General features: G+C 41.5%; 2 protein-coding genes and 1 pseudogene across 4 annotated transcripts; all 3 read left to right on the top strand.

Moving 5' to 3' along the window:
* The first annotated feature begins 23,379 nt into the window (after positions 1 to 23,379).
* On the top strand, positions 23,380 to 98,061 carry IL13RA1 (interleukin 13 receptor subunit alpha 1). 3 transcript variants are annotated; one of them, XM_037989083.2, is made up of 11 exons: positions 23,380 to 23,741; positions 36,490 to 36,629; positions 42,473 to 42,611; positions 44,726 to 44,846; positions 53,422 to 53,609; positions 56,504 to 56,655; positions 62,055 to 62,102; positions 62,369 to 62,501; positions 69,394 to 69,490; positions 72,410 to 72,494; positions 76,434 to 76,610. In XM_037989083.2, exons 1-11 carry the CDS (start codon positions 23,660 to 23,662, stop codon positions 76,593 to 76,595), a joined length of 1,347 nt encoding a protein of 448 aa, XP_037845011.1. In that variant the 5' UTR covers positions 23,380 to 23,659; the 3' UTR covers positions 76,596 to 76,610. The 3 variants fall into 3 exon arrangements, with proteins under 3 accessions (XP_037845011.1, XP_037845012.1, XP_008017594.1); XM_037989084.2 differs by lacking the exon at positions 76,434 to 76,610 and adding an exon at positions 97,901 to 98,061 and having other exon boundaries at positions 23,575 to 23,741; XM_008019403.3 differs by lacking the exon at positions 76,434 to 76,610 and adding an exon at positions 86,609 to 89,377 and having other exon boundaries at positions 23,576 to 23,741.
* LOC140710832 (cell cycle control protein 50B-like) lies at positions 65,179 to 66,458 on the top strand (annotated as a pseudogene).
* An 18,878-nt stretch (positions 98,062 to 116,939) lies between the features above and the next one.
* On the top strand, positions 116,940 to 120,120 carry ZCCHC12 (zinc finger CCHC-type containing 12). The gene is made up of 4 exons (XM_008019405.3): positions 116,940 to 117,136; positions 117,485 to 117,536; positions 117,734 to 117,857; positions 118,270 to 120,120. Exon 4 carries the CDS (start codon positions 118,381 to 118,383, stop codon positions 119,587 to 119,589), a length of 1,209 nt encoding a protein of 402 aa, XP_008017596.2. The 5' UTR covers positions 116,940 to 117,136; positions 117,485 to 117,536; positions 117,734 to 117,857; positions 118,270 to 118,380; the 3' UTR covers positions 119,590 to 120,120.
* Positions 120,121 to 121,896: the final 1,776 nt, after the last annotated feature.

Here is a 121,896-nt window from a genome sequence, read left to right as displayed (position 1 = left end):
GCACGCACCAAGCCTGGCTGATTTTTTTTTTTTGTATTTTAGTAGAGACGTGATTTCACCCTGTTGGCCAGTTTGGTCTCAAACTCCTGACCTCAAATGATCTGCCTGCCTTCGCCTCCCAAAGTGCTGGGATTACAAGCATGAGCCACCGTGCTCGGCCCATTTTGCTTTCTGACATAGACAGTTAAGCAAAACTGAAAACTATAAGGAAAGATCCTCTACAACTGTGGTACATGGAAGTACATGTCCTTCCCATGTTTTTCAAGTTCCTTATAGTGTAAAGCATAAGTTACAGATTAGTTTTCCCCTTCCTTCAGCTGGCACTGGATAAATATGTTAATGCATGCCACCATTTTCTGCTGTGGCCTGGGAGGAGAGGGCAAATGGTGCTCTATCAGCTACCCCCAGTGAAAGGGTCTACAAAGCAGAGAGTGGTAGACAGGACTTGAGAGCATGCTGGTTGTTTCTAACCTCAGGGGTTGGCTGGACTATGTCTGGCCCCTTCTTTCCAGTGGTCTCCAATCTGGATATTCAGATCTGCTTTCACTTGGAACCGCACATCTGCATGTGGCTAAGACCCAGCTAATCTGCCAAGGACATTTGAGATATTTGCTCCTCAATTTCTAGTCCTCTGCCCCATCTATACCTTTAATGAGGCATTGGACAGCAATAGCATTCTTGTCCGGAAACATGACCAGCGGGCAAATATCAAGGGAACTAGTGCTACCTACATGATGACAGTCACCACATCATGATAACAGCGAGCAAGAGACATTAGGTAAACCACTCTTTGACGTCACTCCTCCTGTGTAAAGGGGAAAAAGAGGAAATCCAATCCAGTTCCTACTTTATTCATTACTGGAATATAAGAAACATTTCAGGCCGGGCACTGTGGCTCACACCTGTAATCCCAGCACTTTGGGAGTCCCAGGCAGGCGGATCACTTGAGGTCAGGAGTTCCAGACCAGCCTGGCCAACATGTTGAAACTCCGTCTCTACTAAAATATATAAGAATTAGCTGGGCGTGGTGGCGGGTGTCTGTAATCCCAACTACTCGGGAGGCTGAGACAGGAGAATGGCTTGAACCCAGGAGGCAGAGGTTCCAGTGAGCTGAGATTGTACCACTGCACTCCAGCCTGGGCAACAGAGTGAGATTCCATCTCAAAAAAAAAAAAAAAAAAAGAAAAGAAGCATTTCAAATTTGTGATTGTTTCCTTTTCCTATGGTGTCTAATCAGTTTCTTTTATTTATTTATTGTTCTACTTTTTAAATGTTTTTGTGGGGATGGGGGGGTCTTACCATGTTGCCCAGAACTGTTCTCGAACTCCTGGTCTCAGGTGATCCTCCCACCTTGGCCTCCCAAAGTGCTGGGATTATAGGCGTGAGCCACCATTCCCAGCCAGTCAATGTCTTAATAAAGCATCTTCTGCCTGATTTGGGACAGGATGATTATATCTACCTATCTTTCAATTTAAAATTACTAGCCGGGTGCAGTGGCTCACACCTGTAATCCCAGCACTTTGAGAGGCCAAGGCAGGCGGATCACTTGAGGTCAGGAGTTCAAGACCAGTCATGGTGAAATCCCATCTCTACAAAAATGCAAAAAAAAAAAATTAGCTGAGCGTGGTGGCACACACCTGTAGTCCCAGTTACTTGGGAGGCTGAGGCGGGAGGATCACCTGAGTGTGGAAGGTGGAGGCTGCAGTGAGCCAAGATCGTACCACTGCACTCCAGTCTGGGTGACAGAGGTAGACTCCATCTCCAAAAAAATAATAATAATAAAATAAAATTACCTTTTTCTTCATTACAAAAGTCAGCTATAACAGCAAAACTTGCTCAATGAATAACACAAAAACCCTTTCCACAACAAACACCTAGAAATGTAAAATATAACATCACAAATAGCTATTTCATATCATCTCCCCTTTCCTCAAACCTTGTTTCCTCTCCTGCATCTCACTGTCAGCAAATGATCTTCTTTCTGATTGCACTGAAAAAAAAAAAAAAAGAGGAATCAGAAGAGAGTATCCTCCTCCCACTGCCAAATCTACCAACCTCCCTGCTGCCTTTCCTGATCTCATCCAATCTCATGGTTATGTATATAGGCTTATGGCTCCCAAATTTGAGTCTCCAATCCAGATTTCTGTAAACGCAAAAATATTATGCCTGGCCAGGCGCAGTAACTCTTGTCTGTAATCCTAGTATTTTGGGAGGCCGAGGCGGGTGGATCACTTGAGGTCAGGAGTTCGAGACCAGTCTGGCCAACACGGCGAAACCCTGTCTCTACTAGAAACACAAAAATTAACTGGGCATGGTGGCTCACACCTGTAATTCCAGCTACTTGGGAGGCTGAGGCATGAGAATTGCTTGAACCCGGGAGGCAGAGGTTACAGTGAGCTGAGACTGTGACATTGCACTCCAGCCTGGGTGACAGAGTAATACTCTATTTCAAAAAAAAAAAAATTATGCCCAATTGTATTATGACCTTTCCCATTGCATATCTCAAATTTACCTTGATGAAAACAGTACTCACAATCTATCCCACAAGCCTGTTCTTTTCCCAGAATTCCCCATGTCAGTAAATGGTGTCACCACTCAATTAATTGCTCAGACCAGAAACCTAGGAGTTGCGTCAGCCTCTCTCTTTCTCTCATACCTTGTATCTAATCCTTCACTAAATATTTGTGCCTCTCCTTTCAAAATATACTTTTTATCTCATGCCTAGCCAACCACAGTAGCCTTCTAACTTATCTTCCTACATCCACTCTTTACTACCTTAGAGTCTATTCTTAACAGCCAAAGTGATCATTTAAAACATAATGCAGGATGGGCACAGTGGTTCACACCTGTAATCCCAGCACTTTGGGAAGTCAAGTTTGGCAGATTGATTGAGCCCAGCAGTTCCAGACCAGCCTAGGCAACATGGTGAGACCCCATCTCTACACACACACACGCACGCACACACACACACATACACTATATATATATATAAAATTAGCCAAGTGTGTTGGTATGCCTGTAGTCCCAGCTACTGGGAGGCTGAGGTGGGAGGATTGCTTGAGCCCAGGAGGCGGAGGTTGTAGTAAGCTGAGCTCGCATCACTGCACTGCAGCCTGGACAACGGAACTAGACCCTATCTCAAGTTTTAAAAAAACAACAACACATAAGGCAGATTAAGTCATGCCTTTGTCCAAATCCTCCAATGGCTTCTCTTCTCATTCCAAGTAATCGCAAAAGGCTATGACGCCCTGGCTAATCTGGCACTTTGCTGCCTCTGGAGAACAGCTGCTATCCCTGTCCCACTCCACTCCAGTCACTCAGGCCTCCTTATTGTCCCTTGTACACACCATGTCCACTTTGACCTCAGACCATTTGTACTTGCTCTTACCTCCATTTAGAATGCTCTTGCCCAAAATGATACCGTACCTTTCTTCCTCATTTTAGGTCTCGACTCACATGTCGCCTCATCCATAGAGGCCTTGCCTGAAAAAAATATAACCACTCACCCCACTCCCAGGACCGCCCATCCACTTAACCTGCTTTATTTTTCTCCATACCAGTTCACACCCTCTGACATCATAGTATTACATTTTCTGGATTATGGTCTGTTTCAAAACCCCCAACTAGAATGTATGCTCAATGAGGGCAGGACTTTCATCTTGTTCACTGCTGTATCTTCAGCTCCTAAAACAGTTTACAGCACATAGTAGATGCTCAATAAATATTTGTTGAATGAATGGATAAATGAAAGGCACAACTAAGTGCAAGAAAAGTAGAGTCCAGAAAGGATGAAGGAACTGAAAACTAGAGGGATATGCAGGTGAACTGTGATCCGGTGATTTGAGATTCAAACCCTGTGGCCAAGACTATTAGTTCTGCTCTCTCTTTCTTTCTCTCTCTCTCTCTCTCTTTCTTTCTTTTTTTTTTTTTTTTTTTTTTTTTTTTTTTGAGACGGAGTCTCGCTCTGTCGCCCAGGCTGGAGTGCAGTGGCCAGATCTCAGCTCACTGCAAGCTCCGCCTCCCGGGTTTACGCCATTCTCCTGCCTCAGCCTCCCGAGTAGCTGGGAGTACAGACGCTCGCCACCTCGCCCGGCTATTTTTTTGTATTTTTTACTAGAGACGGGGTTTCACTGGGTTAGCCAGGATGGTCTTGATCTCCTGACCTCGTGATCCGCCCGTCTCGGCCTCCCAAAGCGCTGGGATTACAGGCTTGAGCCACCGCGCCGGGCCTCTCTTTCTTTCTTAGACGGAGTCTCGCTCTGTCACCCAGGCTGGAGTACAGTGGTCCAATCTCAGCTCACTGCAAGCTCCGCCTCCCGGGTTGACGCCGTTCTCCTGCCTCAGCCTCCCAAGTAGCTAAGACTACAGGCGTCTGCCACCACACCCAGATAATTCTATGTATTTTCAGTAGAGATGGGGTTTCACCATGTTAGCCAGGATGGTCTTGATCTCCTGACCTCATGATCCGCCCGCCTCAGCCTCCCAAGGTGCTGGGATTACAGGCATTAGCCACCACGCCTGGCCTCTTTCTTTCTTTCCTTCCTTCCTTCCTTCCTTCCTTCCTTCCTTCCTTCCTTCCTTCCTTCCTTCCTTCCTTCCTTCCTTCTCTCCTTCCTTCCTTCTCTCTCTCTCTCTCTCTCTCTCTTTCTTTTTGAGACAGAGTCTCGCTCTGTCACCCAGTGGTGCAATTTCAGCTCACTGCAACCTCCACCTTCTGGGTTCAAGCGATTCTCCTGCCTCAGTCTCCCGAGTAGCTAAGATTGCAGGCATACGCCACCATGCCTGGCTCATTTTAGTATTTTTAGTAGAGACAGGGTTTTGCCATGTTGGCCAGGCTGGTCTCCAACTCCTGACCTCAGGTGATCTGCCTGACTTGTCCTCTCAAAGTGCTGGGATTATAGGTGTAAGCCACTGCACCCAGCCCAAGACTATTAGTTATTTTCTAACACCCTTTCTCCTCCACATCCACAGAAATAGAACTACTGATTTTTAACTGTATACATGGCTACCCAGAGTAATGACCACTGCGACTAACCTCTGACCAAGGGGATGTAAAAGCAAATTTCATGTGGAAGCTACTGGGAATCTCCCTTAAAAGATAGCTACCATGTCCCTTTCTTCTTGACTCCTTAGTTTTTCCTGTTGGCTGGAATGTGAAAGTGAAGCCTAGAGCTGGAGGAGCCATCTTGGACCGTGAGATGACCTGAGAAATAGAGGTCATATAGAGTAGAACAACAAGATCAAAAGAGGCTGTAGTGCCTGAGAGCATTATGAGGACAAACAGTCCACACTGGCTTTGGACTGCCGTTCTCTGGACTGCTTCATGAGAGATCAATTTTCCTCTTGTTCATGCCACTATTATTTTAGAGCTCTGTTTCTCTCAGCTGAACCTAATACTAACCAATACGATGAATATACAGAGAGAAAAGCCAAGGCCCTGGAACCAAGAACCCATATAAAGCCTGGATCTTCAATTACCCTTTCCCTCAGTGAAATGGTGAATTAGAAAAAAATCATGTCAGACTTGGGGCAGAGGGGTGGCTCACATCTGTAATTCCAGCACTTTGGGAGGCCGAGGTGGGTGGATCACCTAAGGTCAGGAGTTTGAGACTAGCCTGACCAATATGGTGAAACCCTGTCTCTACTAAAAATACAAAAAGTAGCCAGGCATGGCGGCGGGCGCCTGTAATCCCAGCTACTTGGGAGGCCAAGGCAGGAGAATTGCTTGAACCCAGGAGGCGGAAGTTGCAGTGAGCCGAGATTGTGCCACTGCACTCCAGCCTGGGCAGCAGAGCGAGATTCAGTTTAAAAAAAAAAAAGAAAGAAAGAAAGAAAAAGAAAAAAAGAAAGAAAAAAAAATCATGTCCATTGGTTTCCTGCCTAGGCCTGAGTTCTGGGCAGAAAAATAGAGAATCCATAATCCCTAATGGAGAATATTTTTTTAAAAGCAGGATATAAAAAGCACCACCCAAAGAAGGAGAAGATAAATCTGAGTGTATTAAAATGAAAAATACACTTCTGAATGACAAAAGACACCATAAATGAAGTTACAGACAATGCCACAGACTACATAAACAACAAGGGATTAGTGTAAGAAAATATAAAGAACCCTATAATTCAATAAGTTAAAAGACAGGCAATCTGGTTTAAAAAAAAAAAAAAAAACGAATGGGGAAAGAACATAAAGAGGAGTTTCGCAGAGGAGGAAACCTGAATGACCAACAACCAAATTAAAAGGTGCACAACCTCCATACTGAGTATGGAAATGTTAATTAAAATGATAACTTTGCCGTTATTGAGTCCCTACTATGCATCAGGCAACACTGTAAGTGCCGTACATATCAATTTACATCCATCAAATTGGCAAAACTGTTTTTTGTTTTCTTTTTTGCTTGTTCCTTCTCTTTTTGTTGTTGTTGTTTTATCTTTCTTTCCTCTTTCTTTCTTTCGTCTTTCTTTCTTTTTTTTTTTTTTTTTTGGCAAAACGTTTTAAAGCACAACAAATAATCAATTTTGGCAAGGCTGTGAAGCGATGGAAACTTCCAGGCACTGCTGGGGAGAGTACAACCAAATTATAGGGCAATGTGGCAATATCTAGTGAAGTTGAAGATGCAACTCACGGCCGGGCACGGTGGCTCAAGCCTGTAATCCCAGCACTTTGGGAGGCCGAGACGGGCGGATCACGAGGTCAGGAGATCGAGACCATCCTGGCTAACACGGTGAAACCCCATCTCTACTAAAACACAAAAAAAATTAGCTGGGCGAGGTGGCGGGCGCCTGTACTCCCAGCTACTCGGGAGGCTGAGGCAGGAGAATGGCGTGAACTCGGGAGGCGGGGCTTGCAGTGAGCTGAGATCCGGCCACTGCACTCCAGCCTGGACAACAGAGCCAGACTCCGTCTCAAAAAAAAAAAAAAAGATGCAACTCACTTTGGTTTTTTTTTTTTTTTTGAGACGGAGTCTCACTCTGTTGCCCAGGCTAGAGTGCAGTGACACAATCTCAGCTCAGCTCACTGCAACCTCCGCCTCCTGGGTTCAAGAGGTTCTCCTGCCTCAGTCTCCCGAGTATCTGGGACTGCAGATGTGTGCCACCACACCCAGCTAATTTTTGTATTTTTAGTAGAAATGGAGTTTCACTATGTTGGCCAGCCTGGGCAACTCACTTCTAGAAGGATACTTGGAGAAAGTTTTGCATGTGTGCTCAAGAATATGCAGCCCTTGGCTGGGTACGGCAGCTCACACCTGTAATCCCTGTAATCCCAGCACTTTGGGAAGCCAAGGCAGGTGGATCACCTGAGGTCAGGAGTTCGATACCAGCCTCATCAACATGGTAAAAATCTCTCTACTAAAAATACAAAAAATCAGCCGGGTGTGGTGGTGGGCATCTGTAATCTCAGCTACTCAGGAGGCTGAGGCAGGAGAATCACTTGAACCTGGGAGGCGGAGGTTGCAGTCAGCTGAGACTGCGCCATTGCACTCCAGCCTGGGTGACAGAGTGAGACTCCATCTCAAAAAAAAAAAAAAAAAAAAAAAAAGTAGCCCTATTTGTAATAACAAAAAAAAAAAGGAAACAATATAAATGCCCCCCACCAGGAGAATGTATATAAGTCAACATACATACTCTGGATTATTCTACAAGGAAGATGAATGAACTAGAAATATGTATCAATATAGATGAGTGTCACAAGCAAAATGCTGAAAGAAAAAGGCAAATTTGGAGATGAAATGTACATATTACCATTGGTATATAATTTTAAAATATGTGTAACAATCCTGTATTCTTTATGGACACCCTCATTGTAGTAATAGTATAAAAATATTTGAGATAATGAATATCTAGGGAGATATGGGGTAGGACAGACTCTGGCAAGGGTGTCAACTCTATATTTTCATTCTTAAAAAGAAAGGAAACTCAGGGAAATATAGCATAGGGTTACAGTTTGATAAACCTACAGTCGGGCACAGTGGGGCACCTGTAGTCCAAGCTACTGGGGAGGCTGAGGTGGGAAGATGGCTTGAGCCCAGGAGTTCAAGGCTATATAGTGAGTTATATTTGTTCCTGTGAATAGACACTGCACTGCAGCCTGGGCTACATAGCCAGACCTCGACTCTGAAAGGCAACAACAAGGTTAAAACTAAGTAGGGGGTATATCTGTGTTCATACGTTGGTCTCTACACATTTCTGTATACTTGAAATATTAACCATAAAAATATAAAAGAAGTAATCCAGTCATTTGGAAAAAAATAGAAAATAGCAAAGAACTACATAATCCCATCATCTAGAGATGTTAACATTTTGATCTAAAATGTGTCATTGATTTCTAGTACTTATTGAACCACTACATTGTGCCTAGTCAGGACACTGGACATTCAAGATACCCCAAGCCAGTAATACTATGCCATTTCTGGATGACACCTTGCCATAGGTATTGTTGAAATCTGTCAAAAAGGTCACAGCTCCGTAAGGAAGTATCTTTAGAGTGTATGTTTCAGATTTTTCACTGAATTAATAGTCAATATTTGTCAAAGGGACCGCCCACTGTTTTCTGGAAATAACAATAACCAACACTTTTATTAAGTGTTTGATATGTGCCAGGCCCTATTCTGAGAGCTTTACATGCATTAACACAGTTTGTTTTTCTTGTTTAGAGACAAGGTCTTGCTGTTGCCCAGGTTGGAGTGCAGTGACGCGATCATAGCTCACTGTAACCTCAAACTCCTGGGCTCAAGCGATCCTCCTGCTTCAGCCTCCCACTCAGGAGCTGGGACTATAGGCATGCGCCACCAGGCTTGGCTAATTTTTTAACTTTTTTTGCAGAGACGAGGTCTTGATATGTTGCCCAGGCTGGTCTTGAACTCCTGGACTCAAACTAATTCTCCCACTTTGGCCTCTCAAAGTGCTAGGATTACACATTTAATTCTCACAACTACCCTCTGAAGTAGGTGCCACTGTTTTCATTATCATCCCCATTTTCAAAAGAAGGAAGCTGAGGCACAGAGAAGTAACTTGCAAAAGTCACATGGCTGCTAAGGGGTTGGGGGGCGGGGGCGGCGAGGATTTCTACCAGGCAGTCTGGCTCCAAAGCTCTTGCTCTTAACTACTATGAAATCTTATTTTCAGAATCACTAATTTTATGGCAATAATACTTTTGGTTATTGTTGTGTGGCAAGTGGAATCATTAGCATGAGTTGAGATTTGAATTCCAATGTGGCATTGCCTAAATTAATCTCATTTCATGTAGTGTGTATGGCCTATCTCCTTAATCAGAGAGCAAGCTTCTAAAAGGCAGACAGGAGCTGGGCATGGTTGCTCATGCGTGTAATTCCAACACTTTGGGAGGCCAAGGTGGGTGGTCACCTGGGGTCAGGAGTTTGAGACCAGCCTGGCCAACATGGTGAAACTCCGTCTCTACCAAAAATACAAAAATTAGCCAGATATGGTGGCACATGCCTGTAATCCCAGCTACTCAGGAGACTGAGGCATGAGAATCACTTGAAACTAAGAAGTGGAGGTTGCAGTGAGCTGAGATTGAATCTCTGCACTCCAACCTGAGTGACAGAGATTCCGTCTCTAAAATAAGGCCAGGCACGGTGGCTCACGCCTGTAATCCCAGCACTTTGGGAGGCTGAGGCGGTTGGATCACGAGGTCAGGAGTTCAAGACCAGCCTGGCCAAGATGGTGAAACCCCGTCTCTACTAAAAATAAAAATAAAAAGTAAAAAGCTGGGCATGGTGGTGGGCACTTGTAATCCCAGCTATTCAGGAGGCTGAGGCAGAGAAATGCTTGAGCCTAGGAGACGGAAGCTGCAGTAAGCCGAGATCATGCCACTGCACTCCAGCCTGGGTGACAGAGCAAGACTCAGTCTCAAAAAATATAATAAAATAAAAGGCAGACATTTTTTTAAGACAATATCTTTTTGTAGGCTGGGATTTACCTTCAACAGTGTTATTTGCCTAGAGAAGGTTTTCAATAAATGCTTGTTAGCGGTGGAACGTATCCATACAGCTCGGCAGCAACCTCAATTCTTGCCTCCTCAGAAGAAATAATTCGACTGATGGGCATAAGGCAGAAGGAGAGACTGAGGCAAGTTTTAGAGCAGGAGTGAAAGTTCATTAAAAAGCTCTACAGCAAGAATGAAAGGAAGGAAAGTATACTCAGAAGAGAGCCAAGCGGGCGACCTGAGAGACAAGTGCCCAGTTTGACCTTAGACTTAGAGTTTTATAGGTTGGCATACTTCTAGGGTCTTGTGTTACTTCTCCTCACTCGCCCAACTCCTGAGACCTTATGGGGAAGTTGCTGATCACCAGTTTCAGGTGTTTTCTATTAGGAGAAAAGAATTAGAGAATTCTTTCCCTGGCACCGGCTGTGACCAAGTATTACTTTTTTTTTTTTTTTTTTTTTTTTTTTTGAGACAGAGTGTCCTTCTGTCTCCCAGGCTGGAGTGCAGTGGCGCAATCTCGACTCACTGCAACCTCCACCTCCTGGATTCAAGCTATTATCCTGCCTCAGCTTCCTGAATAGCTGGGATTATAGGTGCACACCACCACGCCTGGCTAATTTTTTTTGTATTTTTAGTAGAGACGGGGTTTCACCATGTTGGCCAGGCTGGTCTCAAACTTCTGACCTCAAGTAATCCGTCCATCTTGGCCTCCCAAAGTGCTGGGATCACAGGTGTAAGCCACCATGGCTGGCCACAATTATTACTTTAGCAAGACCATTAACCACTCACTGCCTGACCATCACGGGATGGTTGCCTGATACTGCTGGTGTGTGTGTCCGGGGAGCCCTCTCCTGCCCTGCTCATACCTGACTAGCTATCTACTGTGACATACTTACTGAACAATTGAAGAGAAACACAGGAAAGCCCACCTACCTTTCCACACAGAGACAAAAAGTTTAATTTCCTTGGTCAATCAAGAAAGATAGTCCCCAAGAGTTTTTTCTATTATTTCAGTTTTCATTAATTTTTTTGTTGAGATATAATTCAGTGATTTGAAGTGAATTCACACTCTGGGAGGCCAAGGCGGGTGGATCACGAGGTCAGGAGATCAAGACCATCCTGGCTAACACAGTGAAACCCCGTCTCTACTAAAAAATATAAAAAATTAGCTGGGTGTGGTGACGGGCGCCTGTAGTCCCGGCTACTCGGGAGGCGGAGGCAGGAGAATGGCGTGAACCCGGGAGGCAGAGCTTGTAGTGAGCTGAGATCGCACCACTGCACTCCAGCCTGGGCGACATAGTGAGACTCCGTCTCAAAAAAAAAAAAAAAAAAAAAAAAGTGAATTCAGTGGTTTTTAGTATATTCATTGAGTTATAGAGCCATCACCACAATTAATTTTAGAACATTTCAATGAAATTTAAGACATTTTCATCAACCCCCAAAAACACTTGTGCCCATTTGCTAATGTGCCCATTGGCAGTCACTCCTCTTCCCTAATTCCTCCCCCCACAGTCTTCCGCCAGTCCCTGGCAACTATTAAATTACTTTCTGTCTCTATAGACTTGCCCCTTCTGAACATCTTATATAAATGAAATCACAATATATGGTCTTTTGTGACTGGCTTCTTTCACTTAGCATGATGTTTTCAGGGTGGTATATTCATACAATGAACTATTATCTGGCAAGAAAACGGAACGCAGCCAATTTATAATGTATTGCAAGATTTCAGACATATTTATACATTTTATTTTGTACATTTTTATTGTGGTAAAACACACATCACATAAAATTTACCATTTTAACAATGTTGAAGTGTACAATTCCATGATATTAAGCACATTCATATGTTCTGCAATCATCACCACCATCTGTCTCCAGCACTTTTTCATCATCCCAAATTGAAAACTCTGCATGTGGCTGAGTCCGGTGGCTCATGCCTCGCTAACCCCAGCACTTTTTGGGAGGCTGACGCAGGAGGATCACTTGAGCTCAGGAGTTTGAGACCAACCTGGGCAACATGGTGAAACCCCGTCTCTACAAAAAATACAAAATTAGCCAGGTGTGGCAGTACGCATCTGTAGGAGACTGAGGTGGGAGGATCTATTGAGCCCAGGAGATCGAGGCTGTAGTGACCTACGGTTGTGCCACTGCACTCCAGCCTGGGCAACAGAGTGAGACGCTGTCTCCAAAAAAAGAAAAAGAAAACTCTGTATGCATTAAAAAATAACTCCTCATTTCCCCTCTCACAGCCCCTTGTAACCACTATTCTACTTTCTGTGTCTATGTATCTGACTATTCTCGGTACCTTATTTAAGAAGAAGAATATGGTATTTGTCCTTCTGTGACTGGGTTATTTCACTTAGCATAATGTCTGCAAAGTTCACGTTGTAGCATGTGTCAGAATTTCTCTCCTTAAGGCTGAATAATACTCCATTGTATGTGGATACCACATTTTGTTTATGCATTCATTCACTGATGGGCATTTGGGTTGCTCTCATCATGCGGCTGTGGTGAATAGGGCTGCTATGAACATGGGTGTATAAATATCTGTTCAAGTCCCAGCTTTCAATTCTTTTGGTTATATATTTAGAAATGTAGTCGTTGGATCATATGACAATTCTCTCTTATTTTTTGAGGAACCTCCATACTGTTATCCATAGTAGCTGCACCATTTTACATTCCCATCAGCAGTGCTCAAAGATTCTAATATTTCTATATTCTGTATGACTCTTGTTATCTTCTGTTTTTTGATAATAGCCAAACCAACCTAATGGTGTGATGTGGTATCTCATTGTGGTTTTGGTTTGCATTTCCCTAATGATTATACCTTGTTTTTTTGTCTGTTTTACTTTATTTTTAATAAATCATATTATCAGTTAAATACCTTGAGAGAATTCAAGAATTTATTTACGGCCAGGCGCAGTGGCTCACGGCTTTAATCCCAGCACTTTGGGAGGCTGAGGTGGGCGGATCACGAGATCAGGAGATCGAGACCATCCTGGCTAACACAGTGAAACCCCGTCTCTACCAAAAATACAAAAAATTAGCCGGGCGAGGTGGCGGGCGCCTGTAGCCCCAGCTACTCAGGAGGCTGAGGCAGGAGAATGGCGTGAACCCGGTAGGCGGAGCTTGCAGTGAGCCGAGATCGCGCCACTACACTCCAGCCTGGGCGACAGAGCGAGCCTCTGTCTCAAAAAAAAAAAAAAAAAAAAAAAAAAAAAAAAAATTAAATTAAAAAAATGTGTTTACAAAATAAATAATCCTTACGTGTCTAAAAATTGTTTCACTTAGTTTGTTTAAAGTCCAGTACATTTGCGAGTGAAGAAACTAATTGCTGCAGTCATTTAAGCATTAATATGCCAGGCATTGTGCTGGACAGCTGTCACAGCTGAGGTTCCCCAGGAAGAAAACTCTGAGACAGGTGGTTAAGTAAGGAGTGCTCTGGGGATGAATACCTGTGGGAGAGAGGGAAAGAAAGCAGGAATCAGGTCTTCCATAATTTTTGAAACTTTAAAGAGGTCTTGAGATCAAAAATTTCAGAGCCACTGGTCTACAGCATACTAGGGGAGGTAAAACCCCCTCAGAGTCACTTCAAATCAAATATTTATCTGGCTACTAATAGTGGAAGACCCTCTCTCCTGTTCATCTCTCTCCCCCTCTCATTCCCTACTTTCTCTCTCTCTGTCTCTCTCATCTCCTTTCCTTTACCCACTCTTTCCTAAAACTCCACCTCCTATATGTGTTTCACTCTGCATCCCTGTGTGTTGGTCTCCCATGTATGTTCATTCATCTTCTGCTCCTCAAATCTTTTCTGTGGATTGCAAGAAACCAAACTGCTCCTGTTTCTATGCTCGCAGTATCATTGTCTTTGATAAAGATAGATACGATAGATTATATATAGTTTGTTTTTTAGAACTTCTGAATAATATAGAGGCATTTTGTTATTGTAGATGCTAGCAGTCAGAAGTATATTGCATTTCATCAGGAATATATTGCATTTCATCTACATTGTAAGTTGACATTGTAGTTTTGTAATAAAGAAATTTCAAAAATTACCAACAGTGTCTATTTAAACTTTACTGTGAAGAATGATAGCATATGCTTAGTTGTTGTCATCAAAATATTGGACTCTCAAATTGTCGTGAGACTCGACTGAAATATGGAAGTTCGGCACCTCTGTTTATTTCAATCCAAGTGTGGAAACCACCAGAAAACAGAAAAGCACCCAAAACTCCACCAAGTGCCAATGTTCCTCCAGTGACACAATGAATCTTGAAAGTACGTCATGCTACAAAGGACATGAAAAAGCAAAATCTAAAGCAACTAGAGAAAGGAATCTCTACAGCAATCAAATACCAAATTAGAAGAAGGCTTTTTGTTGTTGTTGTTGTTTTGTTGTTTTGTTTGAAGAGTTTTTGCTTTTTTGGAAGCAAAATGTTTTGCTTTCTCCATGCATCATGAAGGAAACAAAAATACACAGCTTGTTAAATTTAGTTGTGGCTCTGTCACAACAATGATGACAAAATTTTCCTCTGACCACAATGTGTTTGAGTACAAATGGTTCCTCTTTCCAGGCTCTGGCCTGTGCATACACAAATTCCTAGTGAGGTGAGACCCACTCCCCGACAGTGGCACAGTGGAGCTCCTTCTTGAGAGTAGAGAGTGAGGATCCGGCTATCCTTCATATGTGAAGGTGCTAAGGAATTCAACTGTATCCTAGTTGGTGAACGCTATGGCCTTTAAACTCATTCATAAAAACCGGTGATTCCAGCTGATCTAATTTCACCATGGCCAGCCAGGAATGGCACCCAGCGTTGACTATGTGTACTTTTGCCAGCTTGTGGAGTGGGGATCAGTAGACCAGGCACTCCTCCCTGACCCTGTCCCTGCTGTGCCACCAAGCCCCTTTACATTGACTCTCTTCCCCAAAAGGGCTTCATCATTGCAGCTTGTGCATGTAGCTTGCCTGGGGATGAAAGGGTAAGAGGAAACAGGAAATTGAGTGGCAATAAAGGAGAAATGAAAGAAAAAGGACTAAGAACAAATGGGACAATGTCAGCAGAAAGGAGAACAACAGAAGCGGAACCGCAAGAGACAAGGGAACTGTGAAGATGAAAGAGTACTAGAAATTCTAATAATAGTTCCCATTTATTAGTGATTACTATGTGCTAGGCACTGGCTAAACATTTTATGGCAGTTTCTTCATCTCATTTAATCTTTACAATAAACCCTGTGGTAGGCACTATTATAGCATTATGCCTAGTTTACAAAAGATAAAACATGCTCTTGTTATGAAAAAAGGCCAAAAAATCAAATGCCCACAACATTTAACAGAATTCTAGAAAGAAGATAAAAAGAAACAGAAAAATGGGACAAATAGAAAGCACAGAATCAGATGGTAGATATAAGTATAAATATATTAGAAGTTTGGCTGGGCATGGTGGTTCACGCCTGAAATCCCAGCACTTTGGGAGACCAAGGTGGGAGGATCACTTGAGCTCAGGAGTTCAAGACCACATAGGGAGCCACATAGGGAGACCCCCATCTCTACCAAATTAAGAAAAAAGAAAGAAGTAAATCTAAGTAAACTAAAGTCTACAGTTAAAAGACAACAATTGCCTATTGTATAGAAAAAAACAAATTTGCACTTTATGCAGTTCCCAAGATCAGACCTAAAACATAATTGCACTGAAAGGAAAATAAGGATGTAAGAAAAGGTACCAGGTACATACTAACCAAAAGAAAGTTAATGAAGTTATAATAAATTAGTCAAAATACACTTTAAGACAAAGAATAGTACTTCATTGATGAAAGGTACTTCATAGTGATAAGTGGTTTGGTTCACGAGGAAACTATAACAATTCTAGATTTGCATATATTTGATGAAATAGCCTCGAAAAATATATATAAAGCAAAAATTAACAGAATTATAAGAAGAATTTGACAAATGCACCATCATAATATCATAGTGAGAATTGTAACACCCATCTCTCAGTAATTAGCAGGTCCAATGGAGCATAAAACCAGCAAGTATGTTGATTTGACCAACACAATCCACAAACTTGACTTAATGGAACGTATAGAACACTGGGCCCAGTAATTGGAGAATAGGCATTTTCCTCAAACACTCATGGAACATTTGCAAAAACAAACTATATATTGTGACATAAAGCAAACCTCATCACACTCGCAAAGACTGGTACCATCCTGGAAACTGGGAATGAGAAGAAGTTAAGGAGTGGTCCTTGCTTCTGTGGCTGAGAAGTAGCAAGGCTGGTGCAGCATAGCACCAGGGATGCCAATGAGGTCACACTGTAGTCAACTTGCTCTATGAATGAAGGTCAGAATATGCAGTCCAGGTCAACGACTATGGGAAAGATCGGTTTAGGCAGGGACTAAACTGGGGTGGGTTTTGCTGCTCCTCCAGAAGCCTGGTATTTTCCAATCCACAAATGAGGCCTCAATTCTGTGCTTGCATTTGTATCTGTCCAATAGCTAAATATGCAGAGTGACCTCGGGGGATGCAATTGGGATATGCAAATGAGAGCATACATTCCTGGGGTAGAGTCATAGATATGCAAAGAGTCCCTTCCTTGGAGAGGCATTGTGGATTGGGGCAAGAGGGACTAGAGGCTTCTTTGTTTAAATGAAAATACTAATTACCCTACATTTTCAAAGCAAACAATGGAGACCTTTCAAGGCAAGAAGGTGCAGGTGACTGACACACAAATGGAGCATATGAATCAACCAACCTTCCTTCCTTCCTTCTTTCCTTCTTTTCTTTCTTTCTCTCTCTCTCTCTCTCTTTTTTTCTTTTTTGCCAGTCTTACTCTGTCGCCCAGGTTGGAGTGTAGTGGCGTGATCTCGGCTCACTACAATCACTTCCTGGACTCAAGCCACCCTCCAGCCTCAGCCTCCAGAGTAGCTGGGACTACAGGCATGTCACAGTGCCTGGCTAATTTTTTTTTTTTTTTTTTTTTTTTTTTGGTATTTTTTGTAGACATGGAGTCTGGCCATGTTGCCCAGGCTGGTCTGGAACTCCTGTGCTCAAGTGATCAGCTTGCCCCAGCCTCACAAAGTGTGAATGTTTAAACTGAGGAACCCGAAGGCCGAGGAGAGATCCTAATGCCAGGGAACCAAGTGGCGAAGCACTAACGGAGCTGGTAAAGGCTGGTAAAATGTGCAAGGATTGGACCTGTCCTGCCTGGACCAGAACAGGGGACAGGCCCTACATAGAGTTTTAGATCCAGGGCGGGGAAAGTACAGTGAAAAGGTTGTAGGGGATCCTGGCTGAGATGCCAGGGTAGTGGTAGTGGCAGTGATGACAGCAACACAGCCAGAAGCTAAAGGAGGGGCCCTGGATGCTAAGACACAGAGGCCCTTCCTCTTTCAGAGACTGAAGTGTTGGAAAACAGAGCAAGGCCAATTCCAGAGAGGAAGGGTTGGCAGCCTGGAGGAAGTGAGGCCAGGGAGCTTCTGAAAGAAATAATGAATGCTTTCAAGAGGAGCAAGAGAGGGTAAGGGCTCCAGGCCCCAGGAACATGCTCCTGTGTAGAGCAGCACCTCAAGTAGTTTTGCCCAGGGAAGAATCAGCCTCCTGGAACCTGGGCTCTGACTGAGGGAGCCAGTAGTTTGCCTGGAGGCTGGCCCTGTCCCCGGCTGCCAACACCTCAAATAGTCTTTCCTGGGCCTTCTTACCTCCAGACAAGAATTAATGAACTCTTGGTAATTCATCTTAGAAAGCTAAACACCACATATTATGTCAGCATCTTGTTTGTAAAAGTCTGCTGTGACTTCTTATTGCTTATGAGGTCAAGCCATAAACCGACTGCTCTCTCTCTCTCTCTCTTTCTTTCCTCTTAACCTCCTTCTCTCATTCTGGTCATCCTTCAAGGTCTAGTTCAACTCCCACCTACTGTAAGAAACCTTCAAAAGCAATTTCAACCACACAGGCCTGTGTCACCTTTCTTTGAACCTGCACCACAGAAGAGTATTTGTACCACTTTTGTTTGTTTGCTTTTTGCATTTTCTCTAATTGCTCTCTATACCTTTCCACAACTTAGACCAGGAGTTTCCTAAGAGCAGGCCTTTGGCTTGTTGGTTGGTATTCTTCACAGTACCTAGAAAAATGTATAATTTATTTATTCAATTAAAATATATTTATTGAGCATGTATTATGTACCACATGTAGTTTTGAGTGCTGGGGATCCCGCTGGGAACCGATCAGAAAAAACTTCTTGTCCTGATGGAGCTTACATTCCAGTGTAGAGAGCAAATGACCCAGGAAGCGGGAGGAGAGAGAGGAAGTGGCCATGGGGCTTGCAGTTTTCAATGGGGTGGCCAGGACAGGCCTCAGTGAGAGATCTGACAGAAGCCAGGGAGTGAGGCATGAGGATATCTTGACAGGGAGAGAGCAAATAGCCAAAGAAAAAGTCAAGGCAAAGACCCTCGGACAGGAGTGCATTTAGCTTGTGTGAGGAACAGCCAGGTGGTCAGTGTTGCTGGAAGAGAGTAAGGGAGCCAAGGACAGCAGTAGGAGAGAAGGTTAGAGAGATAATGGGGTCAGATAGGGTAGGGCCTTGGAAGCCATCTTGAGGACTTTAGCATTGGAGAGTTCTGGGTAAAGAGGGTGCCGTGTTGAATTAAAGAGTTAATTTAATAACTGCTATAGGCTGGGTGCAGTGGCTCACACCTATAAGCCCAGCACTTTGGGAGGCCAAGGCAGGTGGATCACCTGAGGTCAGGAGTTCGAGACCAGCCTGGCCAATATGGCAAATCCCCATCTCTACTAAAAATACAAAAATTAGCCAGACATGGTGGCAGGCACCTGTAATTCCAGCTACTTGGGAGGCTGAGGCAGGAGAATCTCTTGAACCCAGGAGGTGGAGGTTGCAGTGAGCTGAGATCGCACCACTGCAGTCCAGTGTGGGAAACAGAGCGAGATTTCGTCTCAAAACAACAACAACAACAAAAACTGCTGTAAGGTTTGGAAACCCACAGGTCTATGGGTTTCAGGACACTGACCCAGTCACCCAGAAGCATGCCTACTTTCAGGTAAAACCCAAAGGGTCCTGTCAGTGGCCTCTTGTGCAAGCAACACTCCCTTGAGTGAACTCCACTAAAACTGTAGAAGAAAACCACTTGCTGAAGAGCAAGGACCTTTAATTGAATTAAACCCAAACACTGAGAACGAGTTATGAGTCACTAACCATGTTCCATTCATCTTTATATTCTCTGTGGTGCCGGAGGATGCCTTCCTCCAAGCTCCCCCGACTCAATCCACTCAGAATCTAAGTAAGAGTAGAGCTCTTGCTGTACACACATGGCTCCAAGACAAGGTCCCTGGGGATTGTTCCTTTCAATCAGATTACCACCACTAAGCTCCTCCTAGGTAGAAACCCTGGAGTCACCCTGGACAGTCTGGCCTCCAAGAGCTTGAATCCAGTGGCAGAAATAGTCACGCACACAAACCTCTGTGTGATTTGATCTGATAGAGGAAGGTGTCTGGTGCTATGAGCACACACACAGGAGGAAGCAAAGAATTTTGCATTTGGGAGTTAGAGAAGTCACTAAAAAATGTGACACTTGAGAAATGGAAAAGCATTTTAGATAGAGGGAACAGCAAGAGAAAAGGTTTGTAGTGAGAAAATATCACAGGTGACAAACAAGAACCGGGCAAGTCGTAAGTGAGGAAACGCTGACTAGGCCAGGGAGCAATAGGGAGCCCTAGGGCCTGTGCAGACAGGAAGTACATGCCCTGTTAACAAGGTGGCAGCCCATCTGACATCTGCTGACTGTTTCCACACTGAAACGGGTCCAACATTACCAGGACTTTTGATTTCTTAAGAGAAGCTGGAAATTTGGGGCCTTAGGCAAAATCTCGTCTTAAAAAGAACTTTGGCAGCTAGATTCCCATGAATTCCAACATGATATGGACCAAACACAATTGCTCACAAGGGAGATTCAGCCTGAAGGTGGCCAGTCAGCCACCTGGGACCTGGAAGCCTGGCTGGAAGTGAAGCTGGGAAGAGTGTGGGGAATCCATCCTGAAGAGACAAGCCTGCAGGCAGAGGAGCTGAGACTGCCTTTTGTGGCATTTGATGAAGGGAGGGGTGTCACTTAAGCTTAAGCTGAGGAGTGATGTGGATTGGGAAGATGTGTCTTGTAAAGAGTAGATCCTCATGGCCAGTTTGAAGACTGTTGCTGGAATGGTGATAAAGGCCTGAAATAGAACCATAGAGGTGAAATTGGCTGGTGCGGGGAGGAATAGATCTGAGATGTTTTACCATCTAATAAGTGACTGCAAGGCTAGACAGTGGATGGGGAACTGGGGGTATGAGATACAGGAAAGGGAGTTGTCAAGAGTAAGTACTTTTAGCGTTCATCTCTAATTTTGGCCAGGCATGGGGGACAGTGGGTGGGTGGGGAGCAAATACAAAAGACAACAAAGAGTATTCTAGCTTAGGATCTCTCACTTTTGGCACTGTTGTCATCTTGAGTAGAATAAGTTTTTGTTTTGGGGCGGTCCTGTGCATTGTATTAAGAACAGCATCTCCCGCCCCTGCTCCAGTCTTGACAACCAAAAATATCTCTTCATATTGCTGAATGTCCCCTGGGATGTAAAATTGCCCTGGTTGGGAGCCACTGATCCAAAATCAGGAGGGAAATTCCCTGTTTTCAACTTCTCCTTTTTCTTTGTTTCGCAGTGGTGTGAGGTTTTGCTTAGAGGACCCTTTGTGAGATTTTTGTCTAAGGGACCAGCACTTTTAGCTAAGCCCTTGGAATATGCTGGTGTCTGTGTCCTTTTTGGACTCAGGAAGGTGTCTCTAACTGGATGGAAGGACATCTGACTTTGGAAAGACGGACATCATTCTTTCCTGCCAGACATTTTCTTGCATATGCCCTTTTCAGCCTCCAGTTACAGAAAAGGATGAAGCCTTAGCGAGAAGGGCAAGGGTCAGAACAGTTCAGTGGAGTGGCCTAGGTACACAGGGCAGCACAGAACTCCAGCCACCCCAGGCCAAAGTGAAAGAAAGGCCACTGGTAGTCTCACACCCAAGTCATCAGGACTCTAAGGGTTAAACTTGATGTTGACTCATCATGATTTTGATTTACACAAAGCCAGACTGAAAGCTCCTTGTCTACTGCAGTTCCTGGAAAGCCTTCTATCTGTCTTCATTCTTCCTGCAGACCAGGGCAGTGGTCTGATTCAGTCCAAGACGCTCTTTGAATCACAGTACGTGGAGATTACAAATAAAAGTTTTATGTTGAAGAAACAGCATTCCTGACTCTTTCCACACCTTTCCAAAAATTTGAAAAATCGTTGCATGATCTTTAGGGTTGGGAAGAAGGGAAAGTAACGATATAGTCTTAAGTCCAGCAGGCCAGAACTATCTTGGTGAAAAGAAATCAGGTCTCTCCCCTCTCCACATTGCCCTTTGTTTTTTCCCTCACAATGTTCAAATTCTCAGGGCTTTTCTGGAAGCTCATGACAAGTTGCAATCCCTATTTTTCTAATCATTTGCTACCATTACTGTTTTATTAAGCACTTGGTCAATCTATGCCAAGCAGTGCCCATGATGGGACTCAGCCAGTCCCCAGGGGCTCCTGTTCCAACTAAAGACTCCTTAAAAGGCAGATGACATAACCATTTTGGAAACGTTATTATAAACTTATCGTATAATGTTTATAGCACATGTCGACAAGTGTATATGTTTGTGGTGGTGGGGGAGGAAAGGCCTTGGGTTACACAGTGGCTGACCTATTTGTGGGAGGGATTTAGAAATAATGACACTATCAGTTCTACAGGCCTTGATACTTTACAAACTGTTTTCATAAACATTATTTTGTTCAATAACATATGCAAGCCAGGATTTATTATTTTTTTTTTTGAGAACGGGGTCTCACTATTACAAACCTAGGCTGGTTTTGAACTCCTGGGCTCAGGTGATCCTTCCACCTCAGCCTCCAGAGTAGCTCGGATTACAGGTGCATGCCACCATGCCTGGATTCTGGAATTTATTCTGAACCATTAGCCACAAGAATCAACATCCTGAGATTCAGCACAGGCAGGCCCTCCTCCTGGAAGCTTCCCTTGCTCCTTCCCTCCCAAAAGGCACCCTTTTTGTATCCCACAATTCCTTGTTCTTTCCCTTATCACAGTCCCTCAAACTGACTGCAGCTTTCTGTTAGCAGAGCTTGCTTTTGATGAGTGTCTTCTACAGTTCCTGGAACGATTTCATAAATATTTATTGAATTTGAGGGCCTTTATTCCAAGAGTGGAACCTTTGTTTTGAATAGGTTAAACATCCCTGTACTCTTTGGGTGGGGTCCAGACTAGGTATATTATCAGCATTTTTATTGGTATACTTTTTGTAACTGTTTTCAGGTATATGCATTGGCTTAATTCGGCCAAAATACACCTCATTATGGTTCTCATCATCCATCTAGACATGACTCTTTTTTGGGAGAATGTGATAGAACAATGTCCCCCTCCCATGATTCCATATCCTGATCCCCAACACCTGTGAATATGTTACCTTACATAGCAAAAATGACTTTTCAGTTATGATTAAATCAAGGATTTTGAGATGGGGAGATTATTATGAATTATCTGGTCGACCTAATCTAATCACAAGGGTCTTTATAAGGGAAAAGGGGAAGTAAGAGGGTCAGAGTCAGATACGACAAGGGAAGCAGAGGTCTGAGTGGTTCTGCAACAAGCCAAGGAATGTGGGTAGCTTCTAGAAGCTGGAAAAGTCAAAGACACAGATTCTCCCCTAGAATCTCCCGAAGGAATACAGCTCTGCCCACACCTTGATTTCAGCTCAGTGTCACTTCTGACCTCCAGAACTGTAATAAAATAAAACTAAATTTGTGGTCATTTGTGACAGCAGCAGCAGGAAATTCCTAAGGACTCTTGTTTTCCTTCCTCCTAGCCTCACTGACCCTCATAGGCGCCCAAGTATCAATGTGTATTCTTCTGACTCACCTCCCATCCCCTTGAAAAATATGTAGAAAGCTGGTCGTGTGCTTTAAAAAACGCACGTATGGTACCCTCCCTCATGTTTGGAATGTTCCTTTTAAAATCAACAATATGTATTGCCAGCTTTCAAATATGCCCTTTGTCCTTTTCACAAAGCACAGTGCTGCCAGGGTCCCCAAGTCCACCCAGTGAAGTAGGGCTGGTATTACTAACCCTGGAGTCAGCGCTAGCAAACAAGGGCTCATAGGTCAAGGGCTGGAAGCCATGTTTCCAGATTCCCAGGCCAAGGCTGTTTTCCGCAGATGACTCGGTCCTGGTGTCTGGCAGGGCACAGCCCCTAGCGCTTCCGAGGCCCGGCAAGTGTGCAGGCAGCGGCGACGCCGGCTCCGCCGCGCGGAGGGAGGGGGCCCGGGTAGCGCCCGGACTGGGCAGCGACGTGGTGGAGGAAGTTTTGTTCGGTCAGAGACCGGACCCGGGAGCTGCGGGTGAGCCAGGTGTCGAGCCTTGGGAGCCCTAGGAGCCTTAGGAGCTGCCAGAGCCGCCGGCGCACCGCCCCGCCTAGTCCTGCTGCTCTCGCCAGCTCAGGTTACCTGAGGCCGGTGGGCGGGGCGACCCTTCCCGTCTTCGCCGGCCCCCAGCCTCCAGGGCGGCGGAGCCGGGAAGTGGAAGAGGGAGCGAAGGAGGCGGGGACTGCCGAGGCTCCAGCCCGGCCGGGCTCCGAGGCGAGAGGCTGCATGGAGCGGCCGGCGCGGCTCTGCGGGCTGTGGGCGCTGCTGCTCTGCGCCGGCGGCGGGGGCGGGGGCGCCGCGCCCACGGGTGAGTGCGACCCTCTGGGCCCGAGGGGCGGCCGGAGGGCTGAGGGCGGTGAGGGTCACGAATGAAAAGCCCGGGAGGTCACCGCCGGGCGGAGGGCCGAAGCTGGGGTGGGTGCTGGGGGCTGCCCTCGCGAGGCCCCGCGCTTGGCGGCTGCGGCTTCCCGTGCGGGGTCTCTGGGGCCCTGTACTGGGGCCGGTTCGAGGTGGGACCTGGGAGCTGCGGGGTTTTCCCGAACTCCGGGTGCGGCGGAGGTGGCGGCAGCGAAGTAGGAGGACGGCGACTTGTCGTCGCACTTCCCTTGGGCCGTCGGGAAGAGCCAAGGAGGCTGGCGTCCAGGCTTGCAGGGGCGGGGGGCCCGAAACATGCCCGCGGGGTCAGAGGGCCGCGGGTCAGCTCCCGGAATGTCGTCTGTGAGCCCCGGATGAAATGAGGAGCCAGAGCCGGTGGGGACCACGACCGAAGTCCAGGCGAGCTGAGAACGTGCTGGGGCTCTTTACCGGAGGCCGCGCCAATCCTCACTGTCTAAGGGTGGCTCTTGCGGGTGGAAGTTGAAGGGAACCTCTAAACATCTCAGTCCTTGTTGAAAAAGGACGTGACGATCATGACCTCCTCTGGCGTGGAAGAAATCCTTTGGGAAACCCAGAACAGCATCCCGGCAGATGCTTCCCCCCCCCCCCCCCAGATGCTCCCCCTGCCCCACTCTCTTTAATAAACCTTATATTTTAGAGTAATTGTAGATTTATGGAAAAGTTGCAAAGATAGTTCAGAGAGTTCCTGTGTATCCCTCACACTGTTTGGTAACTTCTAATCAACCTGACGGTTGTGAAAATTTGGGAGTTAATGACTTCCTTAGGAGCAGCTCCTGGAAGGAATGGCCTTCTGTACGTTTCTGGTGACAGCGAAAGCCCCAAACTGTATAGGTTTTATTATCACATTGACACAAACACCTACATATGCTTAGTATGTTTTTACCAATGTGCTTTGAAATCCAACTTGAAATGTTGATTAGGAAACCTTGATGCCCTCTATGGATTCAGTCAATAAAATATATGCTGCCAGGCAGTGTTTTAGAGGCTGAGGATGCAGCAGTGAGCAAAACAGATCAGGTCCCTGCCCTCAGACATATGGGGGAGTGGGGGTAAATATGATATGTCGGAGGGTGCTAAGTAGAGAAAAACACAGCAGCTGGGAAGGGATTTGCCATTGTAAAAAGGGTGGATCGAGAAGAAAACATGTTGCTGAAAGGTGGCATTTGAGTAGAGACCTGAGGGAGACTTGAAGCTTGTCAGTCAATAATTATTCAGGTGTCTGCTTATTTAGTACTGAGCCAGGCTCTTTAGGTTGACTTAGAACCTGAGAGTGTATAGCAAAATTCTTGCCCCACAAGGGCCTCTAGTTCAGTTGGGGACACCTGATTTCCATAATCATACGGGGACATTGCAGTCCAGAGAAGGGAAGGGACTTGTCTAAAGTTACCCATCTCATTAGTCTCCTGATTTTCACAGTGCCACTCCAGCACCCTCCCTCCTACAGACTCGCTCCCACACACACCTGAAACAACAGCTGGCCATCTAGACAACAGTGGCAACTCCCAACTTCATCAGTTTTGTCACAATGGTTTGTTGTTAACTTGCTTCTTTAGAAAACAGAAACTTCTCTCCCCATTAAAAGTATTGATAGAATTGCATTGAGATATGGTGGGAAAAAATTAGATGTTTCCAGTGAGACTTGAGTTTTAGTGGTTCTGGGCTGGTCATTTCCTCTCTGTTGTGCTGCAGTTAGTTTTCTCATCTGTGAAATGAGGAGGTTGAACTGCATAACTTCTAAGAGCTCCTCCAGCTCTAATCCTCAGAGTGTTTATAAAAGTGATTAGATTACTAGCTTAGTTTAACCTGTCCCACTCAATGGCCCACACTGTGGCATGTCTTAATTATAACTAGCATGTATATGGCATGTATGCCCAGCAGTTTTCTAACTGCTTTACTTGTACTATTTCATTTAATCTTTACCAATAATATAACCTGTAGGTGCTGCTATTAGTCCCATTTTGTACACGAAAAAGTTGAGGCACAGTGCGACCAAGACCCTTGCCCAAATTCGCATAGCTGGCAAAGTGGAAGAGCTAGGTTTCCAACCCTGGCAGCCTGATTCCAGAGGCCACGCCCTTAACCACTGTACTCAGTACTTCTGCCCAGCAGAAAAGACACGAGTCTTTAGCTGAACACCTCCCAGGGTAGCAGGGCAGGACTGCTTGGGACCCACGAAATTATGTGCAAGCCATTTGTTAAGAAGCTAATGATACTATATTAGGCCAGGTGCAGTGGCTCATGCCTGTAATCCTAGCACTTTAGGAGACTGAAGTGGGTGGATCACTTGAGGCCAGGAGTTTGAGCATGGCCAACATGGCAAAACCCCATCTCTACTAAAAATACAAAAATTAGCCGAGTATGGGATTACATACCTGTAATCCCAGCTACTCAGGAGGCTGAAGCATGAGACTCATTTGATCCTGGGAGGCAGAGGTTGCAGTGGGCGAAGATCAGGCCACTGCACTCCAGCCTGGGCGACAGAGCAAGAGTGTCTCAAAACAAAAAAAGAAGCGAATGACAGTACATTGGAGACTGGCTTTATAGTGGCTGGGCTGTGTGGTCCAAACAACTAGTACTATAGGCATTCAAAAGAGAAAAAGCTGAAGGTTGGTAGTTTTATGGAAGAGGTAAAACTTGAGCTAGATCTTCTGGATGAGTGGGTGGAGAATTTATTCCGGGTGGGGGGAATAGCAGGAGCAGAGACCCAGAAATGAGGGTAAGCATGCTCCTTTGTGGTCAGGAAGGAGCCTGGCTTGGCAGGAGAGTGCATTGGTAAAGTCAATCCAGGCAGAATAGCTTGATTTGCCCTTGAAAGCTCTGAGTCCGGAACAGCATGAGGAAAAGAACACAGGAGGAGGAAGCAAGCAGGGACACTTGACTGGGTAGGGGAGCCCCTGGAGTGTGAAGCTACACAGGAATCTATGGTTGCAGGTCTCCACTAGAAAAATGTGCTGTGAACCCTTCCTGTCCAGGACCATGACTTACTGGTATCTTCCCACCTGGTGGGGCACAACAGAGTATATTTGCATGATTGGGGTAACTAAGAAAGATGTTGCAAGAAAAAAAACGAACAGGAGTTGATGCCTGAGTGGATGTAAGGGAAGGAGATAGATGACTCATATATGACTCTTGTGATTTCCTTAACTTTTCCCGAAATGTGCATGCCTCTGCCAGCTGCTGTGATTGGACAGGCGAGAGCAAAAGCTATAAGCTAAGCAAAATGCCTTCTTATTAAACAGATTGTGTTAACTCTTAATTTAAATAGGATGTTGTGCTACATGACTGTACAGACTTGGGATTTGAGGTTTAGATACAGACATACTTGGGTCCCTTCCTACTCCCTTTTCTGAAGTCAGTGGTGCAATCCCCAAGAAATCGTTGAAATTCGGTGCCTAAGGGAGGCTTATCAGGTAGAAGGGATACTTGTTCTGTCTCAAAGGCCAGGGACATATATAAATTCAACAGAAAACCAAAGCAACCCTGGCCAGGCGCAGTGGCTCATGCCTGTAATCCCAGCACTTTGGGAGGCCGAGGTGGGTGGATCACTTGAGGTCAGGAGTTCGAAACGAGCCTGGCCAACATGGCGAAACCCTATCTCTACTAAAAATACAAAAATTAGCCAGGCATGGTGGTGCGCACCTGTAATCCCAGTTACTCGGGAGGCTGAGGTGGGAGAATCGCTTGAACCCAGGAGGCAGAGTTTGCAGTGAGCTGAGATCACACCAGTGCACTCCAGCCTGGGTGACAGAGCGAGACTCCGTCTCAAAAAAAAAAAAAAAAAAAAAAAAGAAAGCAACCCTTTAGAATTGTTTTGTCTTAAAGAAATAAAGCAGATAGCTAACACATAGCACTTACTGCCTGTGGGCGCTGTTCTAAGCACATTGGTTGTATTAACTCATTTAATCCTCATAATAACCCTTTGCAAGAGGTTACTATTATTATCCTCATATTAGAGATAAGAAAAGTGAGAGGTTAAGTAATTTGCCTGCTGGCAAGTAGTAAAGGTGGGATATAAACTCAGGCAGTCAGGCTCCAGAGTCTGCTCTTAAACAGTACACTATGTTGAAGTTATCCACGAAGAGCTGTTAGAGACCTTTACGAGTAGTATAATCATCACTTATTCGTGTATATGTCTAGGCATGTTGTACACACACACAGTTCACATGTATTTGTATATATTTAAACATTTGGAGATTATATTTAAAGTTTCAGTGCCTGTATTTTTTTCAATTTTTTGCTATAAAATACACATAACATAAAATTTACCATCTTAACCATTTTTAAGTATACAGTTTAGTGTTACTAAATACATTCATAATGCTGTGCAACCATCACCACCATCCATCCCCATAACTCTTTTTATCTTGCAAAACTGAAACTCTGCACCCATTAAACAACTACTCCCCATTTTCCCCTGCGCCTAACCCCTGGCAACCACCATTCTACTTTCTGTCTCTATGATTTTGACTACTCTAAGTATCTCATATGAATGTAATGATATACTATTTGTCTTTTTTGTGACTGGCTTATTTCTGTTAGCATAATGCCCTCATGGTTCATGTTGTATCATATGTCAGAATTTTTCCTTTTTAAAAGCTGAGTAATATTCCATTGTATGCATATACCACATTTTGCTTATCCGTTTATCTGTCGATGGACACGTAGGTTGCTTCCATGTTTCAGTGATTTCACAATACTGTTATGAACTCAGGTGTAGAATATCTTTTTGAGACCCTGTTTTCGCTTCTTTTGGGTATATACCCAGACATGGAATTACTGTATCATATGGTAATTCTATCTTTAACTTTTTTGAGGAACCACCATACTGTTGTCCATAGTGAAATTTTACATTTCCACCAACTATGCACTGGGGTTCGAATTTTTCCATATCCTTGCCAACATTTATTTTCTATTTTTTGATAGTAGCCATTCTAATGGGGGTGAGGTGAAATCTCATTGTGGTTTTGGTTTGCATTTTCCTAAATATTAGTGATGATGAACACCTTCATGTGCTTATTGGCTATTTGCATATCTTTGTTGGTGAAAAATCCATTTAAGCCTTTGCCTATTTTTGAATTTTTTTTTATTGTTGAGTTTTAGGACTCCTCTGTATATTCTGGATATTAATCCCTTATTAGAGATATGATTTTCACATATTTTTCCATGCTGTGAGTCATTTTTTTTTCTGTGAATATTTTGATGCACACATTTAAATTTTTTCCATGAAATCCGATTCATCAATTTTTAATTTTGTTACCTACATTGTTGGTGTCATATCCAAGAAATTGTCGCTGAATCCAATGGTGTGAAGCTTTTGTCTTATGTTTTCTTCTAAAAGTTTTATAGTTTTAGTCTTACAATTTAGGTCTCTGATCCATTTTGAGTTTATTTTTTTACTTGGTATTAAGTAAGGGTCCAATTTCATTCTTTTTCATATGGATATCCAGTTTTCCCAGCATCATTTGTTGAAAAGATTGTCCGCATTGAGTGGTCTTGGCACTCTTGTCAAAAATCATTTGACCATACATGTGATGGTTTGTTTCTGGACTGTCTATTCTATTACATTGATCAGTATGTCTATCTTTATGCCAGTACACACCGTTTTGATTATTGCAGCTTTGTAGTACGTTCTGAAATCAGGAAGTCTAAGTCCTACAGCTTTGTTTTTCTATTTCAAGACTGTTTGGCTATTCAGAGTTCCTTGAGGTTTCATAAGAATTTTAGGATGGATTTTTCTATTTCTGCAAAACTATGCCGTTAAGATTTTGATATGCATTGAATTGAATCCATGTATCACTTTGGATAGTATTGACATCTTAACAATATTAAGTGTTCTAATACATGAACATGAGATGTGTTTCCATATCATCTACAAACAGAGATAATTTTACACCTTATTTTAACTGGATGTCTTTTATCTCTTTTTCTTGCCTAATTGCTCTGGATGGAATTTCGAGTACTATGTTGAATAGGAGTGGTGAAAGTGGGCATCTTTGTTTCATTCCTGACCCTAAAGGAAAAGCTTTCTGTCTTTCACCATTAAGGGTGATGTTTGCTGTGGGTTTTTCATATATAACTTTTAAGTCAATTTCCTTATACTTCTAGTTTGTTGAGTGTTTTTATCATGAGAGGTAAATTTTGTCTAATGCTTTTTCTGTATCAATTGAGAAGAACAGGTAGTTTTTTTCCCCTTTATTCTGTTAATGTGGTATATTACATTGATCGAGTTTTGTATGTTAAAACATCTTTGTATTCCTGGAATAAATCCCACTTGGTCATGGTCTATAATCCTTTTGATATGCCCCTATATTCACTTTACTGCTATTTTGTTGAGAATTTATACATCAGTGTTCATAAGGCATATAGGTCTATAGTTTTCTTTTCTTGTAGCGTCTTTGGCTTTGGTATCAGGTAATGCTGGCCTCGTAGAATGAGTTAGGAAGTTTGAGAAGATTTGGTATTAGTTCTTTAGATGTTTGGTAGAATTTTATCTGTGAAGCCATCAGGTCTAGGGCTTTTCTTTGTTGGGAGATTTTTTATTACTGATTCAATCTCCTTACTACTTATAGGTCTATTGAGATTTCCTATTTCTTTGTGAGTTAGTATTGGTGGTTTTGTCTTTCTGGAAATGTGTCTGTTTCATCTAGGCTGTCCAATTTGTTAGTGTACCGTTGTTCGTGGTACTCTCTTATAATCTTTATATTTCTCTAGAGTCAATAGTAATGATTCTAGAGAAATACTCATTTTCATTTTTGATTTTAGTAATTTCAGTCTTCTTTCTTATTAGTCCATCTAGCTAAAGGTTTGTCCATTTTGTTGATCTTTTCAAGAAACTTTTAGTTTCATTGATTTTCTCTATTTTTCTATTCCCTTTTTCTTTTATCTCTGGTCTAATCTTCATTATTTCCTTCCTCATGATAGCTTAAGATTAGTTTGTTCTTTTTCTAGTTACGTAAGTGGTAAAGTTAAGGTTGCTGATTTGTTTCTTAATATAAGTGTTTATAGCTAAAAATTTTTCCAATAGTACTGCTTTCACTGTATCATCTAAATTTTAAATGTTTATATTTACGCCTTTCATCAAATTTGGGAAGTTATCATCCATTCTTCTTTCTTTCTTTTTCTTTTTCTTCTTCTTCTTCTTTTTTTTTTTTTTTTTAAATTTTGAGACAGAGTCTTACTCTGTCACCCAGGCTGGAGTGCAGTGGTGTGATCTCAGCTCACTGCAACCTCTGCCTCCCGGGTTCAAGCAATTCTCCTGCCTCAGCCACCCAAGTAGCTGGGATTACAGATGTGCACCACCACACTCAGCTAATTTTTGTATTCTTAGTAGAACTGGGGTATTGCCATGTAGGCTAGGCTGGTTTTGAACTCCTGGACCCAGGCGAACTGCCTGCCTTGGCCTCCCCAAGTGCTGGGATGAGCCACCACACCTGGCTCATTATTTTTTCAAGTATTCTTTCTTTCCTTTTCTCTTTCTTCTCCTGGAACTGCCATAATGCGTACACTGGTCTGCTGATAGTATACCACAGGTCTCTTAGACTCTGTTCACTTTTCTTCAATCGTTTTTTCTTTCTGTTCCTCGGACTCAATAATTTTTATTGCCCTAATTTCAAGTTTATTGATTCTTTCTTCTGCCTGCTCAAATCTACCTTTGATTCTTTTTAGTGAATTTTTCATTTCAGTTGTTGTGCTTTTCTGCTCCAGAGTTTCTTTTCGGTCTCTTTTTAGGTTTTCTGTCTCTTTATTGGTATTTTCATTTTGCTTACATATCATTTTCTTGACTCTCTCCACATCTTCCTTTAGTTCTGTGAACATCTGAAGATAGTTGTTTCAGAATCTTTCTTTAATGTATTTGCCATCAGGTCTTTTTCAGGGACAGGTTTGGTGTTGTTTAACTTTTTTTCTTTGAATGGGCCATAGTTTCCTGGTTTGTTTGTTTGTGTGTTTGTTTTTTTGTCTGCCTTGTGATTTTTTGTTAAAAACTGGACATTTAAATCTGGTTTCTCTGGAAACCAGATTCTCCCCTTCCCCCAGGATTTGCTGTTTTTTGTTATTGTTTTATGTATTGTTTTTATTTTTTTGATTATTGTAGGCTGTGTGTTGAGCATCAACCTGAAGTGTAAACTTAGTCTTCTCAGGTTTTTTTCTGGGCTTTCCCTGAGCATGTGTGGTCACTTTCTATTTTTCTCTGTATATGTAGTTTTGTTTCATTTTGTTTTGTTTTGTTTTGTTTCTGAGACTTAGTCTCGCTCTGTTGCCCAGGCTAGAGTGCAGTGGTGTGATCATAGCTCACTGTAACCTCGAATCCCTGGGCTCAAGTGATCCTCCCACTTCAGTCTCCTGAGGAGCTGGAACTACAGATTCATGCCACCACACCTAGCTAATTTAAACAAACAAACCAAAAAATTGTTTTGGTAGAGATGGGATCTTGCAGTGTTGCCAGGGCTGGTCTTTGACTGCTGGCCTCAAGTAATCCTCCTGCCTTGGCCTACCAAAGTGCTGGAATTACAGGCGTGAGTCACCATGCCCAGCCTCTGTCATCGTTTTAGAATTTCTAATCTTTAATGCCTGGCTCCCAAAAGTGGAAAAGGAGAAAAATGAGGTGACAAGGGAAGAGCGCCATTCTTTTACATCTTCTGGAAATCACTTTAGCTAGATAGGGAGGGCTTGCAACAATGGGGATAGGTGCAACCACAATGGCTGCCAGCCTCTTTGTACCTCTGTGATCAGAAGCAGCAATCAGTAATCAGAATACAAATCCCCGATATTTGGAGGACAGAGTACTTTTGCCCACAGAGCCCACAAGCTGTGGGCAGAGGGCTCCAGGAACATGTGCACAGCTGCCTGCCATGGGGTTGGGGATGAAGGATGGGCAGCTACTACTATGTAAAAGCTGACATTGATTGAAATTTATTGCAATTTGTTGTTCAAGCGTTTCCTTGGAGATTGCAAGCCTTCAATATAAGTGTTTCCTAATATAACTCTGCAGTCTTCCAAAATTGTTACATCAAACAGATTCTGCCACTACCATTGTTATCTAGGTGAGGAGACAGATGTCTGGTACTTCCTACTCTTGCCATATTCCCAGAATCCGTGTGTGTGTGTGTTTAAAGTGTAGGAAGTAGAAAAATCAAAAGATATGGAGGGAACTGGAAGAGAAAAAGAAAAGGATAGCAGATAGCTCCAAGAAGCCCAAAATGCAAACTAGTTAGAAGATCTGACCAAAGGACACTTCAAAACAGATGGGAAAATATTAATCCCATTTAAAAGGTTGAATATAGGGCAGGCTATTGTTTTATTTCAAAACTGAGGTTAAAGTAGGTTTTAAAAGGTTTTAAATTACCTTGAAAATTGGAGTACAATTGAAATGAACCACAAATATGTATATTTTTATTATCAGGGCTTTAATATTTGTGTGGGAGTGGGAGGTAGGCAGGTAGGGAGAGCACTGGAAGTGCTAAACTAGGTATGTTGGATGTGTGTCTGGGAACTGCAGAATAAGGCAGATAATCCTACAGTAAATAGTAGTCTCCAGTAGGAACAATGTTTTTATTAGAGGCTCTCTACCTGACAAATGACTTGTCTTCAAAAATATCATTGATATGGTGTTAGAAAGGCCAAAATGGAAAGTCATACATGCTTTTAATCACTTAAAATCCTAACTATAGCTCTGTTGCCTGAGCCATTGGTGCTTCCTGGTACTAGCTCAGTTTTAATGCAGTGCAATAGGAATTCTTTGCTTCCACAAGGCCTTATCCTGCTGTGGGCTGCTCCTTCTCACAGTTGGACCTTGGGAAAAGCTATTGATAGTAGAGTTAGAAGAGGGAATGATTTTTTTTAATTTCAAATTTTATTGTAGATTAGAGAGTACATGTGCAGATTTGCTACATGGGTAGCAAAAGTACATGTGCAGATTTGCTACATGGGTAGCATGATGCTGAGACTTGGGGTCCCAACTATCTGATCACTCAGGCTGTAACCATAGTACCCAACAGGTGGTTCTTTGGCCCCCAAACCCACCTCCCTCCCTCCCCTGTCTAGTGATCCCCAGTGTCTGTTGTTTCCATCTTTATGATCATGTGTATTCAGTGTTTAACACCCACTTATAAGTGAGAACATGCGGTATTTGGTTTTCTATTCTTGCATTAAATCACTTAGGATAAAGGCCTCCAGCTCCACCCATGTTGCTGCAAAGGGCATGGTTTCATTCTTTTTGTGGCTGCATAGTATTCCATGATGTATATGTGCCACATTATCTTTATCCAATCCACTGTTGGTGGGCCCTTAAATTAATTCCGTGTCCTTGCTTTTGTGAATAGTGCCGCAGTGAACATACAGGTGCATGTGTCTTTATGATAGAATGAGTTATTTTCCTTTGGGTATATATCAGCTAATGGAGTTGTTGGGCTGAATGGTAGTTCTATTTTAAGTCCTTTTTTTTTTTTTTTTTTTTTTGAGACAGAGTCTTGCTCTGTTGCCCAGGCTGGCGTGCAGTGGTGCGATCTTGGCTCACTGCAACCTCCATCTCCTGGGTTCAAGTGATTCTTATGCCACAGCCCCCTGAGTTTCTGGTATTACAGGTGTACACCACCATGCCTGGCTAATTTTTGTGTTTTTAGTAGAGGTGGGGTTTTGTTATGTTGTCCAGGCTGGTCCCGAGCTCACGATCTCAAGTGATCTGCCCGCCTCAGCCTCCCAAAGTGCTGGGATTATAGGCGTAAACCACCGTGCCCGGCCTATTTTAAGTTCTTTGAGAAATCTCTAAACTGCTTTCCACAGTGGTGAAACCTGTTTGCATTTCCACCAACAGGGTATAAGCATTCCCTGTTTTCTACAGCCTCGTCAACATCTGTTTTCTGACTTTTAAATAATCACCAGGGAATGAATGTTGAGGGTCAAAGGCCTTTGTAGACTGCTGACCAAGTCACTGCTATGAGAAAACTCAACTACAGAGTGCCTGTGAGTTTGATGTTTTGGGACAAGTGGAATTTTTTGCTCAGTTAGAGAGGAAGGTAATAGTATAAATATTGCTGATTATGTAACAGGCCCAATGCACTCCAAAGTATTAGTGCATAGAGTACAAGATTTAATTCTTATCATTTGGTAAATTACTATTACTATAATCCTTAAGTAATTAATAATGATTCCGTTCATCACTTTAGAAAATTTGGGGGAATTATTTTCAAATAACTTTAATAAACTTCTATGTTGAAATAATTTTTGGTTGACAGAAAAGTTGCAAAGGTAGGACAGAGAAGTTGCAAAAGTAGGACAGAGGGTTCCTGCACACCCATCACCCAGTTTCTGGGGGATGATTTTGATAGTCTTGGTCTCAGGAGAAGTTCTCAGGAAAGTTTAAAATTATGTTTCACAGTTCCTCCTGTTTCTCTTCCCTCTTCAGATTAGTCAAAGCTCTAGCTCTAGCTGTTTAGTGTCAGACCTCAGGGGAACAAGGGCTGCTAAGTCTCTTTCTCAGTACTTCTTTGGAAAAAGCTATAAAAAAACAATTACCAGGTCATGTTAGCAAGCAGAATTAAAGATGAGCTTCTTAAACTTACTTATAGAACTGCTGAGATTTTGAACAATCTGTTTTTTTTGTTGTTGTTGTTGTCATTGTTTTTGAGACCCTGTCTTGCTCTGTCACCCAGGCTAGAGTGCAGTGGCATGATCTTGGCTCACTGCAGCCTCAAACTCCCAGGCTCAAGTCATTCTTTTGCTTCAGCCCCCCAGAACCTGGGACTATAGGCATGTACCAGCATGCTTGGCTAACTTTTGTAACTTTTTTTGTATAGACGGGATTTTGCTATGTTGCCTGGGCTGGTCTCAAACTCCTGGGCTCAAGCCACTTGGTCTCCCAAAGTGCCAGGATTACAGGTGTGAGCCACCGTGCCCAGCCTGAACAGTCTGTGTTGAGTGAGGTGTGTATCCCAAGGTTAGGGAACCCCAAATTCCTGGAAGAGGACAACTTGGAAATATTAGTATTTAAGAATATCACTCTTTTCTATGAAAGTGGTTAAGAATGTGACCTTGGAGCCACACTTTTCAAGTGACAGTCCCAGCTCTGCCTCATTTACTGTAACCATGGTATATGGAACAAATGACTTCACGTGCCTGTTGCCTTAGTTGCCTCATCTTTAACACGAGGCCAGTAGGCCGGGTGCGGTGGCTCACACCTGTAATCCCAGCACTTTGGGAGGCCGAGGCGGGTGGATCACTTGAGCTCAGGAGTTCGAGACCAGCCTGGCCAGCATGGCGAAAACCCATCTCTACTAAAATTACAAAAATTAGCCAGGCGTGGTGGCGTGTGCCTGTAGTACCAGTAACAGGCTAGATGAATCACTTCACCCCAGGAGGCAGAGGCTGCAGTGAGCTGAGATCGTGCCACTGCATTCCAGCCTGGGTTACAGAGTGAGATTCTATCTCAAACAACAACAACAACAACAAAAACATGAGGCTCATACTAGTCCCTATCTCAAAGATTGTTGTGAGGATTAAATGGATTAATATGTGTAGAATATTTAGAATAGTCCCTGGCCCAGTATATGTTAGGTATTGTTAACTCAGCTATTACTATCTTGCCCTCCAGGACTTGGGAGAATTAAGCAAACCATTAAAAATACTGTTGATAAATTCATTTTTTTTGTCCTTGATTTGAACAGAAACTCAGCCACCTGTGACAAATCTGAGTGTCTCTGTTGAAAACCTCTGCACAGTAATATGGACATGGAATCCACCTGAGGGAGCCAGCCCAAATTGTAGTCTATGGTATTTTAGTCATTTTGGCGACAAACAAGATAAGGTAAGTTTTCTGCAACATGTTACATTGATGAGGTAAAGTGAACACTATGAATTGGAGCCAAGAATAAGCCAAATTCTAATCTTATATCAAAGTGGAAATTGTATTTTAGGGTGTGTTTAAATTTCAATTGGAGAAATTACAGAAGCAACTATTGACACAAGTGAACACTTAAAAATATTTCCTGTTTGACAATTAAATGCAATTGAGATTGCTTTGACAGGAAATATTAGATATCTTTTTCTCTAAGGTACTCAATAAATAATTATGTTATTGTTAAAATTTGTTCCTGTGTTCCTGTCTGTAGCTATATCGCCTTGTATCTATATAACACTTAATTTTTCAGGGAATTTTTACCTTTACCATCTTGCTAATCACATGGACAAATAGATATAAAAGCACTATGTGGCATAAAAGTAAATGGCCATATGGAAAGTGAAAAAGTAAGATGTCAGTGGCAGGTGTGTTTGAATAGAGGGTTCCATAATGCCTGAGGAAAAAGGAGGAAGACTTTCAAGATTTCTAGTCAACTGATATAAGTGAATTTTTGTTAATAGGTTTGGATAATTTCAGGTTCTTTATGATAATCTTATTCAACTGTTTTTTTTTTTTTTTTTTAATGTTTTCATACCTTCTTTCAGTGTATATGTGTTTGTTGCAGGGTGGCGACGGCGAGGGGGTTGGGTGTTTGGGGTTGAATTTGTCCAGGATTTTGAGTAGGCAGAATGAGAAGTTATTAGCAATAGTGCTTTGCATTGGTGAATTGTAGAAGCACCAAGTTCAGGCAGCTTTGGTGGCAGGAAGAGTCAGGAGAACTAGCTTCTGGTTGGCACTGTCACTCTTAACTGACTCTATAGCCTGGGATAAATTGCTTAACCTCTCTGAGCCTTTGTTTCCTTACGTGTAAAGTATGGCTTTACTCGCTTCCCTGGCTTGCTGGGACACAGAAAATAATGTATATAAAAGTTTAATAGTCAGGATGGAACATGCTCTTCCTCTGGAGGGAAATTTGCTATCTGCCTTCCCCTCCCTTGGCTTGCTAAGGTATTACTTATGGCTTAGGCATTAATTGATAAAGAATTGAGGCTTGTCAGAAGTATTTGCATTTTAAAAGAGGTCTTCTAAATGTGGAAGCCAATGATGCTACCAGCAGTGAGACTGGAGTTCACCTTTACATACTGTTGGCTTCCTCTTGTTCCTCCTAAGGAAGGGCCTTAGGCATTTGGAGTCTTAGTGGTGATTTTTGGTAATTGAGCCTTGAGAAATTCGGAGAGAGAGAGCCTAAATGCCTCTGGATGTAAACCCTATTATCACCCAAGTGTCTAACTGAAACCCTGAGGAGAGGTTGCTTTTCAGGTCCCTTTTTCTTAAGTTGTCAAGGATCAATCAGGTAGCCAGGCTGGTATTCTAGCCTAGAAATCGAGCTATTTCCTTAGTGTATGTACAGAAATTTAGAGTTAAATGTAATTTTAGGAGACAGTAGAATCAGATAGAATTGTGCTTGAAATTTTCTCTCTTCCCCTTTCAAGCTGTTTGATTTTGGGCAAATCACTTAACCTGTCTGAGCTCCCATTTTCTTGTTTGTAAAATATGGGGTTGTTGGGGGCAGGGTGGGTAATAATAGTACCTACTGAATATGGATGGCATGTGCGTTAAAGGAGATGAGGTTTGTAATGCACCTGACGCAGAGTTAGTGCTAGGTAATTGTTAACTTTTATTATTTTTACTGTTGTTAGGTTGAGCCATGTGAAATTACTTTTATGGATCAAAATGGTTGAATGTTGTCAGTATTATTTGGTTCAGCTTAATATTATTATTTAATCTTGTTTCTTCCATTTTACCCCTGAAGAAACCAGATAGAGACCAAAAAGGGTGACCTCTGCCTAAGGCCAGCTCATTTATTTTAACCATTTGACAGCATTGATGGCCATCAGTCCTACAGTTGTGATGAACACGGATTATTCCTTCCAATCAGTGATAGGAGATATCCTGTCTGGACCTTTTTCAAGTTTATCATCCTGAGGCTGAAAATGAATGGCAGAAGTAATTTTCCTCTCCTCTTTCTGTCCTTTGGGTACAGCATTAGCATCATTGGGCCAAACTGAGGTATATTTATCCCTGAGGCATACTGAAGTGATGACATTATGATAGTTCATACATTAGGGGGCTTAGGAAAGTGTTCAAAGGTCCCAAGTTGCTAAATGAGATAAACTCTTGAGGTCATTTTCAATCTTAAGATTGGAGGCTCATCAAGTTGAGAGACAGGGATTTGCAGAGGATCTTTGAAAAAGAAAAGATTAGTGTAAATGGCTGCCCTCCACCATTTTTTAAGTAATGTCTAATAGTTCCTCAGCTGGCAAGTAGAAGGAGGATCTGGCATCAGATTTTAGATATTTTTCATCACTAAGAAATGGGCAAGTCCCATTAGGCAAATGAAAAGGCCAGGCATTCAAATAGGAAGATGCTGAAGCTAATTCCCTTTCTTTTTGAGAAAGGAATTCTGGAGTTGAGAGAGGTGCAGTCCAGCCAAGTGAACATCGGTCTGGGGAGATCAGTTCAGGACTCTTGCCTTGGTTTTTGATAAATTTTAAAAGAGAACCAGATTCCCTACAGGGTGGAGCATAACGTCATACAGCAGCTACCAGTGGGAATGATTCACCAAAGCCAAAAGTCACGTGGGAGCCATCACACATACCTCATCAAGATTTGATGGAAGGGCTGAGTGTGGTAGCTCATGCCTGTAATCCCAGCACTTTGGGAGGCCGAGGTGGGTGGATCACCTGAGGTCAGGAGTTCAAGACCAGCCTGGCCAACATGGTGAAACCCCCTCTCTACTAAAAATACAAAAATTAGCCAGGCGTGGTGGTGTGCACCTGCAATCCCAACTACTTGGGAGGCCAAGGCAGGAGAATCGCTTGAACCCAGGGGGCAGTGGTTACAGTGAGCCGAGATCATGCCACTGTACTCTAGCCTGGGCAACAGAGCAAGACTCTGTCTCAAAAAAAAAAAAAAAAAATCTAATGGAAGGAATTTAGGAATTTAGTTTCTTGTGTGATACAGAGAGGTATGCTTGACTTGGCAGTTGTTAATAATCTGGGTTCCTACTATATTAGTGCCAGTTTAATATTGTTTACCTTGAACTTTGAAAGAAATTTTAAAAAATTATATTTGAAAAAATTTTCCCTCTACTGTCCCTTTTCTGTGTTATTATTCATATGCCTAAAGCATAAGGTTCAGATTTAGATACTAAGGCATTTTAAAATTTTTTATGTTATTTTATTTTGAAATGGAGTCTGCTCTGTTGCCCAGGCTGGAGTGTAGTGGTGTGATCTCAGCTCACTGCAACCTCTGTCCCCTGAGTTCAAGCAATTCTTGTGCCTTAACCTCCCAAATAGCTGGAACTACAGGTGCATGCCACCACGACCAGCTAATTTTTTTGTATTTTTAGTAGAGACAGGGTTTTGCTGTGTTGGCCAGGCTGGTCTCAAACTCCTGACCTTAGGTGATCCTGACCTCAGGTGACCTTGGCCTCCCAAAGTGCTGGGATTACAGGTGTGACCCACCACACCTGGCCACTAAGGCATTTTTTAAATTAAAAATTCCGTTGTGATAATTTTTGTGTATTAAAACTCCGTAACCCTCTAACTGGAACAGTGTCCATTATAATATGAAAACTGGGATTATTTTCATGATGATTCTAATTTGACTATATTTGACTGTACAGTCTAATTTGACATTTGACTGTGCATTTTCCCCTGGTGTCTTCAAAGGGCAAATACAGCTTCCAAACAAGAATTGCCATGGATCCTTGGATAAAGGTGGCTTCTTCAGAGATATATAGGACTTGTGCTTAGTAAAATTGTGAGGTTGGTAAAATTTGTATTCGAAGCTTTCCGGCCACCATTACCATGATCCTGGAGGCAGGTCTTCAGCTTCACATACTCGGAAACCTCATTTCCTCAGCACACATGCATCTCTCAAGGGCTAATTTTTTACTTTGTTGTGAAAATGGTAATGATAATGGTGAAGCAGTCTAGGAATATTTCTGTCAGCATAACTGGTGCATTTCATCCCTGTCAGCAGAGCCTATATAGGAGGCCAAATGTTAAGTAGATTTCTTGGTGAGGAATCAGAAATTAGTTGTAAAAATGTACTTGTCAAAGAATAGCTGGAGACCCTACTGAGGGTAAACAGCTTTGCCAGTGGGACAGAAAAATTCAATGTCCACATTCCTGTATCACCCCCTTTTTCTTCCCTGTCAGGATTTTGCTCACAGACATTTCTTTTTCTGTTCTTCCAGGGCTGACCAACTCCCTTTTCAGAGTGCTGTCTTGACTGGACCTAAGAGTTATTCTGGTTCTATAAAGTGATTTTGTTTTTGTGTCCTTGCTATGATTTATTCATTGTTGACTTGCTAGTTACTTCTCAGAGGCCATCCATATGTCCTGGTTTTGGGGGTATCTCACAGTTGCCTTCATGCTCAGCTGGCAGCAGGCATGTGACATGGCAGAATAGCTCCTTACGGTAGTAGATAGAACTAACTGTGGCAAATTTTCCCCTTCATGGCCATTAACATGTAGATTAAATAGTATCTCTGACTTGAGTCAGAAGCTATTGCAAAACAGGAAACGCTCTCCCTGGAGCTCTGATTAAAAGCAGCTCCATTCTTAATTATTCCAACTCTGTCAATTTGGGAAATGTTTGTTTTCCAGACAGCCCATTTATCTCATTATTCTAAGTCATAGTAACCAGACTGGTGATTTATGTCTCTATGATGTCTATAAATTGGCTTCCTATGGTTCCACAAAGCATATCTACTTTTCAGAATGAGAATGTATATACTCAGCACATATAGCAGTGCTTGAAATTTATACATGTATATGAGGTAGTCAAAATAGTCAAACAGTAGACAAAGAGGTTTAATGAAAAGTCTCTCTTCAGCCCTCAGGTCCCCCTCCTTTACTTCCTTACCCAGAAGTAACCATGATTACTGGATTTTTATTTTTTGAGACAGGGTCTCACTGCATTGTCCAGGCTAGAGTGCAATGCTGCAATCTTGGCTCACTGCCTCCCCCTCCCGGGCTCAAGTGATCCTCCCACCTCAGCCCCATGAGTAACTGGGAGGGACTACAGGCATGAGCCACCATGCCTGGTCAATATTTTTTTTTGTACAGATGGGGTTTTGCCATGTTGCCCAGGCTGGTCTCAAACTCCTGGGCTTAAGCGATCTGCCTGCCTAAGCCTCCCAAAGTACTGGGATTACAGGCATGAGCCACTGAGCCTGGCATGATTCCTGGATTCTTAAAGCATTCCTTTTTTACCTTAATTTTCATGGTACAGTGCATCTACTTCTAAGTGAATTTTGATAATCATACTGTGTTTCCTTTAGAATTGCCTTTAGAGAGTTGATATGTTAGCATTGTAGATTTGTAGGTAAATTTCATGTTTATACCTTTAAAATGTGGGAAATTATTTTATCTACACCAGGGTTTCTCAATGGTGACACTACTGACATTTGGTGAAGGGTTTGTTGTAGGAGGAGGGGGGCTGTCATGTGCATTGTAGGATGTTTAGTAGCATCCTTGACCTCTACTTACTAGACGCCGGTAACCTCCCCCTCCCAAGTTAGGACAATAAAAAATGTTCAATATTACCAAATGTCCCTGAGAGTGGCAGGGAGAACAAAATCACCCCCAATGGAGAATCACTGATCTATACCATTTGAGGACTTTTTTGATTAGAAAAAACAAACAAACAAACAAAAGACAACACATTTGGACATGTACGTTTCATTATTTAAGTGTGTGTTTGCTGAAGCAATGCCTTTTACAATTTTCTAACCTTAGAAACTAGCTCCAGAAACTCGTCGTTCAAAAGAAGTGCCCCTGAATGAGAAGATTTGTCTGCAAGTGGGGTCCCAGTGTAGCACCAATGAAAGTGAGAAGCCTAGCATTTTGGTTGAAAAATGCATCTCGCCCCCTGAAGGTAACAACTGAAAGCACTATCTCTTGGTGTTTAGAGAATAAATCCAAATACTCCAATGCTTTTGTGCATCGTTCATTAATTCATTCAATTCTCAAACATTTTCTGAGTCTAATAAGTGCCAGGCATTATACTAGGTGCTAGAAGCTCAATGAAAATATGAGTATGTCTCTGCCTTGAAGAAGCTTACAAACAACTTGAATAACAATACCTAATATTTATATAAAATTTAATAATTTTAAAAATGATATACACATGCACATGTGTGCGTGTGCACATGAGCGCACGTGCGCACACACACAACCTCCCTTAGGTCGAGACTCACAAGCTTATCTTGGGAAGTGAGTAAGGCATGTATTATTACCCTGATCCATTTTATGAGGAAGAAAGGAATTGAGTGACTTGCTGTATGTCTTCACATTTCGGTCCCAGTGCTTTCAAAATGAAAAACAAAATACTGTCTTACCCATTATATGTGATAATTAGTTTGATATGCAGGATATATTTGGGAAAAGGTGTTTAAAGAGAAAAATAGTATGCTGGCCTGGCTCCAATACAAGTCTAGACAAGATAATACAAGACAACCCTAGGACAAGCTGTCAAGTAGTGAGGATGATCATTGTTCCCCAATCCCACCTCACTCAGTGTCCTTCTGGCTCTTATGTTACATACAGGGAGTAGCATATACTGATTAAGTGCAGGGCTACCAGAAACCAACTGTCTAAGTCCCAGCTCTGCCAGCTATTAACTGTGTAACCTTGGGCAAATTTCTTAGCCCCTCTGCACCTTAGTTTCCTCATCTGTAAACTGGGCATGATGATGGTATCTCTGGATGCAGTGGCTCACGCCTGTAATCCTAGCACTTTGGGAGGCCAAGGCGGGTGAATCACCTAAGATCAGGAGTTTGAGACCAGCCTAGTCAACATGGAGAAAAAAATAATAATTAGCCAGGTGTGGTGGCGCACACTTATAGTCCCAGCTACTCAGGAGGCTGAGGCAGGAGAATTGCTTGAACCCGGGAAGTGGAGGTTGCAGCGAGCCAAGATCGCACGACTCCACTCCGGTCTGGGTGACAGAACAAGACTCTGTCTCAAAAAATAATAATTATTGTACTATGCTATGACACAAAATGATTGATGATGGCTCAGTGTAGTACCCCTTCAAGGATCATGAGGGATAACAGATTTACGTTTTAAACAGAGGTGTTTAATTTAAAGACATTATACCTTAACTAAAATGGCTTTGTAAAGATAGAGATTTTAGGTCAGAAAGATATTAGGGCTCTTAAAGTCATGACACGTAAGAGGCAACTACTAAGAGTTAAGTTAGGCTTACCTTTGCCCAGAATTGCTTTAGGAGGAATGCTTGTTTATTTATTTATTTAGAGACAGAGTCTCATTCTGTCACCCAGGCTGGAGTGCAGTGGCAAGATCTCGGCTCACTGCAACCTCCACCCCCCGGGTTTAAGCAATTCTTGTGCCTCAGCCTCCCGAGTAGCTGGGACTACAGGTGTGTGCCACCACACCCGGCTATTTTTTGTATTTTTAGTAGAGACAGGGTTTCGCCAATTTGGCCAGGCTGTTGAACTCCTGACCTCAAATGATCCACCCTCGTTGGCCTTCCAAAATGCTGGGAATACAGGCGTGAGCCATCCTGCCTGGCTGAATGTTTCTTTAAAAAAAAAAAAAAAAAAGTGTCAGTATTGACCAAAAGACAGAAAGTTAAATTGTACCTCAATAATTTTTTTAAGACAGATGTATATATAAGGGTTGTTTGTATATCCACATTCATTTAGGAATTGTGTGGATATTGTCTATGATTGAAATAGTTTTTGATCTTTTATCTCTCCCTCCAGTTATGGATATTACTTAGGGTCCCTCAGGGATAGGGAAGATGTTTTCTTTGTATCAGGAGGTAAGAGAGAAGGTTGTGAACAAATTAGATTTGGGTTTCCTCCATCCTGGGTGACTTCTGGGTAAAATGGGGTGAAAGATGAAGAGTTTGCTTTCTGACAAAGCAGCATGAAGCACTCTCATCATCCCCCATGCCAAAGAGTGATTCGCTACTTTGCATTACAAAGAAAGAAGGGTCTTAAACTCTTGGCCTGGATATTGTAGGTGATCCTGAGTCTGCTGTGACTGAGCTTCAATGCATTTGGCACAACCTGAGCTACATGAAGTGTTCTTGGCTCCCTGGAAGGAATACCAGTCCCGACACTAACTATACTCTCTACTATTGGTGAGTATGTACACTACAATTACTGGAAGACTGATTGTGTTGGGAGCCTTTGGATCCAACCTAGTTAAAAAAAAGAACGGTCTATTTTTTTCTGCAAACCCAACAAAATGGACAATTTGCTTCAATGAAAAATGCATCTGCCTTTTGGTGTCTACTTTTTAAATAAACTTTCTATTTTCAAGTATAGATCCTGTATATTACCAGAAAAAATGTACAGAGAGATCCCATATACCCTTCACTTAGTTTCTCCCAGTGGTAACATCTTGTGTAACTATAGTGCATTATCAAAACCAGAAAGTTGGCATTGGTACAATCCAAAAACCTCAGTCCTGTTTCAACAGTTTTACATGCACTCGTGTGTGTGTATATGTATAGTTGTATGCAGTTTTATCACATATGAAGATATACAATGGTTCCATCACCATGAGGAGTTGCCCTTTTGTAGCCACACTCACCTTCATCTTTTTTTTTTTTTTTTAATTGAGATGGAGTCTCGCTCTGTCTCCCAGGCTGGAGTGCAGTGGCGCGATCTCAGCTCACTGCAAGCTCCGCCTCCCGGGTTCATGCCATTCTTCTGCCTTAGCCCCCCGAGTAGCTGGGACTACAGGCGCCTGCCACCATGCCTGGCTAATTTTTTGTATTTTTAGTAGAGACAGGGTTTCACCGTGTTAGCCAGGATGGTCTTGATCTCTTGACCTTGTAATCCGCCTGTCTTGGCCTCCCAGAGTGCTGGGATTACAGGGGTGAGCCACCGTGCCCAGCCTCACCTTCATCTTAAATCATCTCTCCTTGTATACCCCTCTCCCCCAATCCTGTAACCTCTGGCAACCACTAATCTGTTCTCCATCTCTTTAATTTTATTATTTCAAGAATGTTACTGAAATGGAATCCTATAGTACATCACCACTTAAGACTGGTTTAAAAAAAAAAAAAGCGTAATACCTTGGAGATCTGTACAAGTAGTTGTATATCAAGAGGCCACTCCTTTTTATAGCTCAGTAGTAGTCCATGATATGGACGTACCAGTTTTTTAAACCATTCATTCATTAAAGGATATCTCAGTTGTTTCCAGTGTTTTTCTATTATGAATAAAGCTACTGTAAATATTCACATACAGATTTTTATATGAACATAACTTTTCATTTCTCTGGAATAAATGCCCAAGAGTATAATTGCTGGGTCATGTAGTAATTGTGTATTTAGTTTTTTTAAAAAAATGCCAAACTATTTTCTAAAGAAGTTAGTTCACCTTACATTTCCACTAGCAATGTATGAGTTATTGGTGTCTACTTTTAAAAAGGAAAGTGATATCATGTCTGGGGTCAAAAAGTTGTTTGTTTGTTTGTTTGTTTATGTTTTTGAGATAGAGTCTTGCTCTGTCACCCAGGCTGGAGTGCAGTGGTGCGATCTCAGCTCACTACAACCTCTGCCTCCTGGGTTCAAGTGATTCTCCTGCCTCAACCTCCCAAGCAGCTGGAATTACATGCATGCACCACCATGCCTGGCTAATTTTTGTATTTTTAGTAGAAACAAGGTTTCAACATGTTGGCCAGGCTGGTCTCAAATCCCTGACCTCAAGTGATCTGCCCATCTCGGCCTCCCAAAGTGCTGGGATTACAGGTGTGAGCCACCACACCCAGCCTCAAAAAGTAGTTTAGCTTCCTGCAAAATAACTTTGATATTTTGATATTTGATACTTCAGTATTTGGTATTTGTGACTATATCTACTACAAAGTTTGTTAAATTTCTAAGTTAGTCTTCCATCATTCCCTTTAGAGCCTAGAATTATTAGCAACAGAACAAGGAAGAAAGAGCAGGTTAATCCAATTTAATTCACTAAACCTTTATTTAGAACACTTTGTGGATAAACCAGTGAATGCACAACAGAGACAAGAAACATATCTTTTCTCTCCTAAAGCTTAAACTGTAGAGAAGATAGTGCCTGATACAGTGACCTGCATTAAATTAAATAAGACAGTGTATACTGAAGGCTGTTGCAGAGGGATAGATTCCTGTGGGAAGTTAGGTTGAAGCTTGGGTTGGTGGTCGAGGGGAGGTGGATGGGTGGAGAGGGGACTGGGAGGCTTTGATGAAGGAGGCAGACTGCCCAGATGGGTAAGTTTCTCTGAGGCTGGCCTCTGAGGAAGAGCATTTTGAGAAATGGAGATATTTAATCATTGTGATATCAGGGTGGAGAAGGGGAGACCTAGCATAGGCAGTCTGCCTCCACATGGCCTTGTTCCTTGACTGTCATTTGTTAAGACTGCTTCTGAGAGAATGGGATGTGGAGGGCCATGTCCAAGACTTGTGAAGCTACTGGGTAAACATGGCCTTTCATGCTAGAGTGTCTGCTTTGCCTGATGACATGATGGAAAGCATTTTTGATACATTAAAACACTCATGGCTATACCATGGAATAGAATGCAAAACACACACACACACACACACACACACACACACACACACACACTTTTGGATGAAAACCTCCAAAGTTGCCCCAGGATTCACATCCGCACTCCTCCCTGGTGGAAGGATCCTCCTGGCAAAGTTGGGAAGTCCTGAAGGTGGAGCCAGAAGTTCTGTGTGGTTATGTCTGAGGTCTGTTTCTTTTTTTCCCCCTGATGTAAATCTCATTTGAGGTTTTGTAGTTTCACCTGCTCACTCTTGATACCTGTTGTTTCTCCTTTACTGAAAACCCTTCAGTGGCTCCCTGGTGGCTTTAGGTTAAAGTCCAAACTCTCCAGCATGACAGACAAATCGCTTTATGACCGACCTGGCCCCTGTCAACCTCTCCAGACTCGGTTGCATGTGCCTCCACACACCCCCGCCCCTCTTGCAGCCTACCGTTTGCCCACAGCAAACTTCTTTCAGTTCCTCAGACTGCTTTCTTCAAATACTCAAACAGAACACAAGATTTCAAACAGAATATTCAAACAGAATAGTGGAAACATTCTGCATCCTCTTGTAGCCTAGGCCTTTCCTTTTCACTTGGATGCTTCTTATTTGTCTTTATCTTTATTTCAGCCCAGACACCATTTCCTCTCCAGAAAGCCTTCCTTGACCTCTCAAGTCTAGACATGTGCCCCTTCCTCTTGTCCCACGGCACCTTGCAATTTCTTGTGTCATACTACCCAGCACATTGTGTTGTCATTTCCTGTTACTTGGTGGTAACCTGCCAGGCTTCAGTTTCTCTTGAGAGCAGGAGCTGTGTCTTGATTCTCCTGGTGCCTGATATTTAGTAGGTATTCTATAAACAAGTTGTGAATGTTTGGTAGCATCCAAAGCTAGAGAAGATTGCAGTGATGACTTACGAGGTATAAGCAACTGAGGAGTATTATCATTCATGAATAAAAAGAGAGAAGGATTGAGTAGATCCAGATCCCTAAAGAATTGCTAAGAAGGGGCCAAAAAACTAAACCTTACTAAGAAGGAGTAGCCTGGCTGTTGATGTTGCAGTAAAGTTTAGCTTTTAAGATGTCTTGTGAGTTGGTAGCATCCATGTGTTTATTATGCTATTAACCCCTCTTGTTTTCACTGGAGTCATTATTGGTAAAACCACAGGGAAAACCTTTAAAGAATCTATGTCTATATAAGGGGCTGGAAAAGAAGGGAAGAAGTCTTAAAACTGTATCTCATTCCATGGCAGACTGGGTAGGAAATTATCCCAGCTATTAGAATCAGGGTGCCACTGGAGGCAGATGGTGGCCTAGTCCTTGGGGTTCTTCTAAGACAAAAATAGGGAAGTGCCTTGGGAATATAGTAGCAAAAACACAGTCTCAATGCAAATTGTTAAAAGAATGTTTCCTCTGGGTGAATGAATTACAAAAAAAAACGACTGACCAATTTGAAAAAGCATTCCTCTTCCTCTGGGCTGAAGCAGGCTGTCACCAAAGCTGACAGCAGATGGTACTTGGGCTGGCTTTCAGCCCTCAGTTGATGTCTTTTTGCAGGGAACAATCTGTATGGCCACTGGAGGTGGCTCAAGCCACAATCCCAAGATAGTGGTGGGTCACTAGCATCCAAGGGAGGCAGGTATCAAGGATCCTACATTTTTTTTTGTGATAGGGTCTTGCTCTGTTGCCCAGGCTGAAGTACAGTTGGTATGATCATTGCTCACTGCAGCTTCAACCTTCTAGGCCCAAGCCATTCCCCCACGTCAGCCTCATGAGTAGCTGGGATCACAGGTGTGTACCACCATACCCAGCTAATTTTTGTGTTTTTTGTAGAGATGGGGTTTTGCCATGTTGCCCAGATTGCTCTCAAACTCCTAGGCTCAAGCCTGCCTCGGCCTCCCAAAGTGCTGGGATTACAGGCGTGAGCCACCGCACCTGGCCTACTTCTTGTCATACACAGTCCCAGAGCTGGTCATCAGCAGGGGCTCTTTCTGTAAGTGTAGTTCTGTGCCATCCAGTATAGGAGCCACTGGCTACATGTGGCTAGTTACGTTTTAATTTAAATTAATTAAAATTGAATCAAATTAAAACTTCAGTTGCATAGTCTCGCCAGCCACTTTCACAAGTGATGAGTGGCTCTCGTATTGGACAGCACAGATAACAACCATTTCTATAATGCCAGAAAGTTCTGTTGGATGGTGCTGGTATAGGTTCTGTATCTTATCCCCTTACCACCTCACAGCTTATTCTTTCTGGAGCCACACTGCTTGGGTTGAAATCCTGGCTCTCTTCCTTACTTTAGTGTGATTTTGGGTAAGTCCCTTCTCTCTCAGCCTTAGTTTTATAATCTGGGAAATGGAGATAGTAATAATAGTGCCTGCTTCTTAAGGTTGTTGTGAGGGCCAGTGTTTAGAGCCATGACTAGCTGCTAGCATATGTAAAGTAAGCACTCAATCCATGATAGCTCTTATTACCATTGGCTGGGCGCGGTGGCTCACTCCTGTAATCCCAGCACTTTGGGAGGCCGAGGCGGGTGGATCATGAGTTCAGGAGATTGAGACTATCCTGGCTAACATTGTGAAACCCTGTCTCTACTAAAAATACAAAAAAAATTAGCCGGGTGTGTGATGGTGGGCACCTGTAGTCCCAGCTTCTCAGGAGGCTGAGGCAGGAGAATGGCGTGAACCTGGGAGGCGGAGCTTGCAGTGAGCCGAGATCGCACCACTGCACTCCAGCCTGGGCGACAGAGCAAGACTCCATCTCAAAAAAAAAAAAAAAAAAAAACAACTAATATTATTGTTATTCATCTCCACTCCCTTGCAGTTGCAGTCAGTACACAGTGCTGGCCTCTTCCCCTTTCTCACAGAATTGGTACCTAACCCATACTCCCTTCTTTCTTGCTCTCCTCTAGATAGATCCTTTCTAATCAAAACCACAAAAGAAAGGGAGTCAAGACACAGTGCTCATTAGCAAGCACCGGAAATGGTTGCTTATGCAGGTACCAGTATAAATCACATCAAACAAACTGCCAGAGACTGTTTTCCCTAACCCCCAACCAGAAAATTTAGAGTCTCTCTTTGTAGGTTTTTTTTTTTTTTGGAGACAGAGTCTCATTTTATCGCCCAGGCTGGAGTGCAGTGGTGCGATCTCGGCTCACTGCAGCCTCCGCCTCCCGAGTTCCAGTGATTCTCCTGAGTAGCTGGGATTACAGGCGCGTGCCACCATACCTGGCTAATTTTTGCATTTTCATTAGAGACAGGGTTTTACCATGTTGATCAGGCTGGTCTTGAACTCCTGACCTCAAGTGATCCACCCGCCTGGGCCTCCTAAAGTGCTGGGATTACAGGCGTGACCCGTGATGCCTGGCCTGGAGTCATTTTTTGAAATCAAAATAATTCATTGCAGCCCTAGGGCAATGACTTGTGTTCCTGCAGGGACAGTCTGGCATTGAACAGACCCTGGCCTGAAGAGCTGCAGACTAGTCATACCAATGAATTTTAGGGAATGTTTTTTACCACATTAATCATCTTCTGAGTTGGGAAAATAGTCTTTGTCAGTTTCCGAATTCTCATAGCTGCAGTGTGACTCTGCAGATGAATTCAGTATATAAATTTTAACAGGAATCACCTGCTGTTTTAGGTTAATGTTTCACAAGAATTCAAGAAACGTTATCTATTCAGAACCAGTATTTTCCCTTCTATAACTATTTCTAAATTACAACAAAATTGTTTTAAAATTTCATATCTGAGATCCATGAGCATATGCAGAATACTTAGGGTGCAGAAATGAAAAAGGGATCAAGAAGATTGTGCATTCGAGGAGTTCCTTTCATCATTAAAAAACAGTTTTACACATGGCTTTCTTTAGTTATGTAAGAAAAATGTCATTAAATTTCTTCAGTTTCTGTTTTTGGCCGTGGGCGGGAAACATTCCAGGACTGTCTGATCCAAAAACTAGTCATGACAATAGCTTCATTTTTACAACACTGTTTTCTTCATAAACCACAGGGGGCTGCAACGAGGGGGAAAAGCTCACGTACTACCTTTTGAAGGAAAAAAGCATTTTCTATATTGAAGCATTTCTTTGTGCAGCCTTTGAAGGAATAAATACATTAGCTCTGAGTTTTTTTGTTTTTTGTTTTTTAAACTGACTTGCAGCAGAATCTCCTGGAGAATTGCTGTTCAAATACTGGTTCCTAGGTCCTGGCAAAACCTTCTAAATCAGACTCTCTGGGAGAGGGTTTGAGGAACCTGCATCTTAAAGTAGTACAGAGGATTCTGAGTAACAGGTTAGGGATTTGGGACTCTTTACTCTTAGTTCATTTTTCTTAAAATGGTCTTCCTTTTCTGCAAAACCTTTGTGCAACTCCCTCTGTGGCTGATGATGTAAGACTTGACTCTTGTCTTCTGCCAGTTACTACAAAACAGTAATTTTTTAATCTGATAGCCTAGATTAAAAAAAAAAAGTGTAATAAACACATTGTCTGCCTGCGCTGGGCTAGATGCTGATGATCTTTGGGGAAAGGTATGTGTAGAGGAGAAATGGTAAATAAGGTATCTACAATACTGCTTATGGAAGACACAGTGGAGTGAGACACTTAGAAAGCCATTGTGTTTTAGAACATTGACCTGGCAGTGATTGGAGGGCACGAATAATGAAGGTCAGGGAGGTCAATCTGAAGAAGCAATGGAGCCTGTAGTCATTAGGGTGTGAATCTCAGGGTGTGGGCAATGGGAGTATCATAGAAGACGAGGATCCAGGAAGCTTTGCAAAGGAAGAAAGAACAGAATTTGGTGATAGAATACAGGGAACAGAGGTGGGGGGAAAGGTGATTTTAATTTAAATTATCTAATCTAGGAGCCCAAAGAAAATGAGCTCTGACTGTTGGAAATGGGAAAGTTGGAAGAAAAAACAGTTTGGTGGGGAAGAGGGTGCATGATGTGTTTGGACGCTGGATTTGAGGCAATGGTAGAACACTCAAATGGAGCAGTTGGAAATCTGAGATTAGTTCTGAGGTGAGATGTCAGGATTAGGAATTCCCAGCATAGAAACTGTAGTCAAGGGACAGGAGAGTGATAAACTGGAGGTGAGTGAATGAGGGAGTCAGAAAGAGAGAAGAATGTGAGTAGTCCTCTTACTCCCTCTCTGCTGGAAGAGGGAGGAGGGAGCGGAACAAGCCAAGAAATAAGGAAGGAGCAGGGCAGAGGGACCAGAGGAGGAATCATAGAATTCAGCAGATAGGCATTTTCAGGAAGCATGAAACTTCTAATCCCAGCCTTAGAATGTCTTCTCTTATACAGAAGAAATAGGCCTCCTGTAGTCTCCATAGCTGCTGACAGTACCAGTGTTCATCAAAAAGGAACAATCTAGGCTGGGCGCAGGGGCTCACGCCTGTAATCCCAGCACTTTGGGAGGCCAAAGCGGTGGATCACTTGAGGTCAGGAGTTCGAGACCAGCCTGGCCAACATGGTGAACCCCTGTCTCCACTAAAAATACAAAAATTAGCCGGACATAGCAGTGCGTGCCTGTAATCCCAGCTACTCAGGAGGCCGAGGCATGAGAATCACTGGAACTCCGGAGGCAGAGGCTGCAGTCATCTGAGATTGTGCCACTGCACTCCAGCCTGGGCAGACAGAGTAAGACTCTGTCTCAATAAATACATAAGTAAATAAATAAATAAGTAAATAAATAAAACAGAAAACAGTCTTTTCTTCCTAGCATATGAGTCACATTGTAAAATAGGGTTGTTTATTTTTAAAGTTATCTTGCCTATTGCAAATATTGCTTTTCATGGACATCTTCAGTCATTAAAAAGAATTCTGCCTTTTTTTTTTTTTTTTGGTGGGTCTCACTGTGTCACCCAGGCTGGAGCGCAGTGGTGCAATCTCAGTTCACTGCAACCTCTGCCTCCCGGGTTCAAGAGATTCTCCTTCCTCAGCCTCCTGAGTAGCTGGGATTACAGGCGCCTGCCACCACACCTGGCTAATTTTTGTATTTTTGGTAGAGACAGGGTTTCACCATGTTGGCAAGGCTGGTTTCCAACTCCTGACCTCAAGTGGTCCGCCTGCCTCGGCCTCCAAAAGTGCTGGGATTACAGGTGTGAGCTACCGCACCAGCCTGCTCTTATTTCTTGAATACCTTGTTGAATATAATGCAGAAGATTGTCTCATTTTTTCTTGTAGGCACAGAAGCCTGGAAAAAATTCGTCAATGTGAAGAGATCTATAAAGAAGGCCAATACTTTGGTTGTTCCTTTGATCTGACCAAAGTGAAGGATTCCAGTTTTGAACAACACAGTGTCCAAATAATGGTCAAGGATTATGCAGGAAAAATTAAACCATCCTTCAATATAGTGCCTTTAACTTCCCGTGGTAAGTTTTAGAAGTCCTCTAAAACAGTATGGATAAAAAGTGTGTTATATCTTTTGCACAATCAATACAAATAATAAAAAACAATGATTTTGGATTTAAGATCTTCTGAAACAAGGGACTATATTGATATATAACTTTCTTTGATAGATCCTTTTTAAAGAAGCAAACTTGGAAATTCTTTATATTGAACACATGTGCCAGATGCTTTATCCTTGTTTACTTATGAGTACACTGAGAGTTAGAACAGTTAGTTGTAGAATCAACATTGGAATTGTCTCAGTTCATTGTTTGTTTCATATTTTCTGGTATTCTGTTGTTTATAACAGAATACCAGAAACCGGGTAATTTATAAAAAAAAGGAATTTATTTCTTACAGTTCTGGAGACAGGGAAGTGGAAGGTCAAGGGGCCAAATCTGGTGAGTGCCTTCTTGTTTGTGGGGACTTTCTGCAAAGTCTCAAGGCTGCACAGGGCATCACATGGTGAGGGAGTTGAGCATGCTAGCTCAGGTCTCTCTTCCTCTTCGTATGTATCCACCAGTCCCACTCCCATGATAACCCATTAATCCATTAATCAGTGAATAGATCAATCCATGAAAGCAGAACCCTCATGACCCAATTATCTCTTAAAGGCCCAACCTCTCCATACTGCCACATTGGGGATGAAGTTTCAACGTGAGTTTGGGAGAAGATAAACATTCAAATCATAGCAGGAACCCAGGCCATCTGACTCTTAAGATCTAGTCTCTTGATACTTAAAGAGGATGATGCTCATAATGATCATATGTAGTTCCTGAATAATCTGTCTCTTAGAAAAGGCATAGACTGAAGGTAGTGTAATCGGGTGATATTCCAAATATTTAACATTCTGTATGGCATGGGAACTGATCAGTTAGAAAAACCAGTATAGCCATAACTGTGGGTGCCAGCTGCATGTCAGCCTGTTAGAAAGTACCCTCAACTTGAACACAAAATATCTGATTAGGTTCTAACTCCTCCACTTTGGGCAAGGCATATAAACCCCCTTCAAATATTTCCTTATCTGTGAAATGGAATATATAATCTCTCTCTATCTAAAAACATTGCCATGAGGTCCAAATGACATAAAGCGTATTAATACATTTTGTAAATTGCTAAAGCAAATTCCATAAGCGTAATGGATTATTTGTTGAAATATCCCAACTGGGAGCTCAGATTCTGGCTAAGAGGCTAAGATAGTCATAGAAGTGAATTCTAATAGGGTACCAAAGTCAGCTTACTTTGTAGGCCAAGAGAGTGAGGAGTGTTTTGCCCAGTGGGGTAAGCTGAAGCAGAGCCCTTTTCTTTGTTTGGCAGATTATCTTAAATGACCTTTTAAGGCTTATTTTGCTGTTTTTCTCCCTGGATATTAATGGTGATATAAAAGAAGAAGGAAGATCCTTCTCAAATAGAAGATGATATCTTCAAGTTGTTTTCTGTTAATTACCCATTATCTTCTATTGCTTGGTCTTAAGTATAACTGACTCCTGAAAAAGTAAATTGACCAGGCTAATGCTTTTTTAAAAATAAATTATTTTTTCTTTTTCTGAGACAGGGTCTCTGTTGCCCAGGCTGGAATGCAGTGGTGTGGTCACAGCTCACTGCAGCCTTGACCTCCCGGGCTCAAACTATCCTCCCATCTCAGCCTCCCGAGTACCTGGGACCATAGGTGTGTGCCACCATGCCAGGCTAATTTTTGTATTTTTTGTAGAGACAGAGTTTTGCCATGTTTCCCAGGCTGGTCTCAATCTCCTGAGCTCAAGCAATCTACCCACCTTGGCCTCCCAAAGTATTTTATTCTTAATTGTGGTTATAAACACACAGCATTAAAATTACCATCATAAACATTTTAAGTGTACAGTTCGGTAGTGTTAAGTATATTCACATTGTTGTGCAGCAGATCTTTAGAACTTGTTCATCTTGCAAAACCGAAACTCTGTTCATTAGACATTAATTTCCCCTCCCCCCCCCCGCCCTTGGCAACCACCTTTCTACTTTCTGTTTCTATGAATTTGACTACTTAAGATATCTCATAGGAGTGGATTTATATAGTATTTGTCTTTTGTGACTGGCTTGTTTTACCTAGCATAATTTCCTTGAGGTGCATTTATGTTGCAGCGTGTGTCAGAGACTAAGCCAATGTTTTAATGGTGGTCTTTGATTGGCATTAGTAAGTGACAACTAGGGAAGCCCCTTGTAGCTGGTGCCTTATTACTCATCAGGTGGAAGTAGATCTGGATCCAAGCCCTTCTTTATTCTCTATGTTGCATCTAGATGTCCTGATTATACCCTGGCCATTTTCTAACCAGATGCAGGTCAGAGTTCATATCATCTGCTAGATATCCCAAATATGTTCCTTAAATACATTTTACTAGGCAGTTTTAAATAAACTTCTTCCATAATTGTGGCTAATCAGAAATTCTACAACTATATATCTGATCATGAAAGGCCACTAAATGCATTAGCTCTGTTTTGATTTAACTTTATGAACCCTACATATATATGCAGTTGTCTCTCAGTATTTGTGGGGGATTGCTTCCAGGAACTTCCAAGGTACCAAAATCCATGGATGCTCAAGTCCCTGATAAAAAGTAGCATAGTACTTGCATACAACCTATGCACATTTTCTCATATACTTTAAATCATCTCTACATTACTTATAATACCTAATACAATGTAAATGCTATGTAAATAGTTGTTATATTATCTAGGGAATAAATGAGAAAGAAAAAGTCTGTACATGTTCAGCACAGATGATATTTTTTTAAAAATATTTTCAGTTCATGGTTGATTGAATTCATGAATGTGGAATCCATAGACTGTGTGTGTGTATAATCAAACTTTGGAAGCTTACTTATGTTTTATTTTTGTTTTTCAGTGAAACCTGATCCTCCACATATTAAAAACCTCTCCTTCCACAATGGTGACCTACATGTACAATGGGAGAATCCACAGAATTTTATTAGCAGATGCTTATTTTATGAAGTAGAAGTCAATAACAGCCAAACCGAGACACATAATGTTTTCTCCGTAAGATTTTAAAATTATTGTTTTTATTTGGCTATTTTTCTTTTACTTGAATTTCTTACATTGAAATATCAATGAAACATAGCTCTTACATTTGTCAGCTTATGATGATGATGATGATGGTAATGAAACTTCTTGTCTAAAATAAGGCATGCTGGAAGATTTGAAGATTTATGGTATAATAGTATCAGCTGCAAGTTTCAAGCCATTTATTAATTCATCTGTAAGCCTGTTGAAAAGGCCTATTAAACAGTAATTCATGTGCTCAACACGTTCTTATTAAATATTTACCATATGCCAAGCACTCTTTTGTGTGCTGGGGTAAGGCAATGAACGTGACACCTGACAAGTTTTCTTTCTTCATGAATCCTACATAATAGAAAACATATGTAAATAAGCAAGCTAATTTCAGGGCGTGAGTGCTGTGAAGAAAATAAAATGGGCTGATGTAGTAGAGTGACTAGGAGAACCAGAGGGAATATTAGGTAGGGAAATCATCTGAGGTAATGACATTTGAGATGAGACCAGAATGATGAACAGACACTAGCCATGTGAAGATCTGGGTGTAGGGAGTCAGCAGATACAGACTCCGAGGCAAGAATGAGCTTAGCATGTGTGAGAGACCAGAAAGAAGGGTGGGTGGTGTGGTCAAAATGTAGCAGGAAGAGATGTCTAAGCAATAGGCAGATATCAGATTATGCGGACACTTTGGGGGCTCTGATAATACCATTCTGTTTTCTTGGAGTTTGTGGCAACTAAAGTAATCAGATTTGAATAGTCAATATTTGTTGGATTATGTGCCTGTATGCTATTCAGAATCAAATGCAGAACATGCTAATTAGAGGTCCTGTAGGACACTGACCAGAATGTGCTATAATCTCAGGACATCAGTCCAGTTGTTCTTCTTTAGGGTAAAGGTCACAAACTAGGGCCTCACTCTGTTTTGTTTGGAGCACAAAGTCGTGATTTGTTTGTTTCTTTGTTTACTAGATTTGAATTTTTTTGCCCAGATTTTAAATCATAGTACCTTAAGGGTGTATGTCCATAAGATGGCGCCTTAGGACCATGAAGACTGCACCACTCACTTGTCTGCTACCTGCCTGGACCCTTTGTGTGTTTGAGCTTTAGAGGTTAGAAGTGAAGTGTTTTATATTGGCTTTTAAAGGAGCCTAGCATCTCGCACGTGGGTAAATTCCTTGGTCCAGTTGTTTCAGCTTGTCATGGAACTTTCAAAATGCTTGCTAAAATAAGCCAGTGTTGACAGGCTATAATTCCAACTCCAGAGGGAGTGACCAAGTCCACAGCAGAACAGAACAGCAAATGCTCTTCTGGGCATTTGCATTATGAATCCTTCTGCTGAAATATAATAATCATTATTAGTACCAGAAATTAAGTGCCCCAGGAAATATAGCAAAGGGAAAAAACTAAGGGCTTCCATGTGGAAGGGGGTTGGTGCTTGAATTTACAACAAAAGGAGTTATCAGAAAACTGAAATACACTTGTTTACTCCAGTCTTTACTGTTCTCTCCTTTCTGAAATCCTGAGATGCATGTCTGAAATCTTGAGATAGTATTCATTTTGCCACTCAATTATTTTCTGCTATTTAACCTATCACATGTATGCATTTTCTCTCCACTGAAAATATAAACTACAGAAAACCAAACGCCACATGTTCTCACTTATAAGTGGGAGCTGGACGATGAGAACACATGGACACATGGAGGGGAACAACACGTACTGGGGCCTGTGGGGGTATGGCAGGGGGAGGGAGAGCATCAGGAAGAACAACTAATGGATACTGGGCTTAATACCTGGGTGATGGGTTGGTATCAGGAAGAACAACTAATGGATACTGGGCTTAATACCTGGGTGATGGGTTGGTATCAGGAAGAACAACTAATGGATACTGGGCTTAATACCTGGGTGATGGGTTGATCTGTGCAGCAAATCACCATGGCACACATTTACCTATGTCACAAACCTGCACTCCCTGCACATGTACCTCAGAATTTAAAAGTTGGTATTTTTTTTTAAAAAAAAAAAAGAAAATATAGACTCCTGTAGGAAAGAGTCGAGTGCTGTCTACTTTGTGCTCTTCCTGCTACTAAATAGCAGCTAGCGTGTATTAAGTGATTACTATGTGCTAGGTATCTTAATAAGCACTATATCGGAATTGTTTCATTTAATCCTCACAATAATCCTAAGAATCTAGGTCCTGTTATTTTGCCTCCATTTTACAGATAAGAAAACTTAGTTAATCCTAAGGTCACATTTCTAGTAAGTGGTAGAATCAATATTTAACCAAAGTTGTAACTCTAAAACTTAGATTCTTAACCACTAGACACCACCTCAATACTTCCTCTCAACAGCAATAGCTATCATTCATTAAGCGTTTATGGCATGCTACAAAGATGCACTTCTGTGTGCTTCTTCATACAGTAGCTCATAGCAACCCATGAAATAGAAACTATTTTAACCTATATTTTATTGAAAAACTAAGGCTCAGAGAGGTTAAGTAACTTGCTACAAGCCACACAGCTAATAATTCAGTAACACTTCAAAGTTTGGTTGGTCTCCATGTATTTAACTTTGACCAAGAATACTTAGCATAACATCATGTGCATAATCATCATTTAATATATTATTATTGAATTGAGTTACTTTTTTTTTTTTTTTTTTTACAAACTTCTGAACTGAAGAGAACACATACACTATGGAAGTTATCTACCTATATCAGAACTATTTTCTATTTGGAATTAACTCTGTACACTTGAGTTTAATGTTCTCTCTCCTAGCAGATGTAGAATGTCATCAGTTTTTTGTGTGCTCACAGATTTTGAGCTCTGCTGCTTAGAATTTTTTTTTTTCCTTTTGGAGGAATTATTTTGTCTGGTGTTACACTTAAGAGGGGGAAGTAAGTGGGAACATGAACTGGTACTATCACATGGAGGCTATGGTTAGAGGTAGCTCATGACAGATTTATGAAGTAAGGAACAACTTGTCTCTGACCACCCCCCACCCCTCAACCTTCCCAGCAAACTATCTTCTGGGTGCCCTGACTTTCCTTCTCTTAGTGGTCTCTGAATAGCCAGTAAACTATGTAGGGGGATTTACATTTGAACAAGAACCTAGAGACCTAAATCTATAGGTTGATTCGCCAAGTTTGCAATTTCTGTATATGGGAGATGGTCCAGGGGAGGAGGGACATCGATTTGCAACTTGATCCCTCAACTGGTAGTTGACGCTTGTGATTCCCCAACAGGTCTACTATTCTAAATGGCCAGTAATAGGGTATACTAGCCCCCTGAGTGGGTTTTTTTTTTTTTTCTCAACCCCTGTATGAAATATTGAAAGGATGCCCCTTCATCATTTGCTTGGCCTCTCAGCTCTTCACACATGCTGGTAAGAACTATTTAGTGAATCACATTGAATGTCAAAAATAATAGCTGTGTATTCTAGTCTTGGTTCCAAGTTTAAACATCTCTTTGATAGAGGTTGACTTTTTAAGCAAACAGATTTTCATGTGTTTTTTACTCCATTTTGGAAATACTTGCATTTAAGGAAATTAGTATTCTCTTTACATTAGACAGCAAGTGACTTTTATTATGTGGAGGAGAATTTTGCATTACACTTTCTTTTCTCCAACCCAGTCACATTTTATATCTTATACTCTCAACAAGGGACACTGGTTTCTCGCTCCCTGTCTCTTTTTTAGAAGTTTTTATTGAGGTATAATACACAATCAAAATTATACAAATCATAACCTATAGCTCAATGATTTTTCACAAATGATTTTTCACCTATGTAACCAGCACCACAGAAGCCCCCTCATAATCCCCTTCAGTTGCTATCCTCCCAAAGAGCAGCTACTATCCTGGTTTCTAATCCCATAGATTGATTTTGTTGCTACTTTAAAACTTTATATAAATGGAATTATAGAGAACGTACTTTCTTTCCTTTTTTTTTTTTTTTTTTTCCAAGACAGAGTCTTACTCTGTCACCCAGGCTGGAGTGCAGTGCAGTGGCACAATCTCAGCTCACTGCAACCTCCGCCTCCCGGGTTCACGCGATTCTTCTGTCTTAGTGTCCGGAGTAGCTGGGATTACAGGCATGCGCCACCACGCCCGGCTATTTTTTTTTTTTTTTTAATTTTTTAGTAGAGACGGGGTTTCACCATGTTAGCCAGGCTCCTGGCTCTAGAACTCCTGGCCTCATGTGATCCACCCTCCTTAGCCTCCCAAAGTGCTGGGATTACAGGCATGAGCCACTGTGTCTGGCCCAGAATGTACTTTTTTGTGTTTGCCCTTTTTTTCACTCAACATTATGTTTATGAGATTCACCAATGCTGTTTCTTATAGCTGTAGATGGTATGTTCTCATTACATTCATTCCATTGTGTGAATATACCATACTTTATCTATTATCCCATTGATGGACATTTGGATAGTTTCCAGTTTGGTTTTATGAATGGAGTTTTTATGAACATTCACATACTTGTCTCTTGGTACACATGTGCGTACATTTGTGTGGGGCATTTATATAGGCATACATGGGTCATAAGGTTACATGTGATTGTCTCTAACAGATAATAACAGTTTTCCTAGATGGTTGTGTCAGTTTACACTACTAAGCAGAAATTGTGAGTTCTAGATGCTTCATATCCTCTCACAACACTTGTTGTTGTCAGGTAAGTGTGTGTATTGTTATCTTGTGGATTTAATTTGCATTTTTCTCATGACCAGTGATGTTGAACACTTTTTCAGATGTTTATTCGCAACTTGCTTATCCTCTTGTAAAGTGCCTGTTCAAGTCTTTTGCCAGTTATTTTTTTAAATTGGGTTTTCTGTCTTTGCCTTATTAGTTAGTAGGGTAAGAAAAAATATATATGCAAGTCCTCTGTCAGAAATTGCAAATATGTTCTCACACTCTATGCATTGCCTGTTTATTTCCCTAATAAGGTGTCATTTGATCAACAAAAGTTTTTAATTTTAATATAGATGACTTTATTTTAAAATTCCCTTTATGGTTAATATGGGAGGTTTTTTGGTTTTGTTTAAGAAATATTTCCCTTCTTCAAGGTCATTAAGATATTCTATGTTTTCATCTAAAAGCTTGCTATAGTTATGTATTTATTAATTTATTTTATCTTACGCATTTAAATCTGCAGTATATCAGGAACTGATTTTGTGAGTATTGCGAGGTAGGGGGTCAAGATTCTTTTGTTTTTTCATATGCATATGTAATTGACCCAGCACCATTTATTAAAGACCAACCTTTTTTCACTGTACTTGATCATCTTTTAATAGGATAAAAGGAAAGCTTGTTAGAAGTGACTAAGTGATGGAAAATGGGTTTTTAAACATTTAGAACTCATTAGTTTGTTTATTTATTTTTATTTTCAAGGTCCAAGAGGCTAAATGTCAGAATCCAGAACTTGAGAGAAATGTGGAGGTCAGTAAATTCAACATTAACTATTTGGGCTTAGACTTACAGCAGTTGGGGGTGGAGCATAGCATAAATATGAGCTGCTTTGAGAAAAACAAATTACTTTGTTCCGTGAGTTATTGCCAATTTTTTTGAAGAGTCAAAAATAATTTGAATTGCAATCCAAGTCTTAATCATAGATAGAATTTGGCAGATAATTATATTATGATTCAATAACAGTGAAAAAGAATAAGCTGGTAATATTCCTTGTGTATTTTTATTTTATGCCTAAGAATACATCTTGTTTCATGGTCCCTGGTGTTCTTCCTGATACTTTGAACACAGTCAGAATAAGAGTCAAAACAAATAAGTTATGCTATGAGGATGACAAACTCTGGAGTAATTGGAGCCAAGAAATGAGTATAGGTAAGAGAACAGAATTTTTATTAAACTGTAAAACATTGATGCATAAAAACTAAGCTGAAGCAGAAAATAGACCGGGGAAAGGGGCTGTCATGCTCTCTTGATGTGAGGAAAAGAGTACTTACAATTGAAATTTATTTTCTTTTTAATCACTTTCAAATCACCCAGGGTTAATTTACGTATACAGTTTTTTAGAAGACCATAATCCAAATGGTTTTGTGTTCTTCTCTATCTCATTTCCATTTTTATTAACAAACTGAACAAAAATATAGAAAGCAGGCATAGGCAGCACACAGTGACTCACGCCTGTGATCCCAGCACTTTGAGAGGTTGAGGCAGGAGGATCGCTTGAGCCCAGGAGTTGGAGACCAGCCTGAGCAACATGGTGAAACCCCATCTCTACAAAAAATACAAAAATTAACCGGATATAGTGGTGCACGCTTGTGGTCTCGGCTACCCAAGAGGCTGAGATGGGAAGATCTCATGAGCCTGGGAGGAGGAGGTTGCAGTGAGCCTAGATTGTACCACTGCCCTCCAGCCTGGGTGACAGAGTGAGACCCTGTCTCAAGGAAAAAAAAAAAAAATGCAGGCATAATCAAATCTGCACATTGTACAGTACTAGAGACTGTCCTACAAGTGGTTGGCAGAAACAAGAGTGGAGCCATTTAATAGAGAGAAACCTGTATCTAAGTTTGAAAAAAAAATCATTTATTAATTGAAAGGCTGAGCAAGCTAGGCTCAAGTACTGGACTGGAAAGACCTGTGCTTTATGGATGTGTGTGTGGTGGTGTGGGATACAGGGCTTTATTTGACTGTAAGTGCAATGTGACTCAACATTGTAACCTTAAATGTGTCAAAAAGGCATATATAATCTTAGGAGTGATAAGTGGAGCACCCAGAAAGGAATGCTGCAGGTTGGGGCACAGAGCTATGGCCACATCAGAATTGTGCAGTATTCCATTCCAAAGCAACACATTAAAGGAGTTGCCTTGGCAGACCAGAATCTATCTTTGAAAGGGTAATCAGGATGTTGAAGAATCTCAAAACTTGGCAAGGAACAATTGGTAAAGTAACTTTGAGGAGTCATGATTGCTGATTTCTAATATTGGAGGTATTGTCAGGTACAAGAAGGAATAGGCTTTACTTTTTATGTCTCCAAGGGGCAACACAGAACCAACTTAAGAACTTTGTAAACAGCTGTATATGAGTCAAACAGGTTGTTGAGGTAGGCAATTTCCTATTAATTGAGAAGCTCAACAAGTTATGTGCCAGACATGGTTATATTAGTTTATTTATTGCTGCATAACAAATTACTCCAAAGTTTAATGGCTTAAACCAACATACATTTACCATCTCACAGTTTCAGTAAGTCAGGAGTCTAGCCACAGCTTAGCTGGAGGTCTCATGAGGTTGTAGTCAGGCTGCAGTGAGAACTGAAATCTGTCTGAAGGCTTGACTGGGGACAGAGAATCCATTTCCAAGTTCACTCATATAGTTGTTGGAAAGCCTCAGTACCTCACTGGTTGCTGGATGGAGGCTGTCGCAGGTTGAATTGAATCTCCCAAAAAGATATATTCGTAGGTTTCAACCCCTGGTAAATGTGAATGTAACCTTATTTGGAAATAGGATTTTTGCAGATATAATCAAGTGAGGATGAGGTCATGCTGGATTAAAGTGGACCCTTCATCTAATGCCTAGTGTCCTTATAAAAAGAGCAGCCACACAGAGCACAGAGGCACACAGACACACAGGGAAGAAAACCATGTGAAGATGGAGGCAGAGATTGCAGAGATGCAGCTACAACCAAGGAACACCAAGGATTCCCAGGAGCTACCAGAAGCTAGGAAGAGGCAAGGAGGGATTCTTCTCTAGAGCCCTCAGAGGGAGCATAGCCCTGCTGATACCTTCATTTTGGACTTCTGCCCTCCAAAACTGTGAGATAATACATTTCTGTTGTTTTAAGCCATTCAGTTTGTGGTAATTTGCTTCCCTTAGTTCCTTGCCACTTGGACCTCCCCATAGAGCTAATTCCTGATATGGAAACTGGCTTTCCCAAGTGAGTAATCCAAGCAAGAAACAGTGTGAGAGAACACCCAATATGGGAACCATGGTCTTTTATAATCTAACCTTAGAAATGACATCCCATTACTGCTGCTGTTCCATTTTTTAGAAGTGAGTCAATTCGTCTAGCCCACTCTCAAGGAGAGGAGATTATACCAGGGTATGAATATCAGGAGGCAGGAATCATGTGGAGAAATCTTAGTGACTACCTAAAACAATGGTGCCAGGCCTTGATGATGCTTTCTAGATGTTCATGACCTAGTGGGAAAAATGAATATGCATGTAGACAAACGACAGTCTATATGTTAGATGTAGCAAGGCAGGCTTTGGAATTGCACAGTGTAACTGGAATTTGAGGCCTCACGCCATTATTCACTAAATCCTTCTGAATGACTTACTAAACCTCTCTGAGCCTTATCTTTCTCATCTGCTTAAATGGGAGATAATGCTATCATTATAGCAGATATATGAGATAAGCATGCAAAACCACCCAGTATGGTATCAGACGTGTGGTAGGTGCTTATTTAAGAATAATAGTAGTTGTTGTTAGGATTATTTTAGGTATTTTAGTAGTGGTAAGTAACCAGTAAAATATGTAGTCACTGTTAATGAGATGACATATTTAATATAGCATCTTTGTTAATAGTGTTTAAAACTAGTTAAGATCTTCCGATTTACCTGAGCGGGCGGGGAAACCCGCCCCATGAGGATCCCCTGGGCTCGCCCAGTGCACAGGGGAAGCGTCCCGTGGCTGGGCCCCTCTTGGTCAGCCCATGCAGCCGCCATGACCTGGAGCATCACAGCCGGGGGTGCCCACCAGCTCAACACCACCACATTCACGCGGCAGCGCTTCCCCGCCTGGCAACCGCTGCTGTTGGCCAGCATTACGCTGCAGCTCTTCTACGTGGGCCTGGCCTTCTATTACTCCTCCAACAGCATCAAGGAGCTGGAGTACAACTACACTGGCAGCCCGGGCACCAGCAACTGCTCGGTGTGAACTGCGGCTGGCCAGGGCTGTGCGCCACCGCCCACCTGCTCATGCGCCTGGTACTTCTCACTGCCTGAGCTCTTCCAGGGCCCCGTGTACCCCTACTACGTGCTGACCAACTTCTACCAAAACAACCGGTGGTATGGAATGTCCATGACAATGCGCAGCTGAGCAGGCTGCCCAGCACGCTGCACCACCCGGTCAATGAGTGCACCCACTGCGCCGCCTGCCCATTGCGCACCCTGCAGCATCATTACCAACAGCCTCTTCAACGACTCCTCCTCGCTGTGACACCAGCGCCGGCCGGCGGGCCCTACGTGGAGGTGCCGCACCACCGCACTGCACCTGCATCGCCTGGTAGACCAACAACTATCCCATCAAGTTCTGCAACCCGCCACTGGTCAATGGCAGCCTGGCACTGGCCTTGCATGGCACGGCACTCCCGCCCAACTGGCACCGGCTGGTCTACGACGAGCTCAGCCCCATCCCCAACAACACCGGCTTCATCAACCAAGACTTCGTGGTGTGGATGCGCATGGCAGCGCTGCCCTCATTCCACAAGCTGTATGCGCACATCCGCCAGGGCAACTACTCAGCTGGGCTACTACGGGGTGTCTACTGTGTCAACATCACCTACAACTACCCGGTGCGTGCATTTGGCGGCCACAAGCTCCGCATCTTCAGCAGCATCTTGTGGATGGGTGGCAGGAACCCCTTCCTGGGCATCGCCTACCTGATCATCAGCTCCCTCTGCATCCTCACCGGCTTTGTCATGCTGATCATCTACATTTGCTACGAGGACCAACCAGAACGATGACGACAATGGGGAGGAGGGGTGATTCCAGCTTTCCAACGACCCTTCCTGCTTCTTGCCAAAACTGTTGCAAGCTTCTTTCAGCCTCCCCCCTTCGCCCCTCATCCTATTCCAACCTCTCCTCACTTTTCCTCCCTTTGTGAATGAGGGTACCAGAGGAGGGAATTACCCGCTTACTCTTGGGGGCTGCTATACCTTGTTGCCTGGTGGCGGAGGGTTGACTGCAGAGTGAAACATCCTTGCAAACTCTCCGCACCTCCTTCATCATACTGAGTTGCCATGTTAGGTTCTCCAAGTCAGAGAGTGGAAAGGATCCCTATAGAGACTCATTTTCAACCCCTACCAGAGGAAGAGATTGAGAGACCTAGCAACATGAAATAACTCAATCAAGATCAGGCAGCTGGCAAGTGGTTCCTGATGTTAAGGCTAAAGCTTTTGCCACTACAGTACAGTGGTTTTCTTTTCTTTGTGGGGAGGGTGGGTTGGGATGGAGAGAGACCCACAAATTATCTGCAGAGGCATGGAGGGGTGTGGGAGAACATATTTGTTAAATATGCAGATAGATGAGGAGTCACCAACCCGAGATTCTGACACAATAATGCTGGGGTGAGATGCTTGAAACTGTTTTAACAAACTCCTCTGGAGATTCTCGTATTCTCTCAAATTTGGAAATCACTACCCTGAACCAGGTTGGGCCTGAAGCAGTCACCTGAGTCCAGTTTTTCAGATAGTAATTTGTTCCCAGGGACAGTGACACCATAATGTTGCAGGTTTGGTCTGGCACTCTGCCTTAAATATAGTACGCTCTAATGACTTGTGGAATGAATTTTTTAAAAATCACTATCTCTGGGCTGGGTGCTGTGGCTCATGCCTGTAATCCCATCACTTTGGGAGGCTGAGGTGGGTGGATTACTTGAGGTCAGGAGTTCAAGACCACTCTGACCAACATGGTTAAACCTTGTCTCTACTGAAATATAAAAATAAGCTGGGCATGGTGGCAGATGCCTGTAGTTCTAGCTCCCGGGAGGCTGAGGCAGGAGAATCGCTTGAACCTGGGAGGCGGAAGTTGCAGTGAGCCGAGATTGCGCCCCTGCACTCCAGCCTGGGAGACAGAGTGAGACTGACTCTGTCTCAAAAAAATTAAATTAAAAAAAATCACTATCTCTGGAAAACTAGTTGGTGTACAGATTTGTAAGACAGGGTTTGTGTTGATTTATTTGATATTTTAGTATAAGCAAACAGGCAAACTTTACCAGATACTGTGTAGAAACTTGAAAATGTGAGGCCAGTTTGTACATTTCAGAGGGAACTGTAGAATCAGATAGCTGGAAGGGATCTCTGAGGGAAAGTATTTTCCCTAGTCACATCTATGTCTCCTGGCTCAGTCTTCTTCGTCATTTAATTTGTGTGTTTGGGTGTGTGCACGCGTGCATGTGCGCACTTACAAAGGGCTTCATTCATACCTTTTCTCTTGGATCTGGAAAAAAAATTTTTATGTTTTCCAATGAGATACGTTTGTTTGTAGTAATCATATTTGAATCAATACTAAGGCATATATAGTTTTATATGTAAACTAGAATCTTAAAATTATTTGAATCTTTGAGATAATGTTAAAAGTCTTAGCTAAAATCATTCCATTGATTTTATCAATTGACTAATATCAATGTTTAAAGTTATTCTAAGAAGGAATATTTTTATTTAAAAAAATCTTTCATGGCAAAATAGCTTAAAAGAACTTTTAAAAAAACCCTTTGTGATATGTTACCAGTTTATTTGCTAAAAGTAGTTATTTGGTATTTGTCAGACAGAATTATTCAGTGCCTGCTGTCTATTATAACTATTTTCCAGTTACTACTAATTCATTTATACTCCTTCCTTTAAAGCAGTGCAAGATCTTGAAGTTGTTTTTTTTTTTTTTAATCAGTTAAGAAATATCGAATTGTATTGAATAGTTTACATAGTTTAGTCTGTTCTAGTTCTTTGAAAGTTACTGAACAATGGACAATGTGCATGTCACTGACATCTTCTGGGACAATCATGATTTAAGACATTCTATGCCATTATTACATATACCAAAAAAAACTTGGATAATTCCAATGTGTTGGCTTTCCAACTTCTGAACACTACGTAATTTTACTATCAGTTTTTGAATAGTGATTTTAGGCTATGAAAACATTATTATATGTACATAGAGAAATTTTTATTTGTTATGAATGTTTGAGCTCACTAGCCCAGCCCTCCTCTATTTTGAATAAGAGAGTTTACTACATTTTTATACTATGTAGTTGAAAACAACATGTATTTTGTCATTTTTAGAATGGTTAGTCTATTTCTATAAAATTTTAAATGAGGCTGGGCACAGTAACTCATACCTGTAATCCCAGCACTTTGTGAGGCCGAGGCGGGCAGATCACTTGAGGTCAAGAGTTTGAGACCAGCCTGGCCAAAATAGGGAAACCCCATCTCTACTAAAAATACAAAAATTAACTAGGTGTGGTGGTGTGCGCCTGTAGTCCCAGCTACTCGGGAGACTGAGGCAGGAGAATCGCTTGAACCATGGAGGCACAGGTTGCAGTGAGCTGAGATTGTGCTCTTGCACTCCAGCCTGGGTGACAGAGTGAGAGACTCTGTCTCAAAAAAACCAAAACAAACAAACAAAAGTTTAAATGAGACCATCAATTTTAAGGGATTCTGATTCAGATTAAATTAATCAATATGGTTCCAGGCCCTAGTCTCTGAGTTTTTGAAAGAGAATAAAGCTTATATTTGTCTTTTTAAAAATATCCTGATTTCAGGTAATCTTTTAGGTATTTGTTCACCCAGGGAAGTTCAGGCACCAGAGGAGGACCTATTTTTTTTTTTTTAACTATTAATTTAACAGAAGATAAGATAATTGAAGAGTTTGGGAAAATAGGTTGGGGGAGGGAGCAGAAATATTTGTGATCTTACTAGCTAATGGAATTGCTGCTTGGTTTATTACTAAAAGGGTTTTATTTCTCAAGTCTTTCTTCTGTTTGCTTTTCATTCTCCAGGTAAGAAGCGCAATTCCACACTCTACATAACCATGTTACTCATTGTTCCAGTCATCGTTGCAGGTGCAATCATAGTACTTCTGCTTTACCTAAAAAGGTAAGGTAGCTGCCCAGGCAGGTTTTGCAGTTTCTGATAGCCTGTTTGCTATGGTTATTACTCTTAGTGCTTGTGTTTTATGTCTGCCCAGTGTATAAGAAGCATGTTGCCTGTAAGTAGCTTTTGGGAGCATGACATGACAAGAAAGTATTACTGTGCCCACTTTCTTTTCCTTTTCTTTTTTCTTTTCTTTTCTCTTCTTTCTTTTCTTTCTTTCTTTTTTTTTTTTTTTTTCCTGAGATGGAGTCTCTGTTGCCCAGGCTGGAGTGCAGTGCGGTGGTGTGATCTTGGCTCACTGCAGCCTCCGCCTCCTGGGTTCAAGCAATTCTGCTGCCTCAGCCTCCCGAGTAGCTGGGATTAGAGGTGCCCACCATCACACCCGGCTAATTTTTTGTGTTTTTAGTAGACAGGGTTTCACCATGTTGGCCAGACTGGTCTCAAATTTCTGACCTCAAGTGATCCACCCTCCTCAGCCTCCCAAAGTGCTGGTATTACAGGCATGAGCCACTACGCCTGGCCACTATGCCCACTTTCTAATGAAAAGTGTGTTGGATTAGTTTTCCAGGGCTCCCTGCTCAAGCATGGCTCCCTTTGCATATGTTTAGGATTGTTGAATAGGTCCTATGTTCACTTAATACTCTTTCAAATACCTAATCTATCAAGTTAGTCAGTAGTTCTTGGAATGAAGTTTTAGAAATGGAGACCATTACTAATAAAATGACTGTCTAGTATTAATACAAAGCAGGCTACTACTTAATATTGTGGGAAAGAGAACTTCATCAAGTTGTCATGAATGTATGGTATCCATTCCTTGAGAAGGTATTATTTTCTCTATCTCATTATAGGACTGTTATTTGCTCTTGCAGTAAATAACTAAGGTTGGAATAAGGTTATTAAGCTAGATCCAGAACCAATATTTTATCATTATTTCAACATTGATTCAACATATATATATATTTTTTGAGTGCCTATTTGTGAACCAGGCAGTGTTCTAAGTGCTAAAGTTACAGCAGTAAACAGGACAAAGTCCCCATTTGCGTTCTAGAGGGAAAGATACACACATGCACATACACACAGACACACAAAATAAATAATAAATACTATGATTTCACATAGAAGTATAATTGACAGTAGCGGGGTACGGCTAGGGAGGTGCATTTTACGTAGGATGGCCAGAGGACTCCTCTCTGAGAAAGTGACATTTGAGGAGAGACTCCCAATAATGTGAAGGAGTGAGTCATTCAGATATTCAAGGAAAGAGTACTCCAGGCCACGGGAACAGCAAATGCCAAGTCCCCAAGGCTGAAATGCACTTGGTTTGTTTGGCTGGAGTGGAGAGTGCAAGGTGGAGAGTAGCAGCGAGTGAGGACAGAGGTTGGCCAACCAGATCACGCAGGCCGTGGCAAGGAACTGCGATTTTATTCTAAGCATGATGAGGAGCATTGGAGAGTTTTGAGCAGATTTGGCACATGATCTGAATTACTGTCATAACGATCATTGTAGTTGCTGAGTGAAGAACTGACTTGGGCAAAAGTGGAGGCAGATGGAGTAGTTCAGAGGAATTGCAGTGTTTTGGCAGAAAGATGAGGATAACCTATACTACGGGGTTAGCAATGGAGATAGCAAGAAGTGGTCAGAAATAGTATATATTTTGAGAGTAGAATTGATAAGACTTGCTGATAGCTGCCTGTCTGTGGAGGTATGAGGGTAATTGAGGATTCAGAGATACCTCTTAGATTTTTGGCTTGAGCAACTGAGTGAATGCTGGTGCCATTTACTGAGACAGAGAAGACTGTGAGGAAAGCTGGGTTTGAGGAAAGATAAGGACTTCAGTTTTGCACATGTTAAGTTTGAGATGCTTATTAGATATCCAAATAAAGATGTTAAATAAGCGATTGTGTGCATGAATCTGGAGTTGAAGGGAGAGGCCTGGGCTGGAAATCTAATTTTGGGAATCCTCGGCATGTAAATGGATTTAAAGCCCAAAGACCGAAGGGAGTGCTCATAAAGTGAATGAGATAGACAAGAAGACAAAAGACTGAATCCTAGGGGCACATCCATGGACACTCACTGGGAGATGGAGGCAAGCCCATTAAAGGGTGCTATAAGATTGGAAAATGGAGAGAAGTTGGAAGAAAAAAGAAACAGGAATGTATCCTGTTCTCAGAAGATTATTTTTTTTTTCAAAATTATACACAGCAAGTGCCCATCTGGTCTATTAAAAGTAGAGCAGCATTATTATTTAGATGATAGGGTATAAGTAATTCACTTATTCTGATGGCCCCTGTGCTCCACCTATGGGCAAGAGTGGAACTTAATGACCTTAGAACATTGATTTTTGTGTACCCTATTTTAGACATTTCTTCACAACTACCATGTGGCACATATACACCATGGAATACTATGCAGCCATAAAAAAGGATGAGTTTGTGTCCTTTGTAGGGACATGGATGCAGCTGGAAACCATCATTCTTAGCAAAGTATCACAAGAACAGAAAACCAAACACCGCATGTTCTCACTCATAGGTGGGAACTGAACAATGAGATCACTTGGACTCGGGAAGGGGAACATCATATACCGGGGCCTATCATGGGGAGGGGGGAGGGGGGAGGGATTGCACTGGGAGTTATACCTGATGTAAATGACGAGTTGATGGGTGCTGACGAGTTGATGGGTGCAGCACACCAACATGGCACAAGTATACATATGTAACAAACCTGCACGTTATGCACATGTACCCTAGAACTTAAAGTATAATAATAATAATAATAATAATAATAAATTGTAAAAAAAAAAAAAAAAAAGATGACTTGTGTACCATGTCTTTTGTCTGTGCCTTCTTTTAATATGGTGGTATTTATGTGGGACACTGCTATGGACTGGAAGGTTTGAATCAAAATGTCTCTGTTTTCTTAAAGGCTCAAGATCATTATATTCCCTCCAATTCCTGATCCTGGCAAGATTTTTAAAGAAATGTTTGGAGACCAGAATGATGATACTCTGGTAAGAACAGATTTCATGGGGCTTAAAATTGTTTTGTTTTGTTTTGTTTTGTTTTGTTTTGTTTTGTTTTTGGAAGCTATGGGATTTTAAAAAAATGTGGTAAAGTATCCATAACATAAAATTTATTATTTTAAGCATTTTTAAGTATACAGGCTGGGTATAGCGGCTCATGCCTGTAATCCCAACACTTTGGGAGGCTGAGGCAGGAGGATCACTTGAGCCCAGCAGTTTGAGACCAGCCTGGACAGCATGCCACTGCACTCAGCTAATTTCTATATTTTTTTGCAAGATCCTGTTTCTACAAAATATATAAAAATTAGCCGGGTGCAGCAGCATGCACCTGTAGTCCCAGCTACTTAGGAGATTGAGGTGGGAGGATCCCTTGAGCCCAGGAGTTCAAGGTTGCAGTGAGCCATGATCATGCCACTGCATTCCAGCCTGAGTGACAGAGCGAGACTCTCTTAAAAAAAAAAAAAAAAAAGAGTATACAGTTTAGTGTCATTAAATGCATTTGTAAGTTGTGCAACCATCACCACTATCTCTTTCCAGAACTTTTTCGTCATCCCAAACAGAAACTGTGCCTGTTAAACAATAATTCCCCATCCCCTCATTCCTCCCACCCCTGGTAGCCTCTATTCTACTTTTTGTCTCTATGAATTGAATATTCTAGATACCTCCTATATGTGAAATCATAATATTTGTCCTTTTGTGTCTGGCTTATTTCATTTACCATAATGTTTTTAAGGTTCATTCATGTTGTAGCATGTATCAGAATTTCATTTTGAAGTTGGTTCTTCTAAAGTACAATTTATTTTTAGAAATTTGAAGAAGAGCTGATTTAAAATATAGTATCTGAGGCCATGCATACCAGTGAAGAAGTCTTCAGAATACTTTGCTCATCTTATGTGACTGGACTCCATTCTCTCTCTGGTTAGGGGACATATTTTATCAAAACATGCAGGAGGGAGGGCCTCCTTTATAAAGCTAGCCTAATGAGCAGGCCTTCTGACTCTTGGATAATTTAAAAAACTTGATGTGAGGATATATAAACATAGGGTAAGCAATTGAAATGCATTGTGTTCATGTTGTTTCTTGGAAGGCTAGACTCCAGAGACATAGAAATGGAGCAGCCCTACCCCAACTGTTATAGTTGGTTTCCTGCAGACTCTCATGCTAGAATTTGTGACTAGAAAACTTAAGACATTATGGGGAAAAAAAGGGTTTGAGGCTTCTGTGATAAATCCAACTAAAGTTAGATTTCAACTTTATCATCCACCCTACTGAAATAATAAAAACACTAAGTGAAATAAATATTATTCTCATTATGTGTATCTTAAAGGAATAATAACAAGCATAGGGCAGTTAATTTAGGGAAGTAGTACTGCATAGTAGATAATAGCCTGATTTCTGGAGTCAGATTGTCTGGATTCATATCCCTGCTGTGTCATTTACCATCTTTTTGACCTTGGATAATTTTCTTAGCTTCTCTGTGACTCAATTTTTTCATTAGTAAAATGGAGGTAACAATAGCACCTGCCTCATAGTGTTGTTATGTGGATTAAATTAATTTAATACCCAACAGGTGATTAAATGGAAACTACTTAGCCTACCTGGTACATTGTAAGTGCTTAATAAGTGTTAGTGATTAGTATTACTATTGATGATAATTTATTTTTATCTTTAATTCCCAAATAATTATTGTAATAATGGGCAATTCTCAATGGTAGTGATGATATTTGGTTAGGGAAGGAAGGCAGAGAGGCATATATGCTATCAGAGGAGGATTCATTTGGATCACTTTTTCACCAGGTCATCTTCACAGACAGTAGATAACTCTGCCAGACCCTGGGAGTCAGGGCATGTAGATCCAGAAGTTGGGTACCTGATAAGGACATTGTATGCCGTATCTGGAGCGAGTATGATAACTATGGTTCTCCAACTTTAGTTGAGTCATAATCAACTGGAGTGCTTATAAGAAATACAGATTTCTGGACCCTACTTCCAATCCCCTGACCTGACCTGATTTGGCAGGTCAGGGGCGAGTTCTAGGACTCTGCATATTTAACAGGAGCCCACAGATGATCCATGTCCTGCTAAGAGAGTCTGTAGACCACACTTTGAAAATCACTGATAAAGATATTTACCCCTGTCTCTTACGTCATTTCACCAGCTGTGATAGATGCTGGAGGTTGGGAATTGTACTCTAACAACTTTAACCAGCTATTGAAAGTCTGCTATGTGTCAGACTATTATGTATTAAGTGCTTTGCCTATATTACCTTATTGAATCTTCATAACCACCCTGTGGAGAAGATGCTGTTGGTATTATTTTACAGATGAGGAAATGGAGCCCCAGTGAGGTTAAACAATTTAGTTGCAATCACACAGCTAGTTGGTGGTAAGGTAGAATTTGACCCAGGGCTGCCTTATGCTAGACTTCTCTTGGTCTTTCTACTAGGCTGCATTGCTTCTTGTAAGATAGAATGCCTGTCCTGAAGAACCTCACCATCTTCTAAGACGTCTGTGTGACAGAAGTAGAGGGTTGGGATAGGGGATTTCTGAGAAAAAGATTTGGGGTTATATTATGAATAGCTTTAAATGGGAAGATATTGGCATGTCTTGTGTATATTAATGGCACTTTTCATGCACTGCTGCTGGTGGGCCTGTAAAATGATAGATATCCTTTCTGGAGGGCAAACTGGTAAAATGTAACAGGAATCTTTGAGCCTATGATTATACTTTTAGGAACCAATTTTGAGGAAATAATCCAACAGTGGCACAAGAGTGGTCAATGCAGCATTTGCTTTTAACATGAAAAATTAGAAGCCAGTGAAACATAACAATCGAGAATTAGTTTAAAAAAATTAAAATTAGGTTTTCAAAGCATTTAATGTTATAACAAAATACTCAAGATACAGGAGTAAGAAACAGACTATAAACATGTATATTACAATCATAATTTTTATTAAAAATGCTTTAATATATACATAGAATGAGGGGAAGGAAATGGGTCTGAATGAATGATCATTTCTAGGCAAAGGGATTGTGGGTAATTGATATTATTCTCTCTCTACCTTTCTAAAATTTCCAGATTGCCTATAGTGAGCATGTACTACTTTTATAATAAAAGAAACCCTGTACAAGTCATTAAGGGAAAAAGAAAATACTGTAGTCATCCAGGTCTGAAAGATAATAGGGACTTGAACTTAGGAGGTAGCAGAGGAGATTGACGTAAGAGACATTATTAAAGGAAATCAACTCATCATGATTTGGTGAGTCTGTGTGGGTGATGAGAGGTAGGGAGAGTAAAAAATAATTTCAAGTTTTCAAGTCTGAGTAATAGAGTGAATGATGGTAACACTGACAGCAAAATCAGATCAATTATCTTTCTCAGAGATGGGAAAATTGCTTTTTTCAATTTGCTGTCTAGAGGATAATATGTTGTTTCTGTCCCGATGAGTCAGATAATTCTGTAATTTGGTGACGCAGGTATACTGACAATATGGGCCATTAAAAGCACAAGGTATTTTTGTTTTGTCCATTGCAGACCATTAAACAAAATCAGTTCTTTAAAACTAAAAGTATAATAAAAATTCCAGAGATGGGGAAGGGTAAGAGAACAAATTTTTATGTCTGCTTTTAACCAAATGGCATATGCTGCATATTCTTTTACTTCTAGCATCATTGAATTATTGAATGAACATAGCCCTAGAGGTCATCTAATGAGGTGGATGTTGACATGTTTAACTATTTCCCTTTAATTATAAATGTTCAAAACTCAAGATTCTCACTCATCTCCCGAGATGGGGACATTAGGAGCCACAGAGAAGTTTCTTAAGGACAGTCACTGTTTTAAGCCAATCTTGTATTGCTGTAAAGACATACCTGAAACTGGGTAATTTATAAATGAAAGAGGTTTAATTAGCTCATGATTCTGCAGGCTTCAAAGGAACTGTGGTGCCAGCATCTGCTTCTGGTGAGTACCTCAGGAAGCTTACAGTCATGGTGGAAAGTGAAAGGGGAGCAGGCATCTCACGTGGTGAGAGTGGGAACAAGAGGGGGTGGGAGGTGCCATACACTTTTAAACAAACAGCTCTCATGAGAACTCACTGCTGTGATGACAGCACTAAGCCATGAGGGATCCATCCCTATCACCCAAACACTTCCCACCAGGCGACACTTCCAACGTTGGAGATTACAATTCAGTATGAAATTTGACAGGGACATATATCCAAACTCTATCAGTCACATAGAGAGGCAACTGCAAAACCTGGACTAGAACCCATATAGCCCAAAGTTACCAACTTCCAATCCAAATAAATAATCTTTGTTCTTTTTTAAACACTCTTTTCTTTCACACTGCACCATTAGTAGTTGTTCTTATAGGACAACTTTTTAGTTATGGCCAGAAATAAATTAAATCTTCAGTATAGTTTTCCTTAAAGTTACTCGTGTTTTGATGATGTTTTGTTCATTACTATAGTAACGTTTTGGCCAACAGCATTTCTTTCTGTTGCTTTGCTATTTGCCTTTTCCTTATGACTAATTGGGCTGTTGGCCATATTGAGGGGAGGTAAGGGGAGTTGCAGAGGGAATTGCTTCTCCTCTCTATCTGCATTTCTTTTATCCATAAAAAAAACTATTCTCCCCCTGCTTCTTGGAAACCAATTCTTATTTTCAGCATTGTGCCATTTTTATATTCCTGATCAGAAAGGAGCTTTTTAAAACATGGGGATAACATCCAAATACTGCTGATTATTATTTTTTTACTTCAGTGTGTATCTTCTTTTTTTCCTTTTGGAGATGGAGTCTCATTCTGTCACCCAGGCTGGAGTGCAGTGGCAGGATCTTGGCTCACTGCAGACTTCGCCTCCCAGGTTCAAGTGATTCTCCTGCCTCAGCCTCCCGAGTAGCTGGGACTACAGGTGGTGCCACCATGCCTGGCTAATTTTTGTATTTTTAGTAGAAATGGGGTTTTGCCATGTTGGCCAGGCTAGTCTCAAACTCTTGACCTCAGGTGATCCACCCGCCTTGGCCTCCCAAAGTGCTGGGATTACAGGCGTGAGCCACCATGCCCAGCCTCAGTGTTTATCTTTAAAAACTAAGAATGCTTTCCTACATAGTCAAAATAGCATCACTGTACTTTAAAAATTATTAATTCCTTAATTTCATCTAATACCCAGTCCATATTCAAGTATTTCCAACTGCCCAAATTGTCAGGAGACAGATATTATCCAGTCGTCTCACCACTGACCACTAACACAGTGGTTGAGATTGACCACTATATTTAAGGTGATAACAGCATGTCCCCTCCTGCCATCTGCACTTATTTCCCCTGTTGCTTCAACACAGATAATCTGTGTAGTGTTATGCTAGCACCTTGTCAAGTCTTCAGCTAATGCTTTTTACATCAGTATCCTTGCTTGAATCAGTAATTTCCTTAGGGGTTGGGTTGAATATTACAATTTTTCTCTTTCTGTCATTTCTACATTTACTTTTGTTTGTTTGTTTGTTTTGAGACAGGATCTTGCTCTGTCACTGAGGCTAGAGGGCAGTGATGCAACCTCTGCTCACTGTAGCCTCAACCTCCTGAGCTCAAGCAATTTTCCTGCCTCAGCCTCCTGAATAGCTGGGACTATAGTCATGTGCCACCACACTCAGCTAATTTTTAAATTTCTTTTGTAGAGACGAGGTCTCACTATGTTGCCCAAGCTGGTCTCGAATTTCTAGGCTCAAGCGATCCTCCTGCCTCAGCTTCCCAAAGTACTGGGACTACAGGCATGAGTCACCATGCCTGGTCCATTTCTACACTTATTAGCTGGCACTTATCTATAAAGTGCTGCTTTCAGTCATCAACTGAGCTCTTTAGTTGTTCTGAAATTCAGTTCCTACTAAAAAGGCAAGATGCATATTTAATTATTTCCCTTTATTTATCAATTTTTAAGGTGAGGAGTTAGATTAATAGACACCTCAGATAGTACCAAGTTGTTCCTCTCCATACCACCACATTCAACTTGTTTTTTTGGTTTTTTTTGAGACAGGATCTCACTGTGTTGCCCAGGCTGGAGTGCAGTGGTGCGATCATGGTTCACTACAGCCTCAACCTCCTGGGCTAAAGTGATCTTCCCACCTCAGCCTCCCAAGTAGCTGGGACTACAGGCGTGCACCACCACGGCCAGCTATTTTTTGTTTGTTTGTTTGTTTGCTTTTTGTAGAGATGGGGTTTTGCCATGTCTCCCAGGCTAGTCTGAAACTCCTGGGCTCAAATGATCTGCCTGCCTTGGCCTCCCAAAGTTCTGGGATTACAGGCATGAGCTACCATGCCGAGCCTCAACTTGTTCTTTTTCAAGTTGCAATGATTTTAAGGTGTGGAGATCTACAATTCATTTTATATAATTTTCTGTTTTGAATGTTAATCTAAAGACTGGGGCATGAAATAGGTAGACTTGTATACCAAGGCCAGTGTTTTTGCATGGGGCTAAGGTACATGAAGCTGTCTTCACTTCTATAGACAGTCCACTCTGGAAAATATCTTTTCCAAATCTTGAAGGTAATCTTAAATTGAGACTTGATGTTTCATTGTACTACCAAATTTATGCCTTTAAAATGTAAAAGCCTATATAACATGCTGTTTTTCTGGGCTCAGATAATTACCAACTGAAAACCAGTTGTGTAAGCCCCGTAATCACTGATTTTCTTCATCTATGATGTTTTTCATCTTTGGCCATTACTCTGTTGTTGATTACTTTGTTTTTAAAATTGGCAGTAAGGATTGCATTTTGGACTGGTAATTGTGTGGATTTATTTATTTTTTTCCTACAAGTGGTTCAAGTGGTTTTAAAATTAGACAGGTGTATAATTCACATAATTGGATAGCAGAAAAGAGCCATTGCATTTATTTCTTTTACCTCACATGGACATATTCATAGAAGCAGTACTCAGGAAAAGGCCACTGTGTTGATAAAGGGTGGAAATGAGAGTAATTCCAATTTTGGGGATGAAAAAAGGCAATCAGAAAGATTAATGTATTCTGAAAAGCCCCTTCTGTTGTAGTGTTCACCTCATTAAAACAAATTGCTTTTTTCTTGTTCAGCACAGCCAAGTGTTGGGTCTAATGCCCAGAAGCAAAAGTGTAATTTTCAGGGTGCATTTTTACTAGTTATACAGTTTTAATTTGTGAAAAATCCATGTCTCTCACACACACACACACACACACACATATACACACACATATATATATACTTCACCACTATACTTTCATGCATTTTTTAACTTTTTTTTGTTTTTTCTGATCACTTGGGAGGCTGAGGCAAGCGAATCACCTGAGGTCAGGAGTTCGAGACCAACCTGGCCAACATGGCGAAACCTCGTCTACTAAAAATACAAAATTAGCCGGGCATGGTGATGCGTGCCTGTAGTCCCAGCTACTTGGGAGGCTGAGGCAGGAGAATCGCTTGAGCCCGGGAGGCAGAGGTTGCAATGAACCAAGATTGAGCCACTGCACTCCAGCCTGGGCAACAAGAATGAGACTCCATCTCAAAAAAAAAAAAAAAAATATATATATATATATATATATATATATATATATATATATATAGCAATATACATTTAGTATAGACAAATTATAACTAGAGATAATCAAGAGAGAAAAACAAAATCACTCTTAATCCTGTCACCCAGATAAAACTATCTTTAATGATATGTGAACAACATAGGGAAACTGAAATATCTTTGGTAATAAATGGAGTAATAGCAACCACAATAACAATAGGTCATACTTACGGAACCTTTACTATATGTCTTAATAACACTGTCATCTTGAATTGTATTTGAATATAACAAATGAGAATTAAAAGAATTTCTGAACTTTTGATATATTATAAAATAATTTTAAATGATGATTGAAAAGCTATTTTTCCATATACTCTCCCCATTTGCTCTCCATTTTTGAAGTTGTTGAGCATCTCCATTGTGGGTGTCCTCATATAGGTCCCTCATTTAGTCTTACTTCAATGTGTGGAGATACACTTGATGCTCACTACCATTTTTTATGTCAACATTGCTCCAGTCATTTGGGTTGTTTGAAGCTCGAAAGTTTTCTCAGGAAGGATTCATGGGACCAGGATTTCCTGAATTATTTACCAATTGATGGAATTGGCTACCTTTATCATTGAAAGTCATTTTGGCAAGATATAAAATCCATGGCTCATACGTCCTGCCTTGCATATCTTAAATGTGTCATCCATTTTCTTCTGGCATAGTATGTTTTTGTCAGAGTCAGCAGACAATATAATTTTCCTCCTGTATTAAAACACTTGGTCTTTTTGTCTGGTTGTCAAAGGATTTTTTTCTTCAAAGTCCAATAATTTTACCAGAATGCGTGTTGGTGTTGTGATTTTCTGCAGTATGTAGTGTGCTTTCTCAGTATGTAATTTTAGATCTGGTTTTTAAAATTTTAGTAAAAGTTTCTTCACTTACAGATTTTAGTTATTCTGTTCCCGTGTTTTCTTTGACCTTTCACATCTTCTTTTTTGTTTTGGCACAGGGTGTTGCTCTGTTGCCTGGGCTAGAATATGGTGGTACCATAATAGCTCATTGCAGTCTCCAACTTCTGGGCTCAAGTGATCTTCCCAACTCAGCCTCCTGAATAGCTGGGACAGGCATGTGCCATCATGCCTGGCTAATTTTTAAATTTTTTTTAGAGACGCGATCTTGCTATATTGCCCAATCTGGTCTTGAACTACTGGATTCAAGTTATTCCCCCACCTGGGCCTTCCAGAGTTGAGGGATTATAGGTGCGAGCCACTGCGCCCAGCCCGTTCAGTCCTTTCACATCCTCTTGAATAATTTTCATCCACCTTCATTTCGTTTTTGTTAAAAAATCCTACTTTTTATCTGTTTCTTTAAGGTCTTATCTGATGATATGCTGTGTTTATTTGCCCTGTGTTTCTTCTAGCTTAGTCTTCAATTTTGAAATGATTATTTTCTTTTACTTTTATTTTATTTTATTTTATTTTTTGAGATGGAGTCTCACTCTATTGCCCAGGCTGGAGTGCAGTGGTGCGATCTTGACTCATTCCTAACTCCGCCTCTCAGATTCAAGTGATTCTTCTGCCTCAGCCTCCCAAGTAGCTGGGATTACAGACACGTGCCACCACGCCTGGCTAATTTTGTATTTTTATTAGAGATGGGATTTCACTATGTTGGCCAGGCTGGTCTCGAACTCCTGACCTCAAGTGATCCACCTTGATCTCCCAAAGTGCTGGGATTACAAGCATGAGCCACTGCGCCTGGCCTTCTTTTACTTTTAATTCTCCTGTGAGTTTTGTCATCCCATTTCTGAGTTGTTTATATTGACTTTTAATATATTCTTGTACATTGTTTACTTTTTTTCATATCATGTAACTTTTTTAATATACCTCAGCTAGTTTTGAAATATTAGATTATAGTTTTCATCTGTTTTGTGGATATACATTCTGTTATGTTTTAATTCTGTAAAAATATTATTCTGTGACTCATTTTTATTTTATTCTTTAATTTTAAACATTTTTTATTTTTTAAAAAATTGTCACTTTGGGAAGCTGAGGCAGATGGATCACAAGGTCAGGAGTTCAAGACCAGTTTGGCCAACATAGCAAAATCCCATCTCTACTAAAAATACAAAAAGATTAGCCAGGCTTGGTGGCAGGCGCCTGTAATCCCAGCTACTTGGGAGGCTGAGGCAAGGAGAATCGCTTGAACCTGGAGTCAGAGGTTGCAGTGAGCCAAGATCATGCCACTGCACTCCAGCCCGAGCAACAGTGTGAGACTCCGTCTCAAAAAAGAAAAAAAAAAAAATTGTATTTTTTTTTTTTTTTTTTTGTAGAGGTGGGGTTTCACATGTGTATTGCCCAGGCTGGTCTCAAACTCCTGGGCTCAAGCAATCCTCCTGCCTTGGCCTCCCAAAGTGCTGGGATTATAGGCATGAACAACCACGCCTGGTTTCTGTTGTTCATTTTTGTATGAAATCAGTTTCCTGAACTTTTAGAAGGAGGCTTGATTGAGACAAGTTGTTTTTTTTCCCCCTAATTTTATGGCTATAGAGCTCCATCCTCTAGTGAATTACATTCTGAAATCTCCTGGCCCTTTCTGTCTACTTTTTCTGCTTTAATCTAGGCTTTCTTTTATGTCTCTCTTGTCCCTGTCCTGGCCAATTTGTAATCCAGTCTCACCAGTTTCTCCTCAGAGTGCAGCTTTACCCTGGAAGGGATCAAGGATTAGTTTTGAGAGTTTCTGGAGGCCCAGGCTGCTTTCAGTCTAGACAATGAACTCCTTGCACTCAATCACTGTTTGTAAAGATGCCAACCCTTCCCTTTATTAGTTGCTCATAAATTTGCTTGCTGAAGTTTGAGTTGAGTTGTTTTACAGTTCTCAGATCTATAGGATGCCATATTGAGTCCGTTTATATACTCTTCCACAGCTGATACCATTTTGGTCCTGTAGCTCTCTCTGATTTATCCACGCTCACTCTTACTTTGAGGTTCATGGGGGAATCATTTTCATCTTGTTTTGTTGTAGATTTCATCTTGTGTTGGTAGATTTTGGATTTACTTTCCTATTTATATTTCCCACTTGTGTTTTTTTATGGTGATATTTGGGAAGATTCAAAAATTATGCCGCTACCACCATCTTCTTCGCAGAATTTTTCTGCAAACTATAGACCAAGGGGCAAATCCTGCTTGCCACTTGTTTTTGTACAGTCTTTAACCTAAGAATGGTTTTTGTGCTATTAAATAGTTGGGAAAAAATCTAAGAATACTATTTCATGGCACATGAAATTTAAGATTTCAATGTCATACAGTTTCGTTGGCCAGGCCCATTCATTTATATGTTGTCTGTGGCTGCTTTCATGCTTCAACAGCAGAGTCGCGTTATAAGCACAGAGACTATATGGCCCCCGAAGCCAAAAATACTTTTTATCTAGCCATTTTCAGGAAACGCTGGTCAACCCTGGTCCCCTATAATATAGTTTTTAGTGGCTAAATAATATTCCATTGTGTGCACATATTATAATGTACTTTAAAAAATTCCAATTGGCATTTGGATGAGTCCTAAATTTCATTGTATAGGCATCATTTCACAACTAAGTATAACCATATGTATTCATACTTTATTACTGTCTTAGGATAAATTGTTACAAGCCAAATTGTGTGATCAAGGGAGAGGGCATATATATTTTAAACTCTTTGATACAGGCTGAGTATTCCTAATCTGAAAATCTAAAATCCGAAATGCTTCCAAATCTGAAACTTTCTAATGTGACATTCAAAGGAAATGTTCATTGCAACATTTTGAATTTCAGATTTTTGCATTAGTGATGTTCAGCCGGTAAGTATATAGTGCAAATATTCCAAAAACTGAAATACTTCTGGTCCCAAGCGTTTTGGATAAGGGATGCTCTACCTGTATTGACAAATTGTCATCCAGAAAGATTGTACAGATTAAATTCCCATTAAGGAAACTGGCTAAATAAGTTACGGTGCATTCATGCAGTGAAATATTACATAGAGGTTAAAATGAGGTAGATAAGTTTACTGATGTATAAAAATATATAACATACACTGTTAGGTGAAACACCCAGGTTACATATGGAGAGTATGATTCCTTTGTGTTAAGGAAACTGGGACATTAAAATGCACAAACTTAAATTTTTTCATAAGAAGCATAGATTACAACTAAGTTGTGCCAGTTCATGTACCTACCAGCAGTATGTTCGACTGGTTGTTTGACCATACTTTTGCCAATATGATGTTATCTAATTTTAAAATTCTTGCCAAGTTAATAAATGAGAAAAGAGCGTCTTAATTTTATAGTCAGGTTTTGTACTTTTTTCCAAGTTCATTGACTTGAATTAATTCTTTTGTGAAATTCTTGTTCCATGTCCATTTTTCCTTGTTGGTGGTTTGTAAAGTTCTTTACATATTAGATATTAACCCTTTGGCTTCTTATCCATGTTTTCCTTTGTGTTGTATTTAGGGTAATTAATGATGTACAAAAGGGTTTTCCTTTTTTATGCAGTCAAATCTTCCTGTAGTTTTAGGTATAAAGAGCCCTTTCCACCTTAGATTTATATAGTTGTTCCTCTACATATTTTTCTAGTACTTATTTGATTTTTTTGTTTTTACATTGAGATCTTTAATCCATCAGGGATTTATTCATGTAGGCTATGAGGTAGGGTTTAGCATTGTTTTCAGATGCTTATATTACCCAGTTGTCTTAGTGTCATTTATTAAATAAGCCATTTTTTCAAGGTTATGTAATTTTTTTCAGGTTGTTTTTATTAGAAATCTGTACATTTCACATGTTTTAAAATCAAGTTTGACGTGTAATTTATAGTAAAAGTTACTCTTTTTTGAGTGTTCAGTTAGAAGAATGTTAGCAAATATATGCAATTTTGTAATCACTGCTCCAATAAAAATGTAGAATATTTCCATCATCTCCTAAAAGTTCTCTTGTGGTCCTTTGCAGTCAACCCCCTCTGTTAATCGTAGACCCTTGCAAACACTGATCAGTTTTCTGTCCCTAAAGTCTTGCAAGATGTCCTATAAATGAAATCTCACAGTACATAGCTTTTTGAGTTTGGCTTCTTTTACTCAGCATAATGCGTTTAAGAGACATCCACATTGTGGTGTGTGTCAGTAGTTCATTTCCTTTTATTGCTGAGCAGTATTCTATAATATGGTTGTAACACAGTTTAACCATTCACTTGTTCAAGGACATCAGAGTTGTATCTAGTTTTTATCTATTATTAGTGAAAATGCTATAAACATTCATGTAGAAGTCTTTGTGTGACATGTTTTCATTTCTCTTGGGTAAATACCTGGGAGTGGGATATCTGGGTCATGTGGTAAGTGTATGTGTTATTTTATAACCAAGTGTCAGACTGTTTTCCATAATGACTGCACTGTCTTATTTTCACCAACAATACATAGAGATCCAGTTTCTCTGCGTTCTTATGAGCACTTGGAATTGTCGGTATTTTTAATTTTAGCCATTCCAGTAGGTGTGTCAGGGTTATGTAATTTATTTAGAATAATTTGCATATTTTCAGCAGCGTTTCCCAACTTATCCCCTCATCTCTTAACTTGCACAGTCCATCTTCAATTGCACAACCTGAGGCAGCTCTTGTTTCTGTTTTCCTTCTTTCTATTTCTTTTCCTAAGAACATCTGTGCAGAAAACGAGCTTAGACATAATCTAATGCAGGGTTTGGCAGACTTTTTTCTGTAAAGGGCCAGATAGTAAATGATTTTGTTTTTGCAGGCCATTCAGTCTGTGTCACAACTCTGCCATTACAACATGAATGCAAGCAAAGGCAATACAGAAACAAATGCAAGCATTCAGCAAGATTTGGCCTGTGGACCATAGTTGGCTAACCCCTGGTTTAGTCTAACAACTTTATTTTACAGATGAGAGGACCGAGCTCATGTTTCACCCTTTCCTCTGATTTACAAGTAAAAGTAAAAAAAAGACAAGGACCAGGATATTGGCTTTTACCATAAAAGACATGCTTGAATTGGGTTCAAGATAAGTGTGCTTTATGTGTAATTTCCTGTTCTAGCAAATGATGTTAGATGAAGCTCTTAATATAGGGTCTTTCAACAATTTCAGTTGCAGTAAGACTTTTGGAACATCTTATGTTTTGCCATTCATCTCAATGCTACTTGACTTTTTGAACCTGTTATGTCTCTGGAGCAATGGCATTAAGAAAATAAAGGTAATAAAGTTCTCAGCGAAACAGTTGGAGTAAGAAGGGCATGACATCCTTTTATTCTTCTTAATGGATTTTATTTCCAATGTTGGAAATGTCCAAATTTGTTTATTTCTAGAGATAGTCATTGTACATCATGTAACTATCCCATGATTCCCACCTCCATTTAATGTTAATTCCTGATTGTTCTGTTTCATTAATCATTCAGATAGATAAAGATTCTTAGGTCAAAAAAGAAAAAAACAGGAAATCATACACTTATGGTTCCATGCACACAAACCTAAAAATAAGCATTGGCACTAAGTACTCAGGGAAAGAACACTGTTTAGAAATGTCATTTTGTATGTGTTTTTTCCTCCCTTCTAGCACTGGAAGAAGTATGACATCTATGAGAAGCAAACCAAGGAGGAAACCGACTCTGTAGTGCTGATAGAAAACCTGAAGAAAGCCTCTCAGTGATGGAGATAATTTATTTTTACCTTCAATGTGACCTTGTGAAGATTTTTCCCATTCTCCATTTATTATCTGGGGACTTATTAAATGGAAACTGAAACTACTGCACCATTTAAAAACAGTCAGCTCATAAGAGCCACAGGTCTTTATGTTGAGTCGCGCACCGAAAAACTAAAAATAATGGGCGCTTTGGAGAAGACTATGGAGTCATTCTCATTGAATTATAAAAGTCAGCAGACTTCAAACTAGGGGACAAAGCAAAAAGTGATAATAGCAGTAGAGTTAATCTTATCAAGAGTTGTGACAACTTCCTAAGGGAGCTATACTTGCTTTGTGTTCTTTGTGTCAACATGAACAAATTTTATTTGTAGGGAAACTCATTTGGGGTGCAAATGCTAAAGTCAAACTTGAGTCACAAAGAACATGTAGCAAACAAAATTGATAAAATCTGATATCTATTATTTTGGATCCCATTGAACCATGTTTGTGGCTATTAAAACTCTTTTAACAGTCTGGGCTGGGTACGGTGGCTCACGCCTGTAATCCCAGCACTTTGGGAGGCCGAGGCGAGTGGATCACTTGAGATCAGGAGTCTGAGACCAGTCTGACCAAAATGGTGAAACCTCGTCTCTACTAAAAGTACAAATTTTAACCGGGTGGCATGCGCCTGTAATCCCAGCTACTCAGGAGGCTGAGGCAGGTGAACTGCTTGAACCTGGGAGGTGGAGGTTGCAGTGAGCGGAGATCACACCACTGTACTCCAGCCTGGGTGACAGAGCAAACAAAAACAAACAAACAAAACCAAAAAAACCTCTTAATAGTCTGGAGTCATCATTCCCTTCGACAGCATTTTCCTCTGCTTTGAAAGCCCCAGAAATCAGTGTTGGCCATGATGATGACAACTACAGAAAAACCAGAGGCAGCTTCTTTGACGAGACCTTTCAAAGCCTTTCAAAGGCAGTGGAGGTAGAATGACTCCTTGGTTATTAGAGTTTTAACCATGAAGTCTCTAACAATGTATTTTCTTCACCTCTGCTACTCAAGTAGCATTTACTGTGTCTTTGGCTTGTGTTAGGCCCCTGGGTGTGAAGCACAGACCCCTTTCAGGGGTTTACAGTCTATTTGGGACTCCTCAGTTCTTGCCACTTTTTTTGTTAATCTCCACCAGTCATTTTTCAGACCTTTTAACTCCACAACTCCCACACTGATTTCCCCTTTTGCATTCTCCCCCCTTCCCTTCTTGTAGTCTTTTGATTTTCATTGGAAATTAGGATGTAAATCTGCTCAGGAGACCCAGAGGAGCGGAGGATAATTAGCATCTCAGGTTAAGTATGAGTAGTCTGAGAAACAGTGACTAATTCTTGCATATTTTGTAACTTCCATGTGAGGGTTTTCAGCATTGATATTTGTGCATTTTCTAAACAGAGATGAGGTAGTATCTTCACTTAGAACATTGCTATTCGCTTGAGAAAAAAAGAATAGTTGAACCTATTTCTCTTTCTTTACAAGATGGGTCCAGGATTCCTCTTTTCTCTGCCATAAATGATTAATTAAATAGCTTTTGTGTCTTACATTGGTAGCCAGCCAGCCAAGGCTCTGTTTATGCTTTCTGGGGGCATATGTTGGGTTCCATTCTCACTCATCCCCACAACATATCCGTATATATCCCCTCTACTCTTACTTCCCCCAAATTTAAAGAAGTATGGGAAATGAGAGGCATTTCCCCCACTCTATTTCTCTCCTCACACACAGACTTATATTACTGGTAGGAACTTGAGAACTTTATTTCACAAGCTGTTCAAACATTTACCAATCATATTAATACAATGATGCTACTTGCAATTCCTGCTTCTAGGGGAGGGGAGATAAGAAACCCTCACTCTCTACAGGTTTGGGTGCAAGTGGCAACCTGCTTCCATGGCCGTGGAGAAGCATGGTGCCCTGGCTTCTCTGAGGAAGCTGGGCTTCATGACAATGGCAGATGTAAAGTTGTTTCCTCCTTGTGAAGTCAGATTGAGGCTGGGAGACAGCCATTGTAGATGCTCTACTTTGTTCTGCTGTTCTCTAGAAAGAATATTTGGTTTTCCTGTATAGGAATGAGATTAATTCCTTTCCAGGTATTTTGTAATTCTGGGAAGCAAAACCCATGCCTCCCCCTAGCCATTTTTACTGTTATCCTATTTAGATGGCCATGAAGAGGATGCTGTGAAATTCCCAACGAACACTGATGCTGACAGTCATGCAGTCTGGGAGTGGGGAAGTGATCTTTTGTTCCTATCCTCCTCTTTTAGCAGTAAAATAGCTGAGGGAAAAGGGAGGGAAAAGGAAGTTATGGGAATACTTGTGGTGGTTTTACAGTCACTAAAAAGTGATCCCTAGGCCTTGGGAGCTCTTGGAGGCCTCTGTATCAGTGGATTTCCCACCCCCCGTGGGAAACTAGTAGGCTCATTTACTATTTTAGATCTAACCTATGTGGATTTTTTCCTAACATACCTAAGCAAACCCACTGTCAGGATGGTAATTCTTATTCTTTCATTCAGTTAAGTTTTTTCCTTCATCTGGGCACTGAAGGGATATGTGAAACAATGTTAACATTTTTGGTAGTCTTCAACCAGGGATTGTTTCTGTTTAACTTCTTATAGGAAAGCTTGAGTAAAATAAACATTGTCTTTTTGTATGTCACCCAAGTGTTTTCCTTTGGTCTTATTTTGGGGAAATGCTGAGAGGTAGAGAAAATGGGAGTTAAAAGAAGAAACATTATGAAAAAATTCCAAGCCAGCTATTTTATCTTATAATCATTCATCATGAGCTTCTTTGATATTCTGGCTGTTCTGGTGTGCCTGTGTTTTCTGATAAGGCCATGAATACACTTAGTTTAATATTAATTTAGCCTTTGTAAGCAGCACCTAAAGGGACTTAAGTATTCAATAAATTGTAGTTATGATAATTAATGGAAATGGAGGGTTGGTCCTTTCTAATATTAAGCTAAAGTGGAGTGCAATATGATTAATCATATACATGATGTGGACCTCTAGTCACAAGGTAATAGATTAGCAGGTTAGATTAAAGACTAAGAAAACCAGTTTTTGGCCGGGCGCAGTGGCTCACGCCTGTAATCCCAGCACTTTGGAAGGCCGAGGCGGGCTGATCATGAGGTCAGGAGATCCAGACCATCCTGACTAACACGGTGAAACCCCATCTCTACTAAAAATACAAAAAAATTAGCTGGGTGTAGTGGCGGGTGACTGTAGTCCCAGCTACTCGGGAGGCTGAGGCAGGAGAATAGCGTGAACCCAGGAGATGGAGCTTGCAGTGATCCAAGATGGTGCCACTGCACTCCAGCCTGGGCGACAGAGCGAGACTCCGTCTCAAAAAAAAAAAAAAAAAAAAAAAAAAAAAATCAGTTTTCAATAGCTGTCCTTTTAAATGCTGATGATACTGTTTCATATTTTCTATAACTACTGCAAAATGGTTTTAATGTCATGGAGGTTTTCTTCCCCTCATTTGTGTTAAGCTCAAGGAATGTGTCTTCAATCAGATCACATTTGCTAATTACCCTGAATCTTTATAGAATCCAAACCCTAGGGTAAGAGTGAGGGTGCTGATCTTGGTCAAGTTACTTCTTTAACTATCTAGAATTATCCAGGAAGATTCTGAAAATCTGTTTCCAGGTAAGTATAGCTGTTTTGTTGTTGTTCTTGTTGTTTTAAAATAAGAAACCTCTTTTCTGATTTTTAACACATCAACACTGAGTGTTACAATGGAAAACATTTAAAATTGAGAACCCCCTTGAGGTCGTAAATTTGTATGATATCTATGGAAAACAAATTCCTGTAGCCACAAACATGATCACTTTGTCTCAGGGGTAGAGGAGCCAGAATGATCTAAGCACATTTGCTTTCCAGAGTAATTTATCATTTCCTTGTTTCCATGAACTTTTGCTCTTTTAAAGGTGTAACTTATGCTCACATGAAAAGCACATTATGCTACTAGCTTATTAGTAGTTTTAAAAGAAAGCCAGAGGACAAGAACATTTATTTCAGAGACTCTGTTTTAAACCCTAATGGTTGGGTCAAGCAAAGTTTTTCATGTAAATTCCGTAGCTAAATCTTAGCATGCTTTTACTTTAAGCAGGGGAGGAATTTTACTGACATTTGGATGTGCTAGATATTTTTGACATCAATCCCCAAGATGATTTCTTCCTGAAGGTTCTTTGGCTTTCACTATCTTTACTAATGGTCACATTTTTAGTTTACCGTTAGCAACAGGAAAATATTTAACTGCTGATTTTCAGCATTTATTGGGTAGACCATTATACAAAAAGAGAAAATTAATAGTTTCTGAGTGGCTGCTATGCGCCAAGATACATGTGTGATTTTACATAATCTCTATGCTGGTCACATGAGATAGGTTGTGTTGTTAACGTCATTTTACAGATGAAGAAACTTGAGACATAGAACGATTGAGCTGTGTATGCAAGATCACATATCTAGTAAGAGACTAAGACAAAATTGGGAAACAAGTCAGTCTGACTTTAAAGCCTGTATAATATAGTCAGTGGGATATTTACTTGTTCCCAAAAGGCAGTTACCTAAAGAAAAAAAAATCTTATTTCACATTTTTGCCAAATTGCTTATCAACTGGAAGATTTCTGATTTTAAATCATTAATTGCAAAGTGAGTATTTTATAGTGTCTTGTCTTTTTTTTTTTTTTTTTTTTGAGATGGAGTTTTGCTCTTGTTGCCTAGGCTGGAGTGCAGTGGCGTGATCTCAGCACACCGCAACCTCTGCCTCCCAGGTTCAAGCAATTCTCCTGCCTCAGCCTCCCAAGTAGCTGAGACTACAGGTGACCACCACCACGCCCGGCTAATGTTTGTATTTTTAGTAGAGATGGGGTTTCTCCATGTTGGTCAGGCTGGTCTCGAACTCCCAGCCTCAGGTGATCCGCCCACCTCGGCCTCCCAAAGTGCTGGGATTACAGGCGTGAGCCACTGTGCCTGGCCTATAGTGTCTTTTAAGAGATTCATTTGTGCATTCATTTATCTATGAGCTAGGCAATGTGCTATGTAATAGTAATTTAGAAGTGAATAAGATTTGGCTTAGTATCAGGTGGTTAGTTAAGGGAAGGCTACTTTGTATAGGGGAAAGAAACCTAGGTTAGCATTTAGGAGTTCCAAATTAATGTGGGCAGATAACTTTCTCTGTCTGGGTCAGTTTCCCTATCTGTAAAATGAAGGTGTTAGACAGTGATGTATAATCCCATCCATGATTCCTAACAGTGACCATAGGTTGTGTAGTTCATTTAGAAGTGAGAATTTTTGCTATAAACACTGGCTCTGGGCATCTCTAGGCATCAGTGTTCTCATCTGTAAAATGAGGAGGTTGGACTAGATTAGCTCTATTAATTTTGACATCCAATAAAGGCTAAGATGATTTTTGTTTTACAAATCAAGAAAATGCCTCTTACTTTCACTACAGGATGTAGCGAAACTGCCAAAAATAACCAGAGGAGCAGGCCCTTTAATGCAGTGGGAAGAACAAAGGAATTAATACATTGGATGAAACCTGTGGTCTACCCAAATCAGGATTTTCACAAGGGCCCAGCCATGATTGTGTCTAACAAATATTTATTAATATGCATGTATGATACTTTAAAAGTCAAAGAGTATTATAGGGCTTATCACTTAAAAAAAGCAGTGTTCTGTCCCACTCCTCCTTACCCCTGATTCCTGCTCCTAGAAAAGATGTCAACACCCTAATTCTGGGACCTGTGACTGTGTAACTTTGCATGGAAAAAGGAACTTTGCAGATGTAATTGTGATTCAGGCCTTAAGATAGATTTTCCTGGATTATCTGGGTGAGCCCAATATCAAGCCCTTAAAAGCAGAGAAATTGGCTGCTTTGGCTGAAAGCAGAAGAGGGAGAATGAGTCAAAGCACAAAAAGGGCTCAAAGTGCTGTTGTTGGCTTGAAGATGTAAGGGGCCATGTAGGAAGTGTGAGAAGGAACTAGAGACTACCAGTAACTTGAATGGGCCTGGATGCAGATTTTCTCCCAGAGCCTCCATATAGGAGCACAAGCTGGCAGACACCATAATTTGGGCTTTGTGAGACCCTCAGCAGAGAGAGCAGCCACACTGTGCTGGACTGCTGACCTACAGAAGTGTGATATAATACATTTGTGTTATTTTAAACTACATTTAACATGTTTTACCTGTTTCTTTTGGTATATAACCCTTTACTTTTCAATAATACCCTAATATTGTAATTTCTTATCTTTATTTAAGTTTAGAAATGATCTAACTTCCTTCTGTGGAAGATGAGGAATTAGCTTGCTCTTATGCCTCTCAACACACACGTGCACACATACTCACACTTCTCTTCCAAAAATATAAATATTTTGGTTAAAATAGTCAATATTTGCATTATATTTATGTAAATATTGCTTGTGGTTAACTTATGCACTGTACCATTAATTATATTTTCTTTGTTTCTTTTCCATATTGTCTCCCTTTCTTTTATTTGTTTTTTTATGTAGCTGTCATGAGTTCAATCCCAAACTTTTCTGAAGAACCATAACACTTCACTCAATATGATCAAACATATTAGGTAATCCATGAGTTTCATGTATTTTTGGGGGGAGACAGCCCTCTTTAGAGTTTGCTGCCCTCCCGATCCATCCTGAAATGGTTGTTCTCAAGGCCAAGCACCCAGCTGCCATCCTGGGAATTCCCTCCGCTTCCAGCTTCTGTTTCCTGCATTCCCAGTTGTCCCCCTTCTTGGATTATGCCCTGGTTTTGCTGGACCACACCGTTTACTAAATTCCTTAGAAAGGCTGCATGGGAGGTGATTTGATTTTATTTTTTTCAGACAGGGTCTCATTCTGTTGCCCAGGCTAGAGTGCAGTGGCATGATCATGGCTCACTGCAGCCTCGACCTTCCAGGCTCAAGTGATCCTCTCACCTCTGCCTCCCAATTAGCTCGGACTCTGGGCACATACCACTATGCCCGGCTAAGTTTTATTCATTTTATTTTATTATTTTTTTGAGACAGGGTCTCGCTTTATCACGCAGGCTGGAGTGCAGTAGTGCGATCTCGGCTCACTGCAACCTCCGCCTCCCAGGTTCAAGTGATTCTCCTACCTCAGCCTTCCGAGTAGCTGGGACTACAGGCACTTGCCACCATGCCCAGCTATAATTTTTAATTTTTTGTAGAGATGGGGATCTCCCTATGTTGCCCAAGCTGATCTTGAACTCCTGGGCTCAAATGATCCTCCCACTATGGCTTCCCAAAGTGCTGGGATTACAGGCATGAGCCACTGCTCCCAGCCAAGGTGATTTTAGTAAAATCATTTTTTGTCTAGATATAATCTTCACATATGATTAAAATTTTTACTAGGTGAAGAATTACTAATTGGAAACAATTTCCTCTGAGAATGTTGAAAGCATTATTCCGATGTGTTCTTGCTTCTAGTGTTGCTTTAGAAATGTCTGATTGATTTCTAATTTTCTACATGTAACTTTTATCTGCAAGGTTTTCTCTTGGCCTCTTTCTCTTGGTGTTTTAAATTTTAATGATATGCCTTATTGTGGATCTTCTTCCATTTACTGGGCTGGACTTTGTGAGCCCTTTCAATATAAAATCTCATGCTTCATTTTTGAGACATTGCTTTCTATTATTTCTCACATAATAGCTTCCCTTCTATTTTCTTTATCTCTAGGATTTGTATTAGTTGTATATTGGACATCCTGGACTGATTCTGTAATTTTCATATCTTTTTTCTCCCATGTTCCCTTTATTTGTCTTTTGGTTCTGCTTTTTGGGAGATTTTCTTAACTTTATCTACCTGAGGCTCAGTCCTCATCTGTAAAATGTTGATAAAAGGACCTACCACATAGCGTTGTTGTGAGGTGTCAATGAAATAAAACGTAAAATGCTTAGCACAGTGAACTTTAATAAATGGTAGTTGTGATTACACATACTGTTATTCTGGAACCAATTTTTTCTCCCTTCTCATGTGAAAATGACAATCCTGGTTTACAATATCATATTATACTATAATATTTGCCTTCATGGTAGTAAATTTGTAATGGCGTGGCATTTTCCAATTACACTGCTTTTAGAAAAAAAATATATGGTATAAATCCAGTTAGCAACATTAACTCTTATTTATGCTTCTACAAATACTTAAAAGTATTTTTTTCTTTTTTCTTTTCTTTCTTTCCACTCTCCCCTCATCCCTGGGGTAGATGAGAAATGGAAAAATAATGCTGGATATCCACTCCCTGACAGTAAAATAGGTAGTTTGGAGCCCAAATTACTTTCTCAGGATGAGAGTGCAGATCAAACCTTTAACATGTGAGGGTTGCCATACACTCTGCCTGCCATGCAGCCCCAAATAAGGCTGGCCAGTATCTGGGGGCACTGAGGAGGCTAATGGATAATTAACAAACATCAAGTCCAGAGGAGGCCTGGATTCGCTGTAAGCTTCACAGCCAAAGGTGGCCCTGCCTGCCCACTTAGGGCCCCATGAAGACTAGAACTAGAATTACAGAAAAAGAATGTCTGCAAGTCAAGAACAATCTGGCTTTACTACTTTATTTTTGTTCATTCAGCTGTATAATTGGGGGCGATATTAAAGCTATGTGACATGGGCACCAACCAATCAGGTCAGATGCTGGCTATAATTACTTGGTAGGTAGGTATCAACCCTGGATTCAACAGATATTTATTGAGTGTCTACCATGTGCCAGCACTGTGCTGCCTACATACTGTATGATGCAGGACGAGTTTCTTTCTCTGAGCTTCAGTTTGCTCACCTGTGGAAAAAAAGGAGTAAGTGATCTACAGGGGCTCCTTTAGGTCTAACATTCGCAATCAATAAAATGGTTACTTTTGATTGTTTTGGGAAAATAATGGAAACAGGTATAGAAAAGCAGCTGACCTAAGACTTGCAGATTTGAAAATGGGGTAAAAAACAGATAATTATTCTGAGTTATTGTTTGACTTGAGAATTGGATTAAGAATCAGTTCTACATGTCTTATTTTCATGATGTTTCCAAAGGGAGGCAAAGATAGCTCTAATCAAGGGGTGAGTTTGTTTTACAGCCTTGAGCATTCAAGCCCCACCCTACTATCCCCCACCAACATGCATGTACAAGACGCCTTCCTCCTAAGAAATCTACTACTTTCTTTTAGCATCCTCTCTCCAGCTGCTACACTTCCAAACCCTTTTGTTCAGTGGTTGGCAACAGCTTGTCCACTCTGGCAAGAGTCCATGTTCCAAGCTTTCCTTAACTCTTTTCAGACTTGTCCTGCCTCATTTCCTGTTCCTTGTGGCCTCTGCCTCCTCATAAGATGTTTGATCAATTCATCTTTGCTAATGTAGCCAAGGAGGGCTAAGAAGTTTGTGGGTTACTATTTCTGGATAAAATTAATATTACAAGGGGATATTACAATATCCCCAAACCATGCTACCATTTTTATGGTGGATTTAAAAAAATATTTTATTATGGGAAAGTTCAAACATATGTAGAAGTAAGGCATCTGTTACAGTGAATGATCATATACCCGTCAACTAGCTTCGACAATTATCAAAATGGTCAATCTTATTTCATCTATACCACCACCCATTCCCTACTTCCTACACAATGAATTATTTTTAGGCAAGTCCCAGACATCATATTATTTCATCGGTAAATACTTTAGTATGTATCTCTACAAACTAAGGACCCTCTTTATTTTAAAAAACTGCAATACCATTATCACACTTTAAAAATAAATGATAATTGCTTAATATTCTCAATTATCTAGTCAGTGTTTACATTTCCCCAATTGTCTCATAGGTCTTTTTTTTTTTCCCTACAATTTGCTTGAATCAGGATCCAATAAGGCTCGTGGTGGTTTTTAAAATAATGATGCTTTGTGATATACAGGGGTGAGAATTTGGGAACAAATGATTGTTTGGCCTTTAAAATCATACTACATTGGCATTTAGGAATGAAATACAGCCCTGCTGCCACAAAGTAGCTCTTTTTCCCTTCCAGATTGCTTTGACTAAAAATTTGTTTAGCATCCCATTGGATTCTGGAAATTCTTCTTGTTTTCTCCCTTCCTTCCTTCCTTCCTTCCTTCCTTCCTTCCTTCCTTCCTTCCTTCCTTCCTTCCTTCCTTCCTTCCTTCCTTCCTTCCTTCCTTCCTTCTTTCCTTCTTTCCTTCTTTCCTTCCTCTCTCTTTTTTTTTCTTTTTTCTTTCTTTATTTTTTTTTGGACAGAGTTTTGCTCTTGTTGCCCAGGCTGGAATGCAATAGTGCGATCTCAGCTCACTGCAACCTCTGCCTCCCTGGTTCAAGCAATTCTCCTGCCTCAGCCTCTCAAGTAGCTGGGATTACAGGCGCGCACCACCACGCCCGGCTAATTTTTGTATTTTTAGTAGAGATGGGGTTTCACCACGTTAGCCAGGCTGGTCTCGAACTCCTGACCTCAAGTGATCTACCCGTATCAGCCTCCCAAAATGCTGGGACTACAGGCATCAACCATGGTGCCCAGCGAATTCTGGAAATTCTTTATAAGTGTAGTCAGACATCTGTGAAAGAAGTGAAAACTCAAGTTTGGCCTTGAAGCTTAGAAGTTCTCACACAACCAAGACATAGTCTTCCTTAAAATAGAAAAAAAAAAAAACAGCCATGCATACACACACACACACACACACAAATGCCAACTTCTAATATGTCTATGGAATGTTTTTGCAAATGGTAGTACAGAGAATATCTGTGTTGTATAATTTTTTCCCACATGATAAGGACCAATATAAACAAATTGGAAATGTGATACTAAAAGAGATTACTTCAGTATGGATTAATTAAGGCCAATATGGGGCAATCCTTTTTTGATATTTTAAAATGCACTCAAAATTTTAAAGCAGGGTGGAAAAATAGGCTTATGGGTTTGAATGTTAGGTTGAGAAAAATTAGCTGTGGTCAAGTGTGTGCTTTGTAAATCTGCTGAGTTTACACTTGATCATGCAGTTTTCCATAAGTTGCTGCCTTGAATACCACTGGAAAATATACAAACCATGTGACTATGAAACCAACCCAATTGTCCCACAGAGCTGATGTTTCTGATCTCTTTGAATAAACATAGAAATTGATCCTTCCAGTCTTAAAATTTGAGAATGTTACATTTGTCTTATCTGAGTTCCTTTCTCAGGAAATACACCATCGGGCCTCCCAGATAGTATCAAGGATCTGAAAATCACCAAATCACCACATCTGGACAGTGAGAAGCCAGATTCCTGACCCATCTTGATTGGCTGACGAACCAACTGCTTCCTGTTGACCAACCCCTCTTCCTTATCCCTCCCTAATTCCTGTTTTCCCACACACGGTTTCATGTCTTCCCTGCTATACAAACACCTAATTTTAGTTGGTCGGGGAGATGGATTTGAGATTGATCTCTCATCTCCTTGGCTGCTGCACCTGATTAAAGCCTTCTTCCTTGGCAATACTCATTGTCTCAGTGTTTGCCTTTCTGCACATTGAGAAACAGGACCTAGATGGAACTCCTGATGTTTTGGTAACGTTACTACAGACCTCTCAGAATGGCTAAAATAAAAATAATGACAACACCTCAATAATAGTAAGGATGCAAAGAAATTGTATCACTCATATATTTCTTATGGGTACATAAAATGGTACAGCTACTCTGAGAAAGAGTGGCAGTTTAAAAACAAAGCATGCAGCTATCACATGGCCCAGCAATTGTACTTTTGGGCGTCTATCCCAGAAAAATAAAAACGTATGTTCACACAACAACCTTTACAGAAATGTTTATAATGGTTTTATTCATAATTCACAAAAACTAGAAAAACTCAGATATCCATCAATGAGTAGGTGAATGATTGAACAATTTTTGGTACAGTCACATCATGGAATACTACTTAGCAACAAAAGTGAACGAACATCACCTCACACTCATTAGGATGGCCACTATAAAAAAAACCCATAAAATAAAAAGTGTTGGTGGGGATGTGGGGAAATGAGAATCCTTGTGTGCTATTTGTGGGATTGTGAAATGGTGCAACAGCCATGGAAAACAGAATGGTAGTTCCTCAAAAAGTTAGATCTACCTGGGCCATGTGCGGTGGCTCATGCCTGTAGTGCCAGCACTTTGGGAGGCCAAGGTGGGCGGATCAACTGAAGTCAGGAGTTCCAGACCAGCCTGACCAACATGGAGAAACCCTGTCTCTACTAAAAATACAAAAATTAGCCGGGCGTGGTGGCGGGTGCCTGTAATCCCATCTACTCGAGAGGCTGAGGCAGGAGAAACGCTTGAACCCGAGAGGTGGAGGTTGTGGTGAGCTCAGATTGCGCCGTTGCACTCCAGCCTGGGCAACAAGAATGAAATTCCGTCTCAAAAAAAAGAAAAAAAAAAAAAAAAGAAATAGATCTACCATATGACTCAGCAATCCCACTTCTGGGTATTTATGCAAAAGCATTAAAAGCATGGTCTTGGGATATTTACACACCCATATTCACAGCAGCAGTATTGAAACATGGAGTCTGGGAGCAGCATTCCTATTATCAATGTCTACCCTATTCCACTTTGTGCTTTTATTAATTCATTCAAGAAGGCTTTTGATTAGTATAGATCCTGTACAAGATGCTGTAGTAGATTCAAAGAAGAATAGGGCATGCTTTCTTTTCTTTTTTAAAAAATTGAGATGGTGTCTCACTATTTTGCCCAGGCTAGTCTCAAACTCCTGGGCTCAAGTGATCCTCTTGCCTGCCAAGTAGCTGGGACTACAAGTGCAGTGCATACTTTCTGTCCTATTATTGCTGATAGTCCAGCACAGGAATGGCAAATTTGTTTCATTTTGTGGATCAGTTCTTCTGGAATACTGTTTCCAGAAGGATTTTGAGATTGGGTTTGGGCTCAGTGGGAAGATGGCTAAGATCTATTAGTGATGTCTCTTGTTGGGTACTGGTTGGGGGGGGTGTTGATGTACTTGTGCCACATGGTTGCCACCTTGGCTAAGGGCTAGAGTGACATATTCATGTATATAAATAATGGATTATTAACAAGGCAGAATATTAGCAATTAGAGTTATGAAAGGAGGTCCAACTAAAGTGCTGTATATAGGCAGTGGAAAAAATGATAGGGGTGTCAGGGCTGGGAGGATACACAGAAAAGTTTTTTGAGGGCAGTGCTAGTTGGTCTGCACATTAAAGCAAGAGTAGGATCTGAAGAGATTAACAAAAGGGGGCATCCCTGTCCTCAGAAGGACTTTGAGCAGAGCGGAAGGATGGATTGTGATAGAAAGATGACAGAGATAAGCAGATGACCTAGGGATTAGGCAAGAGGTGGAGAGGATCTGCTCCATGCCTGGCAAACAGGAGAGGAGGGCACAGATTTGAAGTAGTTTAGAGGTGGATTCACCAGGACTCCATGAATGGGAGGGAGATGCTCAAAATGTTATAGAGAAGCACAGGTTTGGGTGGGGAATGGGGAGTAGATGAGAAATACGAATTTCATTTTGGACATGTTCACTGTAGTATGCTAGAAGGAACCATTAGGTTATGATTTCGTACAGGGTTGGGGACACTCACGGATGGCAATGAGAGGAGCGCAGCTTCAAGAGTCAGGGTTATGGGAGCCAGCTGCCAGGGAAAGACCAATGAGGTCATTCCCAAAATCAGACACATTGCAAGCCCTCTCAGCACAGTGTGAGGACAACCCAAATCTAAGCTAGCTCTGGGGGCAGTCATGGGATGGTGGGTTAGATGTCAAAGCGGAGTCTTCATCAGGAACTTGGCAGCCCAAGAGTAACACACTGCTGCCATCTGGGGGCTGCGTGTAGACATTGTAATGGCAGCTTCGTGAAAGCCACTTAGTGAGAGAGGACATTATTTTGGAACCACCATGACCTTTCCTCTCAAAAGCCTTTTATAGTTCTTCCTTAAATTCTTTTCAGCCTAGTTCTACTTCTCTGTCCCCAGTGAAGGAAACCATGGGTGCACATGTTCTGTAGCATATTTCCAGAAGGGCTGAACCCCTGAAAGCAGACTACTTTCAGTCAGCTACAGCATCCTAGCACTGAATTGAGATCCTCCATGCTGCTGCTGCTACCGTACTCTAGCAACTGACCAAAGTTCTTGCCTGAACCACCCTCTGCCGGATCTCCCAAATCCCCTCATTTTGACTTCGTCACTGCCTGGTTCTGACCTTTGATACTAGAATACTGCATTTTTGCCTCCAGGGGCACAATTTACTCTTCCATGTTTTCTTTTGCTAACATCTTTTTCCTAAGTGGAACTGGATCTTCATTTACTCATTTTTCATTCAGCAAACATTTATTGAGTGGCCATGGTGTGTCAGGTACTAGGATACATTAGGGAGCAAAAATAGATGGGGCCCCTCAGAAACCTGTATTACAGTCTAACTGTAAAGACAGAAAACAATCATTTTAAATGTGATAATTGCTATGAAGGAAAGGTCAATGATGCAGTGAGATGTAGTGAGGTGAGATGAAGAAAAGGTTGATGAGGCTGTGAGAACAGGTAACAGGGGATTCTGACCTAGCCTTGCAGAGTAGTAAAAACTTTTCTGAGGATGTGACATTTAAGCTGAAATTTTAAAGATTGGTAGGAATTAGCCAGAAATTAACTGTTCTGAAAACTATGAAACCCATAAGGCTGGGAAAGAAGGGGCCATCCTCCTTGTTCCTCTGTCTTCTACAATGACAATACAGCAGGGAGATTCAATTGCTTTACATAAGACAGTCTCTGGGAAAATCTTTCATTCTGAGTTAGCGTGTCAACTACAGTGAAAACATGTCTAAAAATATCAATTACAACAACAACTAGAAAATCAGGAAATGTAGAAATAAAGAAACCCCCCTAAAACTCCTCCAAATTAGACTGCCCTAATGAAAATAGGAATAGGTATAAACAAAGAAATACTAATGTTCTTAAAGTCTTGAAATACTATCATTTGGTTTATTTCTTTCATTTTTATTTTTCATTTAAATAATTGAACCGATTTTTTATTTTTTGAGACACGATATTGCTCTGCTGCTCAGGCTAGGGTGCAGTGACACGATCACAGCTCACTGCAGCCTTCAATTCCTGGGCTGAAGCAATCCTCACACCTCAACCTCCTGAGGAGCTGGGACTACAGGTGTTCACCACCACACCCACTAAATTTTTTTGTGTGTATTTTTAGTAGATACAGGATTTCAACATGTTGTCCAGACTGGTCTTGAACTCCTGGGGTCAAGCGATCTGCCTGCCTCAGGCTCCCAAATTGCTAGGATTACAGGCGTGAGCTGCTGTGCCCAGCCTAACTGCTTTGTAAACATCTCCATATACACTTATTTGAACAACTTGATCATAATTTCTTAAATCTTTTAACACATCAGACCTGAACCAAATCAAGGTACCAAAAACCCACCTGAGCTTCAGACGCCTCATCGGTAAAATAGGTATTGTAGTATAGTAATAGCTATATCTTATGGCTTTTGGAGACTTAATGAGTTGACACTTACAAAGCACTTACACCGTTGCCCAGCCCATTGTAAGTGCATAATACATGTTAATATTATTATTCCAGGGCTGACCTGTTTGTGGAAGATGTCAGGGGAAAGTATTTCCAGGCTGATGGAACGTTGAGGTTGCTTCAACCTCATGCCATGGTTGGTTACTTCAGCTACCCAAGGACCGGCCCTGACATGAGAAATGATAAGTGAAAAAAAGAGAATCAAGCCCAGTACATAGCATATAATTCACCTGGCTTGCAGAAGTACACACAAAAGCTTATTCTATAGTTCATATTCAGAAGAGATCTCCCCTCCCTCATTCCTAACAGGTAATCATCTAGTCTCTGCCTAAATCCTTTCAGCAACAGGGAGTGCCCTATTTTTGGAGAAAGGCCATTTTATTTATTGATAGTTCTAATTTTCTGGATCTATCTTCAGCTTCCAGAGTAAAAAATCATTTTTGTCATGTATCTTCCCATTAATCTTCCTTCTGCCCTGGAGAACCAAACAGAACAACAACAACAACAAAATCCTCACTCAAAATTGGCAAAATTGAGTAAGGACATAGATTACAATATTGCATCACTATTAAGTGTCCTAATTTTGGTAATGGTCTTCTATAAGAATGTCTGTGTCCCTGGGAAATATGCATTGAAGCATTAGGGAGTAAAGTGGCATGATGCTTGTGACCTGCCTGCAAATAGTTCCTAAAAAAAAGAACATTAATATGTAAGTAATGAGAGAGACTAATAAAAACAAATGCCAAAATGTTTAAAATTGGTGGGATCTGCATAGATGGTATATGGGAATTATTTGTTCTGCTTTTACAACTCTTCTGTAATTTTAAAATTATTTCTAAATAAAAAGTTAATAAAAATCTTGGGCTGGGCATGGTGGCTCACGCCTGTAATTCCAGTACTTTGGGAGGCTGGGGTGGGTGGATCACTTGAGGCCAGGAGTTTGAGACCAGCCTGGCCAGCATAGCTAACCCCCATCTCTACTAAAAATACAAAAATTAGCCAGGTGTGGTGGTGCACACCCATAGTCCCAGCTACTCGGGAGGCTGAGGCAGGAGAATCGCTTGAACCCTGGAGGCAGAGGTTTCAGTGAGCCAAGATGGTGCCACTGCACTCCAGCCTGAGCGACAGAGTGAGACTCTTTCTCAAAAAAAAAAAAAAAAAAAAAAAGAGAGAAAAGATAATTAAAATCCTCTCTCTTTCATAGAACAGCTCTTCAAAGGTTTGAGAGCAATTACCACATTTATTCTATTCTACTTTTCTAACTCACTCATTTGTTTGCTCTTCACTCATTCATTTATGCTTTGATAAATATTGATTGAGCACTTGCTTTGTACTATGCCCAGAGCTGGGCACTATGGAAGTGGTGGAGAAGAAAGTCAATTCTACCTGGCTCTCATGGAATTCAGGGGCACTTGGTGGAGTCCAAAGGTAATCAAATTATTCTACAAGTAATTGTATTATTTCTAACTCTGATAGGGCTATGAAGTAAGAATCAGGGAGGGTGGGGTGGTATAAGAGAGCCTGCCACAATGTTCTGAACCTGCTAAGTGGCCCCAGCATTTAAGGTTGTAGGGGTGCAAAGGGCAGTGTGCCAAAGAGATTAGCATTCCTTTATGAAAAATCTCTTGGTGGAGGGGAAGGATTTGTGAGCCCAGGTGAGCAGCTTTGGACAAGCCGTTCCATTTGTCATGTTGTTCCATCTGCTTCCTTAAATGTCACAAAGTATTGAAGAGAGATTGCCTGGGCTTGAATGACAGCTGCTGTTTCCTAGCCATGTAGTTGTGAAAGAGGATAGCAGAGCCTTGGTGCCTTCATGCAGACTGAGACCCTTGTCCCCCATCAATCACAGCTATGCCTGATGGCATGGCTATGGCAGTTGGGTCCGTTGCCACACAATTTCAAGCCTGGGCCTCAGTTGAGCCCAGATGAGTCCTGGGAACAGAAACTCCAACAGGAATCATGCCAGTTTCTGTAACAGGATTTGCCTTGCAACCTAGATGAGAAAACTGATTCTTTAGAGTCATCAGCATGTATTTTTTTCCCAAGAAAAATAGCCATTAAATGTGGGGGTGGATTTGAAGATCAAGCTGAGAATGTGCATGTGAAGCCTAACACTTAGAACATAATATGCCTCCAACAAATGGCAGCTATCATTCTTTTCATCACTGATACCAAGGTGGGCTGGGTGAAGAAGAATGAGGCGGCTGAGGATGCTGGATATTTAATATCTCCAGGGCACTGTCAAGGGACAGGGGACAGGGCTCCAAATGGAAGAATGAAAGAACTTGCTTTTTTTTCTTTTTTCTTTTTTTTTTTGAGATGGGATCTTGCTCTGTTGTCCAGGCTGGAGTGCAGTGACATGATCTTGGCTCACTGCAGCCTCCACTTCCTGGGCTCAAATGATCCTCCCACCTCAGCCTCTCGAGTAACTGGGACCACAGGTCTACATCACCATGCCTGGCTAATTTTTTATTATTTATAGAAATTCGATCTCCCTATGTTTCTCAGGCTGGCCTTGATCTCCCGGACTCAAACAACCCTGGCACCTTGGCTTCCCAAAGTGTTGGGATTACAGGCATGAACCACTGCAGCCGGCCAAGAACTCACTTTCGCCCATCTCATAGTTTTGCTTGTCATGATCATCTAGTATGCTAAACAGTCAGTACTCGAACTCTAGTGCAATATTATTCATTCAATGAATGTTTATTGAGTGCTTGCTATATGACAGACACTGTACCAGGTGCTGGGGCTACACAAGTAAACAAAACAAGTAAACACTTAGCTTCATATTTCTATATACCATGAGAGTTTTCACAGTGCTTTCGTGTCAATGATTTCATCTGTTCCTCACGATAATCCAATGAGATAGGTACTATTATTATTTCCATTTTATGGGTGGGGGAATGGATATATCCAGAGGTTAATTAATTAGCTCAAGAGTGACAGAGCCCAGGCCCCCAGGCTGTAGTTTAGTGCTCCCTTCACCACACACACATTCAGAATGGCCACCATCCTGATCTACTTCTTGCCAGTCTCTTTCTTGCCAGTGGGCCCCCAGGGCTTTCCAGCCTGACTTCTGCCTCTGGACCCCACCCTCCTCCCCCACTTTCTCTAGATTTTTGTCTCTGCCACAGCAGTCCAGTTGATCAGTCACCAAGGATTTCTGAAACATCCAGCACCATGATTTTACCATGATTTCCCAAAGGGCTACTTGGGTCTCAGTCATCTCAGTCAATCCAGACCAGCAGGCTGGACTACATTTTCTGAGGTGTTGCAGCTATGCAGAATTGGTTGGACTGTTTGCTGAGCCCCTCTATGGTGGTGCTCTGGGAGGACGCTCTCCTGTGTTCAGATACCTGGTGCAGAATTAGAGGAATTGACAAAATAACAGTTTTGGATGCCAGGTTCCCCATTAGGAGTTTGACTCTGCACTCCCTCAGATTTGGTGGCATGTGCTCTCCTGTTGGTAATACGCTTCCTGTGACCTGGAAATCCTACCGCTATATTCCTTAGGTTTGGCCAGAATTTAAAACCTGCCAGATCATTGCAACTTAAGCAACTTCTAGGAACATCTCTTTACCAGGTGTTATTTAGGGAACGCGAGAGATTTAGGTCTGCTCTGAAATGGTACATTAGCACTATATAAACTTTCCCAGTACACAAAGCACTCAGGCTTTTGGACATGTTTTCTCCTATTAAGTCATATAAATAGCCTAATAAAACAGTATTTGGTTAAAAACTCTTTGAATTCCCCACTGAACAATGATTATACTCAACTCCAAGAAAACGTGGAAGGAATTAGATGGATCTGTTTTCGAAACATTATTCCACCTCTTAAAGCTGTGTGACTCTAGGCTTCTTACTTAACCTCTCTGAGTGTGTTTCTATTACACATACCATGCCTGTAATCCTAGCACTTTAGGAGGCCAAAGGGGGTGGATCATTTGAGGTCAGGAGTTTAAGACCAGCCTGGCCAACATGGTGAAACCCCATCTCTACTAAAAATACAAAAATTAGCCAGGTGGTAGTGGTGCACGCCTGTAATCCCAGCTAGTCGGGAGACTGAGGCAGGAGAATTGCTTGAGCCTGGGAGACGGAGGTTGCAGTGAGCTGAGATCATGCCATTGCACTCCAGTCTGGACAACAGAGTGAGACCCTGTCTCAAAAAAAAAAATGCAATTGTAATATTTTCATGTACTGTATCTACAATAAATGGAAAATAGGACAATAACACATACAACAGGGACTCAGAATTAATGCATCTCATAACGCGCTTTAGGAAGAAATAATAACAGATGCCAGTTATAGAGCACTTACATGTCAAAAAACATACTCAGCTGGGTGTGGTGGTAGGCACCTATAGTCCCAGCTACTCGGGAAGCTAAGGTGAGAGGATCACTTGAGGCCAGGAGTTGGAGGCCACAGTGCGCTATGATGAGTACAGTGAATGGCCACTACACTTCAGCCTGGGCAACAGTGAGGTCCCTTATCTAAAAAAAAATTCACAAGGTATTATAAGGATAATCTTCTTTAATATGCACAGTAACGTTTTAGCTAGATGCTATTATAATCTCCACTTACAGATATGGAAACTGAGGCCCAGAAGGATTATGAAACTAAAAATTAAGTGGTAGATGCAGAACCTATTTGGTTTGGCTGTAGAGCCTGCATGCTTTATCACTAATTCCCTATCTTTAGTGCTTTGCACAGGAACCAAAGAAGTACGTCTTTTAGGAAAGTCAAATCTTCCTTCTCCTCTACCCAGCACTCTCTCCACTCCTATTCTCTCTTTTAATCTTAGGGACACTTAATTTAGGAAGCCTTTTCTTGAAATATCTGGAATTGATAGCCTGGCTCAGTCCAATATTTTAACAATTCAGTGTAGTCCACATACACTCAGGTGAATGAGTTTAATTTTAACAGTTTATTGAAAGTAAAACAGATATACAGAAATGTGCATAAAACATGTATGTAGATTTTAACAAATCGTTAGAAAAGAAATACCCATGTAACCACCAAGAAAGATCAGAAATAAAACACTAGGATGCCACAGAAGCCCTCTGTGGTTCTCTTTTTAATCAAAGCTCTTCTCTCATCCAGGCGGAACCACTAGCCTGACTTTTATAGAAATAGTACTATACTTTCTTTTAGTTTTCGATAATCTCTGTATGCATATTTAAGCAATATAGTTTAGTCTCACCTTTGTTTGAACTTTATATAAATGGATCCACACCGCAAATTTTTTTTTTTTTTTTTTTTTTTTTTTTTTCTGAGACGGAGTCTCACTTTGTGGCCCAGGCTGGAGTGCAGTGGCGCAATCTCAGCTCACTGCAAGCTCCACCTCCTGGGTTCACGCCATTCTTCTGCCTCAGCCTCCCAAGTAGCTGGGACTACAGGCGCACGCCACTACGCCCGGCTAATTTTTTGTAGTTTTAGTAGAGACGAGGTTTCACTGTGTTAGCCAGGATGGTCTCGATCTCCTGACCTCGTGATCCGCCCACCTCGGCCTCCCAAAGTGCTGGGATTACAGGCGTGAGCCACCGCGACCGGCCCGTAAATTTAAAAAAAAAAAAAAATCTTTATTGTGATATAGTGCGCATCTTTAAAATTCATCCTTTGAAAGTGTACAATTCAATGGTTTTTAAATATATTCAGTTATATGACCATCATCACAATCAATTTTAGAACATTATCATCACCACAGAAAGAAACCCTGTACCTATTAGCAGTCACTCCCTTTTCCTTTCTCCCCCCAACCCCTGGCAACCTCTAATCTACTTTCTATATCTGTGGATTTGTCTCTTCTGAACATTTCATATAAATAGAATCATACAATATGTGGCCTTTTGTGTAAGCATCTTTCGTTTAGCATAGTGTTTCCAAGATTCACCCATGTTGTAGCGTGTAACAGCACTTCTTTCCTTTTATCCATTCATTAATTGATGGACGTTTGAGTGGCTTCCCCTTTTTGGTTATTAATAATGACACTATGCACATTAGTGTACAAGTTTTTGTATGGATATAGGTTTTTGATTTCTTTTGGATATTCACCTGGGAATAGAATTGCTGGGTCATATGGTAATTCTATATTTAACCTTTTGAGGAAATTTCCAAACTATTTTCCAAAGTGACTGCACCATTTCACATTCCTGTGAGCAATATTTCAGGATTCCAATTTTTCCATATCTTTGCCAACACTTATTATTATCTGTCTTTCTCATTATAGCCATCCTAGTAAGTATAAAATGGTATCCAATTGTGGTTTTCATTTGCATTTCACTGATGACCAAATAATGTTGAGCATCTTTTCATTGGCCGTTTGTATATCATACGTATTCCCTGGAGAAATGTTTACTCAGATCCTTTGTCCATTTTAAAATTGTCTTTTTATTGTTGAGTTGTAAAACTACTTTATATATTCTAGATAAAGATCCTTCATCAGATATATAATTTCCATATGTTTTCTTTCATTCTGTGGATTGTCTTTTCCCCTTCCTGACAGTGTCTTTTTTTTTTTTTTTTTTTTTTTTTTTTCGGAAACAAGGTCTGGCTTTGTCTCCCAAGCTGGAGTGCAGTGGCGTGATCTTGGCTCACTGCAACCTCTGCCTTTCAGGCTCAAGTCATCCTCCCACCTCAGCCTCCTGAGTAGCTGGGATTACAAGCACATGCCACCATGCTGGCTAATTTTTGTATTTTTTGTAGAGACGGCTTTCACCATGTTGGCCAGGCTGGTCTTGAACTCGTGAGCTCAAGCAATCCCCAGCCTCGGCCTCCCAAATTGTTGGGATTACAAGTGTGAGCCACCATGCCCGGCCCTGACAGTGTCTTTTGATGCACAAAAGTTTTAAATTTTGTGAGCTGAGATCGTGCCACTGCACTCCAGCCTGGGTGACAGAGCGAGATTCTGTCTCAAAAAAAAAAAAAAAAAAAAAATTAAATTTTGATGAAGTCCAGTTTATCTGTTTTTGTTTTTGTTGTTGCTTATGCTTTGGTGTCATATCTAAGAATGCTTTGCCTAACTCAAAGACACAAAGATTTACTTCTATGACTTCTAAGAAATTTTATAATTTTAACTTTTATACTTAGGTCTATGATCCATTTTGAGTTAATTTTTATACATGGTGTGAGGTGGTAATCCAAATTCATTCTTTCCATGTGATATCCATTTATCCCTGCACCATTTGTTGAATGGACTTTTGTTTCCCCATTGAATGGTCCCGTCATCCTTGTCAAAAATTAGCTGACCATAAATGTATGAGTTTATTTCTGGACTCTCAATTCTATTCCACTGATCTATATATCTATCCTTATTCCAGGACCACACAATTTTGATTGCTGCAGCTTTGTAGTAGATTTTAAAATTGGGAAGTGTCAGTTCTCCAACTCTGTTCTTCCTTTTCAAGATTGTTTTGACTATTCTGGGTCTCCTGCATTTCTTTTTCTTTCTTCCTTTCTTGTCTTTCTCTCTCTCTTTCTTTCTTTCTTTCTTTCTTTCTTTCTTTCTTTCTTTCTTTCTTTCTTTCTTTCTTTCTTTCTTTCTTTCTTTCTTTCTTTCTTTCTTTCTTTCTTTCTTTTCTTTCTCTCTTTCTCACTCTCTCTCTCTCTCTTTCTTTCTTTCTTTCTTTTTTTTGAGATAAGGTCTCACTCTGTCACCCAGGCTGGAGCGCAGTGGTGTGATCTTTGCTCACTACAACCTCCACCTCTCGGGTTCAAGCCACCCTCCCATCTCAGCCTCCTGTGTAGCTGGGACTACAGGCTCAGGCTTGCACCACCATGCCTGGCTAGTTTTTGTATTTTTAATAGAGACAGAGTTTCACCATGTTACCCAGGCTGGTCTCAAACTCCTGGGCTCAAGTGATTCGCCCACTTCAGCCTTCCAAAGTGCTGGGATTAGAGGTGTGAGTCACCACACCCGGCTCCCTGCATTTCTGTATGAATTTTAGGATCAGCTTCTCAGTTTCTACAAAGAAGCCAGCTCAAATTATGCTAGATGCAACATTGAATCTACAGATCAATCTGTAGGTTGCCATTTTATCAATATTTGGCCCTCCAAACCAGGATGATCAAATGTCTTTCATTTATTTATATCTTTAATTTCCCTCCACAATGTTTTGCGATTTTTAGTGTAAGCTTTACACTTTATTTTTGTTAAATTTATTCATAAGTATTTTTGATGTTATTGTGAATGGAATTGTTTCCTTAATTTCATTTTAGATTGTTCATTGCTAGTGTATAGAAATACAATTAAATTTTGTATAACAATCTTGTATTTTACAATCTTGTTGAATTCATCTGTTAGTTCTCATAGTTTTTCAATGGTGTCCTTAGAATTTTCCATGTACAAAATAATGTCATCTATGAATACAGATGGTTTTATTTCTTCCTTTCCAATCTGGATGTCATTTATTTCATTTTTATCTTATCTAATTTCCCAGGCTAGAACCCCTAGTACAGTGTTGAATGGAAGTGGCAAGAGAGGACATTCTTGACGTGTTATAACATTGCTTTCTATTTCACTAATTTCTATTTATCATATCATTTTTAAATTTTATTGGGCTTATTTTATCTGCTTTCTTACATCTTGAGATGGACAATTAATTCATTAACTCATGGATTTTCATCATTGTTTACAGATACAAGGGTGGGTTTTTTTGTTCTGTTTTGTTTTAGACACAGGGTCCGGCTATGTTGCCCAGGTTCGTGCAATCTTCCTGTCTCAGCCTCTTGAGTAGCTGGGACTACAGGCATGCAGCACTGTATCCAGCTCCCACAATTTTTGATATAAGTATTTCCATTATTGTTCAGCAAAAAATATTTTTAATTTCACTATCATTGTTCTTTGACTCATCAGTTATTTTAGAGTATGTATCTTGTTTTCCAAACATACTGACATTTTCCAGTTATCTTTTTATTATTGGTTTGTAACTTACTTGCATTGCAATCAGATTTTAATTCTTAGAAATTTGTTGAGGACTGCTTTCTGGCCTAACATATGGTCAAATTTTATAAGTGTATTGTATGTGTATTCTGTAGTTGTTGGCTGCAGTATTCTATACATTGACTATTAGTTCGTTATTAATAACATCGTTCAAAAATTCTATATCCTTAGAGACATTTTTTGTCTCCTTGATCAACTACTGAGAGAGGTGTGGTAACACTTTCCATTCTAATGTTATATTTGCTTATTTCTCCTTTGGCAAATTAATTTTTCCTTTATATACTTCAAGGCTTTGTTATCAGTGCATAATCATTCAAATTTTCTAAACTTCCTGGTGAGTTGAAACTTTTATCATAATAAAATAACCTTCTATATCTCTCATAATGCTTTTTGCTTTTAAGTATATTGTGTCTGCTATGAATATAGCTATACAAGTTTTCTATCTGTTACATATTATTTGCATGATTTATCTGTCTCCATGTTTTTACTATCAACCTACCTGTACCCTTATATTTGGGATTTGTCTCTTTTCAACAGCATTTAGTTGTGTTTATTAATCCCATTTGATAATATTTTTAAATTTGAGCATTTAGCTCTTAAAATCTTTTATGTTTTGTAACTTAAAAAATCATTTTATTGATACATACTATTTATACGTATTTATGGGATACATGTGATCTTTTCATACATGAATACAATATTTAATGATCCAGGATAATTAAGATACCTATCACCTTGAACATTTGTCATTTCTTTGTGTTGGGAACATTTCAGATCTTCTCTTCTAGCTATTTTGAAATATATAACATATTGTTTTTAACTATGGTCACCCTATTGTGCTATTGAACACTATAACATATTATTTTAATCTAAGCCATTAACTGATCTCTCTTCAACCCTCCCCACCACACACACTCTTCCCAGCCTCTGGTAACAATCATTCTACTCTCTACCTCTGTGAGATATACTTTTTTAGCTCCCACAGATGAATGAGAACATGCAATTTTTATCTTTCTGTGCCTGGCTTATTTCAGTTAACATAATGACTTCCGGTTCCATACATGTTGCTGCAAATGATAGGACTTTATTCTTTTTTTATGGCTGAATAGTATTCCATTGTGTATATACACTCCATTTTCTTTATCCATTCATCCACTGATGGACATTTAGGTTGATTTCATATCTTGGCTATTGTGAATAGTGCTGTAATAAACCTGGGGGTGCAGGTATTCATTCAATACGCTGATTTCATTTCCTTTGGCTATATATCATATGATTTCTGGATGGTATGATAGCTCTATCTTTCGTTTCCTGAGGAACCTCCCAGCTGCTCGCCATAGTGGCTGTACTAATTTACATTCTCAGCAACAGTGTATAAGAGTTTTCTTTTCTCTGCATCCTTGCCACAATTTTTAATTTTTGTCTTTTGATAATAGCCATGCTAACTGGGGTCACTGTGGTTTAGATTTGCATTTCCCTGATGATTAGTTGAGCATTTTTTCATATATTTCTTGGCCATTTGTATGTCTTTGCTTGAGAAATGTCTGTTCAGATCCTTTGCTCACTTTTAAATGGGATTACTTGGGTTTTTTGATGTTGTTGATCATAAACATTTAATAAAATTATTCATATATTTGGGTTTAAAGCTATAATTTTATTTTGTGCTTTTATTCATCCCATTTATATCTTTCTTGATTTTAAAAAAATTGAAAATTTTGTGTTGATTATTCAACTTTTTCCCCTCCCTGCTATCAATAGCTTGGAAATTTACATCCTGTTGCTATTATTTTAATAGTCACATACTATTAATTACTAGATATATAATTACCTTATCAGAATGTAAATTTAATAAATACCTAAATAACTTCCAATATGATACCAGCCCCTTAGAAAAGTTGAAATCCATTTAAGCCCCTCCTGACATTTTTTCTGATTGTATGATACACTAAGTTTATTTTTTAAAAAGGAGAATAGATGTTTTTCTGATTTCTTCTTCTACCAATGTTCTCTTACATTGCCCACGTACTACCACTTTCTTTGCTCTTCATTCCTTCCTGTATTTATTTCTTTTAAGGTCATGTTCCTCCTGAAGAACATACTTCAGAATTTCCATTAGCTTGGTTTGCTGGTTACAAAATCTCTGTTTTGTTTGTCTAAAAATAACTATTTTATCCTCTTTTTGAAAACTTTTGTGAGTGATGCTGCCTTTAGAATGCCAGGTTAATATGTGCAGCATCTCCCATAAGCACCCCCATCCAGTCTTTGATATCCGTGAGCCAAAGCCCGAGTTTGAAGTGACCATATGCTCTCAGAAACCTTGGTAGAAATAACAATGCCTATCTGAATAGGTTTGATGAAGCACTTATATGAGATAAGGATGGAAAATTCCTGGCACAGAGGTTGAAGGCAACAAAGGGAGTTATTATTCTTTCAACTGAAGGCGTTGGCTCTGAACCTTCAGGATTTGAAGGGGTTTTTTTTTTTGGTGTTTTTTTTTTTTTTTTTTTTTTTTTTTTTTGCAATTGGAAAATGAAATGTGGTCTCCTTAGAACCACCAGAGCTAGAATTCTTGTAATTGGAAGCCCCCTTACCCCCAACCCCTCTCCTATAATACGAGGCCAGAGATAAGGTATGCTCTGTATCCAACTGGAGCCAGTTTAGCAAATGGTCCTCCAAGCCCTATATGAAGAGACTTCTGCTTGGTTCTGATGACCCAACCCAGGCACCTTTACAAAATCAAAATTTTTTGCACAGCTCTGAGATACAGTCTTCGTCCTTTCTGATGCCACCAGGTCCAACTGAAGAACACCTGATTTGGCGATAAAGCCAATTTAAATGCAGAACAAGATTCTGCTTAGAGGCCAGGGTCAGATGTCATAGTATTGGGGAGCAGAAGCAAGAGTCTGAAGAAAACCCCTAAGCTATTACCAGCATCACCCCCGACTGTGTGAAGTAAGCAACCTGCCTTCTCTGCACCTCCAAAATTCTCCACCCACCACCACCGCCATTCCAGTGTTCCATCCACAAGAGAAAGGTCATGCCCCTGAGATGAAGGTGCTTTGTCTTTAAATGTAGATTGTTTACTCCAAGGAGTTCTAGGTATTGGAGTTGGAAATAAGAAGGCAGAAAGAAGCAGGTAAAGTACTTTGGCAGGCTGAAGCTGAACCTAACAGCAGCTGAAAGGCATCAGACTGTTCACTCACTTCCAAACACCAGGAGTCAAGAACAAGCAACTCCTTTGCACTTGGGCAGTCCAAGTGCACGTGGCCTTGACCCCGCAAAGTTCCCACAGGAGTCTCTTAACCACACTTTACATGAGAGAAGGAAGGCTTGCTTTCCCAGAACCAGAAGTAAGGGAAAATGGAGTGCTGCAGGCTGAATTATGTTCTCCCCAAATTCACTGTAGTCCTAACCCTCAGTACCTTAGAGTGTGACTGTATTTAAAGACAGGGCCTTTAAAGAGGTAATTAAGGTAAAAATGAGGCCCTTAGGGTGGGCCCCAATCTGACTTGTGTCCTTATCAGAAGAGGAAATTTGGACACACTGAGAGACCCCAGGGGCATATATGCACAGAGAGGATGGCCATGAAAAGATTCAGCAAGAGAGCAGCCATGTGCAAGCCAAGGAGAGAAGCCTCAGGAGAAACCAACCTTGCTGGCACCTTGAAGTTGGACTTCCCAACCTTCAGAACTATAAGCAATACATTTCTGTTGTTTATAAACCACCCAGTCTATGGTATTTTGCTATAGCACCCCAAACAGACTAAGACAGCACTGTAACAAATTATCACAAACTTGGCTTAAAACAAGAGAAGTTTAATTTCTCACAGTTCTAGAAGCCAGAAGCTTAACATCTGTTTATCTGGGCTGAATTCAAGGTGTCAGTAGGACTGTGCTTTATTCCTTGCCTCTTCCAGTTTCTGGTGGCTGCTAGTATTCCTTTGCTTATGGCCACATTACTAATCTCTGGTCATTGCCGTCTCTTCTTGGTGCACCGACTCTCCCTCTCTTATAAGGGCACTTGCGATTTAGATTTCAGTCTGCCCAGAAAATTAAGTCGAAAAGCCTTAACTTAATCACACCTGCAAAGACTGTTTTACTTTATAAGGTAACATTTACAGGTTTCAGGGATTAGGACTTGATACATTTGGGTGGCCATTATTTAGCTTCACACAGAGTCCAAAATCTTTGCATACAATTTCAGGAAGATCATGGATTCCAGGTAGGCACATCTGCTCTGGAGTTGCATTTCACCACAGATACCTTTGGACAGATATTGGAGACAGGCTCATTTACTTGTTCACAAACCTCGCTACACCTCAGAACCAACCGTAGGGCTGGTTAAAAATACTAAATCAACCCAAATATCCATCAGTGACAGACTGGATTAAGAAAATGTGGCACATATACACCATGGAATACTATGCAGCCATAAAAAAGAATGAGTTCATGTCCTTTGTAGGGGCATGGATGCAGCTGGAAACCACCATTCTCAGCAAGCTATCGCAAGAACAGAAAACCAAATACCGCATGTTCTCACTCATAGGTGGACAATGAGATCACTTGGACACAGGAAGGGGATCATCACACACCGGGTCCTATTGTTGCGGGGGGAGGGATAGCATTAGGAGATATACCTAATGTAAATGACGAGTTCATGGGTGCAGCACACCAACATGGCACATGTATACATATGTAACAAACCTGCACGTTGTGCACATGTACCTTAGAACTTAAAGTATAATAATAATAATAATAATAATAAATATAAAACCACACCCCAACCCCTAGTCTTAGTAAATCTGAATTCACCAGAGTTGGGGCCCAGAGCCTACATTTCTTTTTTTTCTTTCTTTTTTCTTTTCTTTTCTTTTCTTTTCTTTTTTTTTTTTTTTTTTTTGAGACGGAGTCTTGCTCCGTCGCCAGGCTGGAGTGCAGAGGTATGATCTTGGTTCACTGCAACTTCCGCCTCCCAGGTTGGAGCGATTCTCTAGTCTCAGCCTCCCGAGTAGCTGGGATTACAGGCACGCACCACATGCCCAGCTGATTTTTTTTTTTTTTTTTGTATTTTTAGTAGAGACGAGGTTTCACCACGTTGGCCAGGATGGTCTCTATCTCTTGACCTCGTGATCCGTCCGCCTCGGCCTCCTAAAGTGCTGGGATTACAGGGGTGAGCCACCGCGCCGGGCCAGAAGACACATTTCTAACAAGCTCCCCCAAATGACTCTGATGTCTTGCACCCATACTTGAATGAGTATTGGTTGAGAACCTTGTTCTCCAGCTCTCCGCTCCGTTAAATGGACATACTGATACTTCCTTCACAATAAAAGAGGAGATGTCTGTGAAAGCCTTTTTCCGCAATGCACGTGCTAATGCTCTTCCCGCCCCTTCCCCTCTTCCCCCTCTTTCTCCTATACCAAGGTGAAGAGCTTTTATTATTCACTTGATTTTGGACCCAGTTCGTGTTTAATGCACCTGGCCTAAGATGTAGCGTTGAGCCCAGGGAGAAGGGAAGGGTTGGGGGAGTAAGAAAGAGTCGCAAATTCCCGGGTAACAGGCAGATTGGCTCCATAGGTCTAATCAAGCTGCACTTGACGCTCCGCGGGCCTGCTGCGCCCCCGCCCCCTCGGGCGAAAACTCGCCTCTGCCCAAGGCTGTGCCGGGCGTCCGCCCCCGCACTTCGCTGATTGGTCGCACTGGCCCGCTCGTCACGCTCTTTTGTCTCAGCTGGCAGAGGATAAAAGCCGCCGCGGCTGCCTTAGGAACCGCGCTGTCTCGTCTCGGCTACCCCTGGTTGGGCGGCCCTGCGTAGCAGCTCCTTCGGGCGGCCCCTGGTCGCTTAGCGGCCAAGGAGGCTTCAATTCTTTGCCCCCCTGCAGGGCGGAGGCGACCAGAAGGCGGAAGCTACAGCTGGCGACGCGGGAGCATCAGCTGCCCACCAGCGGAGCACAGGTAAAGAAGGGGGGTGCGATTGCCCGGCGGGGAGAGGGGTGGGGGAAGACCCACCAGTACTGGGCGGCTCCCCGCTTGGAGAATCGGTGACTGCGAGGCAGGGGTAGGAGTACTCTCTTGGCCCGGCTGCGCTGAGGGAGGAGGTGGGGTTCACCTGGATACTGCGGACTGGGTAGGATTTGCCTGGATTTGGGGGTGGGGGGGAGAGGCGAGGGGTAGCGGCGGGGCGGGGGGGTGGGTAGGAATCTCAAGCTGTTTGCTTCGAACCTCCTTTGCATCTACTCATCTCTTTCTGGGAGGAATATGTGGGTGGGTGTGTCCAACTCCTATTCCCTTTCTCCGTGGCAGGCCATCAAAGCCGCATCTGAACTTCAATTCTGTGCAGCTGATTGCAGAGCTGGTAGGCCGACGGCTTCCTGGGGGAGATGTAATGCTGGGGGTGGGGGGCTGGTCTCTGGCTTATAGTCAGGAGGGGGCAGAGATAATTTTTCGCCTGGCAACAGCGGAGGTTGTGGGTAGCAGGATGACGGGTGAAGCTGCTACTAACCCTTCCCTTCTCTGGCCTTCTCCGCTGTGGCGCAATCTTGAAACCTCGAGGACCCGGATCTGCGACCCCCTGTGGACAGAGGTTGACCGTACCCGGAGAGGAGCTTTCCCACTGAGGGCACTGGTTGCAGAGGCTGGAAATGAAATAAAGGCGCGCTCTTGTTTCAGAGTTCGTGTAAGAATCTGAGAAATAACGAGGGAGACGGGGGTGGGGGGCACTTTGAGAAGGGGGTGTGGTTGAGACCAGAGACCATGAGGTTAATGAGATTTTATTTCCACAAATCTGCGATCACTGTACTCTATTTGGAGAGCCCAATATCAGCTCCAGACACTGCTACACCTAGAATTTGAAGCAACAGTTGCCCTCCCTGTTGGAGGACTGGTGGGAGGGATGGATGTGGCTGCAAAAAGCACCTTGCTAGCACGCAGGCATCGGGTAGCTCTGGGAGGTTGTAAGTGCCGGTCTCCTACAGGATTATTTTTAGGGTAGTGGGCAAATATAAAATGTACTGCAGGATATTCAGGTAGGGAGAGAATGCAGCTGCAGCCTGCTCCCTTATTAACCAGCTCCCCTTTCTTTTTTACAGCCCCTGCTGAGATAGGAAGGCAGAGCCACCCCCTCTCCTCTCCTGCCTGCAGATTAAGCTTCTCTAAAAAGTTGAGGCGTCTTATATTCAGATACCCTATCGTCGTCAGTCATGGCTAGCATCATTGCACGTGTCGGTAACAGCCGGCGGCAGAACGCACCCTTGCCGCCTTGGGCCCATTCCATGCTGAGGTCCCTGGGGAGAAGTCTGGGTCCTATAATGGCCAGCATGGCAGATAGAAACATGAAGTTGTTCTCGGGGAGGGTGGTGCCAGCCCAGGGGGAAGAAACCTTTGAAAACTGGCTGACCCAAGTCAATGGGGTCCTGCCAGATTGGAGTATGTCTGAGGAGGAAAAGCTCAAGCGCTTGATGAAAACCCTTAGGGGCCCTGCCCGCGAGGTCATGCGTGTGCTTCAGGCGACCAACCCTAACCTAAGTGTGGCAGATTTCTTGCGAGCCATGAAATTGGTGTTTGGGGAGTCTGAAAGCAGTGTGACTGCCCATGGTAAATTTTTTAACACCTTACAAGCTCAAGGGGAGAAAACCTCCCTTTACGTGATCCGTTTAGAGGTGCAGCTCCAGAACGCTATTCAGGCAGGCATCATAGCTGAGAAAGATGCAAACCGGACTCGCTTGCAGCAGCTCCTTTTAGGCGGTGAGCTGAGTAGGGACCTCCGACTCAGACTTAAGGATTTTCTCAGGATGTATGCAAATGAGCAGGAGCGGCTTCCCGATTTTCTGGAGTTAATCAGAATGGTAAGGGAGGAAGAGGATTGGGATGATGCTTTTATTAAACGGAAGCGGCCAAAAAGGTCTGAGTCAATGGTGGAGAGGGCAGTCAGCCCTGTGGCGTTTCAGGGCTCCCCACCGATAGTGATCGGCAGTGCTGACTGCAATGTAATAGAGATAGATGATACCCTCGACGACTCCGATGAGGATGTGATCCTGGTGGAGTCTCAGGACCCTCCACTTCCATCCTGGGGTGCCCCTCCCCTCAGAGACAGGGCCAGACTTCAGGATGAAGTGCTGGTCATTGATTCCCCCCACAATTCCAGGGCTCAGTTTCCTTCCACCAGTGGTGGTTCTGGCTATAAGAATAATGGTCCCGGGGAGATGCGTAGAGCCAGGAAGCGAAAACACACAATCCGCTGTTCCTATTGTGGTGACGAGGGTCACTCAAAAGAAACCTGTGACAACGAGAGTGACAAGGCCCAGGTTTTTGAGAATTTGATCATCACCCTGCAGGAGCTGACCCATACTGAGATGGAGAGGTCAAGAGTGGCCCCTGGCCAATACATTGACTTCTCTGAGCCACTCTAAGGAACCAGCTCCCAGATTTCAGTGAACCCTTACCTATATTCAGCATCCAGTAGTGGGAAAACTGGGTTGGGGTGGGGGCGGGGCTTCTAACTGCATGAATTAATCCACACAGTGGCTATCTTTTGGGGTGGAGGAGAAAGGGTCTTGGATACCAGCACATTGGAGGGAGATAGCCTGACCTCTGTCCTTGCTCCTTCTCCCTGCAGCCTACGGGTCTGTTTTCTGTGTATGCTCACTTCCTTGACAGCTTTATTTTTTGTGAAAGTGGTATAATTTATTGTTAAATCTTTGAACAATAAAAAAGTACAAAAAGTGAAGTACAAATTACCCAAATCTCTCCACCCTTATGTAATCGTCAACCCTTTGATGAGTGCCCCTCTAGATATTTCCCTATACCTATGTACCCAGATAGATATATGTATAGATAAAAGTGATGAAATATAAGTGCTGTTCTATACTCTGTATTTTTTCACCAAACAATATATGTTGTGAGCTTCTTTCTATGTCAATAAATACATATATCAGCATCTACCTTATTGTGTCTGTGCTGTTATTTTAGGAAGAAGTAAAAAAATATATAGTAAACTAAAGGGAGTTGTACTCTGAGGTGGAGTTTTTAATCAACCGCATTTTGCAGATGAAAAAAAAAAAAGAAATGGGCTGAGAATATTTCCCAAAGGTAAAAGAACAGAATCCCCTTACCACAACTAACCTGTCCCTTCGCTCAGAGAGTCAAATTGTGACACCCACTTGTTGACACAACACCAGTGCTTTCTTCTCTGATATACTCAGGTGTCTGACGGGGGACGGGGGAGTCTGGTGCTGGGGTAATAGCCCAATATGGGGATTCCAGGGGCTTCATTTCTGTTCACTTTGGGGATGGACAGTTCTTCTTCATCTGGGCAGATTCCTTAGATCATTGTTGCTGTTGCTGCCTCTGGACAACGTCCTGGTCACAAGAAGGAATCTCTCCTGTGGGCTGACACCACCTTCTGCCCCCTCCCCAATTAAGGAAAAGAGAGCAGCCACTCACGGGAGCTCAGCATTAGCAGGCTCAGCTCCTGAGGGTGCAGAACCTCCCCCTGTAAACTCTGAAGCTATGTGCTAGAGGACACCAGCACCCCACGGACCCCAAGTTAGCTTGGGAGGCACGAAAAGCAATATATTTGCTGGGGCATGTGAAGGAACATGGGAATTGGAAAGCCAGGAATCTCCGCACTCTATGTGAGCACAGCTAAGGGCATTCATGGGAGAGGGAGAGAAAAGAGGGACCACCTCCTTGTCTCATCCTGGAGGGTGATAAAAGAGGACTTGTGTGTGACCTCAGGCCCCAAAGGTCCCTATGTTTCTTGTAGGTGCCTAGGTTCCCATTTTTGCGAGCAGGACGAGGCTGGGGAGTGGGGTGGAGATTGTTGCACTTAAGGCAGGGGTCGAGTGTGAAACGAATATGCAGATTTGGAACCCTCAGGGAGTCTGCCCTGCCCCAAATAGGGGCTCCACGGAGCTGAGAGGATAGAGTATGCAGCAGTGAGTGCTGGGAGAAGCACAGGGCTGGATAGGCAGGGGAGAGGAGAGAGTGCTGTGACCAGTCAATTCACAACTACATTGACTGGGACAGGGAGCCTGGGAGATATCATAGACCCTAGGGTTTCAAACCGGTCTCTGGCCAGAAATGGCTCAGGTTGAAGGTCCCATGGAGGGGTATTGGGGTTCTGATTATGTTGGCAGTTGATGGCCCACTCAGTGGGGACAAAGGGGGTTCAGGCTGAGGCCCCGAGGAAGGAGTGGTAGCCAGGCACTACAAGAAGTCTTCCCTGGGCTGCCATGCCAAGAACCTGGCGTGAAGTGCTTCTCTTTCCAGAAACAGGCTCTCAGCTACTCCCTGGCTTATGGCCCCTGCTCCACTCATGACCCCACCATTTGACCTTACAACCACCACCCCACTGCCCTCCTGGAGCCACATACAGCTGCTGGGGGAGGATGTGGAGGCTCAGTCTCTTGTGGTCTGCCCAGTCTCCCTTCCCTTCTCCCCACAGCATTCAATGTTTACCTTAAGCCTCAGCCTCCTTTACCCTCATGGCCAAAAGGAGACTGGGAGGGCCCTTCTGCCTCTGACCCTTTTTATTTGAGACGGAGTCTCATTCTGTAGCCCAGGCTGGAGTGCAGTGGCATGATCTCGGCTCATCACAACCTCCGCCTCCCGGGTTCAAGCGATTCTTTTGCCTCAGCCTCCAAGTAGCTGGCATTATAGGCAAACGCCATTGTGCCTGGCCAATTTTTGTAGTTTTAGTAGAGACGGGGTTTCGC

Source organism: Chlorocebus sabaeus, chromosome X (assembly GCF_047675955.1).
Source record: "Chlorocebus sabaeus isolate Y175 chromosome X, mChlSab1.0.hap1, whole genome shotgun sequence".
Classification (NCBI taxonomy): Eukaryota; Metazoa; Chordata; class Mammalia; order Primates; family Cercopithecidae; genus Chlorocebus; species Chlorocebus sabaeus.
Note: the sequence above shows the minus strand (reverse complement) of the source record. Positions and strands in the feature narration are given on the sequence as shown.

Bases quoted from the DNA above. Each gene is read 5' to 3' on its own strand.
- IL13RA1 (XM_037989083.2), top strand. From the start codon at position 23,660: ATGGAGCGGCCGGCGCGGCTCTGCGGGCTGTGGGCGCTGCTGCTCTGC. The intron at 42,612-44,725 runs GTAACAACTGAA...TGGATATTGTAG, and splicing joins ATGCATCTCGCCCCCTGAAG to GTGATCCTGAGTCTGCTGTG. The intron at 44,847-53,421 runs GTGAGTATGTAC...TTTTTCTTGTAG, and splicing joins AACTATACTCTCTACTATTG to GCACAGAAGCCTGGAAAAAA.
- ZCCHC12 (XM_008019405.3), top strand. From the start codon at position 118,381: ATGGCTAGCATCATTGCACGTGTCGGTAACAGCCGGCGGCAGAACGCA.